The sequence below is a fragment of the Glycine max genome, chromosome 20, assembly GCF_000004515.6.
Source record: "Glycine max cultivar Williams 82 chromosome 20, Glycine_max_v4.0, whole genome shotgun sequence".
Lineage (NCBI taxonomy): Eukaryota > Viridiplantae > Streptophyta > Magnoliopsida > Fabales > Fabaceae > Glycine > Glycine max.
In genome coordinates this window covers 36998567-37103968 of record NC_038256.2, presented here as the reverse complement: position 1 = coordinate 37103968, position 105402 = coordinate 36998567, and the positions used below count along the sequence as shown (strand labels likewise).

The following is a 105402-nucleotide window of genomic DNA, read 5'->3' as shown; positions in this document are numbered from 1 at the left end:
ATATGACATCAACCTCGAAAAAAATAAACTGGATTCGACAATGGCCGTGTGTTTCCATATCTTTGTTGGGATAAAAAAAAAGAAAGAAAAGGGAAATGTAATAATTTGCACGTGAAAGTTGGTGAGTGGTGAGAGTTGTAGGCTTGTGTGGGTCAAGAGCAGGGATCGGGAATGAATGACCCGCAATTCAAAGCGTAGGGCAGGCAGCGTAATCACGAGATACAGTATCCAAGATTTAATAAATAAAATATAAATTAAAAATGACAATCTTGGAAAATTGATTTTTTTTTGTTATTTTCTCAGTTGTCTTATTATTGTCCACTTAATTTATGTTAATATTTAATTTTATTAATATTTAATTTTATAATTCAATTTAAAATTGTGTAATTTTCAAAAAATATGAAAATCACTAAGAAAAAGGATACAGAAAAACCAAATTCCAATATTAAAAAGATACTCACATCACATGGTTTTTTGGTAGGTATTGATTTATCAAAAAATAGGTATTACGGAAACCCAACTGATATCCAAACAAACAACTAATCAGTCTTGTATATTACTGGCTGCTTTACCAATTACATACAATCATAACAATCTTTTTTTTAATACTACTTATATAATAATAATAATACAAATATAATTTATTTTGGTGAAATTAATTTTAAAATTATAATTTAAATGGTAGAAAAATATTAAAATTAATATTTAAATTATTTAGTGACTTATATTATAATTTGAGATTATACATTTAATAAATAAAATTATTTTTTGATGATAAAAATTAGAAATTAATAGTTTTTTATTCTTTTTCTTTTTTCTCGGTAGTTTGCTAATTTAAATACAAAATTAATCATCAAAAATATTTTTTTAGGTAATTTCATTATAAACTTGTTTGTGTTGCATTTTATGTAATTTTATTTAAACAATCTAAATGAAATATATTATTTTAAAAATGCTTGTCACTTAATATATCTGAATATAAAATTTATTTCACGTAACATATTATAATGATAATAATAATTATTATTATTTATTTAATTAATTAACAAAATAATTTGTTTTTTACAACTAATTCAATCACACACTAAAATACGTGGCTTCTAAATTAACACTTTATGTGTAAGTAATTTTATTTTTATAAATGTATTTTGTGTATATTTTAACATTAAAGAGGAATAAGATGTTTATACAAACAATTTTGTATTAGCAACAAGCCAATAGTCGACAAACTCATGTTTCCAATTTGGGAAATCTCAGTTCTCAAACTCAGTGAACTTGTCAAGTCATTTAACAAAGAGTTATATTATTTATAGAATAAATCTTACAAAAAATTAAAATATTACTTATTTAGTATTTATTTTACTACATACTTCCGTCATTATTTTCCTTTATACTTTTCATTACCTTAAAAAGTTATAAAAATTTACTATAGATATAATCTTACTTTTAGTGTATTATGTTTTAGTATTATTTTACTTTAATAAATTAAATTTTAAACGTTCAATTTTGATGATTTGCATTTTTAAAAGTTACATTCTGATATTTTTTATTTTCTGTAAAAAAAAAAAATAGAATTCTATCAACTTTTAAATTTTGAATTAACTAATTTAATACCATCCACGTGGTTTTTCAAAAAAAAAAAAAAAAAAACTGAACTAGGGACCTTCTGAGAAATTGACGGCGCTGTGAGACACGATCAACCTTTGTCCTTGATCCCTCTAGTCCTCTGTTAGGTGCTGCACTAGGGACCTCCCAAAGGAATAAAGAATGAGAAGGGAATTGTATTATTTTCTCTGCTATCATACGAGGATTCTATCCTAGCAAATGATATGTTGCCAACTCAGCAACTTTCTAAATCTCATTAGGCAAAGAGCATAGCGCAAAACTCGCTGCATCTACCGAGATCATCAAAAATTAACTATAATGTACCAAGCTTAGGTTTGGTACTTGTCTTACATGCACATATAGAATTATAGAAAGGTTAGGAATTATAATCCATAGGCTTAAAAAAACCTTTTGTTAAAGTAAAATATAATTTTTTTTACGTGAAGTCTTTGAAGTTTTTTTTATTTTAGTTGATACTTTTAAGTAACAATATTAATTAATGTAGTAACAATATTGATAATTTATTAACTTGTTATATCATAAAAAAATTGACAAATAATCATGTATAATTTTTTAATAAATTATATTTTTAAATTTCTCGTCAAATAATTTAATGTTATCAATTCAATAGATGGCTGTCCAATCAAATTATATTTTTTAAAAATATGGCTTATTAAAATAAATTACGGGTGATTTTTCTATTGATTTTTTTTATGACATGATAAGTTAATATGCTCCTAGTTCATCCTCATTGGTTTGATGTTTATTCTACTGACCTGTTTCAAATATTTTTTGCAAGTATCCTAAGTAAAATTGTTATCCCTAACCATTTTTTCATCGATCAATTCCACTAAAAACTTACGTGACATTGAAAAATCAATTTTTTTATATAAAAAAATATGACATAGCACTAAAAAAACTCTTGTCAAACTAGAGTTTTCCTGCATCGACTAATCTAATTTGGTAAAATATTTCGAAAGAGTCATACTTTGATAATTTGTTTGTAAAATTAACTCCTTTTGGTCAATTAGCCTTCATCATGGTCCACATTGAAAAATCATTTCAATCCTAATGTCTGTGTTTGTTTTGACTTAATTTTAAAGTTGCCACTAAAATATATTTAAAAAATAATTAAAATAGACATACTTTTAACAGAAACACAATAAACATATTTATTACCAATGTTCTTTGGAGGAGCCCCTAATTTTATTGTCACGTCAAAGTTAAGCTTGAACCTCTATACATTATTTGTAACAGAGGTAATAAAGTAGGTTCACTAGGTTGGCCAACTCCTCTTTTTCTTTTCTTTTTTTTTTTCTTTTTGTTGTCATCCCGCCAAAAGATTAGATCGAGTGCGAATTGATATATTCTTTGAAAATAAATTGGACAAATAATAAATTCACTCTAAATAATAAATAAATAAATAAGAAAAACATATTTTAAAGAAAAAAGTCAATGTGATGAGATAATTAAGGTCTGAATAAAGTAAAAAATGAAATATAATAAAAATCCTATTTTCATTCAAAATTCTGGAGGACTTTAACAATAATGAAAAAGTAAATAATGAAATTATCATGATGGTTAAGCTTATATTAACCTTTGGTAACTTTTTTGGACCATTATGTTATTTGTGCGAAATGTGTAGATATCAACTTTATTAATTATAAATTTGTATTCTGAACTTAACTAGTTATTGATTTCTCTTCCATAATTTGAATCAAATGACACTCGAATTAATAATTTATTGGTTAATCTTTGATGACTTGCTATTGATACAAGATTATGTATTTTGGTAGGTTATTATATGTAACATTTAGAGATCAGAGTGAGGTGAGATGAACACGTATGTACATGTAATATATAACTATTGGTCCCGCTAGATAGAAACCTAGCTTATACCTGTCCTGTTACCCGTTTTAAAATTGCCAGTAGATTCTTTTGATATTTGCGAGTATTAATGGAATATTTGTGAATACTTCCTAAAAAAAAAAACTAAAAAAAATAATCAACAAAATCCTTTTGTGATCTTAATTTGGACAAATAGGAGCTGCAAATACTACTATGAATACTTAAACCATTTTTTTTTATTATCCTTCCAATTTTTCTAAAACAATAGTTTAAAAACTTACAAACTCATGTCTTTTTCTCCCGTATGTAAGTGTATAAGTTTTTCATATTTTTTAAAAATAAAATTTCTAATTATCCAAAAAAAATAATTTTTTCTAAAGTATAAATTCAAATAAAACTACAATCTAAAACATATATTTTCTATAGGTATATCTATATTAATAAAAGAGCATGTAAGTAAATGTATATTAACGGATAGCAAGTACCCAAATGTACAATTATTATGATATCTGCCCCACCTTGTTTGCAGATGTCCAGATGGGTAAAGAAAATTCCGTTAAATTATCTGCATATATTTATTTTTTACATGTGACAAATTTGACCAACAGATATCCGCGGGTTCTTTTTTTCCACTTCCATTAACGTTAACTCGTCAAAATTGCATATTAAATGACTTAACTTAGTCAGTTAATTTTATTTTATCATTTTTACTTATTTGTGTAGTGTATTAATTGAACTAATTCATAATATCCATTTCTATTTAGCATAAATATTCAATAAAACAACAATATTTTTATTTAGTTTATTTTAAATAAATATTTGTTCTCTAACTGTCTTCATTAAAAGTATCGAATGCAATAGCATTTTCAACTCACTTATCATCAAGTATTATTGAAATTAATTAACCATTTTGAAATACTGAGAGTATTAAACCATCTGTTTTTCTTTTAGTTTTAATTAATAAATTGATTCAAAATTATTGAATGTGATTAAAAAGTGCCTATAAATTAATTTAGTCACAAATTTTGTATTAAAATAGAGGTCACAACACGAGAAATTAATTAATATTGTAAACTAAACGTGCCCTTAAAAGTTTAACCAAGAGTTATATATTATAGCTAGCTTTACTCAATTTTAGACATTTTAACTAAGGAATCCTATATGGAACCAGACACTATAGATGAAGCATTTTCTTAATTAGATAGTGCACCAATGGCTATTCCACATATATTGATATATATAGCACCTAAACAGCAGTATCATATAGGCATATACTAACCATGCTAGTCGCTAAGTTTAGTTCTATTACATGCATTTTTACCGAAACCTCTCCTCCTTTTCCGATCCTTTTTTTCGCGTGGGTAATTTGGTGAGAGAATTAAGGGTTTCAACTTTCATATATATATACTGGCATGCTTGCTTAGGTTGTTTTACCATGAATAAGAGGCAAATCAACTTCATCACACCACTCCATGTACCTAGTTTCAAAAGAAGAACCCTTTGCTTGGTTGGGCAAATAGCTAACCCAAAACTCTCCCCCTATTCTCCACTTCATCACACTCCCTTCCATCTCTTTGCAAAGCCTCCACCCCACTTCCTCTCCATATTCATCCCCTGCAATAACCACCGACCCGCTTTTATTAAACGCTCTATTTGCCCTCGCATATCGCCCTCTCAGCCCATGACCCGGGTCACCACCCGTTTCACTTATGGGCCTCCACGAGCCCATTTCCTGGCCCGTAGTGTTATCATGCAAAACGACGTCGAATATCGCCGCGTTCCCTTCCGCGTCTTGATCCATTCTCCAACTCCTACTCCGCGTCCTCCTCGACGACTTGGCTAACGCTTTCACATTCGAACCCTGCGACTTCTCCAAATTGCCCTCCACAACCCTCTTAGTTTCCACTTCGCTCTCTTTGTTCTCCGTCGACCGGCCCAAGCTCAGCCCAGCGCAATAAGTCGCTCCGATCTCCGGGCCCACCCAAACCCGAACCCGGGACGGAAAGTGCTTCTCCTCAACGAAATCATCCACGTCGTCGTTTTGGGTAAATCCCAACCTCGCCACGTGGAGGCGTATGTTATCGACACGTGCACGAACCTGAATGAAAGCATCGAAAAACCCAACGGTGTATTCTAGCTGCACGTGTGCCTCGAGTTGGTGGTGCGCCAGAGAGTAACGGAGAATTGACTCCTTGGCATCGATGCCAGAGAATTGACTTTTTTTAACGTTATTGCTTCGCGCCAGTTTCATGGTCATGACTGGCGCGTAACCTTTGAGAATCCAAAGACCGTGAGTCTCGTTGGCGTAAGAGAATCTGGGAGAAGGAAAAATCGTTTTTAAGCCCAATCCAACGCTGAGTTCTTTGATCATGTGAAGCTTTGTAATGATGTAACCGAGGGTGCGCATGAAGCAGAGTTCGGTGTCGACGCCCACGGTGATGAAGAAGGTTCGGAGGACGGAGGAGGCGAGTTTGGACGACGCCGTTTGGAGGCTGGGGGCGAGGAGGTAGTGGAAGTAGAGGGAGCCGGCTTCGGGGGGCGCGTGGCAGGCGCAGAGCCAGAAGAGGCGCATGGTGAAGACGAGGTTGAAGAAGGTGGAGAGGGATTCGGGTGTGTGCGAGTCCATGATCCATGCGATGGGCTCGGGATTCAGTTTCTGGAGCTGGGAACGGGGGCAGGTGCTATCGTGCGCCGTGGGGGAGTGGGATATGATTTCTTGGAGAAGTTGCAGGAGGAGAGGGAGGAAGGGCTTTTCTGATGACAGGTGGCACTTTTCGGAGACCCAGAGAGGCTTGTGGGCGTTGTGTGGGTGAAAGCCTTGCAAGCATACGGTGAAGGTCACCGCAGCTTCCGAGTCTGAGCCGGAGGTTCGCTCGGCTTTCAGGTGAATGGAACGAGTTGAGTTCTCCTTCTTCTCACTCGCGAGTTCGAACTTCATGGGTGGCGAGTCGGACTCTGTCCACTCCACCGAGTTGGGGAGCTCACATATCCATGACCAAACATCCATAGTACTGTTTGTTTAATTGTGTGTTGTGAATTGATGTGGAGTATTGAGTGTGAGGGGGAACGGGGTTTTAAGGAGGGAATGAATATGATAATCGTTAGAAAATTTAAGGTTGGTCTAGCTTAATAACTAACAATTAATATTTGGTGATAAAAAGAAGGATATGATAACGGTTGGAAGCAGTTTAAGCCATGCAGGGATGAGGAACTGGTGGTTCTGAGAGGCTGTTTCTGTCTTCTTGCTTGAGGTTTTAGTTTGGATGCATTGATAAGGTTAGTTTTCTTTTACTTTCTTCTACTTTCTATGGCTGTAGAATCGAGTGGAAATTCTTGTCGTTTTAGTGTGATAACTACATACCTAGACACTCGGATTTTGTCATGGTTAGTGTTTCTGGAGCCTGACGCCTTACACGTGTGGCCCATTGAAGCTGGCAACTAAGCGTGCATGCTGTCAGGTATCTATGAATCACACAAAGAAATAAATAAAACAAAAACTTTTATTTAATTATTTGTCTTTCGTTTAATAGATAAGTGAACAAAACTTATTTTTGTGATCTAGGGAGTCCTGTGACCCACAGAAGAAAACTGCAAAACTAATGAAAGCGTCGAGAGTGTTTCTGAATTCTGATGCAGTAAGTCTAGCGTAGTATTTTTCATTTGTTCAATTCAATAACTAATGCAAATTTTACATATATACTGTGTAAATTTACTTAACTTGAGAAAAAATACTCATGCGAAATCGGACCTGATATTAATTAATTTTATATCTCACTAAATTTTTTTTCCCCTTATGCATGCATGCATCTTAAAAATATTTTCCAACATTAAAGGAGACAACAAAATTTGTCCCACACTCCAAACACGAGAGACCTCATTCTAAGAAGAAAACACTCGATACTTCACTTATTTTGAGATATGATTTCTACTACTACATTATATATATATATATCTGAATATTTTCCTTGTATGAAAGTGTTTTTATGAGTTATATGAGAGCGCTTACAATAGTTATTTCATTATTCTTGAGTCACGTGTTTTATCTTAATCACATATATTTAATATTTACTTTAATTTTTAATTTCTATATTCCTTTCAAAGGAAATTAATTGGTGCTTATCCAACTAACCGTTCATCATCGAAAAGAACAATTTCAAAGCTTTAATTCATGGATTGCACTCCAAATTTCAGAAACTTTGTTATAGGCTATGGGGCCGTAATTAATTAAGAGAATGAAAGTTGAAGCTCAACTCAAACACATTATTCCTTTCAAATAACTAATTTAACCCCAGTTTGGATGGTGGGGAAATTATTGCTAGGTAGTTTAGGTTTATCATAAACCCAAACAAAGTATCTTCTTTGCTAATAACGATCGAATAACATTTTTGTATACTGGTTATAAAGAAGAAAAAGAAGCCAGGATATCCAAAGGAAGAAGAGAGAGACACCTATTTTAGTCATGCTATAGAAGATAAAAGGTTTATTCGAATAGATTATGTGTGTGAGAGAGAGAGGAGGATACACAAAATATATCATGTCAAAGAAATTAAGAAAAGTAGAGAAAATGAGTGAGAAATAGTGAATTGGATTAGAACTTGATTACATGTCCATTCAAAAATTGAAAACTAACACTATTTTAGTACTTAGAATTAAAGGCACGTGCTGATTTCAGAAGCAAAGAAAAAGCTCATTGATAACCATAAGTACTAATCATTTCATTTCAGATTATATAACTTTTAAGATTTTGACATAAACATTAAAAAAATATAATTAATTTTGTTAAATTTAATAATAAAAATATTAGTTAATTTTTTAATATATTTTTTTATCTCTCAACCTGATAACTTATTTACTTTTCTTATATATTATTCCCACTACATATTGATTAATGTTAGTATTGGAAAAAATATTTAATACGATATTGATTTTGAAAAATAACATCTATTTTGAAAAATGATTCCAAAATGTTACTTATTGACAATAATGGTGATAAGTACTAATTAAGTAATATTATCATGACAACTGTGGTGATAACTAGTGGTAGTAATACATTGGTTTTCTTTTTAGAGATGATAATAACTGAACAATTTGCAATGAAAATAAAAAAAAAACTAAAATTAATTTCTTCTATCATAAAAAAAATGTCCTAAAAATGTTTCAAAATTCAGTTTAAAACTTTTCATAAACTATTTTATAAAACAATTTTAAGAAAATCGATTTTTAGAGTGTAATAGTGGACGAAAAAAATGTATGAGTGAAAGAAAGGATACGGGTAATAGAAAACTAGAAGAAGAAAACCAAAATAACTTAGAGATATGCTGTTTTATTTAAATGACTAAAAAATATTAATTTTGGAAATATTTTGTTAAAAAAAATCTCTTATTAGACATCTTTTTTTTAATTGTTACAAATAAAATAAAAAACAATTTTTAAAAGTTCCAAAAAAGATAATTCAATTCTATTCTAACATGCTCTAAAGAAGCAAAAGTTTTTTTAAGCACATTATTTACTATTAGCCAAAATTTAGATAAAACACATTTTTTAAGGTACACTATTTAGTAGTATTAGCTAAAATTTATCAAGATTCACAAAAGTATATATACCTGAAATTCTTTAAATAAAATTAAATTCGTATATTTTTCTAATTTGTAACAAATTACCGGTAATAACAAAAACAGGAGTGTATTTAAAATATGATGTTACTAAAGTTTCTCCAAAATCCTAATGTGCAATTTTTAAATGCCTATGTTCATCTTTTGTGGTAGCCTCGTTGCTCCCAAAATCCCAAAAAGGATTATCCATACCCAATCCTACAAGGTAAAGAATGCTCTAGAATGCTTAGAATTAGGTACGGTAGAGTTAGCAAGGAGGGATTCTATTGGAAAATCACGACAAATGAGTGACATAATACTACACTAGTACAGTAGTAGTACATGGTAAATCATCTAAAAATACTAGTAGTACCATTTTGCGAGTTCGTAAGTGCTTTATATTATGGTGCTCCTTAGATAGCTGTTTCTTTTTCTTTCCTTTCTGTTTAGATTTCCTACTAATATATATATATATATATATATATATATATATATATATATATATATATATATATATATATATATATATATATATATATATATATATATATATATATATATATATATATATATATATATATATATATATATATTATGTTCAAGGGTGAGATGAAATGGCGCGTTGGAGGTCTAAAACACGGTTTTCTCGGGCCTGGTGGGTTTGACCATTGGTTGCCGAAAACCGAAGCCGTCCTTGGAAAGAGCCCAGTGCCTCCCTCCCTCACTCAGCCCAAGCCTGTAACGGCTGTCATTTACTACTTCACCCCACGCTCCTTAATTCTATCGTAATTAAAAGTTTTCTCTTTAATAATATTTCATAAGTATCAATTTTTAAGATTAATTATAAAATTAATTCTTAATATCAAATTTAATCGCATTTAAAGCTGATGATCACTTTTCTATAAATTATTATGCAGAAGAATAGGTCTTTTCTCATAAACTCCCAATCTTTTTTTTTTTCAAACATTGACTATTTGCTGCCTTCTCATAAACATAGTTCCAACTACAAATGTCCTCCCACACTCTTTGCCACTTGACACTTGTTCCTCTCTTTTCATGACTCCCTCTTTTCCGTTTCCCTTTCTCCCAAAAAAGTGAAAATCCAAAAATCCTCCCACATTTCTCTGTGAAAGTGAAACCAACCCAACAACAGGTCAGAACTTAGACCCACCCATTCTCATTCATTCCGAGTCCTAACCATTTGATGGAGGCCAAGAAGGAATATGAAGTGGACCATCTGACCACACTCACAGGGACCAGTTTCTCTCAGTTACTATTCGGAGATGACGACGACGATTATGATGAAAGTGCATTGGGACTCGCTGTGGACCAGTCTTACACCCGTTCACCTCTTTTCTCCATTCACAAGGCACCCCAAATGCTTTGTTTTGCCAACCATCAAAACCAAGGTGACGTTTTGCTTCCTGAAACCAACGTAACCCCTCAGAAATCTGTCATCACTTCTAGTGACTCCTCTTCTGCTAGCGCTTCCTCCTGCAACCACACCAACACCGCCTTCAATTCCTTACCTAAGTCTAATGTCAGTCATAGTGTGGATATATATCTTTTTTTTTTTTCTTTGTCAGTAATTGGAGAATGATCTTGGTGGTGGTGTTAATATTTTTCTTCTCTTTTTGTCTCTTTCTGGTTGAAGAGTTTGCAGAAAAAGCGAAATGGGATGGGGCAAGAATCAGTGACCAAGGTTGGTGTTGGAAGCCAGAGACAAACTAAGAAGAACAAAGCAGAGAACCCCACCTCAACCGGACATGCAAAGGTGTGGAAAATCAACTATGGATTGTTTGCATGCCATTTTCTTTTTTCTGTCGTCACTTTGAATTAGACACTCTCAGAGTCAGAGACACAAGACCTGTCATTTTCTAATAAAATAAACGTGCTATGATTTTGTAAGTGAGATACATATTATATATTATTGTGCTATATCATCATAGTTTCATGTAGTTTGACTTATATTATTCTGAATAGCAGAGGAAGGAGAAGCTCGGGGAACGAATTGCAGCGTTACAACAGCTTGTTTCTCCCTTTAGCAAGGTGAATGAGATGCAATTTTCTTAGAACTGGAAGTTTGTGAATTTGTGTGATCAGTGAATATTCAAAAAGGGGTTGGTTGAATTAAGATTTTGAATGTTGAAATTGCATGTGCAGACGGATACAGCATCTGTGCTTCACGAGGCAATGGGTTATATAAGATTTCTTCATGACCAAGTTCAGGTCCTATGCTCTCCTTACTTGCAAAGTTTGCCTTCCTCGTACCATCAAAATCAGCATGTGAGTCCCATCCCATCTTTCATCATTCTCAGATTCTTCTACCATGTTGCAAGATTTTAAATCAAATTCACAGTTGTTTCAACGCGGTCTTTGAAATTGTGAAAAAACTGTAGACATATGCAGCTGATGTGGTCACAATTGCAATTCTGTTGCAAAGACCCTGATGATGTGGCCGAAATCACGGTGTTTTTTTTTTTTTGTCACAATCTTTGATATTGTAAAAAATTATAGACAAATACAGTCATTGCGATCACAATTGGGGTTGCAAAAGCCATGATGTTATTGGCAACAATTGCGTGCTTTAAAAACCTTGATCATGAGTATGGTTTATTGCACTACTAAACAAAATCTACAACCAGCGAAGGTCGGTTTGAGAGGGTAAGTTGAAGGGCCCGCTTGATGGGGACAATACTGCACATTACCTTACTTGAAAATACTGACCCGTGTTTGTGGTCACTTTGCCATTTAAGGAAAATCTTGATGACCCTAGATTTTGTGTTGTGTATGCGGTATTTCAGGGGGACGGAGTTATCAATGAAGAGGAAGTGAACAAGGATTTGAGGAGTAGGGGTCTTTGCTTGATCCCTGTGGGATGCACCGTACACGTGGCAGGTAGCAATGGTGCTGATTTCTGGTCATCTGCCGCAATAGGGAACAATGTTAATTTCACCATCAGCCAAGCAGTGAAACGAAACCAAGATCAATGAATCCTTTTAAAACAATTGTAGCCTTTTGGGAAATGGGTTCCTGTGTCTGCCCAAATTGGAGTTGTACCCAATATGGAGATGGATGGGTGAGGAGGTAAAATACAGGAAATGGCAAAGAGGGATAACATTTAAAAAGAATGGTTCAAAGTTCACACAATTGGTAAAAACCAGAGGTCATGATTTTGTCCTTAATTATGTAACATCTGTTTTGGTTTTGGTTTTGGGGGGGTCCTTTTTCTTAGGACACCTATATCTATATATCATATCAATATTCTATAGAAGGAAGGTAGGAAATATTTTATGTAGGATTTAGGGATGTGTGGTGGCCTTGAACCCTGAACTAGAAGTCTAGGATTCCATATATTTTAATTTTTAATATATATTTTGTCTGTAAATTTCGGTAGGCAAGGCAATTAATGAAGTTATTATTCCGTATATTTTTAATATATACACATCACAGGCAACGTTTTAGCAAAGGAAAAACAATACAATAATCTAGTCTTGATAGTGTTAAAATTTCACCTGAGTATATAAATAATAAGAGCATGTCCAGAGTATTCAACTATATGATATGACCGTTGAAATAATCGTATTAGGATATTTAATTCCTGGTGTCGTCACATGTGACGGGTTTTGCTGTGCTTTTTGTTTGGACTTTGGTGTATTGTACAAAATAAATAGTAGTGGTGCAAGTTCAGTAACAGTTGGTGCAACATCCGAATACGCGTGATATTATGGCACCATTTCCTAATGAGGTGATCGCGACTTCATTGATATGAATGTGATATTGGAGTTACATAGCAATTTGCTTCCCACATTATTAAAAGGGCAAATCACAATTTGTTATTTTTACATGCTTAGTTTGCTTGTTATCTAATGAGTATCACGTAGTTTCTAGTTTGGTTAACGCCTTTCTTTTTTTTTCCTCTATTTTTTCCGTTTATGATAACTGGTAAATTTTCGTGCTAAGTTTTTTTAATTTTAAAAAAATTAAGAAGGTAATAATTTTTTTTAATAATGGATATTTTATTACATAAAATATTAAAGAGACAATTTTAAAATTTAAAATTATAGATTAAACTATTAAGATGTTGCTGAATCCTGCCTGCGTAGACAATTTGTGAGCGAGCTTATACATCAAAATTGACTAGCAAGTTTTATAAATGGCTACATTCTGTGCCTTTGATTTTGTTTACTGGATATTGGGCAATAAAAGCTTTTGAATATGAATAAAATCTTGGACTTGAAAAGTAAAGAATACTTTTGGGATTACGGCTACTTCAACTTATTGCCAGCCAACTAATTTTCAGGATTGACCAGGTTGAGTTAAAGCCAAATTTTGGTTAAGGTTTTCAAAATAAATTCACCATCGAATTCAGAACATTTTTTATACATACCACGGCTCATAATGAACACAACACACCCTACTGACCAAAACAGACAGTTGCTTCCTACACCTCCTTAAATTGCCACCTGCACCCCATGTGAATTTTAAAATAAATCGAACGAACAAAAATGTGCTTAGGTGTCTCTTACACTGAACTTGCAATCCCATCAAACCCTAATCTCCACCCCTTCATGTTTTTTCGCCTCGGGATCTCCACCTCGCCTACTTTCTTCTTTGTTTTCTTTTTGCACCTACCGTATCAGCAACCGCCGACAAAGGCAAGGCAACCATCACCGTTGAAGGTAGCTTGCAACAGTTCCAGAATACAATTCTATTTGCATCAAATCCTTTTCTAGAAAACTTAATCCGGATCCTTAACAAATAACTATTGGATTAAGGTATTTGTAACATATATTCATCTGTGTACATTTTGGGAAATGCAAATCTAGAACTTGTTTTTGCATATTCTGATTAGCGAATCCGTAACACAAATTTTGTTCCATATTTCTGGATTTGTAAATCTAAAAGTGTTTAACAAAATTTGTGTTACGTATTCGGTGTTCCAAAAGAAAAAAATATATAAAAAAGTTACGTCCAACACATTCTACTGTGACTATGGAGAATGACATTTGTTGAGAGAATAACGAATGAAGAGAGGCGGTTACAGAGTAACCGTCAGAAGCAAGAGAGGGTGAGGCTGAGGGGTGAATGTGGTCAGTATGAGGAAGAAGAGAAACATTGGCATATTATAAATTATGTAGGTGCAGATGGAAATTGAAGGAGGTGTAGGAAGCAATTGTCAACACCGAACGCCCGTCAACGACTCAACGGTTGACCCTTCACACTAGCCTTGGTTTAGTTTTTTTTTTTAGGAAAATATGTAAGTTACATTTTTTTGATAGTTTCTCTTTTCTCTCATTTGGGAATGCATTTCTCACATTACTCCCACAACCAACCAAAACATTTCTTGCAACCATTTCAAATTATTTTTTCATCTTTATTTATATATTTGATCTTTATAATTCTATTTCTTTTAATCTACCATACTTCATTTTTTTTAAAAGAGAATCTTAATAGTTAAAAATAATCAATTATTACAGTTCAAATTACATTATAAACAAAAAAGTATAATTCATATATTTAAAATATTTTTAACTATGACTTTTATATATATATAAGTCATAGTAGAAATTGTGAATAGACAATTACAAATTTAAATAAATTATAATATCATCCTAAGATTATACTACCCATCACTTGACATAGGGTTGTTTTAGTTTAACAAAAGATTTCAAGTTAGAGTCCTAAATACTCAATTACATTACATATTAAGAGAGAAAGTTTATCATTCATAATGATCCCACAAGACTTAAACATAATTGTTTTTCATGTAGGAAACATGCTATCTATAAAAAAAAATAGCAAATTTGCCGATTATTAGGTAGGGGCAGGTCCGTTTTTCCCCCTAAACTCATTGGTAAATTTGTCCCTCAGCACATATGAAAATTGCATGTCAAATGATAAAGAAAACTCCACGATCATCCAAATAGTTGTACTAGACAAATTATTTTGTATTAAGCCACATGCTGCTCTTCAATTTAGAAGCTTCAATTATTCAATTACTGAACATTAGATAGTAAGGAATATTATCCATGACATGGAAGTTCTTTTGTATTTTTTTTTCTGCAAAGTTCTTTTGTAGATGATATGAAATTTGGTAGATATTTCTCTCGATGCAATCAATATAGGCACTCCGACCAGTCATTCGAAAGGCAGAAGATTAATTAACTTGGTGAAAGTCATGTTGGGACCATATATACAATTTGTAGTCAAATTCAAATATTACAGACACATACTTGAAAGAGTAGCTTTCTTGCGCTGATGTCGGTTGTAGTTTGCAACAATAACAATTCCTATCTCTCCTGCATGATATCAGGGACTGGAAGCAACGTGAAACCAAGAAATTTGACCCGACAATTTTATCCTTGGCTTGGCCCATTCATAACCAGTTCATATTGAGTGTAAATGTAGGTGTGAATACTGAATTGGCTTAAAAGTTGTTTGCTTCAAATTTTGAATGTCATTATGTCAAGAGTGTTTGTCATGCTTGACTTATATATATATAATAATAAGGACACCATGAATTGATGAGCATGGATTCAGAGTCTGAAGCCCAAATGACCGCCGAGGTGGCGTTAGACCACTGACCGGGGAGGATAATGTCATATTGATATTGAGATATGGATCAATCTATATATCAAAATGCTGAGAATAGAGTATAGACCAATTCAAAGTCAATTCCCAGTCTTTCCCAATACTAATTAAGAATTCCTTTTAATAAACTTCACGTGCATGGCACGCTGGCTATCTCAGCAAACTATAGTTAAGAGGTTTTAATTAATGAATTTCACTTGATACTCCTTCATGAATCATGATTCTATACAACGCTCTCTACTTATGTAAAACTATAAAAATATATACCATTTCTAACAACATACATCTTATTTGATTTTTCTTTTACAGTTATATAAATGAAGGGAAATTAAAGCAATGTAAAAAAATGATAAGTATTAAATTGTAATTTTCATAAATTATAGAGAGTGTTAGTGTAATTATTTTATCATAGTACTGACTGTTGATGTAATCAATGGTTGTAAAATGCACTTTAAAGGTGTCATTGCTTACATTTATTATAATATAAAAAGTACTGTAAGTATCGTCGAACTTTGAAAGTATAATTTTAGAATACATTAATTAATTGAATTATATTTTTGTTCAATATTTTGAAGCAGATTGTTCGGGTTTGATTTTTATTAATGCAGGCAAAGAGGAAGTATCTACACTTATAGAAACCATTTTAGCTCTTTTAATTATTTAATTTTCCACACCTTTTACTGAGTCTTATATCAAGACTAAAGTATTATTTTCTTTGGTCTTATAATTCAATGCACTTCAAAAAGTAATAACCTTCAAATTCCGCTACCTAGACGTATAGGTCCCCACAATAATTAACTAAGGCACAAAAACATACTTTTTTTAGTTTCAATCTTCACACGCACACGCTGTATATAAATATGCCATTCATCGTGCTTTAGACCATGCAATTCCTAATTAGTATACTATCCAAATTAGCAGCTACAAAAATGAAGGGTTACTCTCTTGCAGTGGCATTTAACGCAATCTTTCTCGTCATCTTCTTACTCTTATTACTCTCATACTCCAACAATGTAGAGAGCACGAGAACTCTCAAAGATCAGTCTTCTTCTCCTGCCTTCATAGGCTTAATAATCAATCGGGCTTATTCTGGACCTAGTCACAGAGGAGCCGGTCATTGAACAAAGTCTTTAACGTTGTCTTCTATTATTTTCCTTTGCTTTTTCTACATTCTAGTGTGTTACTGTAGTGTTTTCAGGATTTGAAGGCTTCCAAGTGTATAATTAATAAAGAACTTTTCTTTCTTTGTTTATCTTTGTCTGAATGAGTGAAATACGTTTTCGAGATGATATAACGCTATTCATGCACTAGATTTTTTTAGTTAAAAGAGTTCACAAATATGCATGCTCAAGTAGATGGTTATAGATTTTATCTATTTAATATAATTTGTGATAATTATATGTAGATAATTGTTCTCTTTTTTTTTTTTGTAGTCGATACATTTATCTCGGAAAAATAATGATCAAGAGTAAAATAATTGTTTTTTTTTTTTCAAAGAAGAAAACTTGTGAGAAAGATTAAAAAACCACTTCCTCTTGAAAACTCAAGAATTGAAAGAAATGAGAAGCAAGTTTTCAAAGTAGCATATGAGATGAATTTGAGAATGGATGGCGTGAATTGGAGAACCAATTGCTATGGTAATAAAGAAAAGTTCAAATAAGCTGCAGACAATTTAGTCCAGCACTTGTTTCAAGCTTGGATAACAGCAAATAGATAGTTCACAAATGCACAACGAACATGGCATATTGGATACATCATACGTAACGTATTGACGATGAAGACCAAAAGCGACTATGGCAGGTGGAGCCGTAGATCAAGACTGTTATGTCTTTGTAAATTGTAATCGTTACTATCTAAGCATCGATGTTGGTACTTGGTAATAAGCAGGTAGCAAAGTGGTTGATCCAAATGAATAAGTTCACAGGAAATGATCGAGGAATAGTTTTAAGAGAATGTTAACGTTGTCTAACACTTATTGAGAATTATAAAATATTGCGAGTTAATTTAATGATTTTTTACTTATAATTTTTAATTAATAATAAATTGTGTTAGAAAATGTAACAAAAAAAGGTGCGTGTTATAAAAAATATGTTGTTAACACAAGTTCTAATTATAGATTATTTTGTTTATTTTAATATTTTCTGCCTTGTTAATAAGAAGTTGCAACGAACAAGCATACAAACAAAAGGAATGAAATGGAATAGAGTGAGCTAACAGGTTAGTTAAACATAAGTTGAGTTTGCTTTCTTTTTTTGTGAATTAGACAAAATGTAACCCAACTAGACTCGTCCTAAATTGGGGGGTAAGTGAGTTGACTTGCATTATTAATTTTTAGGAAAATAGTTGAAGAAAAAAAAACTTAAAAATATACAATTAAGTTTAGTATTTTAAAGACAAATAACTAAATCTAATATATGTAAGTCCAAATTCAAATCTAAGATTTGTGGATTGAGTGAAAAAATGATGAGGTTTCTTAAAGTCGTGAAAAATAACGTGACATTATAGTAACTGAGATATTATAAAATTTGTGTTTCACAATTCACTTGAGTTCGTCTATTGAAAATAGTCATAAGTCATAACACCTCTACAGTAGAATTACACAAGTAAGGTGAAAACGGGATAGAATAAATCAAGGTACATTAAGGTCACTGTACTGGGCCTCCTAAAGTCTATCCAACCCATTGAAGAAATTGGTAGAGGAACCCTTTTACCCAATTCTTAATTTGTTATTGGATTAATGGGGTGAAGCAGACTGTCTAAAAAAAAAAAAGATTTTGCATCTACGATGTAGATGTAAGTTGGAGGTTTTTTGACTTCTTCAAAACTTAAGAGATATTTAAAAAAATCAGATAAAATAAATTACAATAGTGTTAATAATTTGTTGTTTATATGTAAACATAACCTCTTTATATATTTATGAAATTAATTACTGATCATTTTGAAAACTCTTGCGTTTTTTTTTTGTCACTGCTATATTGAACACTAAGGACTCGTTTACTTAGTGTTTTTATTGTTTTTTTGTTTGTTTTACTTTTAATTACAAACTTGTCACATTATTTTAATATGTTTCCTATTTTTAAAGATTTATATAGGAAACAAAGAAAAAAAAACAACATTTTCTGTATTTCCAGTACAAATATTTAAAAATAAGAAATAAATTGAAAATAAACAAACAATTTTGTAATTAAAAAATGAAAATAAAAAATAAAAACACTATGCATAGCTAATGGGCATTTATTTATTTAAGAATGAACTAAAGTCTGGTAGAAAGCAACGAAGCCTAACTGCTATTAGCTCAAAGGAAAGGCTTTTTCTTTGCTGATTAGTGATTAGTGACTAGTAACGCAACAAAGTAAAAAAAATCAAGTGCCCCCCTCCATTTTCAACCCACATCGATCGTGTAATCTCTTGTACGTTTTTCTCCGTCAATTCCATTCGTTCTCGTTCCTTGTCGACCTAATGCTCGCCGATGCACTAAGTAGTGGGATAGATTTACAAAAGTTATATTTGAGTCATTATTTACGAATTTTTTACACCAATAATATAAATAAATTATATATTTATCCAAATGATACAAGTTAACCATTATTTACATCAATCATATAAATTAATGTTCACATGTGAGAAATAATTTCCTCCGAACCAATTTCTCACCTCTTTTTTTTTTTCTTTTTTCAATTTTATGTTATACGATATCACGTGTTATTTTTTTATTTAGCGTCGATCAAAATATATGTTTAATGACTAAATTAATAAATATATTTTTACTCAATTTAGAGTTAGTTAAACCAACGCTTAACCTTTTACCGCATAGTTGTATTTCCTTGAAAACTTTGTAATTATAATATACTGTTAATTTTTTTATTTATATTTTATAATCCTAACAAAAAAATAAAATAAAAATTAACAAAATACATATGAATGAAAAAAGTAATTATGTTTCTAAAAGTATTTTTCCAATAAAATAAGTAATTTTTTATTTTTTTTATAATCTAATATAGGTGTACATTATTACTTTGATATCAAACATTCTCTGACATGCTTGAAAATCTAATCATTAAACATGTATTTAATATTAATTTGATCGATATTAAATAAAAAAAATAAAAGAGAGGTGAAAAATCAATTTGAGAAGAACAGATTTTTTACCTATGAATAATAATTTGTATCATGGATATAAATAATAATTGGTTTGTATCATTTGTATAAACATATATTTTATTTATATTATTGGGGTAAAAATTCCATTATTTACTTCAAAACTATTGAAAATGAGTTAAATATCTTTATTATTGAAACTATTGAAAATGAGTTAAATGTGTAAAAAATTAACCATGAAAGAATTACATGAAGAAATTTTAATATGAAAAACTTCTTCAATGTGAGTGATGAAAAATCATGAAAAGGACCTAATCTAAAAAAATATCTTTATTATTGAAACTTGAAAGTATGATTACAATATTGATATGAAGTAATTTCTTATCTTTTTTGGATTATGATATTTACTTCCTAATAAAATTTATTTTATACTCAAAGATCAATTCCTGAACCTTAAATCACTTAATTAAGAAATATAAGTTATTATTACTTATATTAATTGTTGTTGTTAGTGTCTAATTAAAATATTTATTTCTTTTTTCTTACAATATCTATTTTCTATATGATATCTCACTCTTTATTTAGAGGCTTATCTTTGCATTCTTAAAATTTGAACTCTTTCTTTTTTGGTACATTTTGAACTTTTTTATTTACACATTAATGAGTTTTTTATGTATTGAGAATTACACTCACACCAACTCACATGTTAATTGAGGTTTTTTTTCTCTGAAATAAAAATCACACTTAATGAATGGTTTGTAAATATCAGGACAAAATGCTAGACACTAAGGGACACGCAGTCACATTTGGTTTTAGTAAAAGTTGATTCACACCTAAAATACAACTTTCAGAAATGGATACTTTGGATGTGGTCTTCCATGTAATTACAAATAAATTTCAACGTTACCTTAATATTAAAGTTCTGATATAACAAATTAAAAAAATCTTTTTTAACAAAATATTTTCCTCTTTGACCAAAATATCTACTATAATTTCCAAACCAAAAAAAAGGGTACAAAATTATATTTCATTTTTTTAAAATTTCAACTTAAGACTTTATACATATTATTTCAACCTCCCATCACTATTTAGAATTAGGCAAACCCTAATGGGTTTATAGTTTTGTACACATGAAAAATCTAAACTTTTAATAAACATATGTATCTATTGTATTTTATTTCTAAGTCGTCCCCAGTCTCTTTAACATTTTTCACTAGGACACCACTTGTCTTAAAAAGATTGAATAAAGATATTAATGATGGAATGAAGAACCACTTGCTTGCCATTGTTTTGGTTTCTTATATATATAAAGCAAGCAAGCACCCAAACGAACCATGCACAAACTGATTCACCAAAAGGCTGAAAACGCAACCATCCATGATCATGCACGCCCTTTGTTTCTTATTATTCCTAGCTACAACACAGGCATATAAGTTCACTGTAACAAACAATGCACTGACAACCCCCGGTGGTGTGACATTCCGTGACAAAATAGGATCAACATACGCTGCCTTGCGAACACTCAGTGACAGAAAAAACATGCAGAAGGTGAGCTTATTCGTGGATGACATGGACGGGGTTGCATACACTAGCAACAACGAGATTCACGTGAGTGCAAGATATGTTAATTAATAAGCGAGTATATATATCGCAATGTCTTTCAATGACAATATTGTATCAGGCTATCAGCTCTTGATGGCCTGCTATTACAAGTTATGGTGGAATGGAGAGTTTTATTTAAATTAAAACAATTCTGACTATTGAACTATAAGCGTGACAAAATAAGAAAACGATTTTACAGATAATGTTTAGAGCAATACCACTATACAAGAAATGTGTTACGAATGGGTGATGGGTCACCGGTCATGCTCCGTCAGACACTAGAAAAATCCTCTTATTTTTTTTAAAAATTAATTATTTTTTTTATTTTATTAATTAAATTTAATTTGATTCCTCTATTAATTCTTTTTATAAAAGTTTAATCATATCCTTTATTTTTTAAAACTCGTTTAATTTGGTCCCTTTGTCTTTCCACCAGCTTCCAACATTTCCCAAAAATGGAACCAAATTTAATTTTAAATGTGATCAAAAGTGTATGTATTTTTTAAAAAAATAAAAGATTTAATTGAAACCTATTTAAAAAAAATAGACTAAATTGAACTTAATAAATAAATTAAGGAATCAAATTAAACCTTTTAAAAATAAAAAGATTAAATTAAACCTAAAAAGTAAATTAAAAATAATATCAATTAAACTTCTTTACATAACATATAATTGATCAGTGTTATTATTACTTTATTATAATTTATGTATTAGATAGCCCAAAACTTTTCACTAAAGAGTCATCTTGAAAAATCCAGTTCATGCATCCAAAAATCACATTTTGCATTCTTAGCAATTCGTTATGGTAAAACAAAATTAAATTTGCACTATTTATTTCAGTTTACTTTCTATTTTTTTTAATCTTATTCTGGTATTATTTATGAAAAAAAGGTTAAAATTTTAATTTTTTACATTCTAAAATTTAAAAATTTCGAGTAATAAACTTTTAGGTACTAAAAACTTATTTTTTGTGTGACTAATTAATGTAAAATTGTTCCGGCTTAATTAAAAATTTTATATTCTAATCCTGAACATACAGATACCAATTCAAGGACCCATTTTAAGTGTGAAGTGATACCTAATAAGGTTGGTTCCACTCTTTGCTTCTTTGTCATTTCTAGAAAGACTTGACCATAGACACTCCAATTGTCTGAAAATTCAAAATTGAGTTGCCAATTACCAAAACAACCAAGCATTCAATGTATAAAAATATTAATGGCGGTGGAAACTTGGAAGGAAGTGATCTTATCCGTTTTCTATATAAAGCAAGCACCGAACGGACCCAATCCTTGTGCAGTGGTGATCAACCATAAACTTATTCACCAAAGAGAAACCAAAAGGCTCAAAACACAACCATGATCAATCATGCTCTTTGTTTCTTAGTATTCCTATCTGCACTCCATGCAACACATGGAGTTGAATACACTGTCACTAACAACGCACTCTCAACTCCTGGCGGCGTGGCTTTCCGTGACAAAATAGGGGCTGAATACGCCAAGCGAACACTTGACTCGGCCACCCAATTCATATGGAGGATCTTTCAGCAAAACAACCCTTCTGACAGAAAAAATGTGCAGAAGGTAAGCTTATTCGTTGATGACATGGATGGTGTTGCATATACTAGCAACAATCAAATCCATCTCAGTGCAAGATACGTTGGAAACAATAAAGGGGACGTGAAAACAGAGATAACAGGTGTGCTGTACCATGAAATGGTGCACGTTTGGCAGTGGAGTGGGAATGGTCGTGCTCCTGGTGGATTAATTGAAGGTATTGCGGACTATGTTAGGCTGAAGGCAAACTATGCACCTAGTCACTGGGTGAAAGCAGGGCAAGGACAGAAATGGGACCAGGGTTATGATGTTACTGCACGCTTTTTGGACTATTGTGATAGTCTCAAAAGTGGGTTTGTGGCACAACTTAACAAGTTGATGAGAACTGGTTATAGTGATCAATACTTCGTTCAGTTACTGGGAAAACCGGTTGATCAGCTCTGGCGAGACTACAAGGCCAAGTATGGCAATATTGCCTAATAACCTAAGAGCTTTTTCATTTAAAGAATAAGCGAGTATATCGCAATGTTTTTCAATAAGATTGTATCAGCTCTAAGATTCTGCTATTACAAGTTTTGGTGTTTTATTTAAAATAAAAATATTCTGAGTTTTTAACCATAAGCATGACAAAATTAGAAAAACAAACGGATAAAAGGAAAAACATTGTTTTAGAGGATATGAGCTATTTACATGTTTAAAGGTATTGTTACTTGAGGATTACGTTACTCCAAAAATAATTTTTAATAGAGTTAACTCAATAACACTTTGTACATGATTCAACCATTGGATATTTTGATATATGCTAAGATCGTTTCATCATTAGATTTAGTAAAGTTTCTGACCACCACAAAGTGAATAGATAGTCTTAGTAATTTTTAACTGCTAAAAGGTTTATATGTTTATAATTATTTAATATCAAAACTGTTACTATTTACCAAAAACTGCTGTGTTGATTTCAGAACACAAACAATTGTCTGCATATTTTTTGGTAATTTTGTTTACATCAGAATTTTATGTTTTCTTTCTTAATTACTTATTATTCAAATTAACCCTTGAATTAAACATTTTTATTTTTAAAGAATATCACTACTCAAGCGCTACTTTTCTTTAACTAAGATGAACAGAATTTCCATCAATTCCTACTGCACCCACCTAGTTGTCATTTTATAGCATTAACACCTAAAATTATCCAAACAATTAAGTATATAAAGTCAGTATTTTCCCCATGGTCTAAAAGAGCATAATATAGAAATATTTTCCAAAGAAACATGACATTGCGTTTGAGAGCAAAGATAATGACATTTATATGAAAGGGTGTGTCAAGAGTTTTACCTAACTATATCAAATAATTGTATGTGGAAGTTTTTTTATTTTTGGAGTTTTACCTAAAATAATCATGTCCGCGGTTCCATAAGTAAGAATGTTTGTAAGAAGTGATAAGTACAGACCATTTTTCTTTTTCTAGCTGGTATTAGGTAGAAGATAAATTATTTTTTTCCGATAATAATAGGTTGGAAAACTTACTTTTTCATTTTAGTATGCATTTGAAAAAAATAGCATTCCTAAGAAATAATGTTTTCTGAAAAAAAAAATTAATTAGTTTTTCAGGAAAACTCTTCAATGACAAAAGGTGAAAATTTTTATTTTTTTAGTTTAATTTTTTTATTATGGTAAAATTATTTTGTTATATTTTATTAAATTATATAATATGATAAATAATTAAAATAATGAATAAAAATATATATAATTTTTTAATTTCGAAAATTTTATATAAATTTTTTAATAAGCATTCAAATAAATTTTATTCATTTTTAGAAAATATAATTTGGAAGATTCATGATCTCTTGAAAATATTTCTGTTCTAGCAAACATCCCTTAACGAGTCATATTAAAATTGGATGCTTGTGTTTGTCGGTTCCGTGCTTTGGAGGTAGAAAGTGGATACAGTGATGGAAGATTGTCGCCAGCCGCGGCTAGATGAGCGTCTAGAGACATATGGTATGATATATATAAACATATAATACTTGATCTAATTTTTTTTTTGGAAAAATATAAATAAATTATATTAAACTTAACGGGATATATCCTGTAATTAGAGAAAAGTAAAGTCTCTCTAATATAAGAAAATTTAGATCAAAATATTATAATAAATATAACAGGTACGTTTATTTATAATTGACCTGATTTTTATCCCATTGACGAGAGATATATAGCCAGATGGAAACAACATTGGGCTTCGGCCTAACTTGAATAGTCAAGCAGAATAAAATGCAGGTTGATCATATCTATTTAGGTTTGATTTTGACTATTTACGAAAACAATAAAATGAAAGTTGGCTAGCTAGTCTATTCTGCCGCGCGCCAAATGCCTTACTTCTCACGTTTCATGACTCAATACCCTAAACTCCAAAATAGCGCACTTAATATGATACATACACTTTCCAAATGGCATGTAAAATTGCCAAATCAACCATCTTTATGATATTAGATTTGACCAGCATTTCATGAATCATTTGATTGTGTTTTTGTTTTTTAGTTTTTAAAAATTATTTTTATAAAATATTTTTTAAAGTTGAAAAAGAAATATTCATTTTCAAAATAGTTGTCAGATACTATTCCTTTTAAATGATTTTTTTTATGTTTTCTCGTTTTCAAAATATAAAAAGATATTTTTCAAGAATTGAAAAAAAAAACAAGCATAAGTGGTGTTTCTTTTTTGTTATAGTGCACAAATTTTCTTTTTTACTAGTTAGATAAAATAAAATAAAATAATAGAAAAATTATTTTTATATAAAACAGTTACATATCCTTCCACTATATTTTTTTCTACTATTTCTTACACAAATTTTGAAAAACAAAAATAAATTCATATTTTGTAATTAACATAAACAAAAATAAATAAGTAAAAAATACTTTTGTTTTCAAAATAAACATTTTTTTAATACGTTGTTCTGATATTTATCTGTTGGACATAAATGGCATGTGTGTGTACGTGTTTTTTGTCTCTCTTGCTGATGTTTTCCCGTAGTATTTCGTTCATACTCAATAGCAATCCTCATTTCCCATTTATATTGGCAAGACTTTTCTCCCTAAAAAAATTGGACTAGTTCATACAATACCAATTACCTGGAAGATTCAAAATGTCGTTACGTTAATGGCGTGGAGTGACCACTAGCTTGCTCTTTTTATTATATAAAGCACCCTACACTTTACTTTTACAACAAGCAACCAAACACTTGCTCTATAAGAGAAACCAAAAGCAACCATGGCAATGCGTTCCCTTTGCTTCTTAGTGTTTCTAGCTGCAGCAATGCAAGGAACACTTGCAGTTGATTACACTGTCACCAACAACGCCCTCTCAACCTCTGGTGGCGTGCGTTTCCGTGATGCAATAGGGGACGATTATGCAAAACAAACGCTCGACTCAGCCACCCAATTCATATGGGGGGTGCTCCAGCAAAACGCTCCTGCTGATAGAAAAGATGTGCAAAAAGTAAACCTGTTCGTGGATGACATGGATGGCGTTGCATATACCAGCAACGATGAGATTCATTTGAGTGCAAGATATGTCAATGACTATAGTGGGGACCTGAAAACAGAGATCACAGGGGTGTTGTACCATGAAATGGTCCACGTTTGGCAATGGAATGGGAATGGCCAAACTCCTAGTGGATTAATTGAAGGTATTGCAGACTATGTTAGGCTGAAGGCAAATTATGCACCTAGTCACTGGGTGAAAGCAGGGCAAGGAGAGAAATGGGACCAGGGTTATGATGTTACTGCTCATTTTCTTGACTATTGTGATTCTCTCAAAAGTGGGTTTGTGGCACAATTGAACCAGCAGATGAGGGATGGTTACAGTGATCAACTCTTTGTTCAGCTACTGGGGAAGACAGTTGATCAGCTTTGGCAAGACTACAAGGCTAAGTATGGCACTAGTTAAGAGGCTATGAGAGCTTTGTACGATATTTTTAAAAATAAGCGAGAATGTCGCAATCTATTTGTAGATTAATTTGTATTAAGTCTATGTGTATTCAGCAGAATGGATGTTGTACCTAACTCTGATCTGTAAGCCGTGTGTGTGTGCCAATAATTGAAAATGATGATTATTCTACTGATGGACAAGTTAAATAAAGAGACGTTTAGAGGATATAAATCATTATCAGCTATTCTATATTTTTGCTGTTGATGTTTTATTAGCACATATAGAAAATAAAAAGGTAATATACTCTGTCTTATCCCAGATTGATTTTCTAATATGGAAAAGACTTTGCCAAATCTATTTTGCTCTTTTTTTACTAATTGTTTCTTCTTTTCAATAGATTATGTTAATAGACATTATTTATTTACTTTCAAATCTTTTATAATAATTTTATTTATACATTTTTTTTGTTTCTTTCCGCCTTTAATAATTAAATTATTTTCATCAAATGTCATTGGTTCAAGTAAAAGTTGACTTGAACTCTTAAATAGAATTTCAAGTTCAAATTATGTAGGTAAAAATTTATAATTGAAATAAGAGATTTTTTAAAAATGATCAACTAAATTTTTCTATAAAGATAACGAAAATCATTTTGTACCAACAACTTAATGACATAAAAGCTATTTTAAATTAAATTCACAAGTTCTATTTAGACTTTTATAAATATTAATTCTCTCAATATATATTTTTCATGTATGTTCAGACCACTTAAATTGAGTTTTTAACACATTTTTATTTTTTCATAAATGTTATCTCAGCCTTTTTTTATTATTTGTTAAATATTTTATAAGTCATCAATATTTTTTTTTGCAAAAATAAAATTTTAGTCTCTAGTCTATATTTTAGGTCTTAGTTTAATTTTTTATGTTTTATTTGGAAGGAAGGATGAAAATAGAGAGAATAAAAATAAAAGAAAGATATTTGAATTAAAGTAAAATGTAGAAGATGTGAAACCCACACTATTTCTCCTTTATTTCTCTCTCCTTCCCCTCTATTTTTCCCTACCAAACAAAACATTAAGTTTAAACAAATTTAAGCATTAATGAAGTCATTTTTTATTGACATAACAAACCATAATTTTTTTGCACGCATAGTTAGATAAAAAAAAATGATAGAGACATTATTCTGATAAACACTTTTATCCTTCTATAAAGAATTATATAATTTGTCTTATACTAAGAAAATGTATAATGAGTAAATGATAAATTAGATAGTTTATAAAAATGGTCTTCACTTTTTTAACAATTAACAAATTTTTCATCTTGTGGAGAGAAAAATTGTATGGGAAAAAATTATTATTTTTTTACTATTTCTTATATAGATTTTTAAAAATAAAAATGTAATAATGTCTTTATAATGAAACATAAAAAAAAAAATCAGTTTTTCATTACTTTTGATCTTAATATGTCTTTTCTTCGGGATCCATTAATACGAAACTTCCTCCTACCATATTGCAAGACTCTTTGCATTGCGAAAGCAAAAAATAATTGCGTAGAACATGTTGACCTCTACCGGCGAGAAACTATTAAGTGCATTGGTATGGGATTACGGTAATAGTTGCGATTAATTTCTACGTGACATATGATAAAATTAAAGTGTTATTTGAAAATAAAAAAATTAAGTGTCACTATTTTTTTTAAAAATTGAAAAATTCAAATACCAGCTTGGGTGGAAGTAGGTTCGCATATATCATAAGCAAAATCTCATGTAAATAAAAAAATATTAAAAAGAAACTTAGTAAAAAGAATCAATCTATTTTTTGAAGGAGAAAAATATCAATCGATCATTCTTGTTTTCTGATAAGACTAGTAGTCAACAACCAATAGATATTTAGCATCAATTATAGCATTCCAAAAGACTAGAACTGTAGACATTTAATGTCTAAAACTACCTAATGATTTTTCGTGACCGACATTTCTCAGAAGAAAATTGGACTAGGTCATAAGATATGGCTCCCCAATTACCTGGAAGTTTCAAAATGAGGTTACGGAAACGACCACCAGCTAGATTTGACTTTTTGTTATATATAAAGCACCCAACCGAACACTATACTTTTGCAGTGACCAGCCAAATCTTGATTCTCGAAAAGCAACATGATGATGCATGTGGTTTGCTTCTCAGTGTTTTCTGGACTATTGTGATGGTCTCAAAAATGGGTTTGTGGCACAATTGAACAAGCAGATGAGGACTGGTTATAGTGATCAACTCTTTGTTCAGCTACTGGGGAAGACAGTTGATCAACTTTGGCAAACTACAAGGCTAACTATGGAAATATACCCTAAGTAAATGGTTAAGTCCTTGGTAATTTTAAAATAAGCGACTATGTCGCAATCTCTATGAGTTGCAACAAGAATGTCGTAATTTTACTTTGCCATGTTTTTACTAATTAAACAATGTTTTTTTTATGACGCAGAATTTCAATCTGTTTTTACCGCCAATATCCCCAAACATATATTTTTACTATTGACGGAATTCTTAATTACAATTAATAATCAATTTCTTTGTGCATATTTTTTAATTGATGACATTAAATTCATTTAATGGTTTATAAATAAGTTTCCCTTTAACATATCTTTTTTATTAAAATGATATAGAATGTGACCCTGTGCAGATGAATTTTGCAATGCAATTGAGTTTACAAATCTCTGACGTTATTATATCATTTTAAATCTACCTATTTTATTTTTCATGACAGAATTTACCAATTTTATAAAGAATTTAAAATGATTTTTTTTATTAAAATGTATTACTAACATATTTAGATATGATTTTTAATTTCTAGCTAGTCTAAGTTTACAGTAATTTTTATGGAGTTTGATTTCTACATACTGTGTTACACAAAAAAATATTTATACAGTCAATATAAAAATTATTCAAAAATCACGGTGGATATAATTTTTAAGATGGTCCACACAGAGATGTTTGTAAGAGAAATGTTATCAGGATGGATATTAATTAAAAAGTAATAAAAACTGTTGCTAGAGCAACTCCCAGATAGAAGAAACAGAGATATATAAATATAATTTGTCATCATAATGTTGACAGGAAAACTGTTATCTATTGGTACGTACACACAGCCAAAATGTTGGGAAGCACGATACGTTACGGAGGTATGGAACTGTTGATATAGCAAAACCTTGTTATAGCTAGTATTGCCGAATTGCTGAAATAATTTCAGCAATGCCTTCAAATTTTCTTCTTTCTTTGAGAAGCATCTTAGCTAAATCAAGTGCCCGCCGTTCACAACTAGCCCGTTTAGCAGCATCAGCAATGGATTCGAAATCCTCAACATGTGCCACACCAACAATTCTCCTGCCAATCAAATAAGTATGATGCAAGTGTTAGCCATTCCACCCAAAATAAGGATTTTCATGTTCTTTTGTGAAGATGGTAACACTAATCAGCTCATGAAATTTTAACTCATTTTGCTCAACTTTAGGCTATGTTTGGATAAAAAGTTTGAAAAGTACTTTTATGAATTTCAATGCACAATTTTGAATTCTAATACACAAGATGGAGAAGGAAATTTTGTTTTTAGTTTGGAAAAAAAAATACTTTTGAACCCTCTACTGGAATCCTAACATATACTTCCTCTTTTCTTAATTATAAAATTCTTTTTAGAAATTTGTTTATCCTTTTTTATAAGATTATTTTCTAATTTCTAGATATATTAATTATTTTTTTCCTACATACTCTTGCTTAATTATTCTCTTTTCAAATATTAATGAAAAATAATTAAGTAGATAAAAAGAAAAAAAGTTAAATGATATTACAATTAATTGACAGATTTAATATAATTAACTAAATTAATTACTTTTCTTAAGGGACGTGAATTAGTTGAAAATGTCTTATAATTAGAGACGGAGGGAATACAAAAACCATAAAACAAAGCTAGTCTGGACTTTACATCTACTGGTGTGTTAAGCATTATAATGTTGACCATATAGCCTAGTGAGTGTAACATCAGAACATAAGATGCACAATGGTCCAATGAATGATTAATGATGGATATCTTCCACCACGAAGAAATAATATGGGTTAAGGAGAGAGTATGGCTAGGTAGGGGCAGCCTCAACCAAACAGTTACCTGAGACGACTCTTGACATGTACCGCACAGGCATTCTAACATTCTCATGCAAAAAAGCTTGTTTTAAAAATAATTTTACGAGGAAAAAAAAATCAATCAAACATTTAAAGGGCAAACGATTAGAGGTACTCATAATACGACAATACATGCAGATGTGATCAAATGGAATTAAATCTACAGGCACCACTGCCCCTATATATATTTGTACATATACAGAAAAATTGCACTAATAATCCATGTCAAATATCCAATTAGTTCCTACTGAAAAATAATGTACCATACTTTATATGAAACCTTCTGACATTAGTCACAAAAAAAGATCAACAAAAATTTTTTATGAAGGCAAATAATGTCCAAATGTATATACTTGTATACCGATTCTTTGAAAAGAAGTGTGCAACTGAGATATTGAAATGGAACCGAGCGATGAAAACACAGAAGATACAAATACAAGGTCTAAATATGAAAAATAACTCAAATATACAAATCAACAAAATTCTAGAGTTATTTAATAATATTATAATAATGAATAGTTAGAAAAAAGTGAAAAACAATATGTAAATTTAATGCTTAAAAACTCTTGCTTAAAGATTTTGTTTATTGCTAAACAAACTGGCAATAGAACTGTAAGAGACAAACTACCCCCACAATCTTAAGCTATCAGCTGGTGAAAGTTCATCAATGGTTTTATATATAACATCCCTTCTCAAGCAAGAGCCTTTCTGTGTGAAGAATGAATAATGCATATGCTCAATTTTAACTGGTACTGAAATTCAATTTTTTTATGGATGCAATTGGTTAGAAAGGGTAAACCATATCAATGCTTAAACAGCAACTGAGCCTTTTTCACTAAATGGGGTCGACTACATAGATCAAAAGAATGACCATCTCAAAAGTTGAAGTTATTAATTATAAGATCAAGAATGGTTATATAGCTAACATAAACAAGAAATCCCAGGAATCATGAATGCACAAATTATATAGCATTATAGTAAAAATGATTATCTGCAATCTCACATAATCTTTTGTTACACGAGGGAAAAAATATTAGAGAAAAAGTCTCACCTAATCATTTTAGCAGCACCAAATCCAAGACTGTCGTGAAACAAATCTGTCATGTATTTCTTCTGTACAAGCAGTTGAACCTCAGGATTGTTATAGATTGCTGGAAGATATGCTTCACCAGCACCGTCTTTGTGCTCATCCCAAAGTGAAGTGAATTTTTTATAGAAAAGATTCCAACTGTCTTCAATCGTCTTAAGAATCCACTCCTTATAGGACTGCATAATGTAGAGTTTAGATAAGGAATAACACTTTTTTCCCCTACAATCAATGGTCTTCAGCAATTATTTAGGATTACAGTTTAAATGCCAAATCTCATTATTTCATGCATCCTGCAATGCAATGCAGTAACTCAAATGAAAGGAAAAGACCAATCATTGGCACCACACAGACAAAACAAGAGAACAATACAAGGTAATTCAAAACTACAAATAAACAAAGACAGCAAAAATTAGAAACATAATGCCATGATATCTATAAGGATATGTAGGACCACTTAATGAAATTGGCCTCTGCCATGAAACCAAACTACCAAAGTGAAATAAAAATTACAATATTAAAAAAAAAGCAAGAGAGTTTAAGTTGTAGCTAGATTATGGAGAATAACAAGAAATGTGACTAAATAACAACTATAGTATGCAAAGAAGAGGACAAGTAAGGACCACAGAAGACATGGAAAAAGGGGACCTACTTTTCGATCATTTGCTTGATCAGCATGCCCATCTTGAGCAAAGAAAGCCAAAATCAAGTTTCCCAAGAATGCTCCAATATCAAAACCCATTGGTCCATAAAATGCAAATTCTGGATCAATAACTTGAGTTGATTCACGAGTAACCATCACAGAACCAGTGTGTAGATCTCCATGTATTAGTGCCTGGGCCCTCTCAATGAACCTACAGGACCATAAATTCCTATAAAGAAAAAATCTAACAACGAAACTACAGCATATAATGGGTAAAAACAAAGAGAGCCACAATACTTGGATTTCAGCTCAGCAACTTCAAGCTTCAGCAGATTGTCTTCCCGAACAGCCTCAGCATCACGATCAAGATAGGGGGAAGTACAACGATTATATTGAGAAACTTTATAAGGGTCAGAGAAAACGACCTGTTCAGTGAGCCTGCATAACTCCACATTCCCACAAAATTCGGCAACTGCATGAAGCCAATATGAATTCAATTCAATCCCAAGGTAACCCCAATAGACAATTAAATGTGTAAGAACTTCCTTATAGTCACAACAAGAGAATATCAGTCAGAGCTAAATTACATAAACTTCACAATGATACACTTACAAAATAAAGGTCAACTTATTCACATGGTCCCTATAGTTATCCTCATTTTAAGTTTTAGTCTCCACATGAAAAAAGTGTAAGTTTTAGTTCCTACATGTATATAAAAGTTTAGTTTTTATCCTTATCGCTAACACCAGAGAAAACATTTTAGTAGTTTAAAACCGCTACAAAGACTTTCTGCGAATGATGAACCGTCACAAAAAATTGTATAGATACTAAAACTGATAGTTTTCTTGTATAGGAACTAAACCTTAAATTGGGAAAAACTATAGAGACCAAAGTGAATAGTTTAACCTAAAATGAACTAAGAGAGACAAAACGAATTAAACTTCTAGCATATATACATCCTAACATGTTTAGAAATTCCCTCATCTAACTTGTCAATAAAGTGACAAGGGTAAGGTTATACCGTCCCGTTTGTGGTCAGCAGTGGAACGGAAAAGCAGAGACGTGAAGAAGAGTGTCTTCGCCATGAAATCAGCCATGTGTTCAGCCAAAAAAGGGTACTCAATCCCAGCAATCAACCCTTTTCTGAGGATTATATGTGGGGGCTCCAAGTAACGCATACCGATCAAAGACATGGTACGGTCAAAGTGATACACTTCAGGAACATGTTCGGGGATTAAACGACCCTCTTCTTTCAGTGCCAGCGACTCAAAATACGCTCTCTCCTTCGTCATAGGCCACGATTCCCCTATGCAACGAACGTACGGCAGAGCCTATACAAGAAAGAAACGAAATTGGCGATTGCCCGTGATTTTGTGGAACATAAAAAAAAAAAGTGTTTTTTTGGGTTTTGGCTGAATCGTGAAAGTGTTTGTTTGTTACCTGTTTGATGACAAAAGAACCTGCGGGGTTGGAAACAATGAAGACGAAGTTAAGATTGCCATCTCCGACTTCTTTGACTGATAAGTCGTCGAGGTTGTCGGCGAGTTTGGAGGAGAGGGCGGGGACGGACTTTATGTATTCGATGAGGGACGTGTCGTCGAGTGGTCGGAACTCCGAGAAAGACATGGTGGCCGGCGACAGTGGAGCAATGGTACTCTACTCTCCCAAGTTCCAAATGGATGGAATCTTTAGTGCGTTTTTCTATTCCATTTGGAGGAGAGACGCTAACAAATTCGTGAATTTTTTAACAGGATTTTGATTCTTCATGTCTAGTGTCATTTTTTATTCTTTTGAGAAAGATAACAGATTAAAATTATTGATGAGAAAAATGAAAAGAAAATAAATTGAAATCTATGTTTTGAATTAGTGTTAAATGTAAAAGTGTGAGTTTCAATAATTTTATTATTCATTTTTTGTGTGTTCACTATTTTTATCTTTCTCTTGTAGATGAACACATCCTTCGTGGAATTAAAAATATTATCATGTACACTCTTTATCATAATTTTTAATGAAAACTTTGTTTATTAATATTCTTAAAATACTTATTAAGAAGATTGTAATATAATATATATATATATATATATATATATATATACAATGAATTATAAATTTACTTTTATTTTTAGTAATGATCGAAATACTTCAATTTTATTTTCTTTGGAATAATAAAGTAATTTTGAAAAGTCAAATAAAGAGAAAGGTGATGAGTGGTCGAGAGACGTTTTGTTTTGAAAAAGGAAAATAATGGTAGAGCAATGAATCTGGACATACTTTTTTTTTTCTCCAAAAGGACAGAATTTTGATTAAGTTTGGGGTACTTACCGAATGGACCGCGTTAATTTTAGGAGAATCATAACATTTTGAAATATGAGTATGAAGAAACTAATTTTCTTTAATTTAAAATGCATTATAGTTCTAATTCATTAAAAAGGAAGAATAGACATATTTTATTCGTGTGGCTAAAAGTGTCACAAAGGATTTTTTTGAATTAATAAGTAAACATTTATGCTATAAGATTTCTTGTAAAAAGTTATAATAATTTACCTTACATTTTTTTTACAGCAATATTATACCTTACATTGAATAGTATTTATAAAAAAAATATTATTATAGCTGTCAAAAAGAATAATATTATAAAAAGTACTATATGATTAATTTATATTTAAAATAATAGCATGCTAATTATTAACTTGTATAGGGTTAAATATATGTATTTTTTATACCTGAAAATATTATAATTTTTTATTCTTTAGAAAAATGTTTTTTTGTTCTTATATTTTAGCAAAAACACGTTTTTAGTTTTTGGTGAGAAACCAAACTTACACCACTTCGACAAATATAAAAAATAAAAAGTGAGGAAACTTTTTACATGGAATCAAACTAAAGTTTATAATATTTTTAGAAATTAAAAACTTATAATTTTTCACGGATTATTTAAAATAATAAATAAGAAAGAATGAAGGTATTTTCGTGAGATTCACTAAAATAATTCCACTGATATGTATAGGGAAAGCTCTCCACTTTTATTTTATTTTTTTCATCATTTTTTCCATAATGTTTTTCTTCTACTTATATCTTCTTCTTCTTCTTTTTGGACCTTTTTTCCATAATGATTTTTTTTATAACTTTTTACATCGCTTTTTAGTCTTTTTTTAATTAAATTTGTCATATAATTTGTTATTGTTAAATAATTAGACATCATTTAGAAGATTTATGTAGATTTTAAAAATAAAAATTAGAGGTGTGTAATTTTCTTAAATGTCAAAAAAATATGTATATGTTTTTTCGAAAAGAGAAAAGACATGTAATTTTTTAAAATATATTGAACTTAAGAAAGAAGACTTTAACATAGGGGCACTAACATGAGTAACGAATACTTCTGAAATTTAGGAACTAAACTAAGATTTACTCTAAACAACCTAAGTGTGTGTTTTACTCATGTTAAATGATCTAAAATATTAACTTTTAATGTAATTGTAAACAATATTCTAATATTTAGTCTAAAAAATATTGAACTAGTTTTAGGCCCAAAATTAATTTTAAATTAAAATAACTTATAAAATATCAGATCAAACATTTTATATTTAGTATTACTGTTAAATTGTTTTAAAATAAAACATTCTAATATAAATCACTTTATTTTAAAATGAATTTTATATTATAAATGCTAACCGAAACACAAACGAACAAGTTTGTTGCGTTCCGAAGTGGTGTGAGCACCAAAAACAAAAATGGCCTCTGAAGTCTGAAGGAGTGAAGATGGAGATGCTCCATAATTAAATTAGGAATCATCATGTCTAATCCTTCACTGCTCTCAAGTGCGCGTGGATATCGTTCATGCCATGCGTTGTTCCAATCCATGCATGGTATCATTTCATTATCCCATTTCCTGGTATATATACGAAGTACATGCGTGTTGTTGTTCCATGTAACTTCCGCAATCATCTGCTTCGAAAATTCCCGAAAATTACTTGCAACGGAAACTCATCCCATTTCAAAGGTTGCAAGATCCCAATTAAGGATTTGACTTCGAAGTGATTATTGAATGTTCAGTTAAACGCCACCTTCAAGGACACAGAATAACAGAACAAGAGGACAATGCAATTAAGTTTCATAGGTTCATTTTCGAGGATTTTGAGGTTTCTAATATAAATAATTATTTTATCGTGATCCTTAGTTCGCATGTGTTTTTCTTTACGATTTGATCACAGGGCGCGACCCGATAAAAAATTAAATACACAAATAATTATTATATTATAGATTTAAGTTTCAAAATACGTAACTAAATATCTTTTAAATATGTCTAAAAATAACCAATAAATCACTTTATTCTAATACTTTCTCAATTCATATATAAACAAATCTAACTTATTTCGTCTATATTTAATGATATCATTCTTAAAATATTTTTTATTTAATTGTAATTTTATTTTTGTTAATTTCATTTTATTTATGATATTTTTTTAAAAATAATTTTATTTTTTTAGTTGACATCAGTAAAATTAAGTTATTTCAACTAATTTTCTTAATATGTGTAAAAATAATTATTTTTGCTTATAAATGAGTCTAGAGGAAACATGTCTTATGAAATTTTATATTAAAGTAGTTATTCAAAAAATTTTAATTAATACTTAACTAAATATCTTTTAAATATGTCTAAAAATAACCAATAAATCACTTTATTCTAATACTTTCTCAATTCATATATAAGTACTTAGATTCAAATATAAACAAATCTAACTTATTTAATCTATATTTAATGATATCATTCTTAAAATATTTTTTATTTAATTGTAATTTTATTTTTGTTTATTTTATTTTATTTATGATATAAAATTATAATGAAAAAACATTTTTAAAATAATTTTATTTTTTTAGTTGACATCAGTAAAATTAAGTTATTTCAACTAATTTTCTTAATATGTGTAAAAATAATTATTTTTGTTTATAAATGAGTGTAGAGGAAGCATGTCTTATGAAATTTTATATTAAAGTAGTTATTAAAAAAAATTAATTAATACTTAAATTTATTTAACCAATTTTTAAAAAAGTTTACCAACGAACATTCAATATAATAAAATATTTTTTAATCATCATTGAAACAATATTTCATCAATTAATTTCTAAACTCTTTAGGTTTAATAATTTGTAACATATTTATATATTTCAATTTATATATTTTATTATTAGTAATAAAATAATAATAATAATAATAAATTTTTCTTTGATAATTTTAAATGTATACATATAAGAATTTAATTAAAATTCACTAATAGTATAAATGGTTTTTATACTATAAACCAACTTAAAAATAACATATCATTAAGAATCCATACGAGGTTTAAGTTCTAACTTTTTATCAATTCATAGAGTGGACTTAATAATAAGAAATTGTTGAGCAATTCATACGAGGTTTAATTAAGTTCTTAGATTTGGCATGTTTTATGAAAAGAAAAAACCCATCACAGTCCTGAATTACTATTAGCTAACAGTTGTGAGGTGTGGTGATCTTTCCCTGTGAAGACGTAGGATCGACGCGGTGTGAGAGGCGCGTGGCGAGTCCATCCCCCAAGCATTATATGTAAAGAGGCAGCAAAGGCAGAGGATGTAGTGTTGTTGATCGAGGGATGGGAATGATTACTGTCTCCATTTTGTTGGGAAACACTCTTCTTCTTGTTGCTGTTGCTCAGAGCTTTCACCACCCAAAACAATATGATTTGTGTGAAGAGCTCATTATCCCCTCCGGTTACCCCTGCTCCCAATATACGGTTCTCTTCATTCTCTTCACGTAGTCAACAGCTATGTTGTTTAGTTTTCACGAATTCATCACGTGGACCGAGAAAAAAGTTTTCGTACTCATTACCACTCCATGCATCTCCATTTTTAAATCAATATTATTTCGTATTTTTCTGTGTAGTATCGTACGTTCAGAATCTGAGAATTGAATAAAAAATTCTTCCTTTGTTTGCTTTACCTAGCTAATGGATAATTGCATGGCTAAGAAAGTGGTGGCTTCTTTGTTTTGTTTTGTTACGTTTCAGATTCAAACGAAGGATGGTTTCCTGCTAGGTCTTCAGCGCGTCTCTTCTTCTTCTCTTGGGCTTGGGTACGATGGAGAACGAGGCCCTCCGGTTCTGCTTCTGCTTCTGCATGGCTTATTCATGGTCACCTCCTCATTTTACTCTTCCTAATAACCATGCCTATGCAATAAATAAAGTTAAACAATGCAATCTGTTGCGTGCGTCAATCACATACATGAACGATACATCCAACTTTTTTAATTTGTTTTCCATTTTCCCATTCCATTTCCTATCTTAATTGATCAACTGGCTTTGGCTTAGGGATTTCACGGTCTATTATAAGTTATTTCCACTTTATATATATATATATATATATATATACACTTATTTTACTGCTGAAGATCCAAATGGCATGGTGGTTATAACTTGTATTTGATAGTAGCGAGTTTCCAAATGTTGTTGTAACTACATTCCACTGTCATATTTGCAGTTTCTGTGCTGCATGTGTTTGGGTTAGTGTTCAATTTTGTATCAAATTTTAACCAGTCTTTTTTAGTGTGAAAATCTTTTTCAAGTTTTAAACCGTTTGAATGAATCTCAACACTGATTTGTTAATTCCATCTGATACAATCAGGCAGGTGATCATGCATGGTTTATAAATACTCCAGATCAATCACTTGGCTTCATACTTGCGGATCATGGTTTTGATGTTTGGGTAGGAAATGTGCGCGGAACACGCTGGAGCCACGGGGTAGCTTGCTTTCTCCTTCACGTTATAAAATTTATGGAAGAGTAATTGTACTTATCGTAAATGCTAGAAACACATTATCTGTTCCATTCTCTATTATATAGTACTATTCAATAAAATTTATTAAAAATTACAAAAAAATTGTAGTTCTTATATTTTATTTAATAATTCTTTTTTTGTAATTTTTAATAAATTTTAAATAACAAAAAATAATATGTTAGAAAGTACTATATTGATAGCACTCTTCCTGTATTTACATATCTAACTTCTACTCTTCTTCTTGTATTTACATATCTAACTTCTACTCTGTCATAAATTAAAAAACTTAATTATGTGTGATTATCAGGTATTATGATCACATGGTGACTTTGGACATAATTTAATTTCTTTTTATTCATATATCCAAAAATGAAAAAAAAATCATTAGGTAGTTAGGGTTCGATTTTTTTCACCATGATTATGTGAATTGCCCGATTAATTTGAACGTGGGTCCCTTTGTAACATTTTTGGGATTGGAGTTGGCAGGACTTAGCCATGTATGATCTTGCAGAAATGATCAATTACATTAATTCAGTAACAAACGCAAAGCTATTAGTCCTCGGGCATCCACAGGTATTTATGATTCTTGAAACCATCCTTTTCACCTGCTCTTTGGTGGTTGCTAGCATATGCATTTTATATATTTCCCATTCTTTGTAGGGTAAAATGTCTTTCGCTGCCTTCACTCAACCGGAGATAGCAGAAAAGGTTGAACAACTGAACCACAAAAGGTTTGATATTTCAGTTTTCCTTCTCTATTTGTTTTTTCACCTTTTCTTTTGCATAATGTTCTTCAATGTATTTCTAGCTTTCCTAATTTTCAGAATTGAAAAATTAACCATCTCTTCCCTTTCTCTCCAAACCCCTCCACCCTAACTCATACTACAAGTGAAATTCATCATTAATTCGCAACTAACTAATGCAATGGGGATAACAAAGATTCGTTTGAAGGCAACAGGGAAAGGTGACGCCATTATTCTATGGTTTAAGGCGTCATTAACTTTTCTGGCTTTAATAACAATTCTTTCTTTCCACCAAACAAATATTACAGGATACAAAAAGATAAATTTTATCTTGAAAATTGAAACTTCCCAGCTTAAGAATTTACAACAATCACAACCAGCCTAAACATGTAATCAGCTCTTTGAGGCTGATTGGAAGATAAAAACTGCTGTCAAGACACCCACCAGTGCTGTTACTGCAAGGGCAACTGTAGGCAGTGGAGTTGGGACTCCGAAGTTCTGCAAATCAAAGTACAGGAATACTGTTATTCTTTTGCAACTGATAATTATCATTAGGATTGGTGAAAGGGGACAAAGTAAACTCCATAAAACCTAGTATCAGCTAAGGATTCAGTGAGTTGCACTTGCATTCACTTAGAAGCTTGAAATACTTCTACTTAGTTTAGATGCATCAGAAACTTGTATGAACCCATATGCTTGATTCTAAACTTAATAGTTTAAATTTTGAAAGATCAAGAACAAATACTCAGACCAGGTTATTTATGAATGATAATATTAAAGTATGGGTGAGAAAGATTGACATATTAGGTAGAATATCAAATTAAACTTTCGATAGGTGGAGAGGTTATAAAGTGGGAGGCCAAAGCCAATAAATAATATAATGAAAATGATAATTCCTCTCCTGGCTCAAAAGATGGCAAGATGGAAACAAATGTTTGATGTCTAAATCAGGCCCGAAGTAACTCAGTAATTATTATATGGCATATACTTGGTAAAATTAGAACGAAGCCTGTACGATAGCACACCTCAATATTCAACAGGCTCCTCTTAGGACTTGGTTAACCCAAGGCACAAGGAAGAAAAGGAGGGAAGAGTGTGCAGAAAGAGAAGCACGATACACCTCAAGATACCAACAAGCAGGATCCTCTTCAGAACTTGGTAATTAACCACAAGGCAGAAGGAAGAGAAGAGAGGGAGTGAAGTGTGTGCAGAAGGAGCAACTGAAATAATGGTAAAAAACGCTTATAATGGTTCAATGATTTGAAGTATAGGCCCAAATCTTCTTATGCAGTCCATTTCCTTCTCTAGCTCTAATATGAGCAATGGTAAATGGATATGCAAAAATTCTTCTAGCTAATGTTCCCTTGGAAACACACTGAATTTTGAAATTCCCAACATTCACACGTACAATAGTATCATATACCTCTAGGAGTCCCTTTCCAGTAGAAATTTCAACAGTGATCGCTACTGCAAAGCCAACCATGGCTAGTCTGCCTAGCCACACATCCAGACCATTCCCTTGTTGGGTACTTTGCTCACATCTTATTGGAACAGGGATTGCTTTGCATGCAGCTTTCCTTCCATGATTTCTTTGAATCACTACAGACAAGTAAAAAATAGCTTAGCTAATTAATTGGAATCCTATTTCAACATTACTTTAGTTCCACCCTGCCCCCAAACCCATAAATGGAAAAAGCTTCATAAACATCATAGACGATTAAAACTACAAGTCTCAAGTCTCAACTTTAAATACTCAAATAGCGTGTTTGGATTCACAAATCACATCGAAATACCGCAAACATAATTTTATATAAATATTTACATGTTTAATTTCATGTAAAGGAATTGATTTTGAGTGGAAGCAAATTTAATTGTGTTGAATAATTTTTTTTATAGAGCTTTACTAATGACATACTTTCAGAATGAAAATATTCAAACCTAGATCACATCAATTCTTTTAAAAACACTCACTCAAATACAAACAAAATGTTTGTCCTTAGAATTATTTCAAGAACTAACCAGAAGATAATGGTAAAAGAAAAAAGGGAAAAAAAATAAAGTGACACTCCATAAAAGAATGCGGAGATATTGCAAGTTTTTAACAACACAAAAAATCGGCAGCAATATAAGAAGCTTTAACTCATAAGATAGAAAGTATTTTTCTTTTCCTTATATAGAAAATACCAGATTTTGCAGTATAACGAAACGAAACTGTAAATCATCTGTTTATAGAAGATATTGACAGACGGGCTTACATTTATAATTGTGTCAAAAATTAAGTCTAGGATCCAACAGAAGTGCTAAGTACTAGTGAAAAGGGAAGTAGTGGCCTATAGTAATGCTCCTGCCGCAAAATTTATGGACATGTTTTCATTCAATTTGAAGCCCACAAAACATAATATGAAATTCTAAGACGTTAGCATACTCTGCAAAGAGTTCTAGTTCACGAGTTCTACTACAATCCGATTTCCAACTATGAGATGGAAAAAAAAAAAGTTCTTTTGGTTAGAATAACATGTCAGAAATTTTTTTAGGAAGAACCCAAGATAGCTAAGTTAGCAGAGAATTAAATTTTGAAGTGAAGGGTAGAAATTATTGAGAATGGAATGCAGTGTTGAACGCAAATCTCAGCTTATAAAGTGATAAAATATGATAAGGAGTAACCACAGGAACTATAGCTCTTACAGAGTGGGGAACCAACGATGAATGATGGTCGAGTTGCAACAAAATTCCGATGAGGAAAGTGAGCGGTGGGAGAGCATTTTGGTGGAGTGAAAAGACGAGCAACTGCGACACACTTCAACTGAGAGTTAGAAATTGAACCTGAGACTGTTTACAATGAAAGTGTTAACAGAGAGGGAGGTTACCACCAGAAGAGATTGAAAGAGAAGCATAGGCTTCAACAAGTGCCATAACTCAAGTCTCAAGTCTCAACAATGCGGTGCCTCGTACTATTGTTTATCCCTTGCTTTTGAGCAATCGCGTCGCGTCACACGTCAGTGGCTCATAGCCTTAGCCTCATACTGGTTCACCTATGACTATGACCATTCATATTTCACACTCCTTAACTTCCACGTCGCCTCTTAAATGATTTTTTTTTCCTGGTTAAATGATTTTCTTTTCACTGCATTTTAATAAGTTCAATAATCTAAGTATCAATATTTAAGTTTAGTTTTTGTTTTATATATTATTATTTTGGTTTTTATTATAAGGTTTAATTAATTTAACAAGTTTAAAAATTTAGTTAATTTAACTGTGAACATTAAATTTATCTTACATTAATATTTTTTCTAAAAATCATCCATGTGAATAAAACTAATAAATATTAATGGATTAGATTTATTTCACTATCCCGCAATTATAAATTGTTAACCATGATAACTTTCTAAATTTTTATAATAATTAACGGTAATAATTTCATAGTTAATATTTCTCACCAAATGTGAGAATGAATTGATGTATATAATTCCTAATAAAATTTAAAAAGTTGATATAGTGATGTACAAGTGGGGAATTATATATTTTTAGTAAGATAATTTTTGTTTGATTTTTATCAAATAAATAATTTTTAATGGTAAAAGTGATATAAACTATATTCAATGAAAAGCAGGATTTCTAACCTTTAATAATACTAATAAGTAATAACTTTAAATTTTTTTTACTATTATTAATATGAAAAACAATAATTATACTTTTAGTATATCACTTAGCATAAAAATGAATTTATGTGAGATATGTTAAATAAGAAGTAAAACTAATAAATTTCATATGACTTTTATGATTTATCTAATAATAATAAAATATATAAATATTTTAACTCTTAGAGGTTGTCTAGAATGAAAAAGGTTTGAAAAATTCAGTTTCTCTTATTTATTTATTTAATGTGGTAGAAATTTAAAAGAAAATGAAAGAAAATGAAATAAGTGAATTTTTATAAGTGAAGGAAAATGAGCAGTTTAATAATCTCTGATATGTTTGATTGGATAAAAGAAAATAAAATAAAAATTTAAAATTTAAAATTTAAATTGTAAAGAAAATGAAAGATAGAGAAAATTTTATTTGTATTTTTATAAGTGAATTTTTATTTTTATTTTTTCTCCAGTAGAATAAAGTGTTTCATTAATTGTATTTTTTTCTCTTTATTTTCTTTTCACCCATTTTCTCTCCCAACAAACAAACAGACCATAAAAATTCATCTCATCTCTAAAAAAATTCTGACAAATTTACACCATTGACTTGGGTTAGAAGACAAGTGATCAGAGAGACTTAGTTTCAACTAAACACACGGTAGCTTGAGTCTTTCATGTTCCAGCATTTGGGTAACTCTAGATTTCCACTTGATGGCGTTTGCACAGTTGAAACCTCACCCTTCTTTGGCTCCTCTTCTTGCAGAACCACTCCCACGTTGCTCCGTCATAATGATAAAGCCAGAGATCCTACTTCTTTTTTGTTTCAGCCTCAACAAAGTTCCCCGCAACACTTTCAGGTTTTTAGAATACCTTTTTAATCACTCTGGTCTGCTAGTATATGAATTTGGATATTTGCTGTTGGTTTGCTTAATGTGGGTGGGTTAAGGCCTTATCTAAAGGGTGCCTCACTTTTCCATGAAAGATTGCATATAATTGATTGAACATTTGAATCCAAACAGTTTTTATTTGGAATTAGCTTTTTTTCTGTGACGATTTTTTTCATGGAGGCAACTATATACTTTTTCACTGTAATGTTTAATGGATTGAGCATTTCTTTCAAAGATTAAAAAAAATGGTGGTGGGGTGAGCTTTAGTAAGAAACTAAAAATGTAAAATCAAACGATTAATTTTGGTGGTTTTGTCCATTAATGCTAAAATCGTGGAAAAAGTGCGCATTAGTACTGTTACAAGTTTGCAAAATCTGCTTCTTATATGCCAATTCTCACACTGAACTGCACTTTGAAAATGGTTTAAGAATTTGACGCCAGAGTTTGGAACTTGTGATCCCCTATCAATTTCCTCTTACCTGATACTACTGCACGTTTCACAATGAAGTATATGCATTTGGGAAATTGTCTCTAAATATACTCTATTTTAATAGTTATTATGACACTGCACTGTAGGGTCTTGCTATGGCATTGCTATTTCTAATAGGATATGCAGTCATCATATTTGAAGAATATCTAGGGATCAATAAAAGTGGAGTGGGACTGTTGATGGCTGTAGGCTTGTGGGTGATACGGAGTATTTGGGTAAATGATTATCTTTTCTGTATTTTGACTCTTGAGATTATTGGTTAATTAATGATTAGTCAGAACTTTATGTATTCATGGTCAAGATTTTGAGATTTTAGGTTGGTGTTTGTCTCAAATTGCATAGCACACAGCATACAGCAACATGCACTTGATACATCTATTCCATATGCACATTTCTAAAGTACAATTGAAAAATACATACCTTTTTCTCTTTCTTGGGGGTTGTTTCTTTAATCTTTGTAAAAGATAAGGAGACTCTAACAAGGATTATTAGAACTAGGACAATTTCTATGTATCCAGTGCCACCGTGTTCAAATTTATGACCTTTCCATGTGCCCAGTCTTTATGTTGAAGTCCATTTTCAAGAGTTCCCCCCTCTTACAGAATTTTTTTGAGTGTCTTAAAGGATCTGATTAATGAATCAATAAGTAGGAAGTTTTTATAGGAAATCATTGTGGGAGTACAATGAAAATCTTGTTGGGTTGCATTGGTAACACCTTTTTATAAAAAATTTCCACTTTTGGATTCCTTAACTTTGTTAGCATTCTCCTATTTTTATTTATGAAGATAAAGATTTAGGATAAGGTGGTGTGGAATGGGGCAACCTCCCCTCTCCCTAGAATTTTTATGTACCTGTGCTTGGAATCTTTCAACTTTCTTTGGCTGAACAATACACAAATCTCTGAAAGAATGTTAACACTTGATATGATTTCTTGACCTAAGGAATCTAAGTTAATTTGACTCAAACTAGATGACAGTTTAGCTTGAAGATTGTGTGTTCTTATTTGAGGACTAAACTTTTTTAACAACTGATAGCTGCCTGCCTACCCATGAACAGAATATGTTGTTTTTTAAGAAATGTAATTTTCTACCATTGATATGCTGTCAAATAGGTTGCTCCTGACCCCAACAGTTACTTTCGCCGGTCTCCCTTGTATCAGTATCCCAATAAAATTTCTTAATAAATGATAATAGTTCACTTACTGACCTGTTCTGTTAGTTACAGATTCATAACAATGTGTATGTTTGGTTTGACGTTAGAAAATTGATTTTGGGTCTAGAATTAATTTTAGATCTATTTTTACATGTTTGGTTTCACGTTGCAGAAGATTTCAAAATTGATTATAGGTCCAGAATTGACTCTAAGCTAAGTAACTTTGAGTAGCTTTTGTGTTGGATTGGAAAATTTATAGAGTTTTACTTTTAACTTGATTCTATAATGAAAACATCCAAATATAAATCGCATCACTTTCAAATCAATTTCACAAAATCAGTGTTGTTTTGTTTGTCATTGGAGAATTTATTCTGAGTCTTGAATTGATTTTGGATACATTTCCGCATGTTTGGTTTCATGTTGGAGAAGAATTTAGAATTGATTCTAGATTGAAGCAACTTTGAGTAACTTCTCAGTTGGATCCAAAATTTTATACTGAATTCTACTCCTAACTCGATTTTATAATAAAACATTTAAACGTAAAGCACATCACTTCAAAGTCAATTTTAACCAAAATCAATTTTACAAAATCATTTTCTTTTAAAATCAATTTTGTCAACGCTCATCCAAACACGCACAATATTGGTTGGTGTCAATTGAATCCCCAGAGTCTCTTCTCTATTGAAATTTGAAATGTCCATTCATTGCCCTGATTGTAAGTCTACATTTTGAAGTCATTTTATCTCCTTCTTTCTTTGATTGGATTTTCCATTGCTGTTTGCTTTTATTCTTTATGGATTTGTCTATAGGCTCCATCAACTGATATAGCTGTTTCAGAGCTAACTCATGCATCTGCAGAAGTCAGTGAAATAGTGTTTTTCTTGCTTGGTGCAATGACCATTGTTGAGATAGTTGACACTCATGGAGGATTTAAGCTGGTTACAGACAATATAACAACCCAAAACCCACGCCTTCTCCTATGGGTGGTAAGTGCTTTCACTGCTCTGTCACTGCATTGTTGTTCAACATTACAGTCTATGGTCAAATTTGGATGAAACACACAAGAGAAGGGGCTCAGATTCAAGAGCTCCTTCTTACAAAGGGGTCTAGTACTATTTATTTAGGCTGTGCATCCATGATAGCAAACTTTTCAAGAGCAAATTCTTCCTCTCCCCCTACTCGAATTCTAAATTTTCTGTAGTTTGCATCACTATTTTTTTTGTCTCTAATGGAAATTGACTAATTAATGCTTAATTTGCAGATTGGATTTATTACATTCTTTCTCAGTTCAGTTCTAGACAGTCTGGCATCCACCATAGTCATGATTTCTCTGTTGCAGAAATTAGTACCTCTGTCAGAGTATCAGAAGTATGTGTGTCTGTTGTTAACTTTCACTGTAATGGTTTGTTTTTGAGTTGAAGTACTAAATATGACCATATTAATACAACAATAATGATTGACTGGGGACAATCATGCATCATTATACTTCTAAAGCTTCAGATCTCTGGTCCTTACTGGAGAAACTTGCGTGGCATTACTCTTGCTTTTTAAATTCTCTTACAAAATTTGAATGCTTATTTGATTTGTGGTCTTAATAAAATTTTCCTCCAGAAATGAATTTTGATCATTTCAATTTTTCATTTTCTGCTAGTACCTATAATTGATAGGTGACTTGAAATGGTATTAGCCTTTTCCTTTAAGTTTAAATCTGCACTTGTGATGGCTTTCTCGATGTCTGTTGAGGGAATAAACATTCAACCATGTATGTGAATCTTCTAAGTTTTCTGTTTCATTCTCCAACTATTTGGAGGTTTGTCTGGCTACATTTCATCATGTCATCAAGAAGTTGATTTGGATTCTATTTGCAGGATATTGGGAGGTGTTGTTGTAATAGCAGCAAATGCTGGTGGTGCATGGAGTCCTATTGGTGCTGTTACCACTACTATGCTGTGGATAAATGGCCAAGTATCTGCAGTGCAAACAATGAAGGTTATCTGTTGGAAAATTCTTCCTGTTTCATACATCTGTTTGGATCATGTGAAAAGTTTGTGTGGAACTACATAATGAAGCACTAGTAGCATCCTGAGATATTCTTTGGATATAGTAATTAGAAATATAATAATAAGAAATGCTAGCTACACACTTTCAGAAATGCTCTTTTCAAGTCACACTCTTTACTATTGGGTGCATTGTTTTGTGGGTACTGCTCCCTTTCTAGTGGGTCATGCATAAATTTCACCCAATAACAAAAGGTGTGTTGCTACTTGCTAGCCGTTCTCATACATAATATATGGCCATAAATTATGATTTCCTCATTCACACAACTTGTGCTACTTATATTTGATTTCATGAACATTTTGGATTCGACACAGTGCAACATGCAATTAACAAGTATCTGTAATTGCATTTTCTTTATTGACAGGGTTTGTTTTTACCTTCAGTCATTTCTCTAGTTGTTCCTCTGGTTCTGATGTCCTTGACTAGGTAGAGACTCTTCTTCCTACACTGCAAAAGTCAGCTGCAAAAGCTGATTTGAATAGTAAGATTTAGCTTAACATATAATGTTAGGAACTTGGCAATTTCTCTATTGAAGTATCCTAAAAAATAGAAAGAAAAGAGGAAAGATTTGAAAATATGATGAAAGTGTTATTACTGAATAGGAGGTACAATAAGCCTTCCGAGGACAATTTAGATGATGCTAGTTCTTTACTTTTTCAGTGGAGTTAATGGGAAGGAACAAAGGTCTCTGGATGTCTTTGCCTCTGAACCGATTGCTCCTCGAGGGCAACTTGTTTTCTCAGTGAGTTTAGGAGCTTTGATTTTTGTCCCAGTGTTCAGGTCCCTCACAGGTTTACCTCCGTACATCGGAATGCTGCTCGGACTTGGCATGCTTTGGATTTTCGTTGATGCTATCCATTATGGTGAATCTGAAAGGCAGAAGCTAAAAGTGCCACATGCTCTGTCAAGGATAGACACTCAAGGAGCACTATTTTTCTTGGGAATTCTATTATCCGTTAGCAGGTAGTGCGGAAATATATTTTAATTTTTATGCTGTGATAAGTTTTGGACAATAACCATGTATCAATGCATTAAAAACAATTATAAAATACATCAAGTCATCGACAAAAGTGTCATTGTCCCTTTGAGTAGTAGGGCATTTGCTATGACTTAATAGGTCTGATATCCACAAAGTCTAACATTCTGGAAAGATGATATATTACCTTGTTTTTACCTTTTTCCTATATTATGAGATGCATATATTGTTCTTTTGCATGAACTGTGATTACATATTCTTTTGCTGACATATCTTTAAATAACCTAGTTACTTATGTTAGCCGGTTGTATGTGATCAATTTTAACCATCATGTTCGGCAGCCTGGAGGTAGCAGGGATTCTTCGGGAAATAGCAAATTACTTTGATGCACATGTCCCAAGATGTGAACTGATTGCAAGTGCTATTGGACTAATATCTGCAGTAATAGACAATGTTCCATTGGTTGCTGCCACAATGGGAATGTATGATGTCTCTTCTTTCCCTCAAGATTCTGAGTTCTGGCAAATGATTGCATTATGTGCTAGTACTGGCGGATCCATATTAATTATTGGCTCAGCTGCTGGAGTTGCGTTCATGGGGATGGAAAAGGTGGACTTCTTTTGGTACTTACGGAAGGTACTTCCTACTGTACACTTAGACATATTGATGTGATAAAATGTTTGTGCATAGTTCATGAGAGACCTCGTTTATGTCCTTTTTGCAGGTTAGTGGCTTTGCCTTAGCAGGTTATGCTGCTGGTATTGCGGCCTATTTAGCGCTTCATAATCTCAACATCTTCCAACCAACACTTGCAGAGGTTCATTTCCTTTCTGGTTCTTAAATATGAAATTGGGACTTCATTCGAATCCATTTTCATGATATCTGTTGACTCATTGGCTAGCATACCAATTACAAATAGTATTAAAATGATAAGATCGAGTATTGAATTTCATAAAGATTATGCTTGTACTCAGTGTTATATATATATATATATATATATATATATATAAAATGATTAAACAATTAGTGACTCAAATCAATGGATTAACTAGAAATATAAACTAAAATGAATTAACTATAAAGTAAGGAACATGAAGGTTAAGAAAACAAATGCTTGACGTTGTGAGATGGTGTTGATGATGAGTTAAGGAACGTGTTGAAAGCTCCACGTACTAAAACTACTCTTGATGTAATCATAATAGATTTTTCGCTTTTTAACATGAATGTGATTATTATATGCATTTTTTAACATACTCTAACCATAATCTCTCAAGTGAAAGAGTCTAAATCACCTAATATCGTTCCTAATCCCTTAAGAGTTATATTAAATCATTTGCATTACGAGTAGAGATGCCTAAATAGGTTAGACAATACCACTCTATCCCTAAACATAAATTACCTAGATGTTCTTTCCAAGTTTTTAGCATATAAACAGTTCATGAATATAGATGATCAGACCATAGACATGTGACTGAGCACAGGAAAGAACAATTATATCAACATCATATTGATAGATAATTTAAAATCATTACATCAAATAGAGTATGGTTTGTAGAGCTCCCAACAACGGGTGGTTTTAGCCCCTTATTGTCATGAAAGACTTACAAATAAAGGTGGGATGAAAGGGAAGAAAATAGATCAGCCAGAGCTTCAAAAATGGATTTCCTTCAACAATAGTTTCCTTTGTTTTCTCTACTTCCTTGTTCCTTTGTTTCTTGGCTTTCTTCATCACTTAGGAAACAATTGTTTCCTTTCTTTTTATATGTTTCACCAACTGATGAGCTAATCAGAACTTAAGCGTGCATGTCCAGTTAGATCAAGTGGTCACACGCTAAGCGTAGGATACACGCTTAGTATGCTTGCTCGTCGTCTTCCAAAGTTCATGCAAACTTGAATTATTTGTGTAAACAAGAAAAATAATAATTTGGCCGTGCATTCTTAGTCTGGTTTAGTGAGTTCTTGCTTGTTTATTTTGCCTTTTTATTTGAAAATACAAATAATAAAACTTTAAAGGTTAAAAGAATCACCTACTAAGAAGGCTAAATTGCAATTAGGTCTCCTTTATGATGCATACTTATAACAGCAATGTTAAATTGCTATTTAACACGAGATGAACAATAATAGGAATGACTATTGTTCTTTAAAAGTAAATATTGATTAAAAGGTTAAAAAAATATATGAAATATGTTTTTGCATGCATGTTTTATGAAAAGATTTTACTATAAAATAGCATAATTATAATATTTAGTCTCTTATTAAGTGATTCGTTATATTTATAATTTTTAGAATAGATAGACTTACCTAAGGGATATTGAATTACACTTTTAGGAGTCAAAGTGATTGTTTACCCAATTCGGAATCCAGGACTCCATTTAGTGTTCCACTTAAAGCAAAATGTAATCATCTCCAGCATAACGTAATATAGTAATTCATGAATTTAACTTGGTTTACAAAAGGGAATGGTCAAGGTTGAGAGGTTCTACTGAAAGACGGTATCCCCATTCTAACAAAGGTTGGGTCTTTTGATGTTGGCGTGAGTTTGGAAGGTTGCATGATACTCTAGGCAGATAGATCATTGGGCATGATCAAAAAGGTCAGAGCATTTTGGGTTAGGAGAATGTGAATGTTAGTTTCCTATACTTTACTAGAAAATATCAATGAGAAACACAATAATGTGTGTTATGCTTACGAGTATATTGCTTAATATATGATGAATTCTAGGGTGAACCATTAGAATAGACCATTAAATATAATAATTTTTTAATGAATGATCAGAAATGTATCTAGCAGGTTAAAATGATTGTCTATAACAGGCCATTTTAAATGATTGTCTATTATGTTGCCATTTAATCATTTTCGTAGGCATAATAGGTCGATCTATTTTGGAAATTATAAATATAAATAATCACTTACTAAGAGACTAAAATTATAATTATGCATCATAAACACACCATTGTGATTTTTGAAACAAGATAGAGAAATGATAATTTGAAGTATTGGTCAATTAACAGTAGTCGGACAATGTTTACTTGGATTACATAATGTGGATATAACTATAGTGAATGTTCATTAATAAGAGTCATAAGGTGTGGGGTATGAACTATTGACGACAGTAGAGAGTAGTAGGAGAGATAAGGATGGTCATTGCATGTGATATGAGCTCTTGGCAAGAATGGTGAGATCATATTTTTTTAAGGAAATTTGTACGAAATTTATTGAAAAGAATGAAAATAGATCTTACTTCTCAAAAAGGATGGATAACCTAGTCCACGTCATATTTATATCAAATCAAACACTTTTAGAAGATAAAAGAGACTAAGACTTTTATTAAAACTTATTTAACTAAAAAAATCATTCAAAGAGAATCACTTGCTAAGAGACGAAAAAAAGTTTTATAAGTCTAATAGTTCTATCTATTCTAAAAATTATAAATATAAAAAGTCACTTGATAAGAGATTAAATATTATAATTGGAAAATTACTATTTTATAAGAAAATGTTTTCATAAAACATGCATGCAAAAACATATTTCATATATTTTTTAACCTTTTAATCAATATTTACTTTTAAAGAACAATAATCATCCATATCATTGCTCGTTTTGTGTTAAATAACAATTTAACAATGATGTTATAATTATGCTTCATAAAGGAGATCTAATTGCAATTTAGCCTTCTTAATAAATGATTCTTTTAATCTTTAAAGTTGTATTCTCTGTATTTTCAAATAAAAAGGTGAATTAAACAAGCAAAAACTCACTAAACCAGACTATGAAATGCACAACCAAATTATTCTTTTTCTCATTCCCGCTACACGTTTGATGATGATGCATCAAAACCGAGAACATCCGGCAACCATGCCCAATCCAAATTACAAAAACAAATAATAGGAGCATCCATATCATCTTACAATTTAAGGAGAATGAACTCTTCCACAAGAGGAATTCCTCCAATATTCTTCCAAACTGACGTCAACATCAAAATAATAACCTACTAAGAGACTTAAAAAAGTCATCTAGAAAAGCATATTAAGTCGCCATTTAAACATTTTTGTAGGCCTAATAGGTCTATCTATTTTGGAAATTATAAATATAAAGAATCACTTACTAAGAGACTAAAATTATAATTATGCATCATAAACACATCATTGTGATTTTTGAAACAGGACATAGAAATGATAATTTGAACCATTGGTCGATTAAAAGTATTCGGACTTAATAATAAGTCACTATGTTGTACAATGTATGACCTAGTCCACCTCATATTTCATATCAAACCAAACTTCTTAAAAAAAATGAGACTAAGACTTTTATTAAAACTAATTTAATAATAAATAAAAAGTCATTCAAAGAGAATCACTTAAGAGACCAAAAAGAGTCTTGTAATAGTTCTATCTATTCTAAAAATTATAAATATAATCACTTAATAAGAGAATAAACATTATAATTAAGAAATTGCTATTTTATAAGAAAATGCTTTCATAAAGCATGAACAAACATATGTTGCAAAAACATATTTCATATATCTTTTAACCTTTTAATCAATATTTTCTTTTAAAGAACAATAGTCGTCCATATCATTGTTCGTTTCGTGTTAAAAACCAATCTAACACCGCTATAATTATGCATCACAAAGGAGTTAGAATTGTAATTTAACCTTCTTAGTAAGTAATTATTTTAATCTTTTAAAGTTTCATTCTCTTTATTTTCAAATAAAAAGGAAAATTAAACAAGCAAGAACTCGCTAAACCAGATTATGAAATGCACAATCAAATTATTCCTTTTCTCATCCCCTTAAACTTACCGGCCTAATCTAAGTAACAAAAACAAATAATAGGAGCAACCGTTTCATCTTACAATTTAAGGAATACGAACTCTTCCACGGAAGGAATTTCTCCAATCTTCTTCAAAGATTCCTTGCTAGGTTGTTCGTCCACTCCAATTGCCATAACAGCTTGCTTGCGTGGAGCAATTCTTCCTACGCTCATGAAACTAACATTCACGTTCTCCTCGCCCAAAACGCTCCCAACCTTTCCAATCATGCCTGGTTGATCTACTTGCCTACACAGTATGATGCTACCTTCCAAACTGACATCAACATCAAAAGACCCAACCTTTGTCAGATGGGGGATATCATCTTTTACCCGACCCTCAACTTTAATCTCCCCAGAATCTGATATAGCACTAGCAAATCGGGATTCCACATTAGCAATCTGGACCTGAATGAATTCTAGTGGATTCTCAGGTGAACCATCAAGAATAACCCTCTCCTCAGTTATCCTGATCCCTCTTTGCTTAGCAGTGAAATCAGCATTAACCAAGTTCACAAAAACACTAGATATAGGCTCAATCAGACCCTTGGTTATCATGGCACGGAGAAGACGAGTGTCCAGATCATCAGGGGCCCTAGAGGTGGCATAAGTGACCTTCACTGTTTTTACACCGCTTCCTCCTGCGACCAGCTGGACAGCCAGCCTACCCAGTTTCTCGGCAAGATCAACGAATGGTTTTAATTCTGTCAACACCTGCACTCACAAAGGAAAGAAATAGATGTCAAACTTGGCCAAACCCTCACTTAAACCATGTTTAATTCATGAATCTCATTATATTATGATATGCTCACTAAAGCATGACACTAAAAGGAACACTCCGGAATTTTAAATTTGAAAAGACAGTCATGGAATAACACTAATTCTGTAATTTCCCTGTATTTCCAGTAGCTTTGATCAGATTTATCAAACCAAACTTTGACATTAAATTAAGCATTTAGTTTAAACAACCATTTGAGCAAATAACAGCTAAAGTTAATAATTAAAGAAAATAGGTACCATCTTCAAAATATCAATTTCAATATGAGACAAGTTATACATTTAAATAAATAAATTCACAATGATATTCTCAAGGCAAACAGCTGTAGCATGAAGTTAGATATTCATCATGAAGTTGAGAACAGTATAGACAAGGGATAGTAACAATGGCAATTTCATCAAATAATGTTATTTATTACAAAAAGGAAGAGGATAAAGATGATATAATTTTTTCAAGTACCTCTGAGGGAACCATTGGTGCATTTACTGCAGTAGCGGCAAGCTCCCCTTTCAACGCACCAAGGACAGCTTCTGCTATTTCAATAGCCACACCTTCCTGGTCATAATATTCAAGAGTTTTAAAAACATTAGTGACGAGGTAATAAAAGGAAATGCTCATAATCATATCAAATGCTTTAAGTTACTTACTTGAGCTTCCATGGTACTGGCACCAAGATGAGGTGTTGCAGTAACGAGCTCATGCAGAATCAACTTGCTGTCTTTGGGTGGTGGCTCCTCAGTGAAAACGTCAAGAGCCGCCTGAAACAAAGAGACACATCACAATCACTTGTCTCTTCAGTAAGCAGAGATCCAGTTATTCACTTTTATATTAAAGTGATCGATTAGTGCTTCAAATTGGAAATGGCAAGAACCTGAGCTACAATTCCAGAATCCAGTGCCCTAACAAGTGCATCCTCATCAATGACCCCTCCACGAGCAACATTGACAATGCGAACTCCTTTCTTCATCTTCGCAAAAGTCTCATCATTGAGCATCTTTGATGTAGCAGCCGTGAGAGGCATATGTAGAGAGATGAAATCCGCAGTGGCAATGGCCTCCTCAAAGGTCACAAGCTCCACACCGACCGCCCTCGCACGGTCAGCAGGAGCATACGGGTCATGCGCAATGACAGTCATACCAAGCCCCTTGGCACGGCGAGCAACTTCAGAGCCCACCTTCCCAAATCCCAAGATGGCAAGTGTTTTCCCAACCAAGGAAACTCCCACATATTTATTTCTCTGCCATTTCCCTGATTAACAAGGACACAAGTAAATCAAAACCAAGCAGCAGTAACTCAATTGACCAGAGAAACTAGAAACAGAATCCACAATACCACAACACAATACTGATAAAGCATTACAAGAAACACGGTATTCAAACAATAAATCATAACTTCATCTCTCTCTCTCTCACTCAAACACACACACAAAAAGATCAGTCACACGAATTTATATATCAGGAATAGCAATTTCCTCGTTTATAAGACGGAATATTCAATAAAAAATTCGGTTCCATATATTCAAGAGACGTTCCCCTTCAAGCATAACAAAACATGTGAAACTAAACAAAAGGAGGCATAAGAATAAATAAAAAAAAATAAAAATGACGTAAAACTCAAACTCTTCATAAAACATTTCAAATCAAGCATAGTTCAAAAACAGGATCCAAATCTAAATTGAAAGATAACTGACCGGCTTTGACGGACGCATCGGCCTGAGCGATGTTCCTGGCCATGGCGGCAAGGAGTGCGATCCCGTGCTCGGCGGCGGCGACGGTGTTGGCGGTGGGCGCATTGACGACCAAGCAGCCGTGCTCGGTGGCGGCGGCCAGATCCACATTATCGATTCCGACACCGGCTCTTCCGACGACTTTCAACCTGCCAGCGGAGGACTCAAAGACCTCGCGCGAGACCTTGGTGCCGCTGCGCACGATGAGGGCGTCGCAGAGCGAGATCTTGGTGCAGAGCTCCTCGGTGCTGAGGTTGTAGGAACAGTCGACGTTGGCGAAGTCCTTGAGCAGCTTCAGCCCCGCGTCTCCGAGCTTCTCGGCGACGAGCACCGTGGGCTTCGCGTCGAGCCCGGCGGAGACGACTAGCACGAGAGGGCGGGAGCCGCGGTGGCGAGGGCGGAGCGAGACGGAGAACGCGGAGGAGAGGGGGAGCTTCGAGGAGAGAGAGAGTGACGGAGATTGGAATCGAAGGGTTTGGGATGTGGCGGTGGCCATGATTTGATTTTAGGGAGAAGAATGAGAGCGGGCGAAGAGAAGAGTATGGTGTTTGAGACAAGTGAGTGAGTTGGGGTTTTATAACGATAGGGTTTATCAGTTACCTTTTTCTTTCTCTTCTAATTGTTATTATCAATTTATCATATCTAATGACTTATTGTTATTGTCAATTGTATTTATTATTTATCTATTAGATGTGTGCGCCCCTTGGATTTGTTGGGGATTATTTCGGCACATTCATAAAAGGATTCAAAATAATGGTTAACAAATTTCTAAATATATTTAATATACTTTTATTATGATATATTATAATAAATGTTTAAATTTTTCAGATATTATTTAACAAAAATGAGATTTAAAAATGACAGTATTATAACAATTTAGCCAAAAAAAATTAACTTTTAATGTTTAGAAAATATTAAAAAATCATCTAACAATAAGGAAATTATTGGGGAATTTATAGAAATATTTAAAATTATTCTAAAATAATGGTTAAAAAGTTTAGGAATTTATTTAATATTTTATTATCATTTTCCATTATAATAAATATTTAAATTCCCCAATTATTATTCAAGAAAAATGAGATTTTTAAATGATGGTATTATAAGAATTTAGCTAACATTGACTTTTAAGATTAATTCAAACAATTATAATTTATTTTTTATTAAAAAATATTGTTTTATATTTTAATGTAATATGAAAATAATAATAATTGGACCTTTACCCGGAATTAGATTTACTTAGGTTTGCCAAATTCTCAACCAAAATTGCCATGCGACTTTATTTAATGAAAGAGAGTCTTGTAAACAAATCAAAACTTATCATGCTCTAGAAATATATAAATGATGCGAACAAGTATTGCATAGATTTGACGGAGCCAAAAGAGTTTCGCATTAAAATTATCTTAGATCAATAAAATTAGTTGTGATGAATGGTAATTTATGATAACATTTTGTAATATATGTTTTATGTAGTGATTGTAATTTTTAACAGGATATTTCAACTGAATAACTCTGAGACTCGTGTTTATCATAAAATTTATCATCTAAATTTAAATATAAATTAAAAAGATATGACCTAATTAATATATTAACTCAACTCAATTGGTTAGAGTATGCAGCAACAATAATTATGGAATTTCACGGTGTTTTACTGGATGTAATTATGCTTGGTGAGTGTAACATCAGCCCGTTGAAGGCCGACATGGGCTATATTTTTTCCCAACAGTTTTACACAGGCCATAAAGGGCTGATATAATATTGTTTTTTTATTATTACTGAAAATCTTACCATAGATTAGCTGCTCGAACAAAAGATATTTAAGACTGTCTGAATAATCTCAAATTAATCAAAATTAAAAGTATTTTTAATCAAATAAGAAACAAAATTAAAAAGAAAAAAAATAATAGAAACGTGAGTTGTTGTGACTGTAAATACGTGGGTACTAGTACGGAAGAAATCTAGAATTGCAATTATTCTGCCACTGTCGGCACAGCGGGACTCAACCAAGTTATACTAAACAGCCAATAATGTTTGCACATTGCAAACAAGAAGTTATTTGATACAAGCAGAAACCAGCTCACACACATGGCAACAGAATCACTAACGGTACATTAAAAACCAGAAATGAACTTGGAAAAAGTGGGTTCAAATTGGGGAGCTTAATTTCCCAGTAGTTCAGGCATGAAAATGGGTAAGATAGGCCTCAGCCAGCTTGTGACCCAACTGAATTTGAGACTCGGTGGTTAAGTGAAGATTATCTTCCATCAATTGCAATCCCTTCGCGTCCACACAAATCACGTTTGGAAGATCAATTGCCTTTTGTGCTTCTCTCACTTTCTCTATGTAATCGGACCCTGAGGCTAATGCAACCTACACGTTCCACAATTATATCATCACATTTGAGACTTAATTAAGCTCTAAGTTTGCTTATTTCATTCGTACAATGTTGCAAAAGAAGACACTCTACACAAATAATAAACAAAGAAGAAGGAAGGTAGAAATGTTTGAAATTAACCTGAATGATGGGAAGAGATGGCAAATTGAGGTCTTGACGAACATTGTGGATGAGGGTCTCCATGTTGACCTTGTAAGCTGCAGCGTCTTCCTCGTTGATCGCGTCGCTTTCACCTTGGAACCACAGCACCGCTTTGATCTCGCTGCTATTCTCGCGCTCCTTCACGCTTTCCTTGGCCCTCTTCACCATGTTCTCGTACAGTTCCTCCCCACGCGCCCACTCCTTCATGGCGGTGCCGCCCACGGCGCAGGGGACCAGACCCAGCTCGCCCACCACCACGCGCCGCCGCAGCAGCGCGTTCGCGAAGACCATGCCGGGGCCCACGCCGCAAGCCTTTCTGGAGTCAATGTCGACGTGGAGGGGCTCGTTCGCGGGTTCCCATTGGAGGGTGGCGGAGAGGCGGAGGATGGATGGATCGGAGCGGCTCTCCGGCGGAACCACGCCGTCCCACCGCTTACGGTTGTTAGCGTCCCTGATAACCCCGCCACGACCGGCCATGTTGCTTTGACCTGAGAGTATGAAGATTTGCCTTTTGGTTTTTGGTGTCTGCTGGTTTGGGAGTGTGTTGGTTTCCATGGCTTCTGCTTCCAACAAAAATGGGGGTTTCACTTGGTATCTGATGCTGATCCTTCAATTGATAATTATAGCAAGTGGTTATAATCTATTAGTCATATACTCCGTACCTCAATATATGAAAAAAAATATTTTAAAATTAAATATAAGTAAATATTAATTAATTTTTATGTTATTTAATAATAATATTATTATTATATTATTCATTTAATAAAATCTTATTTTTTAATCATTTATTTTTATTTTACAAATATTATTATAAAAGATATTTTTAAAAAAATTAAATTAAATATTATTAATTCAATTCCTTGATCCATATACATAATAATTAAATTTATTTATAATTAAATCCGAGAAAATATCTATTAAATATATATCAAATTGTACACTATCAAAACTCAATTTTGTCCTCATTGGTTAACTAACACGTGTTAACATTTTAGGTTTTTTAGTCTTTTTAAACTTTTTATACTCACTACGGAGCACAAGAAACTCGTGTTAACTAATTGGGAGTACCTACCCGGCACAAGAAACACATGTTAACTAATTGGGAGTACCTAGTCAATTCCTCTCAATTATGTTTATTTCTAAAGTTAAAACTCAAATCTTTAAGAGTTTCAAATCTACTTTCACTTATATCAACTTTTATTCTCGAAGAATTTGGGAGAACCATCTATTTGTTGTCCTTTTTTGCACAATTTTCCTTTTTTATATTGGAAAAATTGTAAAATTGATCTCTCACTTTATCTCCAATTACGGATTTGGTCCCCCTATAATTTAATTTACAAATTTGGTTTTCCAGTTTTATAAATTCCAGCAAAATTGGTCCTGGAAGCCCGATTTAGACGTTGAACGTTGACTGTCACGTGTTAACGTCTGAGTGGTTCCTTGTAAATACTTCATTTTTCGTAGGTAAAATTGCACTTTTGTTCTCCTAGTTTCACTCCAATTTCGATTTTAGTCCCCTTATAGTTTAATTCACACATTTAGTCCATCGGTATTATAAATCCCTTTATAAATTGTTCCTGCAAGATTAGTCTTTTGAATGGTTTAGCCACTGGTGCTAGAGATATGGTAGGTCTTGATAAATCTAACACTTCTTTTTCATCACAAGTTTTTCACTCACTTGGAATCCAGAGAAAATTCACTCTTTGTCTCTCTCCCACTTCCGGAGTTATTCGACTTGGGAAAGTGGCGCATGAATCCCAACCTGAGTCTGAAATTTTCAAATCTCTTACTTTAATAGGTTTTGTAATAACTCCCTATTTTTTTTTTCTTTTTTTGCTCCCCATGCGGTATTATGTGTATACGACTGCTTAAGTGATCTATGTATGACAATGGTATTTTTGTTTGAAATTTGAAATATGACTTCTCTAGTAATGAAATTTGGCTGAATTTATAAATGGATTTATAAAACTGAGGGACCAAATGTGCGAATTAAGTTATAAGGGAACCAAAATCAAAACTGGAGTAAAATTGAGAGATCAAAAGTATAATTTTACCTACAAAAAATGAAACTTTTACACGAAACCACGCAGACGCTGACACGTGACAGTCACACGTGACATTGACACGTAGCAGTCAACGTCTAAGGTTAATGATTAATGTCCTAATCGGGCTTCAGGACCAATTTTGCATAAATTTATAAAACTGGGGGACCAAAGTTGTGAGTTAAATTATAGGGGGACTAAATCCGAAATTAAAGATAAACTAGGGAACCAAAAGTGCAATTTTACCTTTTATATTCTGAAAATTAATTTTCAAAATTTAAAAATAATTTTTAAAAACTAATTTTCAGAAACTAAAAAAAATTAAGGAAAGAAAATAATTATTAAATAAACTTGAGGTTGTCGTCTTTGAAAATCTAGAACCTCTTCTGTCATTTTGACGAGTTCCTCCGATTTGTCTATTTTTAGCCTGCATAACCAAATAAATATTATATCTTAGAACCTTTATATAAAAATAGAATACCAAAATAACAAACACAAACGATAACAATATTTCACACTGAATTATAACACAAATGATTTGTCTGTCGACGTGGAGGGGCTCGTTCGCGAGTTCCCATTGGAGGGTGGCAGAGAGGCGGAGGATGGATGGATCGGGGCGGCTCTCCGGCGGAACCACGCCGTCCCACCGCTTACGGTTGTTAGCATCCCTGATACCCCCCCCCCCCTGACCGGCCATGTTGCTTTGACCTGAGAGTATGAAGATTTGCCTTTTGGTTTTTGGTGTCTGTTGGTTTGGGAGTGTGTTGGTTTCCATGGCTTCTGCTTCCAACAAAAATTGGGGTTTCACTTGGTGTCTGATGCTGGATCCTTCAATTGATAATTATACCAAGTGGTTATAATCTATTAGCCATATACTCCGTACCTCAATATATGAAAAAAAAAATTTAAAATTAAATATAAGTAAATATTAATTAATTTTTATGTTATTTAATAATAATAATATTATTATATTATTCATTTAATAAAATCTTATTTTTTAATCATTTATTTTTATTTTACAAATATTATTATAAAAGATATTTTTAAAAAAATTTAAATAAAATATTATTAATTCAATTCTTTAATCCATATACATAATAATTAAATTTATTTATAATTAAATCGGAGAAAATATCTATTAAACATATATCAAATTGTATATTATCAAAACTCAATTTTGTCCTCATTGGTTAACTAATACGTGTTAACATTTTAGGTTTTTTAGTCTTTTTAAACTTTTTATACTCACTTACCGGACACAAGAAACACGTGTTAACTAATTGGGAGTATGGGTGGGTAGGCGGGCCGGGCCGGCTCGTCCCGCATAAGGTCCGCTCGCATAAGCCACCCAGCCAATCCGCCCCGCTTCTTACATGAACCAAATAAATTGATCTGTCCCCGTCCCATGGACCCCGCAGGTCAAATAGGGCGGTCCGCGTGCCTAATTTAAAAAAAAATCAATTTTATTAAAAATACAATACAATCAAATTAAGTTCAATACATATGTAAATAAAATCTCAATAATTAATCAATTATATCTATAAAATAAAATAAATAATGTCTTAACAAAAGAAAATCCAAGCAATAAATCTAAAATATGAAATTTAAACATCTCCAATAACAAATGATTTCACATTTAAGAATACAACAACAATGAATCAGCCCCAACAAAAATTAAGATAAAAACAAATTCTAGAGAGAGAAGAGATGTACTTTGCGTGGTGACGTGATGGTGGGCCGAGGCTGTGCTGCTGTGGTGTGTCGCGTGACTGCGTGAGTGTGAGTCGCGTTTTATTTTTCAGGGGAAAGAGTCGTATGACTTGCGCACATGCGTGACTGCGTGGTGGAGAAAAAGTGTTCTTAGTCTGCTACAATGATAACGGTTAAATATAATGTGAGCTATTTTTTATAATAAAAATATATTGAAATATCTTTAAAAATATTTATTTAACAATTATTTTTAGATTAAATGATAAGAATTGATATTTTTATTATTTATGGCTTGCAAATATGAAAAGGATAGATTAAAAGAAAAAAGATTGAGAAAATATAAAAAAGAAAGATTTTTAGCATGTTATCACTTATCTTTTTTATTTTAATCTTTTATTTTTGTTATCTTATCATTTTTTATCTTTATCATCTTTTCATTTAAATCTTTTATTGTTATCTTTAAATCTTTATCTTATCCAGTATATTTCTTGATCTGTTATTTTAAAAGAAAAGTTTAAAGTGAAAAAGAAAAAATCAAACCTAATATAATTGGGTCAGGATCACACAAATCAAACTTAATGTGCGTTTAGGGCAATCCGCGGACCCCGCGGACCAAACATGCATAGTAGTTTGCGGGTTAAGCGGGACGAATTTCAAAAATATGACATAACCATAAACCGTTTAAAAGAATTGGTCAGTAACCCGCACGGACCACAAACCTCACGTGCCAGTCCATAGACCTGGACCCGTTTACCCACCCTGATTTGGAGTACCTAGTCACTTCCTCTCAATTATGTTTATTTATAAAGTTAAAACTCAAATCTTAAGAGATTCAAATCTACTTTCACTTATATCAATGTAATATCAACTTTCACCTTTTTTGCACAATTTCCCTATTTTATATTCTGAAAATTAATTTTCAAAATTTAAAAATAAATTTTAAAAACTAATTTTCAGAAACTAAAAAAAAATTAAGGAAAGAAAATAATTATTAAATAAACTTGAGGTTATTGTCTTCGAAGATTAGAACCTCTTCTGTTATTCTGACCGGTTCCTCCGATTTGTCTGCTTTTAGCCCGCATATACAAATAAAGATTATATCTTAAAACCTTTATATAAAAATAGAATACCAAAATAACAAACACAAACGATATCAATATTTCACACCGAATTATAACACACACAACACAATAAATATTGATTTGTTTTCTCGTCCGCTTAGTCCGAAGGTAGGTTGGCGGGGGCGCTGCACCATGGCCGGTGATGCGCAACGACTGCTGCAGCGGGGTGGTTATGGAAGCGGAGCAACAGAGCCTGTCTATGAAGAAGATGAGGGGCCATCGTTTATTCTGTCCTTTGCTCATCGGTGAGACGATTATACCCTTTCTTTTAATAAAAGGGTATTCTTGGTAGTTTGAATTTGATTTGATGATTTGGGCTTATGATATGAACTGTTAGATACAAGATTTGGGCTTGACGATTAATAAAGTTAAACATAATCTATTAACCAAATCAGTTGTAATCAACTTTTGAAAATGATATTTTCATAAGCATGATATAAAAAAAAGCAAACAAAAACAAAACATCGCAAAGTAAACGATCACGTGATAGTAATTTCAATACAAACCACTTTTAATAATAGTGTATTAAAAATGATTGATTAATCTGTAATTTTAATCTTCTATAAATTTTGATCTTTTTACTTTTTTTTCTTGTGATTTTGATTTTTTTTATTTTAAAAAATTTATAATTTTTATTTAATCCTCAATTTGCATATAAAAGGTAGACAAGAATTGAGGACTTTTTTAAATCTAAACTTATCATATTCACCTAAGATACCAAAAAAATATAATTAATTAAAATATAAAAAATAAAAGAAATAAATGTTAGACAAAAAAAATAAGAAGATCAAAATTAAATAAAAAAATAATATTTTTATAACTACAAATCAATATTTATTTTGGTACAACTACATATCAATATAAATATATTAAAGATTTGGTTTGATTTTAACAATAAAAATTGAAATTGAACCAAATCAAAAGTTCAAATGCATTTTTTAAGTTTTCAACTTTTTAAAATCGATTTGGAGATTTAGTCGACTATTACAACTTCAAACATAAACCATGATTATGTTTTTTTTTGCAAAGTATTAAATTGTTAAAAAGAAAGGGGAAAAAACTCAATTATAATACAAAATTAATTAACATTCTATTTACATGCATAATAAATTTTGAATTTTAATTATATAACATACTGTGATTTTTGTCGTTAACTACTGAGACGCGTCTCACTTTTTTTTTTATTTATTTCTCGTCTAAGGCCAGTTACTAATTGTGTGGCTAGGATTTAAATCTGAACAATTTCCTTATTATCATATTTTCAAATGGAATAAAAGAAGAAAAAAAATTAACATGGACGAATTACTGAATACCACTACACGAGAGCTGGTCATTATGTAAAAAATACAGCTATCATTTTAAGATTAGCTAAGAAACAAAAGCCATGCATCAATGGATACTCTACCCTCCTCATCTATGCAAACGCATCATCAACAACGTCCTGACACTGTTTATTTTTTCTTGTCCCCGACCAGGAAACCACGTCATGCTCCACTGGTGCCATGAAGCATGCGTTTAGTCCACTTTATTGAATAAAATAAATATTCATCACTATCAAATTCTCTTAAGAAAATGTTTTAAAAAAAGCGAATATTTTTATAGAAATTTAAATTTGACTAATTTGTCGAAGATGGACTGTGACTGCAAAAGATATTTTTGTTAACATGTTTTATTATATAGGCGCGCATGATGATAAAAAAAATAAAAATAAAGAGTGCACACTATTATATCAAAGACTTTGAGATCCACCATGTCCAAAATTTTGTGCAGTATAATCAGAAGCACTAGTCCCCCATCATTCTTATGTACGACCAAACAAACATGGATCGCTTATTGCGCAAGCTTAATAGTCAGCAAGACCGGCCATGCATGCCCATGTCCATGACCAAAAATGCGCCTTAATTATATATATAAAGATCAGGCAAGGATTCGATTCAGTGGTCAAAGTTACAATCATTGTTACCTTGCATAAATTAACAAACACTTAATTGTCTCTAATCTTTTCCTATGTCTTGATATGCCTAATTCAAGTCAACAAAAGATGGAAAAGGCTAAACACCTTGATCTTAAAAACGGGGTGTGAAAGGGAAAACACATCATTATGGAGAAGAATTAATTGACTGGAGCAGCACCAGCGATCTTGTCTAAGATTTGTAGAGCCTCTTTCATGGACGATCTCTTTTGTGGGACATGAGAAACACAGCTAAGCCCCAGCTTGAACCACGCCAATACCACATTCTCTCTCCCTTCTATTTCAGACTTTATTGCCACGTCAGCTATCCTCAAGACCCGGTTTTTCTCCTCTTCCTCCGAACCCGGTTCGTGCCACTGGTCCAACTCACGGTCCGAGAAAACCCTCCCAGTTAGAAGCTCCAGCAAGACCACGCCAAAAGAGTACACGTCCCATTTGTTGCTGGGTTTGACGTTTAGAAGTGACTCTGGTGCTTGATAGTGCATCATTTGACCCACACCGCTAGTGGATGGTCCCATTGTTGAGAAGGGGATGGAACCAAATGGCAGGTCTTGTTTCCTTGCCGAACCGTTTGCTTTGTGGGTTACGTCATTCAAGAGGACCCGATCCAACCCTAAATCGCTTATGATGGGTTCCATTTCCGAGTTCAACAGAATGTTGCTGGGTTTAACGTTGCCATGCACGTGTTTCTTCTCGTGAATGAAAGCCAACCCTCGTGCCACCCCTTTCGCTATCTTCAACCGCACCTCCAATGATAAGTTCAAAGGGGATGCACCTGCCCTTCCTAAACCATATATAATTAAACTCCCATCAGTAACAAATCCAATAACATCCACCAAATAACATGATTAAGCATTATTATCTAATCAAAATTAGAGTATCAGCTTATCAAGTGAAATTCTAATTTTAATACCTAATTAGAATTAGAGTTTCATCTTACTAATTCATACACATAAGTTTTGTACAACAAATTGTTTGTTCTAGTGATACTAAAACTTGGTTCTTCAGAGCAAGATCTCGAATTTAAGTTATATGATGGAATAAAAATGTGGTTGGAATGAAAAAACTTCATTACGGAGAATATACGGATAACACGTTACAAAAAAATACACGCATCTGATACAAGGTTTGTATTTAGGTTTAGCAGATGAAACTCTAATAATTATAATTTGAAAACCATACTAAAACCGACTAATAAACTGTTTAAGAGATTCATATGAATGATATTGATGGTGGAGAGGAACTTACTGTGATCTATGGTGGCGAGGCTGCCATTGGGGACATAGTCACATATTAGGAGTTTATCTTCTTGGCCCCAGCAGAAGCCACGAACCTTAACCAAATTCGGATGGCGAAGCTTTGCAATGGCACGGACTTGGTTCTCGAAGTCCTTCATTCTCTCAATCCCACACTCACCGATCCTTCTAACAGCAAAGGCTCTTCCATCTTCCAGAACCGCCTTGTAAACAATGCTGACGTGGCTGTTTCCCAAAATATACGCTGAAGCCTTAAGCAAAGTCTCAAGCTCCAAATTTGTCTCCCCGTCCACGGTCACAAGAGTGCCGTGTTTCGGAAGGTTCCTGTTTTGTGCTGCTATGATGTCCACTGCGGTGCTGCTCTCACAGTCGCTGTCGGAGCTTGTTGCTTCTGAAGTTTCTTCTTCTTTGATTGTTAAGCAGGAACAAGGAAGTGAAGGTGTTACAGTTCTTGCCTCTGCATCTTGTCTTGAAACAGTTTCTTGTTTCTTTTCTGAGTTGTTGGCAGAAGAAGCATTAGTGTGTAGTTTTGGATTTGGATATCTTTTCTTTCTCTGTTGGTAGATGAAGAGAACGATCAGGGCCAAAAGGGCCATGCCAGCTAAGTCTCCTACCACAATCGCTGCTATGGTGGCAGGTTTTAGGCCACTTTGTGAGACATTCTGAGAACTGGTGGTGGTTCCTGTTGAGTTTGTTGAAGGGGTTGAGTCAATTGTTTTTGGTATGGCTGCAATGGCTGGTGAAGATGTGGTGACGTTGGGTGGAGCAGAGGACATAGTAGAGGGAACAGTGCAAAGAATCTTCAAAGGCTTACCACAGAGATCAGCATTTCCTGATAGAAACTCTGTCTTCTGGTTGAGCAAAGCTTCAGATCCTGGTATTGGCCCTGTCAGATTGTTGAACGAGAGGTCCACTGTTGTGTTTGCAGGAATCTGTTTCACGAATGCTGGCGGTATTGTTCCAGAAATTTTGTTGTAAGAGAGGTTCAAGTAGTGCAAGCTTTCGCCGCCAAATTCGTTTGGCAAAGAACCATTGAGCAAATTGGAGGACAGATCCAGAATCTCCACGTAGTTGAACCCGTTAGGGACACTACCAGAAAAGTAGTTACTCTTCAAAGAAACAATGGTTAAGTTTGGTAAAGTGGAGAGGTTTTCTGGGATCAAACCGGCAAAGGCATTGTCGGAGAGGTTGAGAAGTTTAAGGTTTGTCATTTTACCAATTAGCTGAGGTAGTTCACCGGAGATAACATTGTTTGAGAGGGAAAGTACTTGAAGTTGAGAAGAGTTGAAGATAGTGTTGGGTAGAGAGCCATTGAGGAAGTTGTTGGAAAGATCGATGTGGCGAAGGTATTGGATCAAGCCTAAGTCTTCAGAAATGGAACCCAAAAGCTGGCTATTGGGAAGGGCCAAGCTAGTTACTCTGAAAAAGTCAGGGGTACCAGGGGCTCCAATTTCACTGCATGCAACACCATGCCATGAACATGGTGTTACATCGTCGTAATTCCAGTTCTTTAAGACTGATAATGGGTCGCTGAGGATGGAGTATTTGAATTTAAGCAGGTGAATCCCATCAGAGTTAAGAGGTGTAACAAATTGAGATGTAACAGATTGAAGAAGTAGAAGAAGGAAGGATAAGAGTCTCCACCACAAATGTAGATTCTGAGAGTTAAGGCTCATGATTCCCTTTGGCAATACAACATATTGAGAAGTAAACTACAAGTTCATGGTGTAGAAAAAGAGCTAGTGTAGAGGGGAAGAGACAAATAGTGAAAGGATATGGTTACCAACTACAACTTGTTTGTTTTGTTCACCAAATCTTTTGATCAGTTTGGTGCTTTGGGGGGTTGGAGAATTAGTGGCAGAACTTTTGGGGAGTAGCTAGAATGTGTTAGAGTGTGGCAGGCAAACAGGCTGTATGTGAGAGGACGAAAAATGATTAAATGAGGGTACTGAGAAAATGAAGGAGGAATTGGATTGATTTTGTAGAGAGAAAGTGGCTGCAGAAAGAAAAGATAATTCTCCTGCTTTGTGCAGTTGATACAGATGAAGTGAAATGAACCTAACTGAAGGAAAGATAATAAAAGTGAGTTATATGGTACTGCTGTGCCTACTCTCTCTCTCTCTCTCTCTCTCAAGTCTCAGGAAAAAAAAAGAACAAAAATTTCTTTACACTAAATAGAACCGAAAGGAATCTAATTTGGTGCTACAAGACACCCGAGTGAGTTGGACCCCATAACTTGTAGAGTATCTGAATAGCCCACCACCCCTGTGAATTTAGTATTCCGTGGATGTGGGTGAAAAAAAATGAAATTTCTAGGAAGGTGATTCTAGTACATATTTTACACCGTCTTTTACCTTTTAAAACCTCACACTTGTACTAATATATATATATATATATATATATATATATATATATATATATATATATATATATATATATATATATATTCAGTTTGTATTGACATGGAATTTACAGCTTGTAGGAGTTATATAGACCAATTTTTAGGAATTCCATTGATACTTAAATAAAAAGACAGCAGGAGGTAGTTCTCTCTCTCATTTGTAAATAAATTGCTGGCAAACAAGAGTTACAACAGTTAGGGTGATTCAATGACAACCACAATGCAATTCATGGCATAATAAATCGCAAAGGAATTTCGGGTATCTCTATTATTACTTCTATTTAAGTATTTTTTTACTTAGAAATATATTTTTCTTTGTTAATGAAATTAATAATCAAGATACTTTCAATAAATATTCGTAAATATGAACGTAAAATGAGACAATAGATAGTTTCTGGAATTTCTTATGAAAATGCAGTGAGACAATAAGTTAAGGTCATGGGACCTGAAGGGGCGGGTGACACTCTTTTCTCTGTTTGTGTATGCCCCGTTTCCATTGGGTTCGGTACCACCTACGTTTGGTTCCTATCATGGTCAAAGACAATTGAAGGATTGGGACAGTGATGCTGAAGTGGTGTCAAATTATCAAAGGTAGTTAGCGATCACAAATAATTTGTAAATGTTCTTTGGCTATGGAAGTCACTAATCACCATTTGGACACTTGCGCCTTTTGATTTGATATGTAGTACAGTTTAATAACAAAACGGGGAGTCACGGGTGTAAACTATATGGAGGGTTTCAATTAAGGGTCATTTATAGCAGCCATAACTGGGAAGGTGTTCCTGTGACTTCACATGTCTCTACTTCAATAACAATTAAACTCATTGCAATTTTGCAACTGCCCGTGTCGCCATCATTTTCTTAAATAATGGACTCTGAAGGCTTCAAAAAGCATGTCGTGTATAATCTTAATTCCAACCTTAAAAGTGATTGATTATTGTCCATCATGAATGTAGGTCTAAGTCTTAACTGCTTCCTGAGCAGGTCACGATTTTTAATAGGGAAAAGTTCATAACCCTCAACTGTTAAGAAACAAATATTCTATTTTTCAGTAGGGAAAAGCATATATAAAATCCAAAATCCCGAAGTCTTCTTTTTTTAATCTGAGTCACGAGGTTACATAGTTATTTTAACACCACACACAGATTTGAAGTTATTAATATATGTAAAGACTGAAGATATGATATATTTTATTCATGAGCATGCTTGTAATTTTTGTAAAGGGACAAAACTTTCACATGAGAATTCAGCTTTTCTGAGATGAACGCAGTCCAACACCATGAGCTAGCGGTTTTAAATAAACAAAACGAGGACACTGCTCAGGTTAGTAATACCATATGAATACGCAATGTTACTTCTGATTGGATTGCTTAAATTCTCAAGACGCATTTCAATGAGTCGACAGAAGATTACTGAAGATGCAGTGTACTATCTGAGAAGAATGTGGGAATGGTTTCGAACAACGATTTCTGGAACTACTAGTTAGGCCTGATTGTCTATCTTTTCAGGATCACTGGACTTACCAATGGTTTCTCAATCTAAGGAATTTTGCAACTTGCAAGAAAAGAAGTGTGTTGGAGCTATAAAATAGGAGAATATTTAAGAATGAAACTTTAAAATGTATAATTAATTTCATGTAGGGACTAAATAACTATTTTAAATGGTTAATTAAACATTCTTTTGTATAGTTATCGTTCGTTCCGTTCCAACTTGCAAAATGAAAAAAGTACCTTTGTCCTTTCACAAAGTCCGTTAAAAAAATTCTAATCTATGACGATAAAAAGTTAATGATGATATTGATTTCATTTCTTTTTTATGCTCTGAACTTGGAGAACAAATTGCTGATACCACGGGGTGGGTTGGAAGTAGAAGTATTTTAGTTCACTGACTTTATTATGCATGTTGCAGAAGTTTCTTTCAGTGTGATTGGGAAAACTCATGCAACAGAAAACAAAAAAATTGAATGGTCTTCCCAAACTGCTGATAACAGGACCCTACTAGAAGCAATGGTTCCAGAGTGGAAACCAAGAAGAGAATCAGTTTGTGAAAAGCCTCTATCCGTCTTGTGGAGTGTGTGATATCAATATGGATAAAAATGGTGACCCTCTTCTCATCTACAGGACAAAGAGTCATTAGAAACGGCCCAAAATAAGAAAAAAAAGAACTCTATCGAGTTAAATGTAGGCTGCAAATGTAAGTGTCATAGAAGAATGGTGCCTTTGGAATTGTGTGCATAAGATGAGACACAAGCATGAGATCGATTTCTGTGGTGACTATGCGAGACCATGTTATGATTGACATGTTAGACCTTTGTCTTGAATTTTGATTTGTTATAATAGAATAGATGCGTAGCTCAGTGGTTAAATGTGTAAACAGATAATAACGTTTATTTATGCCTTTATGGACTATATAACTCATGCAAAACGTTACACTTTTGTTTATGCCTTTATGGACTAAATAACTCATGCAAAACGTTACTTACAATATATAGGTAAATTGGCAATATGCGATTGGGTTAACGAGTAGATTATTCACACGAGGCTAAATTATTTATCCTGCCCAATTGCAAAATTCTACCTCATCAGAAGAGTTCCCGTGAAAACGGAGAGAAAGAAATAGTAACAGTCTAACAAACACGAACTTGTCTAAACTAGACTAAAGTGACACTAGACAATCAACAGCAGCATGGATGAAAGTTTAATGATTAATGAAGGTGCATGCATGAAAAGAAATGGTAAAGTAATATCTTCTCTTACATTCTTACTTGTGACATAAGGGATGGTGGTGCAGTAAAATTCAAAAAATCCGGTCATGCTTTGCGCAAAGTTGTCTAAAGTGATTGCTTTTTTAAACCATCTATATTCGAAGTTGTTTAAAGGGATGGCAGGCCGTATCCACCTTTGAATCCCACTTTTCTCTTTTGCTAGCTTTTCTTTTTAGCTCAGGTTGTCTTACTCTTTCTTTCAGTGGTTATGATGCATTTGTTTCTTTTTGGTGTTTTCTCAGCACTACCCGTTGATGGGTCAGTAAACTACGACACGTGTGACCACATTATGTATTTATCACCTAACATGGTCGATAATGACAACGTTGCCTCACCACATGTCTGCCTATTTATGATCAAACCATATGCTTAAAAATATATTTTGTCCAAAATTAGACCTCGTGATTCCTTGGAGGAGTGTCTCCGCCATCCTGATTATCATATAATTTCATGCATTTTTTTATGGAAATGATTTTAGTCATTAAATTATTTTTTTATGATTATAATCTTTTCCTTCCCCTGAATTAGTTTATTCTTTGGATTAAATGATTCTTTCAGTTGTCACTCAATAGCCGAAGTGAAGATTATAAACTTCATTGAATTGAATTGCTAAGTATATGGGGTTCAATATAATATAGCACAAGAGATTCAACGTCTAGTTTTCTTATTATTTCCGAGAATCGTAAATCACCCTAGCATTAATTTATTTATTCAGAGCGAACTAATACATTCTCACACCCGACGAAGTCCACTTTATTTATATGAAATTTTAAACCTTCATTTTATTTACCACGTGTCTTCAGGAATATATGTTTTCGTAGTACAAAATGTCTAACAACGTTGGTTAATGAAAACGAGTAACATAAACATAAACAAAACAATAATGATAATAAGTAGTTTGCCTTTTACCATTATGGACTATGGTCTAGTTCTGGTCTTCAATATTTCATTAACGGTTAGGGGAGGCCGGGAGGGGAAAGGGTGGGGTAAAATGGTGTTTTACTTTTTCCAACAATTAAACTGAGTGTGAAGTTAGAAAAAGACAGCCTCAGAATAACAAAACGGGCATTATTATTGCACCTCCCACATTGTTATTGGCACCCCCACTTATCAAGATACACAACTGAAACATATTTCAGTGGTGTATCTCAGTAAGACTTTTTCAAGATATAGGTTGGATACCGGCACAAGATCTGGTTGAAATACACAACGAAAACTTTTTTAGTTAAAAAAACAAATTTCTAATAAAGTGGGGTCCTAATAGTAATTCCCTAACAAAACACATCGATGATTCAGTTACGAAGGCCCAATGGGATAGATGAAATGGAGCAAAATCCCAACCGAAAAGTGGGCCTTTAACATTCCGAATTTGAAAGCGTGGGAATCAGCGAAAGCACAAAACGGAAAAAGAAAAGACGAACGGAGACTCTCCTCTTTGTTCACAGCAATGCAGACGCTACTTCTGCCGGCAACATGCGCCGGCAGCTTCACGGCGGTTCCGCTCTCAGCCTCTGCCGTCGCCGCCCCTCGTCTCCCGCAACCATTTCTCCGCCCGAATTCCTTGCCCTCATTCCCTCTCAATTTGACTCTTTCTTCTTCCTCATTTAGTAACTCTATCGCTCGTCAACCATGGACGAAGCTTCCCTTCACCGCAAGCGCTTCTTCGCAAGTATCTCCGGCTTTCACTCCCTCCAACGACGAATCAGAAAAGGCCAAACTCGAGCTGGTACTGCTGAGTAGTTTTCGATTATTCGATTGCGAATTCGAATTGCATGCATTTCTAGGGTTCCAATGTGTGGTATTGTTATGCTGCAGGTGGCGAAGAGGTTGGAGAAGACGGCAAGGTACTTCAAGCGTTTGGGTAACTTAGGGTTTTGGGGCCAACTAGTGTGCACCGTCGTGGCTGCCGTCATACTCTCATTCTCCGTCATCGTCACCGGAAAAGTGACATCTCCGGCCACGTTTTATGCCACAGCGGGTGGAATAGTTGCTGCCTTCATTTCAGTGTTTTGGTCCTTTGGCTATATTCGCCTCTCTGAGAAGCTTCGAAAAACTTCAAATGACCCTACCAAGGTGTGTGGATTATTGAATTTGCTTAGGGAGCTGAATGATGTTAATTGTTGCAAGTTGCAATTGTCTTCACTTAGTTATATTAATGTGAAATCACTGTGTGTATCTATTTAGTGATTTTTTTATGAGGTGGCTTAGCCTTTGGTTTTACTTGTGTATGCAGGCACCTCCTCGTGCTGATGTAGTGAAAGGCTTGAAAAATGGTATAGTATTGAACCTGTTGGGGATGGGTGCTGCTATTCTTGGGATGCAAGCCACGGTTGGATTGTTAGTTGCTAAGGCTCTCACTTCCTCGGCAAACCCGTACTATCAGGGAATTTCTCCTGGTAGCACCCCAGTGCTCGCATTGGATGTATTTTTGGTGCAGGTATGTCTTCAATATAATGTTTCCATTCTGCAGATGAAAAACTTCTCATACAGATGAAAGTTGAGTTTTCATCTCTTTATAGGCCCTGTTATGACCGTCATTTTGCCACCTGAACAACAATTCTATCTGTTAGGTTCTCTGGCATCTGCCATTGCTTTTCTTCATTTTAAAAGTATATAAATGAGAAATTTGGGACAAGTCTTGACTACTGTTAATTTGGGGTTGAAGTATGGATTGGTGGAGCTTAACATTACAATCGGATTGAAAACAGAAACAATTGAACTCTCATAATGACAATGCTTTCAAGTGTCAAGAAGCATATTTAGAGGGTATGAACTGAATTTGAGTCCTCTAAAGTTACAGTGCATTCAAGTGGGAAAATTTGCAGAGTTATATAGATTGTGATAAAATACATGCACATGTATACAAGCTATATATTTGTAAAAATTTACCCCCTTGAATTTCCAGTCAATGATTATAAATTTCACCTCTGAAATGCACCCCATACTTTAGAGGCAACAAATTTGAAATAATGTAAGTGACTTCTGAAAATAGGAAGGCTTTGATGGTATTTAGTATATTTTTTTCCCATCAGTGGAAATAGCAATATTTGACTGCTTGGTGCCCCACTCATCAAGAAATGATTAACATTATATATTATCTTTGTTTTACAGGCTTCAGCGAACACTATTCTTTCTCATTTCCTTGGGCTTGTTTTCTCACTGGAGTTGTTGCGATCAGTCACATTACCACCTTCAGAAGCAACTCCATTTCCCAAGTTTGCATAATATATGCCTCGAGACTAGTATAATGAAATCACACCCAAAAATTGTCCCTCGTTTCCTGTGGTTGTTTGCTTAATTAATTGTGTTCAGCGTTTTGATACAACGTTTTGAGGCCCTCTTCCTAGGCAATTGGCCTCATCGTGTATTTCCAATTTTAAAAGAACCTGTACAATATTGCTAATAAGAATGATAACTGCTCAACAAATGAAGATCCTTGGGCAGATGATTACAATGGCAGGGGTAGATCGCATTGTCTTCACTCAGCTTTGGAGTTTTCACTTACTTTCATAGCTTGTCTACGGTAAGTGTCAACAGGAGAAATTTCAAAACGCAACTTTGAAATAATTGTATATTATACCTGTCATGCAATCTGCGGGTTTTTGTTTCTTTTCAAAATACATGCCGGCTTGTTTGACAGTATGATGTGGAGTCCTTGTCTGAGGAAACAGATTTTTTTTGTTAGGGTTACTTTTTGCCCATGATTTTGTATTTGCATCACTCTTTATTATGCATCAGAATCTCGTACAGTATTGGTTTGGGTTCATGCAGGATTCACATAATGGGTTTTGTGTGCAGGAATTTGATCGATACTTGCAAGTCGGGACTAAGAATTAAGAACTGCGTATGCAGGAATTTCGTGGTTTCACTTGTGATCAAACCAACATTTACTATATTTTTCACTCACACTAAAGTGCCAACACAAAGTATTTATTTATTTATTTTTTTGAATTTTTGCTCCGACAAAAATGGGAGGAAAAGTAGAAGAAAGCTTGAGGCTCTTTTCTAGAGGTTCTCAAGGACTGAACTTTTTTTTTATTCAAATAGTTGTTAAAAACTTTCTTCAATCATGTCAGTAAGACTGTCAACACAGGCGGTAATTTCAATGTTAAAAGAGTCAATTTTTTTGTTACATTTTTAAGAGTCATTTTAAATGCATGATCATAAATTTTCTTCATAGAAATATATTTTTTTCATCAAGGAAGATTTTCTTCACTCATACTAAGCCGTATTCAAAAATATATTGTATTACTTTTCTTTACTTTTTAACATGAATGTATCTATTACATACTAAGTCAATAAAATTTTATTCAAAGAGAAAATTGATATAGAAAAATAATCAAACTGTAAATCAATTTTTGATCAAGAGAAATTCGTGTTTCAAATTTAAGTCGTTAAAATAAATTAGTCAAATTTGAATAACTTTTTTCTTCCTCCAAAATCTAGCTCTTGCTTGCTTTATTTGGACTTATTTTATCTTATATATGCTTAAGCAGACGTCTAATTTTATTTAATTTATAAAAGTGACTTATTTTTTAAAGTTTATATTTACAAGTTTCATCATTAATCTATCAAAGTTTTTATTATGTCAAATTTTATTTTTGGTCCTTTATATTTTAGTGTTTTTTTACTTTAATATATTATGTTTTAAAAGTTTTATTTTAATCTTTTAAGTTTTTGTTTTAATATATTAAATTTTAAAAGTTTTATTTGGGTCCTATGTGTTTTTAAAAATTACATTTTGATTATTTATATTTTTAAAAGTTTTATTTTAATATTTTTTTTAATTTTCATTTTCATGAACAAACGTTAGTATTTTATTAATTTTTAAATAATTAATTTAAAATAATGACAATTAAAAATTAAAACAAGATCTAAAATTATTGTTGTCATGTCATATCTAAAGCTTCTTATCACCCTCGGGCAGGGTGATATGTTGTTTGGTGGAATTGTGGATCTGAATGAACAATTGTTACAATTTTTATGTTATGGTGACTATGGAGTTTGTGGAAAAAGATGATGGAGATTAGAAAAGTAAGCAATTGAATATATTTTTAATTATTTTAAAATTTAAAATTAATGATGCGCTGATGTTTGTTAATGAAAATTAGAATAAATGATTGAATTAAAACTTTTGAAAATATAAAGGATTAAAATAAAATTTAAAAAAATATAAATAATCAAAATAAATTTTTTAAATTTAATATATTAAAATGAAATAATAGTAAAACATATCCGAGAAAGTTATATTTAACCTTTTTATTAATATGGGAAATTATGACTCAAGTCTAATTTAACATGCCAATCGAGTCAACTCGTACTATATGGGGCCCGTTTACTCCAAAGTCTCCTTTCATTACAGGTAAATTGCACGATCCTCCTGTGGCATTTAAACACCAAAAGCATGTTGAATCACAGGACGAGAGTTTTTTGGTTGTTGCCTTGAGTAAGGTTTAATTTTATTTTACCTTCAACAAATTAATTTGGTGTATGTTATTCCTAATTTTTAAAAAACTTATAAATTTCATCTTTTATTATCTATTCATTAACAAGTATAAAAGTTAAATGTAAAATTCGTTAAAAAATACAAAAAGTTAGATACAAAATTTGTCAAAAAATAAAAACTGCAAATACGTTAGCAATAAAATGATGGAGGATAAAATGTATAAGTTTCTTAAAAATCAAAAATAAAATATATTAAATTAATTATTGAAATAGGATTTATCAAAAGTTAAAAAAAATGGGAATAAAAGATAAGTCTAGTAAATACCAATGGGCAAAGGTAGACATTAAATACGGGAATACCTAAAAATACTGTACGGCAAAAAAGAAAAAAGAAGCCAAACGTGTAAATGGTATTCATTCGTTTCCTTTCCAACCTCTTTCTAAAGTGGGATAGATTGTTAACACATTCATAGCGACTACCAAAATAGTTGACCAGTTCATAACACCTCAAAGCCTGAAGAAATTATTTTGTACATTGCAAAACAGATAAGGGCCAAAATTCAAGCCGCACCCACCTACGGAGAAATTAATAGGTAGTCCTGAACTATCACACAAATTTATTAAGTAGGACCTCAACACAGAAAAGGGCAACAAGGAAACATGAGACTGAGAGTCAACACCCATCATGTGTAATATATTCCGAGTAACTAATTGGATGGCTGCATTAGTCTCTATAATATCAGCCATGTACAAACACAAGTAGATCCATGTTATTCTCACTATTAGATACTAGGTTGCTTTCTCTAGTGCAATTTTTCTTCTTCTTTCAATTCTCTTGTAATTGCAAAGCCTAGTTGTTTGGAGAAGATGGGAACATGCTTACAGTTGAGCTTCTACCCCTGATTTGTTCCAAGGTATGAAGTGCTGATAGAGTTAGTTGGATATACATGTTCTTCATATTTTTTATTTCAGAAAGTTCTTCAGGAACCTGCATTACAGTCTCTTTATTTTCATTACCACTCATGGAGCCAAAACCATTTTGCATAAAATCCTGGCTTATCGATGAGCTCGGACCATTGGTGAAAAGAATGCTTAGTATCACCTCACACTCCTTTACAAGCTTGTTAAGAACATCAATTTCGTAGAAGGGCTGGTTCACCACAGATTGGATAAAAGGTGAGCGAAGTAGAGCACCAGTTTTCTTATCGTGTTTCTTTATTATCTTCACTAAACCTGCACTTAAACATTTATCATCAATCCCCTTCTGATTAGTTATCACAAGTCGTTATATATATATATAGTACGTTTGTTTATTTTTATAAAAGCTACTTAAAAAAGTCTTACCTATTCTGATTAGTTGATAGACAATAGTGTAAAAACTTTTACACTGAAAGTATATGCCTATTAAACTCATCCAAGAAACTTCTCTTCACAATTAATAAAAGGCAGAAAAAACACTTAGTCAATAATAGCATTCATGCATGAGCTCTTAGAACATAACATGCCTGTGTAGTTGAGAGCACTGTAGTTCTCTAACAAAACCATCTCCCCATGAAAATCTACTATTTCCCTCCCTAATGACATCAAGTCTACATTTGAATCAACGGCTTCGACAACTCTGTCTTGAAACTCCTGCAACACAAAACACAGATTATATATTTATGGTCCTATTTGAATAATTTTTTTAACAAGTACAATTAGTAAAAGAAAACAAGAAGGTATAAGGAATTAAACTTATGTCATAGTTAAATTAGCTTGTACAAAAGCTAATTTATAGAAGTTCTCGAAAGGTTTATTTTAACTTAGGCATAAACTAATTTTTATATAAGAGAAGTTAAATTCGTTTTACGTCATTATTATCTTTTCGCTTATTGAGAAGTTTATCCAAACAATAAAAGACGGAAGGAAAACGTGAAAGAAATGTGTATGTGGATAGTTACTTACCTTCAATTTGATGACATATTCTTCTTCCTTGTCAACAAAGAAATTGTTGAACTTAGCAATCTCTAGCTGCAAGAGGTTAAGGAAGTGGTCCAATTCTTTGGCATTCAACTGGGGCAGAGCTTGGCCATCTTCGGGACACATAACGTTCAACTGTTTCTTCAAGATTTTGTAGCACAAGAATTTGTCACGCCAATGGGGCAGTGTCTGCTCGATCAGCCTCTTGAGGATCTTGTCAAACTTCATGTTAATGCTAATAATCTGTTATTCACTAAGAGAATAATGTTTTTTGTTTCTTAGTGATCGAGTAGGTGGGGTGCAGAGGATTGAAGGGAATGAAATGCCAGTTTTTATTGAGTTTGGGATTTAGAATATTCGAGCGGAGGGAATGTGGAATTTTGGATATTCTTCATGTTCTAACACGCAATATGCATAGGTTTATCCGTCTTTTTCCGTAATGCGAGGGATAATAGTATGTATTCTATTTCTAATACCACCACAAGGCGCTTAGGATTGATCACATAATGTCCGAATCAAAAAATGTACTGTAGTCTATAGTGAATTTACCAGAATATTATAATTTACTAGTTGATGGATCACAACTAAATATCGATTATACATGGATATTCAGCATATATATGCCTCTGACTGCACATGCAGTTAGAGTATTAGACTTGTCAAACAATAAAATTTTGATGCTTATACATGGAATCAGTGCATTGGTTAACATGGAATATTCCAATCCATCCAATACAGGTAAACAATAATTTCTTGGGTATCTCTTAGTGAAAAGTTAGGCACTAATTTAGGAAAGTATTAAGATCTATTTAAGGAGTTGAGTTTTGCCAACTAACTTGGACCGGAGGATTAAATCCTTGACCACATGGTTAAGTTTAAGGAGTATGTTATATTATTGTTATCTGCCAATGAAACAGTAAAAGTTAGTTCTGCCAAGCGTTCGATGAAGCTTCTATTTGATTCCAAGAGTGCATCGAATAATATAATGCACATGGATAGAGGAGCGAGCTTCGGTTGCAGAGGGAAGATGAGGCCACTAATTAAGGATGCCTTCAGTTGAAAATTTATTCTTCAAGATCATATTTCATAAAGGAATGCAACTTTTACTTCTTTCTGTAAGGTGTGGTTACAACATATTAATTCCTGCTTCTATATTGCGTAAACATATTTTTTTTTAATCGCGAGTTGGTCTAAATGAAAGAAGTTTGAGTGCGAGTTTGATAATAAAAAATATTATTGAGACATTAACCACCTCGCATGAGTCATGACCTAATCTCAAAAATCACTCTAGCCTGCAGGTTGAGGAATTTTGAATCAATATAATGTGTTATATGTTACTTTTCCTCCGCGAACTTTTGTACAAATTTGTGTTAAAAGTATATTTCCTTGATCCTCTCTCCATAGAGGAGGAGCATATTCTTTCATGTCTCTCGGTTAGCGTCAGCAGTTGGGAACGTCTTCCCCTAAGCTATTTGGACCACTGCACCCATTCTAATACGTCAGTGAATTATTTTAACAATTGTTTAACGGGTTTTATACATTACATTTAATTTAACAGCTATCGATGTTGGACCATCACTAGTTCAGGATTAGCTCATATATATTCCCTTCTGAGTAAAAAAAAAAAGTATTCAATATGCGTTTAAATGCCTACATTTTGTAACGGTGAATACCAAGCACTCCACACTTTCAATTTTTAAACCAGTGTCAAAATCTTAATTCATAGAATTGCATTCAACATTGGCAATAAAATGTTAATCGAGTTAAGGAGGATTCTAAGTTGTGCCTAAAGGCGTTTCGGTACCTCCCAAATAATGTGATACCGAATACAATCAGTTAAGTTGCGTAAGAGGTTAATTGCATTATTTCATTTACGTGATTAAATGTGTTAGATTAAAAGATGAGGAGTTTACGTTTAACATATGTAAGCATGTGGCTAATTGGCTTGTAAATGATTCGTTCACTCGATTCGTATATTATATCTGGGTAAGACGGCATTGTTATCTGTTTGGGTGTAGAAACATTAGATGAAATAGGCCAAATCTAGATATCTACGGAATTGTTTACACATGCTGCTACGGAGTGTAACTAGGAATGACTATAGCATTTAAACTTAACGGGTTCCTAAAAAAATACTCATAAGTTAGTACGTAGGAGATTTGATTATACTCTTTATCAATTTAAGCTGTACAAAATTACTTGTTAAGTCGTTACATGCATAACAAGGGAGAAAACATAATGATTTTTTTTTTGCATTGAGCCAAAGCATTAATTTGGAAGATGTCAACTAAATCGAACAAAATCAGGCCAGTTTCCAAAATCTAATTACAGAACAAGGGCGATCCTTACGAAAAACTTGTGAATTACTCCATGTACATTCCTTAGTTTGAGTCATTAGAACAACAACATGAAAAGAAAAGCCACACTTCAAAATTGGTAATCTAGGCATGCAGCCAACTCAAATGTAGTCAGTAAACGAAATATAAATTAGCAATCACATTAGCAGCAAGCACACGCCAACCTCGGGCTAGGAATACGGGGACGCAATGACAAGACATTTGTTACCATTATTATTATTTCCAGTGCTGTATTCCTACTTAAGAAAAGATTATCATAGTACTTGTAGTGGCAAGTAAACACTTCCACAATACATCATATAACCAACCCAACCAAACTCTTTTTCGTGGCCAAAACCATCATGTCATGTTACCATCCTAAAAAAAACAAACTGACATTCAAGTTCTTCATGTCTTTTCTTTTCTATGTTTCCCCTCTCTGATAATCTATCTTATCCAGGTGAAATTTAACTAGGGTAATATACCCATTGATTAAAGATCATGTTTCCAAGGGGTACATAGAAAATCATAAGAGAATAAGCACCTAGGTCAAAGCTATTGGTCAATCCTGATTCTGAAGAATAAGCATACCATCTTCTAACCATCAATCAACAGAGCGATAGAATCCCAGCAAAAAGAAATTCCAAACCTCAAGCACTTCATCGTACACTCCTAACTAGACTTCATTTATCCATTTGCACCCTGAATTTCAAACGGAAGAAATTAACCCAAAATTTCAAGTGATAATTCAAAGGTTTTTTACAGAATGAAGGTTTGATTTATATTGCTCATAAAACTCAAATAAAATTAATAAAATTATTAGTTGAAAAAGTTATACAAAAAAGTGTCTCCATATGAAAACATCCAACGGATTTGGTATTACCGGTAAATGGAATTTGCACAAATATGATATAACTACCAGAAAATACCAAATTACACATTTTTATGCATACAACCCCATTTATCCTATAAAATATACCCTTTCTGCAGGCTTTTTACACCGTTCCACTATCACTAATAACTAGTTATTTCAGCTTCCCAGCATATAACTTCTATAATGACACTTTAATTGACATGGAAACTCACCAAAAGCTAACATGAGAGACCACCACACATTACAAGCAAATAGAAGTGTGAAAATAAAGGCAAGTGGTATTTTATTGGGTTTTTTTTTTTGGGGGGGGAGGGGGCAACACAAAAAAGCTCTTACCATTTTCCTACTGCACCTTCTTTTCTTTGTTTGAGAGTTTTGGAATCTTGCTTAAAACAATACTGTGAATTTTTTTATACTGTGTCTGAATAACCCCATGTATCACACCTAGCCTGCCATCAACTTGGTCCTGGTATTTGTCATACAATACAGGGAGAGACAAGCTAAGAAGAACACCTGTCCAGAAAGTTATTGAAATATTAAAACAAAGGAATGCCAACAAAGACTGAACATGTAAAACCTACAGCAGCATAGAACTTACCGATATAGATCAAAGTCAAAAAGTTGAACAAACTACCAATGTAAGATATTACCCACAATACACCAACAACCTGATTCACCAAGTTCATATAAAGAACTGTCAACATAAAATTCTGTACCCAGAGTGTTTACATTCATCAAACTCAGCATAAAACGAGGACAAGAAGAAAATACAAACCCCATACCTGGAGGCAAAGCAGCAAATTCCTCTCAATCGCTATGTCATGTGCAACAGACAAGGCTCGATTCAACCAAATTTGCAGTGCATCAGCAACCCTGGCAATAGTTTCCTCCGAGATCTCCAGATCGGGGAGAGGAGGAAGAGGTCTGCATCATCAAACAAAATAATTTTTTACTTCGAGTGAAGAAAGCATATTCAACACTACACTAAAACACCTCTCTAAACTTTAGCAGGACTCGGAGCATTCCTCACCGTTAATTCAAATTTCACGAGCATAAATTTTTATAACAGACAACAGAGAATATCTATCTACATGCAATAATTTATTTTTCCTCAAAACGCATTAATGTTCAATTGAGTCACGAACAATTCAAAACTTTGAATATTAGTAAATTAAGTATATGAATCTAGCGGAGACGTTAATCTAGGAAATGGAAGATGATTTGGAGGAAGTGGAAAACCTATTGAGAAGGTTAGCAGCTTTGGCCCAGAAAAAGAGAATAGCGACGAGAAGCAACACGACATTGGCGACGAAGGACAAGAAATTGTAACCGGCACGCTCGAAGAGGTACCACAATGTGGTGGCAGATACGAGCACCGCAACCGCTCCACGCCAATTCTTCCACAACACCACATCAGCAACTATCACACATCATCAAATCAAATGCAAAATTAATCAACTCCTATTTTCTTTACTATCAGATTACACAATCAAATTCTAGCTATCAATAAAGGATCCAAAATCAGAGAGAGAGAAAGAGAACCTAAGCCTTCGCCGAGAACACGGTGAACCGAAATCCGATTAGAATCTCCCATGGTGGTTGAGGAAATTTAGTTTAGCGGTGAGTGCAGCGTCAGTAACAAACTATAGAGATATTAGTAACAGTGCGATTACGGTTACGGTAGCTCTTCCTTTCGTTTTTGCTATTGCACTCGCACAAGAGGAAAGAGGAAAACGCCAAAACGGCATTCGTTCCAAGTTCTAACCTCCCCCATTCTGGGCTGGGCCGGCCCATCAAATGGAAGATATACCATTATTTATTCATTTTACCATCACTAATCGGAAAAGACACATATTTTTTTTAAAAAAAAGAAAAAATAGTTAAAGAAAATAGTGATAACAGTTTTTTGAAGAGTGTGATAGTAGTTACATCTTAAAATTTTATAAAGAAAACAAAACTGTATATATATATAAAAGAAGTGTGTATACCAAAGGAGATAATTATCTTTAGTAATAATTAGCAAAAAAACAGACATTGTTGCCTGAATATTCGCACTTTATTTTGCGGAATTTAGTAGTAACAATTTGTTTAGTGTGTATATCGAGATGTATGATAATTTTAGTCTAATATTTTTCTTTTATTTTCACTTCTTGGTGGGTAAGATGTGAATTAAGTTTACAAGCTTGTGTCTCTATATTTTTATTGTCATATCATAATTTTAGTGTACTTTTTTAAATACATGTTATACATACACACTTCTTATTTTTTAGGGTGAGATGTTATAATTAAAAGTGTAAAGTGTAAATTATATGTGGATTTCGATTTAAGATCTTTGAGAGTCTCTCATCAAAGAAAAAATATTTATTTATTAAATTGATATCCATTTTACAAAATTTCTTGTAAAAATTAAAAAATATTAAAAGGGTGTAATATGTATTTTTATTGTGCAATTAAAAATGAATTTTTTATTGTGATTTTGAATAAAATAATATTATTTATTAAATTTTTAGACAAAATCATAATTATACCTGCAGATTAATGAACATAAATAAATAAAATATGCAAAATTTCAAACACTTCAATATATATATATATACCCCATATTTTTAATTCAGTTTTAATTTCACATTTTAAAAACTCTTTCTCCGAAGTGTTTTTGAATGTCTTTCTCCGCAGCGGCGAAGAAACCTTCGAGCTCTGACTCCGTCGGCATTTTCTGCGGCGGCACTGGCGATAGAATGCAGCGAGATTTGGTTTTGGTGATATGCTCCTCCTCCGTTGAATCCACCTCTTGCATGGAGACCTTATTTGTTGTTGTTCACCATAATTGCACGCTGACGTTTCAACTTGTGCACTCTCAACCTGAAAAAAAATGCGTTACATTATTACAACACATTAATGAAAAGCAGTTTGAGGAGAGGCCAAACGCAAGTTCAATTAAACTAATTCATAAATGGATCAGAGAAAGGAAGAGAGAGAAGGAACAAAATAGAAAATGGAAAAAGATTCATAAATGATGAATAAAAAATGAAACAACAACCATGCAGTTACAACATGATTAATGCGTAAAGGTATCCATGTCCGGAAGAGAATAGGGAAAATGGGTGGTTACTAAGAAGAAGTTGAGACAAAAATTGTCCATTTAAAAAATTTATCATGTTCAGTTTATGCGTTTTACATTATCAGTTGCAAGGTAAGAATAATATGTAGTAATTTTTTTATTAATTAATTTAGTGGCAAGAGACAAAATGTGTACACAAAAAAGAATATTTCTTTTATATATATATATATATATATATATATATATATATATATATATATATATATATATATATATATTGTTATAGATTATAAATATATAAAGGATAAATAAGAAATTCAAATTGCGTACACCAGAATGGGATAATTATTATTATTAATAGTTATAGATTTTAGAGTATTTATTTTAAAAATATAAAAATTGTTAACCTTTTCTTCCTTTCTCTTAATAAAAATGCAGACACAAAGTAGAGGAGTGATAAAAAAAACATTTCTTTCATTAGTATATAGGCACATGATTAAAAACAAGAAAAAAAAATGGAGATCAAGAAAAATTAATTCATTTTAAAAGAAAAAGTTAAAATAAATGGAAGAAGGAAGAAAGAGGAGAAACATACCTGTGCTGTACTTGCATCCTATTCCAGTGGATTTATGCAATGACATTGCTATAGCACTGCAAAGCTTATGGTTCTATCAGACTGCCTTTGTTCTCTATGGCCCAGTGATGCCAAGTGGTTGTAAGCTTAGGGAAAACAGTGTCACGTGTGATTCTATTGATAGCGAGGTTTGGGGCGAATTGCTTGCTAACATTCAGCTCTTTGTTGCGGTTCTTGTGGTCCTTGTGGGAACTGTGGCATCATATGGCTTTGCTGCTTCAAGATATGGGAATTCTGAAGTTAAGAACTTGCATGCAATTCAGGCTGAATTAGATCAAGACTGAGGTAGTGTTGCTATTTTTTTGTGGTGATAGTGGAAATGTGTTGGCAGCATAGAGTTTCTTTATCGAACATGTTTGTTGTACATTGAAGTGCAAAGGTTCATGCATGCATGATCACTGAAAATTGAAAATTACCCCCCCTCTCAAAAGCAATTATGCATTTTAATTTTGACTTCTAGGAATCGAATGTCAAAGAAACAACAAATTACTTTCCTTGGCGTGTGATTACAAAATGATTTTGGTTTTTTGGTCATGATTACAAGAAGTGGCAGGGTAGTTCACTTGGATCATATTTTCATTGGTCATCACTCTTTCTTTGCAATTTGAGGTGCAGCCGGCTACGTTTCTTTTGTCATGCTAGTAACAAATTTTGATTTTGATATTATTTTGAGTACAGTTTTTGTTATTAGATAAAGTTTATATGGGTCGGATTAAATATCCTAGACGTGGCTTTTATTCTGTAAAATTTGCATACAATTGTATAGGAATATATAGTTTGATTAGAAAATCAACTGTTGAAGTTATGAGTATATCAAGCAAATTGTGAATTACAATATCCCATTTTACGGGATTATTAACATGTTGCTTGGATATTAACTCTTTCATGATCAAAGAAAGATACAAAAATAATTAAATAGGTAGACAAGAGGTTCAGATTCATGAAATACTTAACCGAGATAAATGAACCTTGAAGAGCACATCACGATCACGCAAGCCAGAAGCAGAAAACGATAACTGCAGCAAAACAAAAGACAGCTGCAATGTAAAATGAAGTTCAAACACTGAAAGCGAGTGAAAAAAAGGAAGAGACGGTGCGAAAATAAAAGCGCACTTAGAAACTCGTTAAGAAGCAAAGGAAGAGAATAACCTCGATCTCAGAGAACAGGCCGTGCAGAGTTAGAAACTACCCGACTACACCTTTGCTCCTCTATTGAAACGTAACTAACCCCATTATAATCTAACTACATATATATAAATAAGGAATTTGAATTATATATACTAAATCGGGTAATTTCCATTATTAATAGTTCTAGAGGAGTGGTTTTCATTATTAATAGTTATAGATTATAGATGAAAGGTAACTATATCAGTGGCGGGCAGTGAGAGCATATAAATTTAATTATAACCATTAGCATTTAAAATGGAATTTAATTATTATAAAAATAGAATTTAATTTAAGTTTTAAAAGAATCTCCACAATTTCGTATTTTATCCTAGTAGGCATAAAGATACCAACTAGCAAAACAAAGAGATCCTAACAATTGAATAAATTCAATTTTTTCCCTCAATTTAAATGGTAAAATAAAATCACTTTCAATCTATAAATTCAAATATGATCAATAAACTTTACACTTATAATTAATTTTTGTGAAGAAGTTAAAGATTTTCATTTTTCGTAAAATTAATTCTCCTTGTAGCAAAATTAATTTTAAAAAAATGCTAAACCTACATTGATACTTTAAGAATGAATTAATCGGGATATTTTACTCTTACGATCTGGCTAAGTTGATTTGTGCGACATTTCGTTTGTTATCACACAATGAGTTGCAAGACGGATTCTTTTAAAAAAAAGGCTTGTAAGATTTGTTCTCTAATTCATCAATTTTTTAGCTTGAAACAATATATAGTATCCCTTTCGAACACAGTACCTCAGAAATCACATATGGGAAACAAATTTAATGGAAACCCGGAGTAATGGACTGTGTTTTATCTAAGCCAGATATGCCCACTTGCTTGAATCAAATTTTAAAAGTTTGGGCACAACCAAAGCTAGTTTCAAGGTGCTGCCTCCTCATCGTTATCAGAGTCTTCATCACCTGAGGAATCTTCTTTCTCTTGCAGCTGTTCTCCAGCATTTAATTTGGTCTTTTTCTCCTTTTTCCTTTGCTTCTTCTTTTGACGTTTTGCTCGCTTCTTTGCCGTCCGTTCCTCAGCCGCTTTTAGTCTTTCCTCTCTTCTCAAATTAAATTCTGCCAGCTCTTTCCTTTTCTGGTAGTCGACTTCCATCCTGGCAAGACGATCTTGTTCCTTGCGTCTCATTTGCCGATACTGTTGGAACCAGAGTTTGAAGCATATAAGAAAAACACTCAGAACAATATCCATCACCCTACCAACTATTGACACATAAAATAAAGAAGCAAATAACTCAGATATCATGCCAATTTAAGTAAACTTCTTAAGAAGGGAGAAGGAAATAAAATGAATCAAACTCCTCCCATAAGTTAAAATCAATTTATGCACAAGTCTTTTAGAAGCTTCCTCATCTCACTCTTCCATAAAGCACTTGTAAACATAACAGAGTTAGGCATATTTGTCTAAGAAAAATCTAAACAGCGTGATTTTATAATTGAAAAGCTCCCATAAGCTACAAGCTAATTAAAACTGGGCCATCATGTGTTGGATAATCACAAGTGGAAAGGTAAGCACTTCAGTATGCATATCTAGGTTATTACTTATTACAAATCACTCAAATAATAAGATATTCCATGAATAGACCATAATGCTTATAATATAATTCAGGACAGTTGAGATTAAGAATGTCTCTTAAGTGCAAGAAAGGATGCCTTAACAATAATGAGATTAAGAATGCTGCTTAAAAAAATGACCAAAGTTAATACCCTTGATCATCCAATGTTCTGACTTCTGATAAGTTTATGCTAAAGCATGTTACCTTCAGAATCAACTTATTAGTTACAGTGGGTAAATCAAGAACTCATCAATGAGCAATTAGCCTTTGCAGCATTGGAGCATGATGGTTTTGCCAACCAGTTCACATCCAACTACTCCACGAACCTTAATATTACACTATATAAACTGTAGTTTTTCTGAATTTAATCCCCAAATAGGTGAGTAGTGTATGGTTAAAAACTTAAAAGCACAACTTTCTTTAAGATTCCTTAGTCATGAGGCCAAATTTACTTCAGACACTTTGAACCCTACTCATCCCACCCCAGCATTTATTAACCTAACAAGACACCTCGCATGCACCTTCGACCCATAGAACTTCCACAGTTGCACTAATATACAGTGTCTTTCCAAACCTCTCCCCAACATGATGATTTTTCCTATTTCAACAACTTATCCCCTCGTTGCCATCATTACGTTCCTCATCACAACTGCAGTGAACCAGTGATCTAACATCTAAGAGACAAACAACAGTTTCAATTGCGTATTGCTTTTGTTATTTGGCAACACCTAAAATACACAACCGCCATTAATATCCCTCTGTAAGTACTGTTTATATTTAATAGGTCCTCAAAATGAAATTTCGAGTATTACCCTGATAATGATCATTTTTCTTCTTGATTACAACTACCTAACGGTTATTGCACAGCATTATCAAACCTGCACCTTATTTCAGAGCTAATTCCAGCACAAGAGATAGTTTTTATTTTAAAATAAATAAAGAAAAAAACAGTTATACCTGGTGGAAGTCGCCGGAGCCTGAACCGGCGGAACTACCGGAAGTATTGCTAACACGGACAGGAACATTGTCGATAATCCGTCGGAGCTTGACTTCCAGATCCTCCTCTTCCTCTTTGAGAGAGACCGGAGTATATTCCACTATCGCATTCGATGCTGCTGCCGGCGGAAGGGGAGGCTTTGACGTTCCCGGCGCCGGGACCATCTGAAAATCACCGCCTCTGGGTTTGCCCGTCGACATTTTGGAGATTTACCAAAACCCTAGTTTTTCACTTTACACCTGAATCCCTAATTTTACCCACAAAGTTGGTTGAGTTGTTTTAAGACCCTAATTCTAAACCCTTGTTCTTCATTCCCTTCGAATTGCACGGGACAGCGGCAATAGCACAACTGGGTCGGTTTCTCTCCCAATCACAAAATCCGAATATGCCTGCTTCTTGAATTAGGGGCATTTCACAGTTTCGTGTCATTCAAACCCCTTTTTCTTTTCCTGTTAAAAAAAAAAAAAGAGGCCTGTCATATTATATGGTATTAATAATTGAAAAAGATATAACTTTTAAATTATCTAAATATTATTTTCAATGTTGGTAGATATGTTCTTTATCAAATTACATAAAAATTAAATTAAATGTTTTTTTAAATCTTTTATTCTTTTCTTAGTAAAATTTATAGACATTTTATAATCAATAAAAGTGTGACTGAGTTGTGAAATTTGAGAATTTTACATTTTTAATAAATATTTACAAATGCTAAATTTTATTAATATAATTGTTGAATTTAATTATTTTTTTTATGAAAGTATAATATACTATTTAATGTATTACAATATCTTTTTATACTACAATATTTTTTATATTTTATTAATCATCATTTTCATATTATTTTACTTTAATGTTTAATATACTATTTAAAATATGAATGATTTTATATTATCAACCAGAAAAAAAATTATATTATCAAAATATACATTGACAAATATTTAAATTGTTTAAAATTGTCACATCCAGATAATTTATCTTAAATTTGATATATTTCGATCATTATGGCATTGCTATGCAATTCAATGGCTACATTAATAAGACTTGTTGTAAGTTTGGCTACAACATTTTAGACGCGCATCCTTAAAGTTTAACAAAATATGTGTTTGTACACATGTTGGTGGTACATAAAACCACATCCTAATAATAAAAAACGTGGAAAGTACAAAACAAAGCTTTTGGAGATATGTGGTTATTCACGTCAGAGACATGTAATCAAACAAAGGAAAAATGTGTATTTGGCATTGCATCAAATACTTATGTTAGCATGTAAAAACATGTTCAATGGTAAAATAGTCAGTGTGTGTAGAAAATTGTTGGAATACAAATTTCTCCTTCTCCATTTAATGATTGGAAATGTGCGAACTATTGTTTACAACATTCCAAAGGCACCAGGTTAGGTCGATCACGAACTATAGTGAATTGGTCCGGAAAAAAAAAACATAAATTCAACTTAGGTTTCTAAAATGAGTCTGAAACTTAGATTTTATAGACTTTTCCTAGCTAAGGCTAGATCCAGCCAAAAAGATCAAAAATTAATTCATGTTAAACATTTTAAATCTAAGTCATATATTTTATCACGGGAATTTGAATCAAAGTGAATTGTAGGTTATGGTGACTCAAGCCCACAAGCTCAAATTTAATTTGAGCTTTTAGAGTGAAGTCTAAGTTCTATGAAATCTTAATTTCTATGAGATTTAGTTGGATAAGCTTGAATCGGACTTAAAAAAAATCAAATTTAAAGCTTAAACCAACATTTCATCTTGCAAGTTCAAGTTGAACTAGCTTGCAAGTTATATGCAAATCTAGAATTATAGCATATTAAAGTAAGAAAGGTCAAATTAATTTCAGGCTCCTAAAATAAGAAATAAACATGGTAAAGTCAAATTTATACAAATTAAGCCTATAATGAGTCGTGATTGGTTTGAGAAAAAAAAAATGATTCAATTTGTGATTGGAATTTAAAGTCAAACCTAAAATTTCATTCAAGCCATGTCTAAGCTTGACCCATTTTGTCACATTTAGTAAAAATTGAAAGGAAAATGAGAAGGCTAGGTGGAAGGTATAGAAAAGTGAACGATGATATCTAAAAGGACAATGCAACTTCTAAAACTTAAAACTATAACAAATGATTTTGAAATTGATTTGAAAATCAGTTCAATCTACTTTTATCCAAACAAAACTATGTTTTTAAATGCATCATAAACTTATGGAAATTAAAATAAACAATAAGGTGCTTTGGTAAAATACTTATTTTAGGTTTAATTAGGCTTATTATCTAAATAACTCAGATTTTTTCAATTTCATCTCTTAACTTTAGTGTTTAAGACAAATATTTTGTTTCCGTAAACAAAAGACAAATCTTTTGTAATTGTATTTTTTTGAGAAAATATCGCTACCTCCTATAATCACACTCATATCGTTTTTTTTTTTTACACTCACCTCCTTTAGATAACTTTAAAAAAAAGGTGTGCGTTACTTTATTAAATACACGATGAGTGTCTAGTTGAAAATTAAAACAAGCGTAAGTATCATTTAAGAAAACCTTGAAATACGTGAGTATAAATTTCTCATATAGTATATATTTTACCAACTACTTATTTAGCTAGCTTTTTTTTTTCTTTTTCTTTTTCATTTTTCATATTTTTTTCATCATTTACTTACTTTATAGGAATTAAATGTTCAACTTATGATATTAGCGGATTAAAAAGTAATCTAAAACTGTATTAATAATTAATAATAAATAAATAAAATAAAATAAAATTGTATTAATGATCAACTTATTGAAATGTTTAATTTAACCATCGCTCTGATAACAATCAAGAAAAATGTTATTTGTACAACAACTCAAATAATAAATTATACAACCTAGAAAGAAGGAAAAATGAAGAAAATTCAAGATATAATAAATGACGCGGTAAACAGATATAAACACAAAAAAATGTTGGATCTATATTTTTCACTATAAAACCAATAAATCCGAAAAAGATGGATTATTTTGTGAAAAAGGCTTGTATGAATAATACAACTCTTTTATTTACGTAAAATATATCGTTGTATCGTACATTTATGACTTAATTTTTTGACCATTTAATTTGAGACATTATAATTTTCAACCAATTAAAAGTGTATTTAAATATTAATTATTATAAAATCAAGAATAATCTTATAACAAAAAATACCCAATGATCTGTGAAGGCTTTGCACCCCTAGTAAATTAGAGTGGATCAGAAGGTGGATTAGAGTCCAGTTTGAAATCGGCCCAGGTTGTTGATGTGGCGTTTTACTTTTCAGTCCCTGAGCAGGCCAACTCGCATCTGAGAGAGAGAGAGTTCGAGGCAGCTACCGGAGAGAGAGAGGGAGAAAGAGAAGGAGATCGCACTTAACACATCACACAGCAAGAGAAAGAGTAATAGAATCGTGGTTCGTTTGCAGAAGAAGAGGTTAAGAGAAGGAGTGACCGAAGCGAAGATGTTACCAACAGCTTCCAAAGGACGTTCTTCTTCTTCCTCCTCCTCCTCCTCTTCCTCTCGACCTAACAATCCCATGCTGCTTCCCTACCTCCGCAGAATCATCAAGGTTCCTTCCGATCTCTTCCTTTTATTTCACGATTTCCTAGATTTACTTCGCACTCCACTCTAAGATCCGATTCTCGCTTTTATCTCTCCCTTTCTTTCTGACATCGTAAATGCCATTGCTAAAATTACCCGCCGTGTTAACCAATTTGTTAGATTAGGCTCAATTCCTGAATGTTTCGGCTCAAAAATTGAATAGGTTGGATTTTATTGTTCTGATTTGAAGAGTCCATGACTCGTGAGTGTTCAATCTGCGCTGATTCATTTATTATTCGTTGTAGTGGCAACAAATGGATATTGAATATACTTTTTGGCAAATGCTTCATCTATGTACATCACCGAAAGTTGTGTAAGTATATGCAAATTAAATAATCTTCTCTCTGTCTCTCCATCCCCTGTTAGCACTTAGCAATGAAAATCGCGTTTTGTTGCCATGATCTAACGCTGTAACAATGTGAGACCTCTTTTGTTGGACATTTGAATTGTACAGCTGCACATATGGGCATAAGCTCTTGGTTGAGTTTCTGCTCAACTCTTCTGTTTTGTGTGTATTTAGAATTTTGTAGTATCTTTTTCTCTGATGGATTTTTTGGCCTTCTTGATATGGAACCGTACAACGGATGCAGCTATCAGCATACTAAATATCACAAACGTAAGTCTCTGTCTCATTAATATCTTTGTTCTTCTGATTTATTGATACACATTTCTGAACAGTGATTGGTTTAACAATGTTTATTAAGCTTCTGTTTTACTAGGCTATGGTCCTTAGCTAGCCTTTATCTGCAATAATCTATAGTATATTAGGACAGTTGCATGCATGTGATATGTTCTAGGGACTATAATTAGTTGTTATTAATCTGAGTATCTTACATGCAGTGCTGGGTTGGAACTGCATTTAGTAATAGGTTGTCAAATTCAAGAGTCTATAAAAACTTGTGTAGTGTCCATAAACTTGACTTTAGTCCTAATACAATTTTTTTTTTGAAAAACATTATCATATTGATGGAGAAGAGTGCAAAGTTTGTGATGGGGAAAATATAATAGATTCAAACATAACAGTGGAAAATAGAACACTGGCAACATAGTGCTCAAGTGCTTACTTATCATCTCAGTATAGCAAGCGTAATAGAATAGTGGGAAATTGCTAATGGTTATATCTAAAAAAACATAACAGAACACCTAGAGAATGTGCATTGAAGCTGGATTGAAAGAACAAAGAGAATAGATGATAGGGATTAAGAAAAAAACCCTAAGAATAATATTCAAATACCTCAAATTGTATTAAAACTCACTGATCCTAACCAAACAACCTTAGAATCAGAAACCAATGTGAAGTATTAACAAATAACAAATACAGAAACACTACAAAATAAGCTGCACTTAACAAACACCCCAGGTCTGCAGCTGTTTCAAATGTTTTACTTACTTGGGCTGGCAATGTTGCTGCTCAAACAGAAGAGGTTATGAGCACACTTGTTCATTGATTGATGTAGATCTAATCAAACTATTCTGTTCCTTCCCACTTCATAAATCTCTCTTAAATTTTATGCATGCATTTAAGCATATTTGTAAGTCTGTATTCCAACGATGGGATGAAATTTAATAATTTTACAGTTCACCTTTCTTTCAAGACTCAAGTAATGGTGCCTTTTAAACACGGCGGTTAAATCTTTATAGTGAGCTGCTTTTTAGGATGAGCCATGAAGAACTTTGGCTTATTATTGGGCTTGCAAGTCAACTTAATTTAATGATATATAATGATGCAAATGTTTCACGGTAAAAATCTGTAGGTTTAATTATATAATTAAAGTCTTTGATTTATCAAACTAGGAAATTTCATTTGGTGATTTCAAAAAATTGTTTGATTGATTTTCTGCTTCTTCTTATTTGATATTAGAAACCAAGAATCAATGGGCACGTGATGACCCTGCATTTGTTGTGATCTGCTGTCTCCTTTTGGCAGTTGCAACTTTGGCTTATTGTGCGGCGTAAGTTTTTCTTACATTTTGATTGTGGTGGTTCTTCATAGATGACTAGCTAAAATTCACTTTACTTTTGTAAAACAGAATGAATATGCAAATGCAACCAATCACTAATGTAAATCATTGTATTTCATCTATTTAGATGAAGGATGATCCTTTTTGAAAACTTCCCTTATAGGTAGAAACAGGCTATTGATTTAGACATCAGTATGTATGAATTTTATTAAATCATGAATCATGAACCAAGGTTGTAGTGTTATTGGATGATTCATTGTATACATTTAGTTTATAGTTTTTTCCTCTTGGCCTCTACTAATTTTTTGTGCTGCTGTATTTTCCCATTCTTTTTCAGGTATGACCATAGTACTGCACATACACTTCTTGTTATCTTCTCAGTGTTGCTTTTCCACTTTTTGTTGACTGGTGTATTTCTGGCAACTTTTTGTTGGTAAGGCTACTTCTTGTAGTAAATATTACATCGTTTTCTTTGAATCACTTGATATTGATACCAACACTGGTGCATATTTTTTACCCTTATAATCTCCAGGTTCCTGACTAATGGTTATCTTCGAGAAGAGGCTCCAAATAGTTATGTGGTTGAACAGCGTGTTGAATGGTAAGTTCAAGAATTTTCTTGCTTGTTTCACATGTAATTTAGTTGTTTGCTTCTTCAATTTTGAGAACATTTCCTAATATTTTGCAATGCTTTAAAATGTTTGAGCAATTGATAAGAATGGAATTGAACTGAGCACCCTTGTCTTAGAATTTTGTTGATTATTTTCCAATAGCTGATTATATATTTTTTGGATTTTCATGGAAGGATGTATGCATTTGATGTGCACTGCAACTCTTTCTTCCCATTTTTTGTTTTGCTCTATGGTAATTTCTGACTCTTCGGTTAGTATGAACTCTATTATGCTATAGGAAGCTACAATATCTTGCATTAGAGTGGTACTGATGTCTGGTTCTTTGGCAGTGATCCATTATTTTCTATCTCCTCTATTGGTGGCTCATGGTTTCATTCCAGTATTGCTGTCAAATCTGCTGTTCATGGTTGGCGCTTCATACTATCATTATCTAAATTTCTTAGGTTATGATGGTAAATCCCTCTCTCTCTCTCTCATTATCTATAATAGAGGATGGATCAACTTACACCAGTATAAGTTACACCCACTCTAACACTCTTCAATAGCTTTTTACTAGATAATTTTATCTCAAAACTCATCGTTAGATTAAATCAAAATTACTTGATACCTTGTTCGTGTACATCAAAATTAATGTAATATATACATTTAAAAAATATAAGAATAAGAACCATTTAGTTATCTTCTTATTACTATTCAATTTTTATAAGATTTAACATGAATAATCTTGGTAATATGTACTACCTCTGGTCCTATATGTATAGGATCCTTTTAACTGCTTCACAAGAATTAAAATATTTAGTTAATGGTATTAAATTTGTCAACAATTTGTATAATTTTTTCCATAATTACCCTTAAAACCATAGGGATTCCATTTTCTTAATCTATTCTACCTATTTAATTAATGCATGTCAACTTGAGAGAATTTCTGTTAAAAAATAAAATAATGCAGTAAACAATTTGGAGGGAGTCTTGTAAAAAAGATCAATACAAACTTCCCAAAAGGTTTTTATAAAAATGATCAGAGAGGTTGTAGTTACGATTCAACAAATGGATCAATGAAAATCACATTTTATACAAAGTTATTGGTTGTATAAGAATGAGTGTAACTTATATTGGTGTAAGTTAATCTCTCTTCATTTAGATCAGTTCATATTTTTTTTAGTGTAGTTTCCTTGGATATGGCTGTATTTGTCTGGAAGTGTCAGTTATTGTGCTTTCTTGAATATTTGCAGCAAGCACCCTTTCTGTGTTTTTTACTCTAAAGTCCCTTTTATATGATGTGGAGGACAAATTCATTTGATGTGGGTCTGTTGGATGTGATGGTCATCATACTGAATAAATGTACATTAAAATGTTTTTGGCAAACTTGTTTCCCGAGTATGTTTAAGTCTGAAATTTTAAGATTTTGTTTTGACTTTGTGGGAACTGTGAATACCGTTGAATTAATTAATTTGATTATTAACATTTCTGGCTGTAGTTCTGCCTTTTTTGGAGAGGACCACCTTTTTCCTGTACCCAATTGGAATCGTAATTGTCCTTTCTCCAATTTGTAAGTATTGAATGCGTCTACCATTTCTGTTTTCTATGATGGGTTAATATTGCATCTGACCCCAATTTTTGATTTGCAGTGATTTTAAGTGGTTTCAATCCTTCTAGATACTTTATGAATATGTACTTCAGTCGACAAATATGATCATTCCAGCTAGAACTTTTGACCTATCGGTGTCCTTGTTGAGTTTATAGAGTATTCAGAGAACTGCAACATGAGAAGGCTTTAATGAATGTTTGATTGTTTGTTTGAAGAATGCAATGGCCCAGCAATGCCTCATTTTAGGCCTTCTAATATACTACTACTACCAATCGAAGTTGGACTGTAGCGAGTCAGGGTAGTTGTTTTTTTTTTTTACAGTTATTAGATAGAATATTTGTTCAAATGAATATACTCATTGTAATGATTTTTCTTGGTCAATCTGGTAGCTTTCCTCCCGACAAAGAACAATTTCTATTGATATATTCTTTCATGAAGCTAGATATAATTACTCTCCAAATGAAAGGTCATTGCCTCTACATTTACGCTCGTTACTTGACATACTCATTCTTTAGCATATTCGAGTGTCATTAGAAGCCACTCAAGCCCAGGTACCACTAAGAGTCTTGGAGGAGGTAATCAAAGCCAGGGGAGGGGGCTTCTTGTATGTATGATGTGTGCTTGTTTTGTATTTTATCCAACTGAAGATTGGGTCTCTGAGGAGTTGGTTTCAATGGCGTGGATGAAGGTAGGAGGTACTTATAAAAGTACTTTAATGCTTAAGTCAATGTTTAAATCAGTAGCGTAACGATGTGATAAATCAAGTGGAGATGATTGAATGAATTAATTAAAATATTATATTATCCTCAAGGGTAATTCTTAAAAAATCAAAAGAAAACAATTCACAAGAGCAAAATGATACATTTATTAATAGGAGACAAAAGCTAACATGATAGAGTTCACCACATTCAAACTAAACTCACACTCTTATCTTATACCAAATCATTAAGTGTTATTTCTATCTTCTAAAATATTTTGAACACAACGTAAAATGTGCTTGATTATATCGAAATTATTAAGTCATAGTGTCAAGCAACTTTTTTTATATCAATAAAATAGACTTGGCTCCAATTACACATTCGAAATATGTAATAAGGAGTAGTGAGTCCCACGTTTCCCATTTACAATGTGACATGTGAATTGCAATTCAAGTTTTTTTTTTCAGTTTATAATGTGAATATTGTTCAGACCAATACTGTCCATTCATATCATATGGCGCCTTCTTAAAATAAAAAAAATCTCGACAACCATTGGTATGGAATATTGAGTGACACGTCTTCTGCCGCAGGCGGCATTATTTCCAACCAACTTTCCCCTACAAGGCTATGCGTGCTACGCATAATGTCAGCTTTTACAGCACTTTCATTCATATGAACCAGAAAGGCAGAGACTTCGTGGAATCTGCAAGATAGGTTGTGGGCTTGTGGTCTGATGCAAAATTGAAAATTAGAAAATGTCAAGAGTGAAAAAACAAAGAAATAATCAAACGAAGTGCTTCTTTATATATATAGCATTTACAAAGGAAATAAGTTATTTCATGTAATTGAATTTTGGTAGATTCTCATAATAATATTGTAATAAATATTTTTAAAATAAATTTACTAAAGTATTTATGTAATAAAAAGATATTAAATTAAAATTGTAATAATTATAATAAAAGGCGTCTATATTATTATAATACTTATTTTACTTATAGATAAAATTAGGTTATTATTACATTATAATATAATTCTCAAAAACTTTAACATTGTAAAACAAAATTAAACATGCAACATGGTTACCTTCACATTACAGAAGTAAAATTAAACATCTAAATAGTTAACTGAATATTTTTTTTAAAAAAAAAACACCTCATCAATCATATTATTTTTTAAGTAATAAAAATGACTGCTATATTTGAGAATTTTAGAAAGTACTTGTCGAATAAAATTGATTTAAGGTTAAATTCAAGATAGTAGCTTTCATTAAATTGATTTAGGAAATAAATAGCTACTCCCTCCCTTGCATGAAGCATGATATATATCGAGTAAACGGTAAAAGTAGAATACCACAGCCTGAGTAGCCTGCCCTGCAGTATCCACATACAGTAGCTTGCAGCATTTTTTAATTTTCAAATAAGCTGTTAAGTGAATTAGTATTTATTATTTAACATTTCGCTAATCCACACATATTCGGTGAGATTTGGGACCTAATTGTGTGGCTCATAATTCCTGAAACTGAGACAGCTTTGATAGTTTGATGTACCACCAAGGACCAAGGTGCTTTGAATCTTGCATTGGGCATATTTTTGTACTCATGCAAGCACTTTTACTATCAATGAATTTTAGTTTCTAAAAGAAAAAAATTGTTAATCCACGTGAGTTGTAGTTCGTTAAAAAAAATGGCAGTTCATTAGCAATTTCAATATAGCGTGACAAAAACAATTCTATTTCAACAAAATATTTAAAAATAATCTCATTTTAATACTACTTTGATCCATCATAAGTTGACTATGATAAGACTCGGATTTGGCATACGTGTGTGGCGGAGAACGCGTATGATATGAGTCAGAGAAGAGAATGTCTCATTGTCAAAGATTAGGTAAAGGTCAGTGAAGAAATCCCCTCAAAATAGTAGTAGTTGGTATTGGTAACCCACTCTGTGCCCATTAATATCCAACTTCTTTTTTCTTTCTTTTAATGGCGGAACAATACAACATTTTTTTTACACAGCAAAGCTATGGTCAAACAGGAAGTTTGGTATCTTTTGCTTTCCACGAGAATTTGATATCAAATATTTTAATGAACGGCGTGTAACCAAAACAGAGAAAACAGAGCACTCTTTTTAATAAACAAACACAGCTTTAGTTCAATGAAAAACTTTTCCAGACTCTTGATGATGATGGATGGATGTTGCGGGTGTCGTGCTGGTATACTTTCTTTTACTAATCAACAAGTTTGCTGCCTTTGACATCCACTACAAACCTGTATCTCACATCGTTCTTCTCCAACCTTTCAAAGGCTTTGTTAATGTAATCCATGTTTACCACTTCAATCATCGAACTCAGACCCTTCTCTTTCCAGAACTCCAACATCTCCTCTGTCTCCTTCATGCTCCCAATAAAGCTTCCCGTGATTGACCTCCTCCCTTCACAACACAAATACCCATCATTAAAATTTAATTATAATAATTCACTTCTAGTGCAATTAATTATTATATTTAATAAAATTGTTAACTTGTGTAATAATTATTTGAAGAGTTTGATCAGTGTGCCCGTTTAATAAAAAATTTACAAAATAATTGAAATTCCAAAAAAATAAAAAAATTAGAGAGTGCAACACAATTACCTAGCATGACCATGGGGCTAACAAATTGAAGAGGGGTGTTGATGACACCCATCAAGATCAACTTGCCATCAAGTTTGAGCAAAGAGAGATAAGGCTCAAGAGGGTGACCAACAGGCACAGTGTCAATGATGTAGTCAAGTGAATCAGCAGCTTCCTGCATGGCAGTGACATCAGAGCTAACAAGATATTGATCAGCTCCAAGGTGCTCAAGTGCCTCCTGTTTCTTCTTGTCAGAAGAGCTTATCACAGTCACATGGTGACCCAGTGCCTTTGCTATCTTCACCCCCATGTGTCCCACTCCTCCAAGCCCCAATATTCCACCTCTCAGCCCACTCTCTTTCAGCCCAAAGTGTACCAGTGGACTGTACACTGTCACACCCGCACACAGTAATGGTGCCACTTGCTCTGGCGCCAAACCCTCTGGAATTTTCACCACAAACCTGACACCCCAAATATACAAAATCAAATTAATTAAAACACCCTCAAAAGATTTAAAAAAAAAAATTGATTAAACATGTAGTGGAAAGTGATTAATAATTAGAAAGGATTGGTTTTTAATTTACTTTTGCTCAACGACCATGGTTTCAGCAAAGCCACCCTGCGTGGGTTTTCCATCGACATAAACATCATTGTAAGACCAGATCTTCTTGCTGCAGTAATTCTCAATGTCTTGTTGGCATGGCTGGCAGTTTTTGCAGCAACCTACGAGGAGTCCAACTCCCACCAACTCTCCCACTCTGAACCTGCTAACGTCTGACCCCACCTCCAGTACCTCACCAACCACTTCATGTCTGGAACAACAAAACAATCATCATATTCAATATTGGTAAGGGGTAACAACATTAATAAAGAATAATACTAATGATTAACGAGAAAGTGTACCCTGGGACCATGGGATAGTTGGACATGCCAAGATCATTTTTAATCTGGTGGAGATCAGAATGGCAAATTCCACAGTAGTGAACTTTTATGTAAACATCATCAGGGCCTGTGTTTCTGCATGTTTTATATATATATTTTTTTACACACAAGGTCAGAACTAGATAAGATAGTAGAGTATGAAGCATAAAATCAGAAACACTAATTATTATTAAATTAAAATAGATAGAAATTGAGATGACCTTAGATTGTAGGTGTATGGGGAGAGAATCCCTGAAGGGTCTCTTGCTGCCAATCCTACTGTTGTTCTTTCCGCTTCAAGGCTACCCATTGCTTTTTATTTTCTCTTTCTTTGGGAAGCAAAGGATGAACAGAATTGAATTGAGAATTTGGCAATGGAAGGAAGACAAAAGCGTGGTATATAAAGGTGCCGTAGCCAACAACTCAGCAATCAGCATAGAGTGTGGGCCCTTCGGCGGTAGGTGAATGGAGGTAGTTTTTATCCGATACGTTCTTATGTACTCTTCTACACCATCTTCACCATAGATTCATCAAAGTGTGTACAGAGTATTGCCATCTAATGGTCACAATGCTATTTGAGAGTAACATCCAGGTGTGCTTCACAAGCTAATTAAGTAACATGGATGCGTTGTGATTACTTGAGTAAGATACGTTATTAAGTGATGCGTTGACACATAAACTGCCTCTTTGGGGTTTTTTCTTCTTCTCTTTTTAAGCAACGACCATTATTGATTAGATAATTGTGTAGTCCAGTTTTACTTACAGCACTTTTAATATTGTTATTCGCATCTTATTCTATTTTTATTATTTTATAACCCTAAATACTAATATATTCCTATTCTAGGCCCAACATCATAAGCATATACATAAAAAATACAAAGTCATGTAATTAAATAAAACATGCCCAAAAAATTAAATATTAAACAATTCATACCAATTAATCATTAAAAAAATTATTCACAAATACAATTTACCAATTTTTATTTAATGTTAATTTAATAAGTTAATTAAAAACAAAATTAAAGTAAACCATAAATATAGTTTCAACTTTCAATTGCATTAAATGTATATATGCTTCCATATGCTTTTAATAAAATTAAAGCCGGCCTAAAAAATCAAAATGATAGATCAGGCCCATTTTAAATGTTTAAATTTTCCTCTTTTTTAAGAAAATAAAAACAAAATTGTATTGAAAAATAAATCTTATTTATTTAATTATAATTTAATAACTCTTATTTATTTCATTTGTGCCATAAAATAAAATTAATTTCACAAGTTTAAAGGATATAATATAGTTGTGTATTCAAGTTTCATATAATAAGTTTATTTTTTACAAAATATAATAAATATACTTGGAATGTCATTAAATTAAATTTAAAAATTTATGGCTTTAATCAAGCATGAGAAAATGCCAATTGAAATGTTCCAGGTCAACCAAATTCATAAATCCGTAGTATTCATTAGATTATACATATTTTTATTATTTTAAACATAAAAAATTAAGACTTATTTATTTTTAAAAAATAACTCTTATATTTAAGGTACAAAACTAACAAATTTATAGATAAACATTAGGTAACTTTTATATTTAATGGGATAAAAAATTAATTAGAAAAAATATATAAATAAAAATGTGTTTGAGAAAAAATATTAAACTAAAATTAATATACATATCAATGTACAATAAGACAAATTTATTATATATCAAAATTAATTAATGTAATACAGTAAAAAAATCAAATTTAGTCTGATAGAAATAGATACACACATATCGTACCAGTGTTTTCGCTACTAATTTTAATAACAATAGTTTTTCTGAGAGTATCCTGAGTGGTTTTTTTTTTTTTTTTTTAGTTTCAAATTTCAATATAATAGATAGGTTGTAAATGTCATTTAAAAAAAAAGGTTGCAAATGTCAAATCACTTTGACATTTGATTCAGCTTTATCATATGTTTTTGAGCGGGATGCACTTATTTCTTATGCTTCCGTTTATAAAAATAAATGAAATATGAAAAAAAAAACTTATATGAAGGTTTCATTGTTCTTGGAAAAATATTAAAATTTTGTTGTAACTATTTGCAAAACCATAACTAAAATGAGAGAAAGCAAAGAATAAATTAAAAACACCACCTCAATTTTTTTGGTTTGTTTGCTTTAATCCATTACATCACCTAGAAAGACAAATAATTAAAATTGATTTCCTTTTATTTTTTTAAATGGAGAGAAATAATTAAAAATGTTGTATAAAAAACTGAAATTTTTTCAGAAAGTTGGAAGAATCATGTAAAATGATAGAGTTTAGTAAAATAAACGTCTTTTTTACGTATGATAAAATAAAAGCTAAAAAAATATGAAAGGTATAACAATTTCTTTATTTTTATCAATCTAAAATTGGAAATCATTAATATTCTTCCAATTTACAATACTCCACCCCTTAAAAAATATGTGACGTTTAATGTTTTTGTACAAGTATTTAAAAATCTAATTAATTTATTGAATTTTTTAAAAAATATTAGGTAATTATCTAATATACCTTCTATATTTCTAATTAACTACTCATTTAGTCTTATGCATTACTCCCATTAAGTATTTATTAAGGATAATCTTGAAAAAATTATTTTATGTAATATTGGTTTTGTAAAATAATATAGATTTTGAATCATTTTTTTCTAAAACGTCATATGTATTATGAAACGGGAGGAGTATTTTTTATTTTGGCATTTGTATATATATTTCTTGAAAACAATTATGTCTAAAATATTGGAGTTTTTTTTTT

At 32.5% G+C, this 105402-nt stretch overlaps 16 protein-coding genes across 22 annotated transcripts; 6 read left to right on the top strand and 10 right to left on the bottom strand.

Annotated features, from left to right (window-relative positions):
* Positions 1-4646: 4646 nt before the first annotated feature.
* Positions 4647-6713, bottom strand: LOC100809854 (uncharacterized). The gene has a single exon (XM_003555232.5). The coding sequence runs from the start codon at positions 6458-6460 to the stop codon at positions 4874-4876; it is 1587 nt and encodes a 528-aa protein (XP_003555280.1). The 5' UTR covers positions 6461-6713; the 3' UTR covers positions 4647-4873.
* A 2950-nt stretch (positions 6714-9663) lies between these two features.
* Positions 9664-12472, top strand: LOC100809317 (transcription factor bHLH113). 4 transcript variants are annotated; one of them, XM_006605912.4, is made up of 5 exons: positions 9664-10584; positions 10699-10818; positions 11031-11093; positions 11208-11330; positions 11849-12472. In XM_006605912.4, the coding sequence occupies exons 1-5, from the start codon at positions 10249-10251 to the stop codon at positions 12035-12037; spliced, it is 831 nt and encodes a 276-aa protein (XP_006605975.1). In that variant the 5' UTR covers positions 9664-10248; the 3' UTR covers positions 12038-12472. The 4 variants fall into 4 exon arrangements, with proteins under 4 accessions (XP_006605975.1, XP_014628407.1, XP_003555279.1 ...); XM_014772921.3 differs by having other exon boundaries at positions 9693-10584; positions 10708-10818; positions 11028-11093; XM_003555231.5 differs by having other exon boundaries at positions 9695-10584; positions 11028-11093.
* Positions 12473-22586: 10114 nt separating this feature from the next.
* LOC100499938 (BSP domain-containing protein) lies at positions 22587-23574 on the top strand. Its single transcript, NM_001251360.2, has one exon. The coding sequence runs from the start codon at positions 22694-22696 to the stop codon at positions 23369-23371; it is 678 nt and encodes a 225-aa protein (NP_001238289.2). The 5' UTR covers positions 22587-22693; the 3' UTR covers positions 23372-23574.
* Positions 23575-25990: 2416 nt separating this feature from the next.
* On the top strand, positions 25991-27164 carry LOC100306181 (BSP domain-containing protien). Its single transcript, NM_001248102.3, has one exon. The coding sequence runs from the start codon at positions 26156-26158 to the stop codon at positions 26831-26833; it is 678 nt and encodes a 225-aa protein (NP_001235031.1). The 5' UTR covers positions 25991-26155; the 3' UTR covers positions 26834-27164.
* A 2577-nt stretch (positions 27165-29741) lies between these two features.
* Positions 29742-34676, bottom strand: LOC100807564 (methylthioribose kinase 1-like). Its single transcript, NM_001289298.2, has 6 exons — positions 34144-34676; positions 33725-34034; positions 33001-33175; positions 32713-32914; positions 32025-32239; positions 29742-30184 (listed from the first exon to the last, which is right to left on the bottom strand). The coding sequence occupies exons 1-6, from the start codon at positions 34327-34329 to the stop codon at positions 30019-30021; spliced, it is 1254 nt and encodes a 417-aa protein (NP_001276227.2). The 5' UTR covers positions 34330-34676; the 3' UTR covers positions 29742-30018.
* Positions 34677-38330: 3654 nt separating this feature from the next.
* On the top strand, positions 38331-50394 carry LOC100808095 (sodium/proton antiporter 1). 2 transcript variants are annotated; one of them, XM_006605911.3, is made up of 14 exons: positions 38331-38471; positions 38745-38867; positions 39358-39474; positions 39997-40083; positions 40171-40241; positions 44646-44739; positions 45346-45474; positions 47221-47397; positions 47673-47779; positions 48280-48400; positions 48834-48895; positions 49130-49432; positions 49787-50081; positions 50170-50394. In XM_006605911.3, the coding sequence occupies exons 1-14, from the start codon at positions 38331-38333 to the stop codon at positions 50284-50286; spliced, it is 1944 nt and encodes a 647-aa protein (XP_006605974.1). In that variant the 3' UTR covers positions 50287-50394. The 2 variants fall into 2 exon arrangements, with proteins under 2 accessions (XP_006605974.1, XP_003555967.1); XM_003555919.5 differs by lacking the exons at positions 38331-38471; positions 38745-38867; positions 39358-39474; positions 39997-40083; positions 40171-40241 and adding an exon at positions 44418-44540.
* On the bottom strand, positions 40500-43307 carry LOC100500418 (uncharacterized). Of its 2 annotated transcripts, none has more exons than NM_001250826.2 (4): positions 43124-43178; positions 42939-43040; positions 41677-41852; positions 40500-40751 (listed from the first exon to the last, which is right to left on the bottom strand). In NM_001250826.2, the coding sequence occupies exons 1-4, from the start codon at positions 43164-43166 to the stop codon at positions 40647-40649; spliced, it is 426 nt and encodes a 141-aa protein (NP_001237755.1). In that variant the 5' UTR covers positions 43167-43178; the 3' UTR covers positions 40500-40646. The 2 variants fall into 2 exon arrangements, with proteins under 2 accessions (NP_001237755.1, XP_006605308.1); XM_006605245.4 differs by having other exon boundaries at positions 40518-40751; positions 43121-43307.
* Positions 50395-54196: 3802 nt separating the features above from the next.
* Positions 54197-57336, bottom strand: LOC100808771 (D-3-phosphoglycerate dehydrogenase 1, chloroplastic). Its single transcript, XM_003555230.5, has 5 exons — positions 56722-57336; positions 55903-56279; positions 55679-55789; positions 55491-55586; positions 54197-54967 (listed from the first exon to the last, which is right to left on the bottom strand). Exons 1-5 carry the CDS (start codon positions 57251-57253, stop codon positions 54296-54298), a joined length of 1788 nt encoding a protein of 595 aa, XP_003555278.1. The 5' UTR covers positions 57254-57336; the 3' UTR covers positions 54197-54295.
* A 1388-nt stretch (positions 57337-58724) lies between these two features.
* Positions 58725-59932, bottom strand: LOC100808248 (probable carbohydrate esterase At4g34215). The gene is made up of 2 exons (XM_006605909.4): positions 59270-59932; positions 58725-59124 (listed from the first exon to the last, which is right to left on the bottom strand). The coding sequence occupies exons 1-2, from the start codon at positions 59843-59845 to the stop codon at positions 58930-58932; spliced, it is 771 nt and encodes a 256-aa protein (XP_006605972.1). The 5' UTR covers positions 59846-59932; the 3' UTR covers positions 58725-58929.
* A 6138-nt stretch (positions 59933-66070) lies between these two features.
* On the bottom strand, positions 66071-69605 carry LOC102667237 (receptor protein kinase-like protein At4g34220). Its single transcript, XM_006605910.4, has 2 exons — positions 67384-69605; positions 66071-66919 (listed from the first exon to the last, which is right to left on the bottom strand). The coding sequence occupies exons 1-2, from the start codon at positions 69065-69067 to the stop codon at positions 66276-66278; spliced, it is 2328 nt and encodes a 775-aa protein (XP_006605973.1). The 5' UTR covers positions 69068-69605; the 3' UTR covers positions 66071-66275.
* Positions 69606-73859: 4254 nt separating this feature from the next.
* Positions 73860-76462, top strand: LOC100807031 (protein TIC 21, chloroplastic). Of its 2 annotated transcripts, XR_420348.3 has the most exons (5): positions 73860-74282; positions 74372-74629; positions 74790-74993; positions 75668-76079; positions 76355-76462. XR_420348.3 is itself a non-coding variant. In XM_003555917.4 (4 exons), the coding sequence occupies exons 1-4, from the start codon at positions 73875-73877 to the stop codon at positions 75779-75781; spliced, it is 984 nt and encodes a 327-aa protein (XP_003555965.2). In that variant the 5' UTR covers positions 73860-73874; the 3' UTR covers positions 75782-76462. The 2 variants fall into 2 exon arrangements, 1 of the variants encoding a protein (XP_003555965.2); XM_003555917.4 differs by having other exon boundaries at positions 75668-76462.
* Positions 76463-78851: 2389 nt separating this feature from the next.
* SPX9 (SPX domain-containing protein 9) lies at positions 78852-80529 on the bottom strand. Its single transcript, XM_003555228.5, has 3 exons — positions 79946-80529; positions 79507-79633; positions 78852-79234 (listed from the first exon to the last, which is right to left on the bottom strand). Exons 1-3 carry the CDS (start codon positions 80186-80188, stop codon positions 78852-78854), a joined length of 753 nt encoding a protein of 250 aa, XP_003555276.2. The 5' UTR covers positions 80189-80529.
* Positions 80530-82500: 1971 nt separating this feature from the next.
* LOC100527029 (reticulon-like protein) lies at positions 82501-84947 on the bottom strand. The gene is made up of 6 exons (NM_001369258.1): positions 84713-84947; positions 84410-84590; positions 83953-84094; positions 83769-83838; positions 83507-83683; positions 82501-82998 (listed from the first exon to the last, which is right to left on the bottom strand). The coding sequence occupies exons 1-5, from the start codon at positions 84762-84764 to the stop codon at positions 83514-83516; spliced, it is 615 nt and encodes a 204-aa protein (NP_001356187.1). The 5' UTR covers positions 84765-84947; the 3' UTR covers positions 82501-82998; positions 83507-83513.
* Positions 84948-88706: 3759 nt separating this feature from the next.
* Positions 88707-90978, bottom strand: LOC100805970 (PRKR-interacting protein 1-like). The gene is made up of 2 exons (NM_001253150.1): positions 90571-90978; positions 88707-89195 (listed from the first exon to the last, which is right to left on the bottom strand). The coding sequence occupies exons 1-2, from the start codon at positions 90808-90810 to the stop codon at positions 88923-88925; spliced, it is 513 nt and encodes a 170-aa protein (NP_001240079.1). The 5' UTR covers positions 90811-90978; the 3' UTR covers positions 88707-88922.
* Positions 90979-93871: 2893 nt separating this feature from the next.
* On the top strand, positions 93872-98780 carry LOC100805435 (protein unc-50 homolog). The gene is made up of 10 exons (XM_003555914.5): positions 93872-94186; positions 94464-94531; positions 94809-94834; positions 96080-96170; positions 96517-96612; positions 96712-96780; positions 96985-97043; positions 97141-97263; positions 98289-98360; positions 98440-98780. Exons 1-10 carry the CDS (start codon positions 94079-94081, stop codon positions 98502-98504), a joined length of 777 nt encoding a protein of 258 aa, XP_003555962.1. The 5' UTR covers positions 93872-94078; the 3' UTR covers positions 98505-98780.
* A 2266-nt stretch (positions 98781-101046) lies between these two features.
* On the bottom strand, positions 101047-103004 carry LOC100804892 (probable cinnamyl alcohol dehydrogenase). Its single transcript, XM_003555913.5, has 5 exons — positions 102847-103004; positions 102608-102721; positions 102289-102516; positions 101726-102165; positions 101047-101525 (listed from the first exon to the last, which is right to left on the bottom strand). The coding sequence occupies exons 1-5, from the start codon at positions 102933-102935 to the stop codon at positions 101323-101325; spliced, it is 1074 nt and encodes a 357-aa protein (XP_003555961.1). The 5' UTR covers positions 102936-103004; the 3' UTR covers positions 101047-101322.
* Between the last annotated feature and the right edge of the window lie 2398 nt (positions 103005-105402).

Excerpts from the sequence above, each read along its gene's own strand:
- LOC100809854 (XM_003555232.5), bottom strand. The coding sequence starts at position 6,460 with ATGGATGTTTGGTCATGGATATGTGAGCTCCCCAACTCGGTGGAGTGG.
- LOC100809317 (XM_003555231.5), top strand. The coding sequence starts at position 10,249 with ATGGAGGCCAAGAAGGAATATGAAGTGGACCATCTGACCACACTCACA. Across the intron at positions 10,819-11,027 it reads CCTCAACCGGACATGCAAAG|CAGAGGAAGGAGAAGCTCGG; the intron begins GTGTGGAAAATC and ends TATTCTGAATAG. Across the intron at positions 11,094-11,207 it reads TTGTTTCTCCCTTTAGCAAG|ACGGATACAGCATCTGTGCT; the intron begins GTGAATGAGATG and ends TTGCATGTGCAG.
- LOC100499938 (NM_001251360.2), top strand. The coding sequence starts at position 22,694 with ATGATCAATCATGCTCTTTGTTTCTTAGTATTCCTATCTGCACTCCAT.
- LOC100306181 (NM_001248102.3), top strand. The coding sequence starts at position 26,156 with ATGGCAATGCGTTCCCTTTGCTTCTTAGTGTTTCTAGCTGCAGCAATG.
- LOC100807564 (NM_001289298.2), bottom strand. The coding sequence starts at position 34,329 with ATGTCTTTCTCGGAGTTCCGACCACTCGACGACACGTCCCTCATCGAA. Across the intron at positions 32,915-33,000 it reads GTTGCTGAGCTGAAATCCAA|GTTCATTGAGAGGGCCCAGG; the intron begins GTATTGTGGCTC and ends ATGGTCCTGTAG. Across the intron at positions 32,240-32,712 it reads ATCAAGCAAATGATCGAAAA|TCCTATAAGGAGTGGATTCT; the intron begins GTAGGTCCCCTT and ends TACATTATGCAG.
- LOC100808095 (XM_006605911.3), top strand. The coding sequence starts at position 38,331 with ATGGGAATGATTACTGTCTCCATTTTGTTGGGAAACACTCTTCTTCTT. Across the intron at positions 40,242-44,645 it reads GAACAACTGAACCACAAAAG|AACCACTCCCACGTTGCTCC; the intron begins GTTTGATATTTC and ends CTCTTCTTGCAG. Across the intron at positions 48,401-48,833 it reads CTGCAGTGCAAACAATGAAG|GGTTTGTTTTTACCTTCAGT; the intron begins GTTATCTGTTGG and ends CTTTATTGACAG.
- LOC100500418 (XM_006605245.4), bottom strand. The coding sequence starts at position 43,166 with ATGGCACTTGTTGAAGCCTATGCTTCTCTTTCAATCTCTTCTGGTG. Across the intron at positions 41,853-42,938 it reads CATCGTTGGTTCCCCACTCT|TGATTCAAAGAAATCATGGA; the intron begins GTAAGAGCTATA and ends ACTTGTCTGTAG. Across the intron at positions 40,752-41,676 it reads CTGGAAAGGGACTCCTAGAG|AACTTCGGAGTCCCAACTCC; the intron begins GTATATGATACT and ends TTTGATTTGCAG.
- LOC100808771 (XM_003555230.5), bottom strand. The coding sequence starts at position 57,253 with ATGGCCACCGCCACATCCCAAACCCTTCGATTCCAATCTCCGTCACTC. Across the intron at positions 56,280-56,721 it reads CGATGCGTCCGTCAAAGCCG|GGAAATGGCAGAGAAATAAA; the intron begins GTCAGTTATCTT and ends CTTGTTAATCAG. Across the intron at positions 55,790-55,902 it reads ATTCTGGAATTGTAGCTCAG|GCGGCTCTTGACGTTTTCAC; the intron begins GTTCTTGCCATT and ends TCTTTGTTTCAG.
- LOC100808248 (XM_006605909.4), bottom strand. The coding sequence starts at position 59,845 with ATGGAAACCAACACACTCCCAAACCAGCAGACACCAAAAACCAAAAGG. Across the intron at positions 59,125-59,269 it reads CATCTCTTCCCATCATTCAG|GTTGCATTAGCCTCAGGGTC; the intron begins GTTAATTTCAAA and ends TGGAACGTGTAG.
- LOC102667237 (XM_006605910.4), bottom strand. The coding sequence starts at position 69,067 with ATGAGCCTTAACTCTCAGAATCTACATTTGTGGTGGAGACTCTTATCC. Across the intron at positions 66,920-67,383 it reads CCTCGCCACCATAGATCACA|GAAGGGCAGGTGCATCCCCT; the intron begins GTAAGTTCCTCT and ends TATATGGTTTAG.
- LOC100807031 (XM_003555917.4), top strand. The coding sequence starts at position 73,875 with ATGAAATGGAGCAAAATCCCAACCGAAAAGTGGGCCTTTAACATTCCG. Across the intron at positions 74,630-74,789 it reads CTTCAAATGACCCTACCAAG|GCACCTCCTCGTGCTGATGT; the intron begins GTGTGTGGATTA and ends TTGTGTATGCAG. Across the intron at positions 74,994-75,667 it reads TGGATGTATTTTTGGTGCAG|GCTTCAGCGAACACTATTCT; the intron begins GTATGTCTTCAA and ends TTTGTTTTACAG.
- SPX9 (XM_003555228.5), bottom strand. The coding sequence starts at position 80,188 with ATGAAGTTTGACAAGATCCTCAAGAGGCTGATCGAGCAGACACTGCCC. Across the intron at positions 79,634-79,945 it reads AATATGTCATCAAATTGAAG|GAGTTTCAAGACAGAGTTGT; the intron begins GTAAGTAACTAT and ends TTTGTGTTGCAG. Across the intron at positions 79,235-79,506 it reads CAGTGCTCTCAACTACACAG|GTTTAGTGAAGATAATAAAG; the intron begins GCATGTTATGTT and ends GTTTAAGTGCAG.
- LOC100527029 (NM_001369258.1), bottom strand. The coding sequence starts at position 84,764 with ATGGGAGATTCTAATCGGATTTCGGTTCACCGTGTTCTCGGCGAAGGC. Across the intron at positions 83,839-83,952 it reads ATTTGCTGCTTTGCCTCCAG|GTTGTTGGTGTATTGTGGGT; the intron begins GTATGGGGTTTG and ends TTGGTGAATCAG. Across the intron at positions 83,684-83,768 it reads TTTGACTTTGATCTATATCG|GTGTTCTTCTTAGCTTGTCT; the intron begins GTAAGTTCTATG and ends CTTTCTGGACAG.
- LOC100805970 (NM_001253150.1), bottom strand. The coding sequence starts at position 90,810 with ATGTCGACGGGCAAACCCAGAGGCGGTGATTTTCAGATGGTCCCGGCG. Across the intron at positions 89,196-90,570 it reads GCTCCGGCGACTTCCACCAG|TATCGGCAAATGAGACGCAA; the intron begins GTATAACTGTTT and ends TGGTTCCAACAG.
- LOC100805435 (XM_003555914.5), top strand. The coding sequence starts at position 94,079 with ATGTTACCAACAGCTTCCAAAGGACGTTCTTCTTCTTCCTCCTCCTCC. Across the intron at positions 96,171-96,516 it reads ACTTTGGCTTATTGTGCGGC|GTATGACCATAGTACTGCAC; the intron begins GTAAGTTTTTCT and ends ATTCTTTTTCAG. Across the intron at positions 96,613-96,711 it reads TTTCTGGCAACTTTTTGTTG|GTTCCTGACTAATGGTTATC; the intron begins GTAAGGCTACTT and ends TATAATCTCCAG.
- LOC100804892 (XM_003555913.5), bottom strand. The coding sequence starts at position 102,935 with ATGGGTAGCCTTGAAGCGGAAAGAACAACAGTAGGATTGGCAGCAAGA. Across the intron at positions 102,722-102,846 it reads CCATACACCTACAATCTAAG|AAACACAGGCCCTGATGATG; the intron begins GTCATCTCAATT and ends TAAAACATGCAG. Across the intron at positions 101,526-101,725 it reads TAGCCCCATGGTCATGCTAG|GGAGGAGGTCAATCACGGGA; the intron begins GTAATTGTGTTG and ends TGTGTTGTGAAG.